This window comes from Cervus canadensis, chromosome 21, assembly GCF_019320065.1.
Source record: "Cervus canadensis isolate Bull #8, Minnesota chromosome 21, ASM1932006v1, whole genome shotgun sequence".
NCBI classification, from domain to species: Eukaryota; Metazoa; Chordata; class Mammalia; order Artiodactyla; family Cervidae; genus Cervus; species Cervus canadensis.
The window spans coordinates 25474461-25618639 of record NC_057406.1 but is presented as its reverse complement, the minus strand read 5'-3'; the positions used below and the strand labels follow the sequence as shown (position 1 = coordinate 25618639).

At 39.4% G+C, this 144179-nt stretch overlaps 1 protein-coding gene across 1 annotated transcript; it reads left to right on the top strand.

Moving 5' to 3' along the window:
- The first annotated feature begins 31586 nt into the window (after nucleotides 1-31586).
- On the top strand, nucleotides 31587-121031 carry SLC15A5 (solute carrier family 15 member 5). The gene is given in 10 exon segments (XM_043441531.1): nucleotides 31587-31947; nucleotides 34603-34825; nucleotides 45058-45227; nucleotides 57474-57694; nucleotides 63483-63509; nucleotides 63511-63670; nucleotides 78181-78369; nucleotides 87543-87671; nucleotides 113911-114019; nucleotides 120874-121031. Coding segments are annotated over 10 exon segments (1737 nt in total). The 3' UTR covers nucleotides 121022-121031.
- The last annotated feature ends 23148 nt before the right edge of the window (nucleotides 121032-144179 follow it).

Sequence of the window (144179 nt, the reverse complement as noted above, 5' to 3'; positions counted from 1 at the left end):
AAGTAAGACAGAAGACACTGTAGAAATAAATGTCGATGTGTATTCAGATGAGGGAAAACAAAATCCTATTGTAGATAAGAGTGAAGGAGGACCAGGCAGAGTCACAGAGGAGCAGTATTTGAAAAGGGCTTTTAGCAATGAGCAATGTTTTCAGAAAAGATACTAAAACAGTAAAGGAGCCAAGCTTGATTAAGTTGACTGTGTTTGTGGATTAGGGAGTGTTATGTGGCTGAAATATGTTAAAATGCTGTTTTTAGAAGTCAAAATTGTATGTGGGGGCCAAACTCAAGAAAATTCTGAAAGTCAGAATGAGGAGTCTCTTTTCTCAAACATTGGGAGATCTTTAAGAGGAAAGCAGAAATGTGCACTGTTTTATAGAAGAGTCCCTTGATAATTTGAGCTCAAGTTGAAATTAGGAAGAGCTGGGAAGCTTTCACAATGGTGGGTACCAGCTAAGTCCTCAAACCTCCACCAGACTTCATGTCATTCAACAAATATCTCCTTTTTCCTGCAATTTTTTTTTCTATCTCCTGTACATTCTTATTTAGTCAATATCCTCACCAAATCCTTTGGCCCCACCGTCTGCCCCTGTCCAGCCATGAGGATTCTTGCCTCTCCATCTGATTAGAAAAAGCCCAGCTCAGCAGGAAGATAGGGTCCATCTGTCTAAACTTGCAGTTACCGCTACAACGATGCTTATTCCATTCTACCATCGTATATGTTTGCAAGTCTCTCTCTTTCCCATTTGACCATGCTCTTCTGAAGGGCAATGCTAATGCTTTATGCATGTGCCTAGGGCTTAGCCAGGCAGCTGGCATACACCAGCTGCCCCATAAATATAATTCCATAAATAAAATTTCTACCATTTCAACTTAGGGGGAAAGTGGTTGCTATATTGAAATTTTTCATGACCTACAACTTAATATTCTGAATAGCATGCCAAGAGTTTTCGAGCCTATAACCTGGGTTTTCTGGGATATCCCCAAACCAAGATAGTTGATATAATTTTCTGAAATAATTTAATGCTTATGATATCATTTCAGAGAGCCATATTTAATGCATTTTTTTCAATTTTCCTTTGGGTTTATCAAGTGCAATTTTGGTCACACATAGGTGCCCAAAATTTTGAAACATTTCAGAAATTTTAATTATCAATCAACTAAATAAGTCAGTCATATTTTTCAAACCATATGTCCTACTTTGGTGTCAAAAGCAAGTACTATATTTATTCTATATAAATAAGAACTTAGATATCTAGTGGCATGTTTCTTTCAACATTCTTGAAATGTGAATGCAACCAGTTCTAGATCTTAAGACCAGTCTAAGCCTTGTTTGCAAATCTTCCAACAAATTTGACTCCAAAACTTTGATGAGAGATAATTTTACTGAAAGTTTGCTCGAAAAACAAGATTTGTTACTTTACATATTACAGAGCAGGAGTTTCTGAAAAACTTTTTTTTTTTTGAGTTTTTTTTTTTCATTTATTTTTATTGGTTGGAGGCTAATTACTTTACAGTATTGTAGTGGTTTTTGTCATACATTGACATGAATCAGCCATGGATTTACATGTATTCCCCATCCCGATCCCCCCTCCCACCTCCCTCTCCACCCCATCCCTCTGGGTCTTCCCAGTGCACCAGGCCCGAGCACTTGTCTCATGCATCCAACCTGGGCTGGTGATCTGTTTCACCATAGATAATATACATGTTTCGATGCTGTTCTCTCGAGACATCCCACCCTCGCCTTCCCCCACAGAGTCCAAAAGTCTGTTCTATACATCTGTGTCTCTTTTTCTGTTTTGCATATAGGGTTATCATTACCATCTTTCTAAATTCCATATATATGTGTTAGTATACTGTACAGGTCTTTATCTTTCTGGCTTACTTCACTCTGTATAATGGGCTCTAGTTTCATCCATATCATTAGAACTGATTCAAATGAATTCTTTTTAATGGCTGAGTAATATTCCATTGTGTATATGTACCACAGCTTCCTTATCCATTCGTCTGCTGATGGGCATCTAGGTTGCTTCCATTCCTGGCTATTATAAACAGTGCTGCGATAAACATTGGAGTGCACGTGTCTCTTTCAGATCTGGTTTCCTTGACACAATGGACCAGCTAGACCTAATTGATATCTCTGAAAAAATTTTTGAACCCAAAGATCCACCCCTTAAAGCAACTTCTCTCTTTTTTACCCCACCCTCAACCCTCTCATACAAGACTCAGTCATTCTGGGTTTTCTCACTCCATTCTCAGGCCATTTTTCTCAGCCTCCTACCCTATGTTTAGAAACTTTTTCTACAGATTTCCCCTCTTATTTTTTCCCTATTTTTATATCATTTTATATAACTCATAAAACAGTGCTTGTATAAAAATTCACACAAAGTTGCTAGAGAGCATACCACTTCCAAAAATGTCCTGGGTTTTTGTTACATTCAGTTTTCTAAGGATGCACTCAAATCAATGGTAAAATGCAGACATTATGCAATATTTCATTATCTTTGGTAAAATTTTTCTCATTACTTTGTCTCCTCACAGTATTAACTCTGATACCACTTTGCACAGAGTATGCTATCACTAGGATGTCAGAAAAACATTAAGCTTGGATCTACAAGAGCCAAGAATCTCTGAACGACATTAAGAGCCCATTGGCCCCCCGACCCCCACTTCTTCTTCTTTCTTTTCTTTTTTGCCCTACAGCAAGAGGGATCTTAGCTTCTTGACCAGGAATTGAACCTGTGTCCCCTACAGTAGGAGCGTGGGGTAATAACCACTGGACCACCAGGAAAATCCCACCACTTCCATCATCTACCTACATGGTGAGGCAGAGTGAGAGCTCAGTGGCTTCCAATCCAAGGTCTTGAGACCCTCCTCCTCAGTCAGGCAAGAAGTAAACATTTTGGACAAAAGTGGAAACTGAGGCCATCTCTGCAGGAACCCAAGTGGCCATGCTGTGGTGTGGTCAGGCCTGTGATGCTTAACATTTAAACTGCTAATCCATTTACCACCAAGTAGATCCCACTGGGGGGCTTTCCTAGTGGCCAAGAAGGTAAAGACTCTACCTGTAATATGGAAGACCCAGGTTCAATCCCTGGGTCAGGAAGATACCCTAGAGAAGGAAATGGCAACCCACTCCAGTTGTCTGGAGAATCCCATGGACAGAGGAGCCTGGTGGGCTATAGTCCACAGGGTCACAAAAAGTTGGACACAACTGAGCAACTAATGCACACACACACACACAGATCCCATTGGTGGGTTGATGATTGCTGCTGACGGGATGCCCCCTGCCCCCCAAACTTAAAAAGCAAGGGAGATTTGGCACCAACACTGAAGGGGGAGGGGCACACCAACACGCATGACCCTGGACATGACGTTATTCCCTGTCAAACGTGGGTTGTCATGCAGTCATAGCCAAAGTGAACTGAAGTAGTTCACTGTCTTCATACCCTCTTTTAAAACTCACTAACAGGAATCCGAGGGACAGTATCACCTATTGTAATGTGCTATTTTACTCAATATCAGAATGTATCTGTGCTGTTTCTGGATATGAAGAGGAAAAAAATTCCAAAAGAAAAAAACAAGTAAAAATTAAAGAATTTAGATGGGAAAGGAGAAGGGGTTTTGCCAACAGATGTTATGGAAAACATTAAATTTTGAAAAAAAATTAGTATTTTGTAATTCGATTGCTTCATGAGCCCATCTGTGTGGCTGGAGCGCTGAGGACACCACACAGACAGACATAGGACCTGCGGGTGTTCCCGGTGAGTCAGTCTAGAGAGACAAGAAACAGCTCACAGAGTGCGTCCACCTCTCTTCACTGCTTGTTGTTATTCTTCACTCGCTCAGTTGTGTCCGACTCTTTGAGACCCCACAAACTGCAGTAAGCCAGGCTTCCCTGTTCCTGACCATCCCCCTGGAGTCTGCCCAAAGAGAAGCTAAAATTTGGGAGAAGGAGCTCCACACAAGAAAGGTATTAAGGAAACCATCAAAACACGGTTTTCAAAAACTGAACATGCTCTAGATTATAAAGAGATGTATTTCATTCCTGGAACCTATTGATGTCTCTACTGTGGGTAGGTGGTGGTGGTTTAGTCACTAACTTATGCCCAACTCTTGCGACCTCATGGACTGTAGCCCACCAGGCTTGTCTGTCCATGGAATTCTCCGGGCAAGAATACTGGAGTGGGTTGCCACTTCCTTCTCCAGGGGATTTTCTTGACCCAGGGATCAGTCCCAAGTCTCCTCCATTGCAGGCGGATTCTCTACTGACTGAGCCACCAGAATAGCCTGTTGTGGGTAGACAGGATGCTTTTGTAAAAATTATTAAATGATTGTGCTTCTGAAGTTGCAGGGTCACATTCCACCCTCTAGAAAGCAGAGCAATTTTCACAAGGCTTGGAATCCTCTTGGATACATCCTAGAGACCAGAACAAATTCCACTGCACTTTCCTGTCCCTCTTAAGTAAAATAACTCAGTCACTCTCAGCTTACCCAATATTCCTCTCCAAAACCAGCTGAGCAAAAAAGGATACTTCCTCCTGGTGTGGATTGGAGTAAATATGAGAATCTCAGAGACATTATTTAATGTTTCCCTTATGATCTGTCTCCTAGAAGAACATTTAATGCATCTTTTGTTTTTTATTAACTTTTATTGGTATATAGTTACTTTATGATGTTGTATTAATTTCTGCTGTACAGTAAAGTAAATTAGCTATGTTTATGGCAACCTACTCCAGTATTCTTGCCAGGAAAATTCTATGGATAGAGGAGCCTGGCGAGCTACAGTCCATGGGGTTGCAGAGAGATGGACAGGACTGAAGCAGCTTAGCATATACACATACATGTATCCCCTCTTTTTTGGATTTCCTTCCCATTTAGGTCACCATAGAGCACTAAGTAGAGTTCCCTTATACAGTAAATTCTCTGTTAGTTACCTATTTTGTACATAGTATCAATAGCATGTTTGTATGTAAATCCCAATCTCTCAATTCATCCTGCCCACCTCTCCTTCCCCCTTGGCACCCCAACATTTGTTCTCTACATCTGTGTCACTATTTCTAATGCATCTTTTAAATTTTCCTTAGAGCTGGCCAGACACAATACTGGGCACATGTAGTTAACCAATAAATATGCGTTTATTGATTTCTTAAATATACATTTTAGAAAACGTGCCTAATTATAGGCCTCTCAGAAGCGTTGTACAGCATTGATCTAACAGTCATTGGACACCTACTATGTGAGGCACCGTATGGATGTCCAAGGAACTGAGGATGGAGTATGCCAGAATCTCAGAAGAAGTTCCCACCACATGAGCCTGTTTGTCCCACTAACCAAATAAAACTCAGAAACTGACCTGAAGAGGTGATCTAAACGCCTCTTTTGACTGATCATTTTCAAGGCTCGTTACACAATTTCGCATTAGAGTTTTCAGCTCTTTAGATCAAAAAGGCATAGACCCAGAACAAACTAAGCACATAAGCATATTTGGACCACTGTAGGAAGACTCCTGCCTCTCTCAGCTCTCTGACTGAACCAGACAGCCTAATGCCCATTCCCATCCCATTGGTCTGGAAAGCATCCACTGTGCATTAGGACAACCTGGTGGTAACCGACATCGTCCATTAAACCTAGATCATGTTCACTAGCAAGGAAATCATTTTTAATGGAAAGAATTCCATTTTAACATTCTATAATGGGCCATTTAGTAGTATACAAGAGGGTCAAAAGGGCTAATTAGGGACTATTTGAGCAAGTGTAAGTAATGTGGTTTTCCCAGGTTGTCAGTTGGGAATTCCAAATCCCCAAGCAGAATACTTACATGCAGATATAGTATCTGATTTTATATACCCGTGGGATTATTTCGGTACCCCATAGCTCAATTGAAATGTCAGCTTGTGAAAATTTGCTTCAGTAAAGCAAGTTTATGTCATATCCATCCTTTTGATTTTTATAGGATCTGAGCAGCTAAAAGCCTGCTTTGTTTTTTGTTTTTTTTTAATTAGCTCCATGAAATTCTTTTTTTTTTTTTTTCACTTTATGTACTTCGGTATAAACACTGAAAAGCAGAATCTCTTCTTTTCTACACAAGCCAGCATTCAGGACAGTAATTATCCGAATTGTTTAATTCTTGCTCCCTTCCTGTTTGCATGTAACACACTTTACTGAAATTTCCTCAACGTGAGACCTTTCTAATAGTTTCCTTTTTTTTCAGCAGTTGTGAAGGAAGCTGTCTGAAGAGAGGGAGTAATTTTGGAATTTAATAGCAAGGCCCCTGAGGATATGAAAACTCTCTCAAAATGCATTGTACAACCGCCTGAGGCAAGGAAGGTATACTAGTTCTGAACATCTGGCTCGAAACTATTATTTACATAATGCACTCATTCTTTCCCACCCTCAATATTTACCTCTGGATCCTCTGCGGTCTCCCTCAGGGAATGTTCCAGAAAGCAGCTGAGCCATCCTAGGCCAGCCTGGGCCAGCTGGTAGAGAGCCTGGCCTCCACTTCTCCCGCTTCATTCTTCAAGTTCAGGTACAAGGTTTGTTCTCATGCCTATCCTTTATGACTTTCACTTTCATTGTTTCCATCTAAGGAATTTTTTCTGAATGTATGCATTTTTCCTATGAGCCACAACAAAAACTCTTTTTGTTTCTTTTTTAAACAATTCTTTATTGAGGACCTCTTTTCTTTCCTTGTTTAATTTTGAACCAGAAGGGCAACTCTAGATAGAAAATAAGAAAGCTTAAAAGTTAAGCTTATGGGAAACTTACATAAAAGAATTGTTTAAGTCAACTGAAAAACAAATAAAAAACTAAAGACAAAATTCTCTCCTAGATTAATTGATAAAAGCAAGACAATGCACAAACACAGTGGAAAAACATGACATTTTCCTGAAGTTAAGATCTATCAACCAAAAAAATAGGACTCCCCAAGATAATCTTGGATAAAAAGAGCAAGGAGGAATGGGAGATTTGTCCAACATTTTTATTGAAGTTCTAATAAGACAATGTGGCATGTGAATTGGACTAGGTTCAGCAATTTCATTCCTATGCTGTGGACTGAATGTTTTTGTCCCCCCTCCAAAAATGTATGTGATGAAGCCCAACCCCTAAGATTAGGAGTTGGGGGTCCTTGAGAGGTGATTCAGTCATGAGAGTGGAGCCCTCGGGGATTCAGTTCAGTTCAATTCAATCGCTCAGTCGTGTCCGATTCTTTGCGACCCCGTGGACTGTAGCACCCCAGGCTTCCCTGTCCATCACGAGCTCCTGAAGCTTGCTCAAACTCATGTCCATCGAGTCCGTGATGCCATCTAACCTTCTCATCCTCTGTCGTCCCCTTCTCCTCCTGCCCTCAATCTTGCCCAGCATCAGGGTCTTTTCCAAGGAGTCAGCTCTTCGCATCAGGTTGTCAAAGTATTGGAGTTTCAGCTTCAACATCAGTCCTTCGAATGAACACCCAGGACTGATCTCCTTTAGGATGGACTGGTTGGATCTCCTTGCAGTCCAAGGGACTCTCAAGAGTCTTCTTCAACACCACAGTTCAAAAGCATCAATTCTTCAGTGCTCAGCTTTCTTTATTGTCCAACTCTCACATCCATACATGACTACTGGAAAAACCATAGCTTTGACTAGACGGACCTTTGTTGGTAAAGTGATGTCTCTGCTTTTTAATATGCTGTCTAGGTTTGTCATAGCTTTTCTTCCAAGGAGTAAGCGTCTTTTAATTTCATGGCTGCAGTCACCATCTGCAGTGATTTTGGAGTCCCCCAAAATAAAATCTCTCACTGTTTCCATTGTTTCCCCATCTATTTGCCATGAAGTGTTGGGACCAGATGCTATGGTCTTAGTTTTCTGAATGTTGAGTTTTAAGCCAGCTTTTTCACTCTCCTCTTTCACTTTCATCAAGAGGCTCTTTCATTCTTCACTTTCTGCCATAAGGGTGGTGTCATCTGCGTATCTGAGGTTATTGATATTTCTCCCCGCAATCTTGATTCCAGCTTGTGCTTCATCCAGCCTGGCATTTTGCATTATGTACTCTGCATATAAGTTAGATAAGCAGGGTGACAATATACAACCTTGGCATGCTTCTTTCCCTTATCCCGTCTGCCATGTAAGAACATAGAGAAAACATGGCCATCGAGGAGTGGGTCTTCATATGCCACTTTATCAGTCCTCTGTTGCTGCCTTGATCTTGGGCCTCAGAACAGTGAGAAATAAATGTTTATTTACAAGCCAGTTTATTGTATTTTTGTTTTTGTTGTTATAGTGGCTGAAATAGACTAAGACAGAAAATACCATAGAGAAACTCTAACCTGTAAGGTAAGGAAAATTGTATAATAATATTCTTTACAGCCCCCAAAAAGAAGTGATCTTAATGTCCATCAATAAGATCATGGATGAACCATTGTGTATTTACACAATAAGACATAGGAGTGAAAGTTATGAATTACTATTATATACATCACACGAGACCACTGGCCCAAGGCCCATGACACCTGCCCCAAGTACCATACATGTCCTCCAGTTTAGACTAGATTAGCAGGTATTGCACCATACTCCAGCATGCAGAAAAGGAGAAGAGGAAAAAACAAGCAATTTCCTCTAAGGAAGTGACAAAATAACACACATCAATTCTAGTCACACTAAAGAAAGCTGAACACTGAAGAATTGATGCTTTTGAACTGTGGTGTTGGAGAAGACTCTTGAGAGTCAGTCCCAAGCAGATCTAACCAGTCCATCCTAAAGGAGATCAGTCCTGGGTGTTCACTGGAAGGACTGATGTTGAAGCTGAAACTGCGATACTTTGGCCACCTGATGAGAAGAGCTGACTCATTGGAAAAGACCCTGATGCTGGGAAAGATTGAGGGCAAGAGAAGGGGATAACAGAGGATGAGATGGTTGCACGGCATCACCAACTTGATGGACATGGGTTTGGGTGGACTCCGGGAGTTGGTGATGGACAGGGAGGCTTGGCATGCTGTGGTTCATGGGGTCGCAAAGAGTCAGACATGACTGAGCGACTGAACTGAACTGAACTGAACTTTGGCAAGAATTTAGTCACATAACTATACAACCGCTGCAAGACTGGAAAACATAATCTCTAGCTAGACAACCATATGCCCTTTTAAACTCAGGTGAAAGTTCTATTCCAACGGTAAAGAAAGGAAGTAATGTAACATTGCAGATAGAGGTGTAGCCCCCCATATCAACGTCTACCTAATTCTATTCTCTTCACTCTCTCCCTAGAGATAACCTCTGTTGTGAATTTACTCTTTATCACCCCCATTCCTATGTGTGTATCCACAGAAATTACTAATTTTTTAGTTTTTAACACAACAAGTTAAATGCTAAGATGACAAAGAATTTTAAAATATCAGAGAACAGAAAATAGATTATTTTTACTGAATCAAACCATAGCTTGAAGCACAATCTAGAAACACTTTTCAACACCAACCTTTTTCCAGCTAATCTGCTCAAGACTGCAAGCCATGCAGCACTCAGTCTTCCCCCAGGTTCCCCACAGGTTTAACCAGGACTAGCAAAAAATCCACCTGGTGGTGTGAGGCAGGCACCCTCCTGCTCAACCCTCATATCACATCTATATCCAAAGACTCTACAGCCTTTGTTATTGATACACAGACAACAAAGGAAGATGTACAGTAACACAAGACAAATGATAAAGGTTTGGGACCTCAAAAGTTAGCCTGGAAGAAGATGGAAGCTTGGGAGACTGGCTCTATTCAAATGACACAAAGCTTCTTTCAGTTTTTGCTCAACACTCCTGCCCACCCCCAACATACACACAAATACACACATCATACTTTGCTTGCTCTAAGAAGTTCATTAATATTATTAATCAATTGATTGTAAACAAGAGGGAGAAAAAAGGTTTCCAGAATATGAATAAATTTGGGGATTTACCTGGTGGTCCCAGTAGTTAAGAATCTACCTGCCAGTGGAGGGGACACGGGCTTGATCCCTGGTCTGGAAATATCCCACATACTGTGGAACAACTAAACCCACATACCACAACTACTGAGCCTGCTTACCTAGAACCTGTGCTTCGCAGCAAAAGAAGATACTGCAATGAGAAGCCCACATACCACAACTAGAAAGTAGACCCCATTTGTCGCAACTAGAGAAAGCCTATATAGAGCAATGAAGACCCAGCATTGCCAAAAGTAAAGAAATAAATGTTTAAAAAAAGAAAGAACGAACTTCTTAGTATGATACATTTACTTAATATTGACACAAATAGGCAAGACTGAGGTGTCCCAAATATTTGAGGATATAGAAAGATGCTTTGGAAAAGAAAATAAGCTTAAAGTGTTTTATAGGTCAAGAAAGAGCTATTAAAGGATATGACCTATCACTAAGTGGATAAAAATATTAGCAGTGGCAGTAGTATCTTGAACTTACATGGAACTTATTATTTAATGTCTTTGTGGCACTTTATTAATAACTAAACGTAAAGTACACCTTGATTTCCTATCTCCACAAAATGCACATTAAATTCATATCAGATATTTACCTACTTTTTCCAACACACTCTCATTAATTTATGTAGTAGAATAGTCTTCTTAGAAAAAGAGAAGGGGAATTTCACTGAGTGTCTACCATATGCCAACATATATTACATACATTATTTCATTTCATCCCCACAGCAATTATATGAGTATCATATTCCTATTCTTAATTTATAAATGAGAAATCAGAGATTTAGAAAGGCAAACAACTTTTTAAACATTTCACAGCTAGAAGGTAGAAGAATCAGCATTTGAATGGAAGTCCATCTGGCTTCAGATCCCAGCAAGCTTTCTTCCCCTATTAAAATCCTTCATAATGGATGCAGTACGTATTTGTGAAGAGGTAGAATGAGAGAAATTTCCCCTATGTCCACTCACTATAGGGGAGAAAAATTTGCCACCCCAAATTGCATAGCTCTGGCATCAAGTATAATTTTAATTTGATTATTTTTAAGACCCAAAAGACTCAAGAACTGTTGACCTTCCCCCCAGGTGCCTAAAAGAATGCAAAAGACACGTTCCAGGAAGGGAGTATCCACTTAGGTCACTAAAATATGAACTTGGTATGGAGACATAGAAGAACCTAGCAAAGTCTGTTAAAATTCCTCTCTGTGTCCCACAGTCTCTGAGTGGCCCATGGAACATTTGTTTATCAAATGCTGACTTTTCCATATCCATGTCAATTGCCTTCCTTCCCTTTGAAATCCCATTACTCCCAACATCTTCTTTTGTCTTTAACTGAAGATAGTATTTATGGTGAAGGTTGGGGGTAAAGAATCTGCTTGCTGTGCAGGAGACAGGGGTTTGATCCCGGGGTTGGGAAGATCCCCTGGAAGAGGAAAATGGCAACCCACTCCAACATTCCTTTCTGAAAAATCCCAGTGACAGAGAGGAGCCTATAGGCTGCAGTCCAAAGGGTCACAAAGAGTCGGACAGGACTGAGTGACTCAGCACTTCTGCCTCTTTGATGAGTTACTCAGTTTTCTTGAGTCTTTCTCGAGTATTGCTGCTGTTTGTTGTTTTCTAGTCGCTAAATTGTGTCCATTAGCAACCCTTTGGACTGCCAGGCTCCTCTATCCAAGGGATTTTTCAGACAAGAATACTGGAGTGGGTTGCCATTTCCTTCCCCAGGGGATCTTCCCAACCCACAGATCAAACCCATGTCTCCAGTTTGGCAGGAAGATTCCTTACCACTGAGCCACCTGGGAAGTTCCTCTTAGGTATAAATGTTATTAAACTTTTGACAGATTTTTCTCCTGTTAATCTGTCTCATGTCAATTTAATTCTTAGACCAATTAGAAGAACCGAGAAGGGTGGAGGAAATTTTCTTCCTCCCTCATACCATAATCTAATAAAAAGGATGCATTTAATGGAGAAACTGACATCATGTCTCATAGCAAAGCCTGTCAGTAGTGAAAGCCTTTGGGAAAACTTGTTGGAATACCAGTCCCTAGGGTAGTTAGACAATGTGGCTTTGCCTCCTCCTCCTAAGTCATTCACAGTCTAAGCTTTTCACTAAAATGCTACTGATTGCAAGTGACTTCCAAATCCAAACAAGCATTTTAGGTCCATTTAATAGATCAATACAGTAATTCGCTCCTGGGCCCCTGACATCATTTGTTTAGACCTGAAGTCTTTGTAGTCAGATTGAGATGTATACATTAGCATGGGCAGGAAATTACACAAATAACTTGCACTGAAAGATGTTAAACCAATTTAGATTGTGTGAAGGAGGTAGTATTTAACTCATTTCCAAGTGACTGGGATTAAATGGGTCATTATAAAGGCAATGCCTTCAACTAGCATCACAGAAGAAAATAAACCTCTCGGCCAAAAGGATACACTCCATCAGGTATAGATGCTTCGGAATTCCACTGAGCAAAGGCTAGAAAGAAAACAGTCAAGAAAACCTAATATAAGTTGAAGAGGTTTTTTTTTCCTTCTCTTTTTCCCCTTCTTTTTTTTTTTTTAATCACTTCTATTTGACAGTGAAAGAATCTCCCAAGGGAAATAGCAGAAAACCTGTTGCTTGATTCACTTAAACTCAGTGGACAAAACACCAGAGGGGAGCAATTTTGCCATAACTCCCCAGAGGATCAGAGTCTATGTGGAACTAATAATAATTTTCCATCTCTAATTTTGACAACACGGAAACCAGAGTTATGTGCTTATTTGATCCAGTGTTGGGTTGGATTCCAGCAGCAACATTTCATACCAACTGAAGTCTGTTAATTATAAGTGCTGGGACACCAGCCAAAAGACCATTACAATAGTCTGAAGGGAATAAAATAAAAAGTTTTAACATGGATCCTTCCATCAGGAACAGAGAATTGGCAGTGGAAGGAAAATTTCATTACAGCTGAGGTGTGACTCATTTGTCAGGTGTCGAAGGAAAAGAGTATTCTCCATGAGAGAAACAAAAGAGATACCTTGGAAAAGGAGTTGAAAGGAAGTCCTTCGCTGACCAATAAATGACTTGAGTGTGAACATCGATTCAGTGCTGGTAACAGTGAAGTCATATGAGCATTCATTCATTCATTTATTCACTCTTTCAACAAGCAGTTGTTTCATCACCAAGTACTTTGCTGAATGCTGTCAATCTGAAAAGGAATAAGACTTCATCCATATCTGCGAGATGGAAGGACAAAATGGGGAAAAGAGACTAAAAATAGATAATGGTAATGTGATATTTGAAGCACAGTGTTGGAGCAGCACAGAGACAGGACATGTCACCTTCCATGGACTGAAACGTGGGTACAGCTTCTGAGAGGACAGGAAATCTGACATAAATCTTGAAATACGAATAAAACTTAGCCAACTGGAGAGGATAGTATTCATCAAAGAAGAGACAGCATGGGCCAAAAGAAACTAAGGCCAGAGTTGTGGTGGGAAATATTGGTGGGTTTCCCAGGTAGTACTAGTGGTAAAGATCCTGCTCGCCTATGCAAGAGACTTGAGAGAGGGTTGGAGGGTTTGATCCCCGCATAGAGAAGACTCCCCTGCAGGAGGGCACAGCAACCCACTCCAATATTCTTGCCTGGAGAATCCCATGGACAGAGCAGATGGGTGGGCTACAGTCCATGGGGCTGCAGAGTCAGACATGAGTGAAGCAACTGAGCATGCACGCATAGGTAGTTTGGTGTTGACGAAGCAGAAAGAGCTGCTGAAGAATGAAAAACAGAGGTCAGAGGATGGTGAGCACAGCATCTTCCAGAGGAGCAAGTGCTTTATTCGGGAGAGTGACACAGCAGATAGAGGATTATGGCAGCTGGACAGAGAAGGAATTGTAATATCACTAAAGTGGAGAGAGTCTTTTACAATAATTATGGCAAGGGATCATGAGGGAACAGCAAATAAGGGACACTAAGGGTAGAAAAGAGGAGACAAGCTGAAAAGTATCTGAAAATAAAACAAGTGCAGTCGTTTGAATGGATGAAAAGCTAGGAAAGAAGACAGAAATCTCCAAAAACTCAGAAGCTTAAATGACAAAGGAGAAGGAGGGATAATGGAAGGTAACAAGATTTAGCCATCAGTCAGGGCATAGGCTGAAAGAAACTATTATAAAGACTTGTAGGGACTCATCTTGAGTACCTGAGTGATTCTGGTGAATGGTGCCATTTTCCTGGGCTAATATCCTCATTTCTACTTGAGATATTGGTTTAATGTCATTTAATAACACATCCAGGTCTATTATGGGCTTCCCTGGTGGCTCAGCTGGTAAAGAATCCACCTGCAATGCAGGAGACCCTGATTCCATTCCTGGGTGGGGAAGATCCCTTGGAGAAGGAAATGGCAGCACACTCCAGTATTCTTGCCTGGAGAATCCCATGCACGGAGGAGCCTGGTGGGCCACAGTCCACGGGGGCACAAAGAGCTGGACATGACTGAGTGACTAAGCACTGCACCAGGTCTATTATATTTGGCTTTTGGTTTGGGATTTTTTTCCATTAGATACATGTATCTATATACAACATGTAAAAGCACCCATGCACATTTTGATAGACTGAATTTGAATCTAAATCTGCCTGTACCCTTGCCTTCTTTTAAAAAAAGATGCCAAGTTAGTTCTAGATTGCTCTTCCAGGCCCACCATTGCCTCCTCTTTATTTTCTATCAGTGTCTCTAACAGGCACAGCTGACAGTTACTATCCAACCTTATCATCCAGCAGCACAATTCTGATATGAATAAACATTTTCATTACTTAAATCTCAATTTCCCATCCAAATGACCCGTGAGTGACTGAGTGAAGTCACTCAGTCGTGTCCGACTCTTCACCACCCCATGGACTGTAGCCCACCAGGCTCCTCTGTCCATGGGATTCTCCAGGCAAGAATACTGTAGTGGGGGATCTTCCCAACCCAGGGATCGAACCCAGGTCTCCCATGTTGCAGGCAGACGCTTTAACCTCTGAGACACCAGGGAAGCCCAGATGACCAGTATAAGGCATTGCCTTTCCTGCCATTTGCAATCTCTGAGGCATGCAGCATTTACCTGTAAGTATGAGTGAGAAAGGAGAAGGAAATGGCAACCCACTCCAGTATTCTTGCCTGGAGAATCCCAGGGACAGAGGAACCTGGTGGGCTGCCTTCTATGGGGTCACACAGAGTCAGGCATGACTGAAGCAACTTAGCAGCAGCAGCATGAGTGAGAAAAATGATAAAAATCAAAACACCAATTTGATAGGTGGGACATCAGCATGGCTTTTCTATTCTAGTTTTTACTAATCTGCCTTGACATATAAATTTTTTTCATTCATTTAATGAGTATTTATTGGGTGCTACTTTGAGGCCTTTGGATGTTTCTGTGGGGATGGAGGGAGAGACAGTGAAAAGTCCAGCTATTGTAAAACAATTCTTCTATAGGGAAACATTCAAATAAGTGTGTGTATGTATATGTGTGTGTGGTGTATATGAAGATGGATGGATACATACATACTGAAAGGTCGGGTATGTTGAGACATGCCCCAGAAAAGTGCCACAAGGCAAATTCCGGAGGCTGGCTAAACTTCCGGGGACCGACCCCCTGCAGCCTGGTCCAATCAGGTACCGACCCGGAGCCCTCGGACAGTGACCGCCGCTGTAGCCCTCGCTTTCTTCCTTATATGAAAAGACCTGGCTTGGACGCCAGCCCTGGCTATAAAACCCCTCCCCACCCCTCATACCTCGCAGACTCCCTTTGTCTCCTCACTCACCCGCCCCCAGGAGTTCTGCCCGAGAGCGACCGCTCAATAAAGGCCTTCACCAACGGTCCTTAGAGGCGGCTTTTTTCCTCCCGCGGCATTTTTCTAGCACATACACACATATACACATAAACTAACAACTTGGACAGAGTAAGGGGTACCAGAGGAGGAGGTTTTGGGGATGTGGGACTTACAGTGTTAAAACAAGGGAAGTTCCAGGCGAAGCAGGACAAGCTGGTCCCCAGAGTGTGCTCAGTCGTGTCCGACTCTTTGAGACCCCGTGGACTGTGGCCCACCAGGCTCCTCTGTCCATGGGATTCTCCAGGCAAGAATACTGGAGTGGGTTGCCATGTCCTCCTCCAGGGGATCTTCCCAACTCAGGGATCCAACCTGCTTCATCTCCTGCATTAGCAGGCAGACTTTTTGCCACTGAACCACCAGGGAAGCTGTCCAGTGAGGGGTCAGCGAGCAATTTTAAAGAGGAAACTCAGTGTAGACCTAACTGAGAAAATGGTAACTGACCAACGTCTTGATGGATGTGAGGAAGATGGATATGTGGTTATCTGGGATAAAAGCATTCTATTTAGACAGAAGAAGGGGCTGAGGAAGAGGTCCTTCCATGAGGACACGTTTGGTGTACATGGACATAGTAAAAATATGTATTCCAGAAAGCAAAATTTTAAAAGTGAAGTTTAATTCCAACAAACAGTACTCAAATGCAGTATCTTCTACTTCTTAACACTCTGATAGTGGACCTCTCCAAACTCTCTAGGAAAATATTTCACATTATTGGAAATGTAAAATCACTAGTTTTAAATAGCTAGTGAATAAATAAAACTAGATTTGTGCTGAATTAACAAGCCAGAAGAACTTGAACCCCCAATTCGTTATAGCTGTTCTTTAATATCCTTACAGTCATTTAGTGTTTGTCAATATAAAAAAACCCAACATGAAAACAATCAATGTAAAAATTTTTCTTCTGCATATTTCAGCTTTGCCTTAATAATAAAACGTGGTTGTGGGAATCCTAAAACATTCAATAAATATTTGGTTGTTATCACTGTTGTTTAGTTGCTAAGTCATGTCTGACTCTTTGTGACCCCATGGACTGCGGCATGCCAGGCTTCCCTGTCCTCCACTATCTCCCGAAGTTTGCTCCACTTCATATCCATTGAGTTGGTGATGCTATCCAACCATCTCATCCTCTGCCGCTCCCTTCTCCTTTTGGTAGAACCATAATAATCCCAGATTTAATCCATACCAAGACTACATCTGCATTTCACAAGAAAAATAGGAATTTGCATCTTCTCCTTATTTTCATTCTTATTGACAGCGTATCTGAATAATCACACTGAAGAACATTTTTGCTCAGAAGGACTTTATGTGGATTCATTAGAACTATTGTTTCCGTAAACCATGCAATTGCATCCAATTTCACGTTCATTTTGCATGTTGTGAGCAGAATTTACTTGTTCAGGTAGAGTGAACCCTTCAAATAAAACTGAACTTATAGAGAGAACCCAAATCCTTCCCCCCAGGTCATTTTCTACTCAAGGATACATTTTGACCTAACACCACATCACAACAGAAGTCCCTTTCTTTTCATTTTTTTACCACATCCTAAGCAATTTCTCCAAGGACTTCCTCAGAGTTATCTGCAGATGGGAAAGGCAATTCACAATGCAATAAAATTTATAGCTCATAAAATTATGAATAAGCCAAACGTTAAAAAAGAAAAGTTAAACTAGGTTTAAAATGATTTTTATAATATCAACCACATGAATTGACACAGAGTATGAATTGCAAATGTAAGGGAAGGCAACAGCTAAATGTTCTGTGCTCTCTGGGTGTTAAATGAAGACCATCAGCACAGCACAAAGAGATTCAGGAAATAGTTGCTGATTTCTCTCAGTAGAGGTGGTCAGAGTAAGGCACAAAGTAGGTTTTTTTTTTAAAGCAGATTAATTGGGTATGACTATAAGGAAAAATCCCAAAAAGAAGGAATTTGAAAATTAAAAGATAAAAAGAAATGAGTCAACCCAAATCACCAGTGTGGTTTTTTTTATGGTGTTGTTAAAAAGAGTAAAAATGCAGGCAAATAAAGACTGAAACAATCCAGACTCTTTCTTCCTCTGAGTGGTAGATGTTCTTTTAAAAAGAAATATTGAAATACTTACCAATATTTAGAATAACCTCAATTTTCCATTTTGCTCACCTACTTACCATAGATACCTTTGGAGAGAATGACATCAGAATCTAGGAGGATGAGTGAAAAAAAACAAATATTATCAAATCTAATCCAGAACTGTCAAGTCCTCACAGGACTGAGTCCTTCCTTGGTGGGCTTCTCATCTTGCTATACACGCCTTATGAACTCATCTATTTTATTGGCTGTAATGATTATCTATACATTGATGATTCCCAGGTCAACTTCATTATGGCTCGCATTCTTGTGTCCCAGGTCCACATTTCTATATCTGAATATCCTTACATTTCTTGGGAACTTCAACCATACACCTAAATTCAAGCTAAACAAGGTTTTTCTTCTGTATCTTCCACTCCAGTTAAATGTCATTCATTCACCCAAATGTGTATGGGGACCCGGGTCAGGCGGGGATGCAGTCGACTTCCATAATCTCTCTGGGTCCAGTATCCCTGACCCATTCCATACAATGAGTACAGTTAGGCATCAATGTATGCTCAGTTGTGTCTGACTCTGCAACCCCATGGACTGTAGCCCTCGGGGCTCCTCCTCTCTCCATGGGGTTTTTCAGGCAGGAATACTGGAAAGGATTGCCATTTCCTCCTCCAGGGTGTCTTCCCGCTCCAGGGACTGAACCTGTGTCTCCTGCATTGCAAGGAGTCTTTACCTGCTGAGTCACTGCGGAAGCCCATAGGCATAAATACCTAAGACTTCTTTATTCCCTTTTACCTCTTCCTGTCCATTTCCAGTATTATTTTTTCTCAGGTTCATTCTGGGCCTTTTGCTTACTTTGTTCTGTATCACTGGAGATTGACCTCTGAAAACTGTTTCTGAAGCTCTCTTACCAGTTGGATTCTATGTCATTTTGATCCATAGGTGGGGGGTGTGCACAAGTGGAAACTTGGAGGCCTGGAGAAGGGGGACCATCAGGACCCAGTCACACAGGGACCCAGTCACATAGGGACCCAAATATTCTATGTTTACCAGGCTGCAGGATTTTGTCCATACCGTTGCCCTAAATGGAATTCACTTTTTTACCCTTTCCATAAGGCAGATTCCCATTTTCTTCATGGTCAGTTCAAATATTATCTGATGGTCTCCTTAACTCAGGGGAATTAATCCTCCCCTTTTATACAGGCATCTTACATAAGAATCCAGGAACATGCTCTGAGCACTTTGAAAACACGTTAAGTACAGCATTTAGTGTGGCAGTGAAATTGGTCCCTCATCCAAGATATCAATGTGTGTGTGTGTGCTCAGTCGCTCAGTCGTGTCTCTCTTTGTGACCCCATGGACTGTAGCCCTCCAGGCTCCCCTGTCCATGGAATTTTCCAGGCTAGAACACTGGGGTGGGTTGCCATTTCCTCTTTCAGGGGATCTTCCTGACCAAGGGATTGAAACTGAGTCTCCGGCATTGGCAGATGGATTCTTTACCACTGAACCACTTGGGAAGCCCAAAGATATCATTACTTTATTTATTATTAAATTATTTAGATACATTTTATTTGACTATTCAGTTCTTCCAAAATCTACCGGGCAATCCCACCCCGGCATCCACTCCTTTTCTATCCTGCATTCCCACAAACACAACTCTTTTTCTGACTTAAATATTGAAATCCTCCACCAGGCCTTGTTTTGTTTTTGTTTTACTCTCCTCACCCTTTTTGAATGGCTTCAACCACTCATGGTTCTACTGAGTATCAGTAAGCACGTGACTCAATTTGTATTTCTGGTCCAGGTTGTCTCCTCAACTTCAGATACAGATATTCTGCACATCTATTTCAGTATGTTCCTCAGGCTTCTCAAAAGCAACATATCAAAACCTAGTCCATGATGTTCCTCATCCCCACATATACTCCTACTTCAAAACCCTCCCACCCATCTGTGTCTCAGCAAATAGTACTATGAAATCTCTGTAGTCAGAAACCTGGGAGTCAAGATTGATTTCCCCTTCCCTATCATCTATATTTAAATCAGTCGGAAATTTTTGTCATGTTTTCCTCCTTCATGAATCACTAACCCCTGCCTTCCACCCTCATTAAAACACCCACAAATAGGCTGTGATCACTCATCTCCCAGTTTTTGTCTTCGCTAGCCAGTTTCTATGGCCTCCTAGCCATTCTTCCCATTGATGCTGGAAGGATACTCCTTCTGGCTCTTTAGAATATAGTTCTGACTCCATCAACCTACAACTAGAAAACTTCATGGCTTTCTCACAAGTTCAGCATAAAATCTAAGCTCTGTATCATGAAACAAGACCCTGCACAATCTTGCCCCATCTTGCTCATCTCTCACCGCTCCTCTTCATACTGTGCTCTAGAATTATCAAAATGAGGTTTCCAGGTGGCTCTAGTGGTAAAGAACCTGCCTGCCGATGCAGGAGATTTAAGAGATATGGGTTCGATTCTAGATCTGGAAGATCCCCTGGAGGAGGGCACGGCAATCCACTCCAGTCTTCTTGTCTGGAGAATGCCATGGACAGAAGCTCCTGGGAGGCTACAGTCCTTGGGGTTGCGAAGAGTCAGACACCGCTGAGCACACACACGCACAAGCACACACTTTGAGCAGAGCACTGTGAAAACTTAGAAGGTTTGGTTTTTGTTCTCTTGAAATTTTTACAATCTAAATATATAGGTAGATACATATGTAAGTTTAATATCAGAGTCTATCACATGGACAAGATAGGAAGGATCTCACCAGCCTTATATAACAGCTCACCACTGCCCCTGGATTCTGTGGGTTCAGAAATAACATTGTTCCCATTTGTATATGTAGCTTCACAATACAACTTTCTAAAATCCATGTTAAGAGCTAGGAAATGAGTCAGAAAAAGACATCTCACTCTATGAGATAACTCGCTCTAATTTCCTCATTAGTGAAAACGACATCATCATAAAGAATATCTGCCAACAATCTGATATAAAAATGTACATGCATCATGAAAAATAATTGCTGTTCAATTACTACTGAATTATAAAGCCGTCGTACAGGTGCAATAACGCAAGAGCTTTGAAAGTATGAAAAACTGCTTAGCTTAGGTAATTACATGTGTTTGAATAAAGTCCCGAGAATAAAATTTGCAGAGTTTGAAGAAACAATGAAATCAGTATCAAAGTGCTATTTATAACTATATATTTTTAAATTTTCTGTTTTTTCTCCTGCATAAATTTTGAGAGGACAGGGACGCTTTTCTAACTCTGGGGTCCAGGGAGTGGGAGAGAGATGAGGAGCTCTTCCTTTGCTTTTTACCTTCTCACCTCTCAAATTGGATCCACAGGGACAGTACTACAAAGATAGAAATCTAGCTATAACCATGGTAATTGCATCTTTTAAAATAGTTAAATCTTACTTATGCCTTGTTCAGAGTTTACATATATGAAAAGCAAAATTTATAGAAAGGCAACTCTATTACTACTGTGAAAAGGATATATTTCTTGTAAATTTCCAGGGTCTTTAGCAAGGGAAATTAGAATCTGAAAACTAGAAAAGGCTTTAAATATCATGTAATCCAACGGCATTAGTCACCATGAAAGGAAACCGAGGTCCTGAGAAGTTAAGTTTATTGTACAAATGTGTGTAGATAACAAGAGAACTGGGTCTAAAGGCATTTCTACAATGTTATGAACTCGATTAAGTATAAACTTTATTGGTCTGGGTCAATTTCTAATTTTCAAGATACTCAACCTTCAGAGCTCTAAGACGGATTATTTTACCCAACTACAATGCTATAGAAATAAAATTGGATTGGCAACAAAGTGGCATGAGTTTTATCACAGGACAAGCTATCAATTAGTTAAGTAAGCTTAGACAAATCACTTCACCTCCCAGACCTTCAGCTGTAAAACAAGGTGATGATGGTGGTTTAGCCACTAAGTCGTGTCTGACGCTTGCTTCCCCATGGACTGTAACCCACCAGGCTCTTCTGTCCACTGGGCACAAATACCCTCTTCCAGATTTAAGACTGCATAATTTTGATGTTAGGTGCCAGTCTATCTAAAATTATAAATTTTAAAAACCAGATGCCACCAGTCCTACTCCCGTATCTATATTTCTAATCCTTCCTCCTCCTAGGGTAAGATGCTTTCCTTAAGCAAGGCATCATTGTTTCAAAACATGCCTATTAACTTAAGACCAAATCCATATTCTAAGCAAATGATTGGATTAAAACTGGGGGCTGGGACTTCCCTGGTGGTTCAGTGGTTAAGACTGCACTTCTACTGTAGGAGGCATAGGTTCAATCTCCGGTTGGGAAACTAAGATTCCACATGACTTGCAGCATGGCCAAAGAAAATGTTTTTTAAGAGGGAGCTTTAACATTCATCAACATTTTAAGTTTTCAAGGTAAGTACCATAGAGAGTAATAATTTCCTCTTACAGATCTTCTCCAAAATTGGCAAAACCCAAATCTGAGGTGAATGACAAGAAATTAGCTTTACCTTCATACTGATTAACACAGTACATGATTCAACTGCTTACAATTTTCTTTTAGTGAAGATATAATCTAGTATTAAAAATAACAAATTGTTTAGCAGACTTGGCAAAATTTTTAAAATAGTGACTCAAAAAATTAAAATTTTAAAATAGATTACATCTTGTGATGAATTTCAAAACAACTAAAACAAATCCATTTTCTTCCTTGAATAAAAGTGTTAACTTTTTCTTAAGGTTATCATCCTGGCATATGTTTTGCAGAGGCTATAGTCTCCTATATTCTTCTTTAGGTGCTTTTCAAAGGTATGACATGGTGCTCCATAAATTTCCATGAAATACACGTATTATTCAGTAGAGGTGATTAAACAACAATATTCTGAAATACTTTTGCCTTGGAATATTTAACATCATTACAGAAAATGTCATCAGGGTTATGTTTCACTTCCACTCAAAGCAGGAAGTAACACTTCCCACATACACACAAAGGGGCTACATTTCCCTCTTTCATCATCAATTGGATATTCTGCAGGTGCCCCAATATGTTAAATGGTAGAGACAGTTTGACTCCAGCTCTGTTTCTTAGTGGGCTTCCCTGATAGCTCAGTTGGTAAAGAATTTGCATGCTAATGCAGGAGACCCTGGTTTGATTCCTGCATCAGGAAGATCCACTGGAGAAGGGATAGGTTACCCACTCCAGTATTCTTTTTTTTTTTTTTCCATCTATTTTTATTAGTTGGAGGCTAATTACTTTATAATATTGTAGTGGTTTTTGCCATACATTGACAGGAATCAGCCATGGATTTACATGTGTTCCCCATTCCGATCCCCCCTCCCACCTCCCTCCCCATCCCATCCCTCTGGGTCTTCCCAGTGCACCAGCCCTGAGCACTTGTCTCATGCATCCAACCTGGGCTGGTGATCTGTTTCACCCTTGATAGTATACTTGTTTCAATGCTGTTCTCTCAGAACATCCCACCCTCGCCTTCTCCCACAGAGTCTAAAAGTCTGTTCTGTACTTCTGTGTCTCTTTTTCTGTTTTGCATATAGGGTTATCATTACCATCTTTTTAAATTCCATATATATGCATTAGTATACTGTATTGGTCTTTATCTTTCTGGCTTACTTCACTCTGTAAAATGGGCTCCAGTTTCATCCATCTCATTAGAACTGATTCAAATGAATTCTTTTTAATGGCTGAGTAATATTCCATGGTGTATATGTACCACAGCTTCCTTATCCATTCGTCTGCTGATGGGCATCTAGGTTACTTCCATGTCCTGGCTATTATAAACAGTGCTGCGATGAACATTGGGGTGCACGTGTCTCTTTCAGATCTGGTTTCCTTGGTGTGTATGCTCAGGAGTGGGATTGCTGGGTCATATGGTAGTTCTATTTCCAGTTTTTTAAGGAATCTCCACACTGTTCTCCATAGTGGCTGTACTAGTCTGCATTTCCACCAACAGTGTAAGAGGGTTCCCTTTTCTCCACACCCTCTCCAGCGTTTATTGCTTGTAGACTTTTGAATAGCAGCCATTCTGACTGGCATGTAATGGTACCTCATTGAGGTTTTGATTTGCATTTCTCTGATAACGACCACTCCAGTATTCTTGAACTTCCCTTGTGGCTCAGCTGGTAAAGAATCTGCCTGCAATGTGGGAGACCTGGGTCCCATCCCTGGGTTGGGAAGATCCCCTGAAGAAGGGAAAGGCTACCCACACCAGTATTCTGGCCTGGAGAATTCCATGGACGATACAGTCCATGAAGCTGCAAAGAGTCAGACATGACTGAGCCACTTTCTATTTCACTTCACTTTCTTTCTGTTCCTTAATGTTGAACAGTACTGCTATCCACATCAATGTCTGCAGTGTAATGGACTCATCATCCTTGACTCTTACTTCATCATGACACATATCCAATTAGTACTAAAGACTCTACCTTCAATTTTCTAGCAATTCCTGGCATTTCTTTTTTTCATTCATTTTTGCCTAGATTACTATGCTAGTATTCTAGGTAGTGGTGGTAGAAAAAGAAGTAGTTAGAATTACTGAGTTTTGTCAATACCTTTTAACTGGGGTCCATACTTCTGATCGTGAGTGGAAAAAAAATGATTTGGTATGAAAGATTTTTGTCTTTTGTATCCTGCTTTATTGTAGAAATTTGTTCTATTCAATGGGTTCAACATATAAAAGAGGGATGACTTCAAGACCCAGTCCAAATTCAATATTATAAAATCATTTATGATCTCATTTTTTTCTTATCTCTTAGCTTCCTGACTCTTTTCTCCCCGACCTTGGAGCTCCCCAATCTAAGCCTTTTGAATCCTTAAAAAACTAAAAACAGAGCTATCCTATGATCCAGCAATCCCACTCCTGGGCATATACCTTGAGAAAACCATAATTCAAAAAGATACATGCCCAATAGATAGTGCCCAATGTTCATTGCAGCACTATTTACAATAGCCAAGACATGGAAGCAATCTAAATGTCCATCAATGGATGAATGGATAAAGAAGATGTGGTACATATATACAATGGAATATTCCTCAGTCATAAAATAAGAATGAAATAATGCCATTTGCAGTGTCAAAGATGGACCCAGAGATTGTCATACTGAGTGAGGTAAGTCAGATAGGGAAAGATAAATATCATGTATCACATATGTGGAATCTAAAAAAATAGTACAAATAAACTTATTTACAAAACAAAAATAGAGTCGCAGATGTAGAAAGCAAACTTAGTTACCAAGGGGAAAAAGGGAGAGGGGATTCTTTTCCACTCTCAGCCACTGGACACAAACTGAAATAATATTCCAGGCCCTGTTCTAGGAAAAAAGGTATAAAGATAACCATGAAAATGCCCCTATTCTCAACACATGGTCAGTGAAGAAAGTGGGGAGACTGTGATTGACATATACAAACTACTATTAATAAATATAAAATAGATAACTAACAAGGACCTACTGTGTAGCACAAGGAACTCTACTCAATGCTTTGTAATGACCTGTATGGGAAAAGAATCTAAAGAAGAGTGAATATATATATATATATATATATATATACAGGTACAACTGATTCACTTTGCTACACAGCAAAAAGTAACACAACCTTGTAAATCAACTATACTCCAGTAAAAATTAATTAAAAAAAAATAAAGTGATCTGTATTATGGAGAGCATGCCCTCTGTTAAGAACAAGCCTCATCTTATACATTTTCCCAAGGGTGAATTTTATCTTTCCAAGGGATTCAAGGACTTCCCAGATGGTGATAGTGGTAAAGAATCCACCCGCAAGGCAGGAGACACAGGAGACACGGGTTGGATCCCTGAATTGGGACGATCCCCTGGAGGAGGAAATGGCAATCCACTCCAGTATTCTTGCCTGGAGAATCCCATGGACAGAGGAGCCTGGCAGGCCACAGTACAAAGAGTCACAAAGAGGTGGACCCAACTGAAGTGACTGAGCATGCACACAGGGGATTCAAGCATAGGTATCACTTCCATGGAAATTTTTCTGTGGACTTTATTTTTTTGGGAGTGTAATTGCTTTACAATGTTGTTAGTTTCTGCTGTACAGAAAAGTGAATCAACCATATGTATACACATACTGCCCCCCTGCTCCCCGACAGCTAGTGCTGCTACAAGCTCTGCTGCACTCTCTTCTTCCTCCACCACAACACATAACTCTCTGGAGTGTAGTTCTTGCTTAGTTGTTGATATTCCTCCCTGTATGGTTACCCCTATCCAGCCAAGTTTGCTATTTTGTCATCATGGGCTCCCCAGGGCCTGGTAGCTACTCGGTGCTTAATAAATATTGATAGTGGTCAGATAGGGTTCATTAGGTGCATAACAATGCCTTTGTTTCCTTCAAAACATCTTAAGAATATCTCATCTTAAACTGTTTTTTCATTTATTCACTCAGGAAGTCAACTAGTCATGGATTCATATATAAACATCAAGTGGATTCTGCCCAATTACTAGAGTCAAGATCTGGTAGCAGATTTTAAAAAACAAATAAATAAGCAGCACATCTTGTAGAACGCCTCATGAGTAAATGTTATTTCTGTCTAGTATGTCGCACTCACTGTTAGCCACTAGACACAAAGTGAAATAACATTCCATGCACTGTTCTAGGCAGTGAGGTATAAAGATAAACATGAAACTGCCCCTATTCTCAACACATGGTCAGTGAAGAAAATGCAAACTAATTAAAAACTATTTTTTAAGACAGATGTGCACAATGTCTTAAGAACACAGAGAAAACTATCCTTGAGAATCAAAGGAGTATTTTTTATTGAAGCATAGGTGATTCTCAAGGCTGTATCCGTTTCTGATGTACAGCAAAGTGATTCAGTTATACCTTTATATATATACTCTTTTTCTTATTCTTTTCTGTTATGATTTATTAAAGGATATTAAATATAGTTCCTTTTGCTATGCAGTAGGACCTTGTTGCTTATTTATTTTATATATAGTAGTTTGTATCTGCTGGAGAAGGCAATGGCACCCCACTCCAGTACTCTTGCCTGGAAAATCCCATGGATGGAGGAGCCTGGTAGGCTGCGGTCCATGGGGTCATTAAGGGTCGGACACGACTGAGCAACTTCACTCTCACTTTTCACTTTCACGCATTGGAGAAGGAAATGGCAACCCACTCCAGTGTTCTTGCCTGGAGAATCCCAGAGGCGGGGGAGCCTGGTGGGCTGCCGTCTATCGGGTCGCACAGAGTCGGACACGACTGAAGTGACTTAGCAGCAAGCAGCAGTTTGTATCTGCTAATCCAAAACACCTAATTTACCCCTCTTTCTTTGCCCTTTGGTAACCATAAATTGTTTTTTATGTCTATGAATCTGTTTCTGTCTTATAAATAAGTTAATTTGTATTGTATTTTAGATTCCACATATGAGAGATACATATGGTATTTGTCTTTCTCTTTCAGACTTACTTCACTTAGTATGATAATCTCTGGTTGCCTTCATATTGCTTCAAATGGCATTATTTTTGTTTTTTATGGCCAAGTAGTATTTCACTGTGTGTGTGTGTATTTTATATATACAAAATAGATATATATGTGGCTTCCCAGGTGGCACTGTTGGTAAACAGCCCATCTGCCAATGCAGGAGATACAAGAGACTTGGGTCCCATTCCTGGATCAGAAATATCCCTTGGAGGAGGGCATGGCAACCCATTCCAGTATTCTTGCCTGGAGATTCCCCTGGACAGAGGAGCCTGGTGGGCTATAGTCCCACCAGAGTATAGAGTCTCAAAGAGTTAGACATGACAGAAACAACTTAGCACCCACGCATGCATATGTATATATATCACAGCTTTATTTATTCATCTGTCAATGAACATTTAGTTTGCTTCCATGTCTTGGTTACTGTAAATAGTACTTCTATGAACATTGGGGGTACGTGTGTCTTTTTGAATTATGGTTTTCTCAGGGTATATACCCAGTAGTAGGATCGGTGAGTCATGTGATAGGTTTATTCTTAGTTTTTTAAACGCAACGTTGTACTGTCCTCCATAGTGGTTGTACCAATTTACATTCCCACCATTCCCTTAAAAATGCTTATTCTAACACTACATTGTAAAGCAATTATCCTTCAATTAAAAAAAAAATTTAAGTGCTTAGAGAGGACTTATGAAAAATTATTCCATAAGTACATATCAAATTTGAAATTATTACATCAACATACTGTAAAATCATTTTGAAAGACAATACAGCTTTCTCAGAATTTATAATCAACTTGGGGATATTTTGTAGAAATGCTTTTTAACCCTGCATTGTTAAAAATATTCTCTTTAAAAGTAGGGCCTACATTTCTGGCACATTTCCAATGAAACCCTTGTGGAATCTGATACATTCAGGCTCTGGGTGCTCAGTAAAAATCACGGGTGGTCAGTAGGTTGTCAAATAGGGCTTTGACTAGTTTCCTCTATTAGATAAGATATATTAAATATGTATTATATGTATAATATATATTATAAATATATAATATAAATATCTATAATAAATATATATTATAATAAATTTCCTCTTTAAATATGATAAGTAAAGTTTTACATTCCAAAAATGATACAGATTCTTTAATTGTAAAACATGTCTGGTTTGTATTATAATTTGACATTAAGTATCAAGATGCCTAAAAACTTTCCCACACTTTAATAACCCAGTGGTGTTATTTCTGAGAAACTAGCCTAAGTAATCAGGGAATGAGAACTTTTATGCACAAATATTCATTAAATTTTTGCTAATAAAAGTGCTTTTTCTTTTAAATGTGGGTTCATGGTCCAAAGTTAAAGAAAGATTGATGTAACTGATCTGAGACAAATGTAACTAACCCAAAATGGAGGAATAGTTAAGTGAGTCATGTATCTGTCTATTAACGCAACCATAAAAATTCATGTTTACAAGGAGTTCACAATGGCATGTTAAACTGCTTATAACATTACCTACAAAAGGAGTAGAAAACATATTATACAGTAATTGTATACAATTATACAACTGAAATATTTAAAGCTTGCTAATAAAAACTAGCCATGAGGGGACAACATTAAAGGAAATGCTTCAAAAAGATTCACTCTTTTTTCTTCTATTTTTAGACATTTTCCGAATTGTATCTAATGTGCATACCTATCTCTATAATGGGGGAAAATGTCACTTTATTAAGGGTGGCAAGGAGGGGGAAGGACAGAAAACAAGCCTGAGAGTGTTGGTGTTAGGATAGGGTTGTATAAAGCTAAAGTATGCCTAAATTCCCACTTAAGGACTCAAGTGTATTCATAACGACAGTATTCAATATTTCCCGCCAAGTGTTATTCTCAAGTGGAGTTGGGACTTGTCCTTTAAGTTCATTCTGAGCTCAGTATTGAGAAGTGCTTTCCTATTGTTTCAACCCTACTCAGCAAATACTGTTGCTTTGAGGAAGCCCAGGTGGTTCCGTGGTAAATAATCCACCTGCCAATGCAGGAGACAAGGATTCAATCCTTGGGTTAGGAAGATCCTCTGGAGAAGGAATGGCAACCAGCTCCAGGGTTCTTACCTGGAGAATCCCATGGACTGAGGAGTCTGGCGGGCTACCGTCCATGGGGTCGCCAAGAGTCAGACATGACTTAGCGACAGAGCACACACTGCACACTCCCTGGTAACCATCCCCTGGTGACAGGTTCCCACCACCCGAGTCATGTCCTTGGGCAAGAATGCAAGGACAAAGAATGGGCAAAGAATGCAATTCTTTGGCAAGAGGAGCCAAAGAATTCAAACACAATCATCACCAGGCCCCGGTAAGAGGCGGTGCTACCCTGCTTGTGAAATCACACTTCAGGAGTTCCTTGTCAGGTACTGGCTAAATATTAATACATCAACCAGTGGCTGGGGACCATCTTTCCCTTCCATCTGCGATGGAAAAGAAAAAAAAAGACAACAGTATCACTTAGGGTTCTTTGTAAACCACAGAAATCAAAGGGGGCTAATTTAAACCAAAGTTGATTGTAAGTTGAGTCCTGGGACTTCCCTGGTGGTCCAGTGGTTAAGACTTTGCCTTCAGTGCAGGGGGTGTGAATTCAAGTCCTGGTCGGGGAGCTAATACCCAACACGGCACTCCAAAGAACCAAGGCATAAAACAGAAGCAGTATCATAACAATTCAATAAAGATTTTTCTTAAGAAAAGAAATTGAGTCATTTACAGAAGGAAAAACTAACCATGTCCTCCTGAAGAATATGAACCAGAACTCTCCATCAGGGGCATATGGACAATCCCTATTGGGTAGTACTATCAGACTCAGCTTCCACCAGGTCTAATCTTATCAGTCCACTTATGACTAAAATTCCTTGTGGAGAAACAACTAAAGGACCATCTTAGACCATGGGCTGATCTCCCTTGGCCAGAAGAAAGCCCCACCAGGATCTCGTTCCTCAAAGATAGGAGGACCACACATTGGGGTTTGCTCTAGACAATCCCAATGTGTACCTGTTTCTCAGGAATAACTATAAATAGCATCAGTTTCACTCACAAACATGTGTAAGTTTGGATAAGAAATTGCATGATCACTCCACACAAAGGAAAAACAGGGCATTGTTAGCCAAAGCGGGGAAAGTAGTGCTGAGCTGGTGCCCACCATTCCAATGAGACTCTTAGAGGAGGTCAACACAAAGTGTTTTGCACCCAATCTCTCAGGTCAAAGAATCACAGTCAAAAGTCTTTGTCAGTCTTCTGCTTTCGACTCCAACATGAAAATAACATACCTGTACTCTCCCCCTATGTTTTGAATTATTATGACTTTGACCCAATAATTCTATTCCCTTGTCTTCCTATGTCCTTCTGCTAAACTAACTCCTAACTGTTAAAATGTTCTCTTTTTACTGCTGCTTTTTTAGCTTAATTTGTGCTCTTCTGCTTTCCAAAATAGAATGTTAACATCCATTCACCCAGCTGGAGGGTCGGGGTGATACCAGAGTCGACATTCCCCAAAGCATGTGTAGGATAGCTGCTGTACCCCTCTTGCTGACTAATAATGAATCAAATAGCGCCTTTTCATTCTGATTTCCTCTGAGAGGCTGTTCTACAGGCATGGGGTCAACTTAAAGGAACAGGGTTTTTGTGTAAAAATTTCTCCTTTCATTAGCGCACTTAAATTACTTTCTTGCAAACTCTGCTTGTTACCTAAATGTACTAGCACTTTTGTTACCTAATTAGCTTTCTTATCAGAATTCCAACCAAAAATAACAAGAAATGTAATAATGATAAGGTATCCTGCCCCCTCCAAACAGATTTCCTTTCGCGCTTTATCTCTAGGTACTGTTCTGGCTTGTTTTAATTAAAGTATCAGAAATTATTAGGCTCAAATTATTTCTTGATCTAGTGCTCAAATTCTCCTGAAAAACTGCTCCTTCTGCCTCCGTATTTAAACCTTTATCAGCCTGAGGCAGATGAGTTTCCACATGTTTGCAACTGGATTCATGTAATTCAATATAAATTTTGGAGGAAAAGCCTAATTTAGCCTCTAAGTAATTAGACAAACAAATCAGATGTGGTCACACTGAGCACCATGGTTTAACTACTCATGTCTCTTCTCATGTTCTCTTGGATCATCAAAATGAACATTAACGTGCAAAAAAAGCCTTATGAAACTTTAGCATGGAGTTGTGAAATTCAAAGCAAAGATCTTATTTATTTTTTCATTAGAGGGATGGGGGCAAAAATCACCAAGTTCAAACCACTAACGTAAGTAGTATTCAAGGAGGGTAGTCATGTCTGTTACAGGCTTTAAAAACACCGATGAGAGGGTACCCTTAAATCACAGCATCGAGAAGGAGAAAACTGTGAGACATATTGGTTATTTGTTTTCCTCATACTCTGTGCAAAAAATTCAAGTTGGAATCTGTTTGCTTCTAGTAGAGCTGTGTGAGAGGTTCGTTTTCTTCGAAGTCGTCTGCAATATGATTCCCTTCTGTACTGTCAAGCTTGGTTATCGCAATTACCAGGCCGCCATTTTGAACCTGTGTTTTATTGGAGCATCAATCCTTACCCGGGTGTTTGCAGGTTGGCTTGCTGATGTCTGCCTAGGAAGAAACAAACTGGTCCATATTTGCTTATTTCTGCATTTTCTAGGTGAGTGTCCACTTCTGACTGGATTGTTTTACAACTTATTTTAGTGGATTTTTATTAGAATGCTTGATTTATGTTATTCCCACCTTGTTTTTAGTATAAAGTGTAATAAATGAGCCTAGAATGTTGTTTCCATTTATTTTATTCTCTGTATAATTTGAGAGATACTCGTAAGTATGTATGTATGTATGTGTGTCTCTATGTGTGTGTTAGAAGTTGCTTTGATACCTTTATCATTGCAGTGATTATATTTTATATTAATTATATCTTCAAATGTCTGCCTTCTATAGAATGCCCTCCTTTTCCCCTTTCTATCACAAGCCCAAATTTGTGACAAATTCTATGTGAAATGTGACGTTCATTTGCTTCACAATTAAAATGAAATGTGCTAAAAAGGTGTTTTGAAGTTCATGTAGAATAACTGTGAAACATTTTCATGAAAAAAGGTCTTTTAATTAGTCATATAGTAATTAAGATTGCATTTGAATACATGATTTCCATGTTATGAGCTATAGTTACCTGCTAAAAAAATGAGTGAATTTAACACTATCCTGTGCTACTTTACATAGCAAAGAAAGAAATATATCCTTAAAATTTGGGAAGCGAAGTGATTGCAAGCAATGTTGGGAAAATATCAAGTTTGTTTGATAAGGTATAGAGACCAAGTGGATGAACAGTTTAGAAATTTAGACTGTGAAGCTCAAGGTGGTCTTCTAGACACAAAGGAGTTATTGAAGATAAGATGAATATATTTGGGAAATCTTTCAATAAACAATCACAGTGAGAGGTTAGAGAGAGAACAGAAAATCTCAGGATGCTGGGCTAGGTGATGGAGAAGTATCAATCCAGGAAAGAACATAAAACCATAAAAAAACTCATTAACAAAGGCACAAATATGATGGAAGGACAGAAATTAACTCCAAGTTCTGAGTTGAGGAACTTAGGAAGGTAGTTCATCAAAACCAACCAGGGCAGCAGAAATGCAGTTTTGGGTGACGGGGAAGATGATGAGGAAGTGATGGGTAGCAGGTATTCAGCCTGTGCACATTTCCATCAGATGGTCAAGTACCAGTCACTGAATCAATCAGAGTGTGATTCAAACTTGGAAACTGCTTCAGTTCTGTGAAACATAAACTAAGTCACTGCATGGCAAATATTCATTCACCATTCCACAAATGTTTCTCATTGACTACTAGGCATTGTTCCAGGTTCTGGAATGTAACAGAGAAGAAGGCAGTCTCTTTCCTTATGAAGCTAACTTTCTCAAATGTGACAGGAGAAAATCAAGAAATAGCTATTTTGTTGGGTGGTAATGTACAATGAACCCACTCCAGTGTTCTTGCCTGGAGAATGCCAGGGATGGGGGAGCCTGGTGGGCTGCCGTCTATGGGGTCGCACAGAGTCGGACAGGACCGAAGCGACCTAGCAGCAGCAGAAGCAATGTACAATGATGAAAAATAAAGCTGGGGAAGTGGACAGGACAGACTAGGTAGTGACAAGACTGCTCTTCTGTATCAGGGAGTATTTTCTGATGAGGAGGCATTTAAGCATGATTTACTCTTTTTTACTTGGTAACAGACTACATAGTAGTGTACATATACATCAACGCCAATCACCTTTGCAGATAAGATCATCTATATCATTTTTCTAGATTCCACATATATGTGTTGATATATGTTATTTGTTTTTCTCTTTCTGACTTACTTCACCCTGTATGATAGTCTCTAGGTTCATACGTGCCTCTACAAATGACCCAATTTCATTCCTTTATATGGCTGAGTAATAACTCCATTGTATATATGTACCACATGTTCTTTATCTGTTCTTCTGTTGATGGACATTTGGAAATCCAAAAAACAGGGAATATATGTATATGTATACCTAGAGCTGATTCACTTTGCTATACAGTGGAAACTAACACAATATTGTAAAGTAACTATACTCCAATAAAAAATTTTAAAAAGAAAAATATAAGCAATTCATGCTAAAAAAAAAAAACCCAAAAAAAGTTTTCTTTAACAGGCTTCTGAGTTGCCTAAGATCATAGCGTTTTCTCTCTCTATTGATTAAGAACAAATAACCCTTGGGAAAGGTGGTTTTCTTTGAGGGGTGGGAGTGCAGACATCTTTAGTATCTCACATCAAGTGTTTCTGAATTGTTTTAATTTTGTTAAAATGGACTTGATCTGTTCTCCCAAAAACCTTTCTCCCATCCAGGCTGCCACATAACCCTGAGCAGAGTTCCATGTGCTATACAATAGGTCTTTGTTGATTATCTATTTTAAACATAGCAGTGTGTGTATATGTATGGCTGAGTCCCTTTGCTATTCACCTAAAACTCTCACAACATTGTTAATTGGTTATACCCCAATACAAAATAAAAAGTTCCTCCAAAATGGACATGATTTGTTTATACATTCTGAGAGGTGGTTTGAGTTTGAGGGAAAAATAAACTTAGAACTCTGGATTCATTAAAAACACATATTGAGGGAAATATTTACTTTTAGGAAAATTATATTACCTCCAGAATTGCCATGATTAATATTTTAACAAGATTGTCACAAGACGAGGCTACATTCAGCAGAAAAACTTTATTTCTGGTGTGCTTTGGTGAGTCAGTGGTCTATGCATATTTATTTATCTTTTCCTCCATCTACAGGCTCTGCTTTATTATCTGTGGCTGCCTTTCCCTTGGAGGATTTCTACATAGGCACTCACCATCTGATTAACAACGTACCCAAACAAGAGCAGAGGAGGCTGTTTCACGTAGCACTGTTGGCCGTCTGTCTCGGCACAGGAGGAATCAGAGCTATAGTCTGTCCATTGGGTGCTTACAGCCTTCAGGAGTGTGGATCCCAGAAACGAACATCCCTTTTTAACTGGTAAGTAGCACTAGCTAGGAGAGAAAACAGGCTTATGACATCCTTTTCCCTTTGTGCATTTCTCACTGTTTGCTCTCTGGTTCCATTTTGATGGCAGTCATTCAGTCTTTGCCATTGACTGGGCTGGGTACCAGTGAGATAATACCTGTGATTAAGCCAGTAGTCCTGGGGGCCTGTGAGTCAGGTATAGACCAATACAGCTTACCGGCACCTTTTGGAAACACATTGATGAATTTGTCCTCCACGTAAACAAGTGTGAGATGGTGTGTCATATTGAATAGAAGATGGTTTTGGAGCCAAACAGGCCTTGGTTGGAAATCTCATCTCTACACAATTGCCTGATCTTAGTCATGCCATTTATTCTTTATGAGTTTAACCATTTCTAAAGGGTTATCATAATACCTCTCCTTGGATTTTCTTAGAGGTAATAATATGTATATTGCTGGCAGAGAACATGGCACATAGTACTAATTAATAAGTAATCAATAAGTTGTTTTTCTCAGTTATGTCTACATTGTAATAGACTAATTCAGCAGGGATTATAAATTCAGCAAGAAGATGAGAAGGATGGAAGAAGAATTTTACTTCTTAAATATCCATTAAAGCATCAACCAGCATCTCTATTTCACATTCACTTCACCCCCAGCACCTGACAGAATTTCTAGTCCCTAGAAATCAAACCACATTTCTATGAGTCTTTCTCTCCCAGTGAGTTCTTTTACAGTGTTATGGATTTCTAAGGAACCAATTTTAATTATCAAATGCAAATTCAAGAAAAAATTGAAATTTTGATCTTAAGAAAAAGTAGTTCAACAATTAGTAGAGAACTTCGTTGTTACTGTCATTCATCAGTGGATATCAGATATATCTGAGATATGTTGTCTTTCTTCCTCTTCTCTGTGAAATGAGCTAGCAACATTTTTCTAAAATATTGTCTTTTTCACCAGTGTTAGCAATAGATAAAAGCAAAGTAGAAATAGCATCAGACAAAATGTCTAAAGAGAACTCATATTAAAGCATTAAATGAAAAAATTATAATACATATTATTTAGATATTGTTACATGTAGCTATCTGAGACAGTTCATTTTTTTCTTTCTGTCTTTCTTTCTTCCTTCCTTTCCTTCTCCCCACCCTCCTGCTTTATTATATTAATATTACAAAGCACTCAGGCCTATTTTGGATTAAGTCCAGATGAAAGAGAATAATGCTATTTTACCAAAGGTGGAAGGAACTCTTTACTTCCTTACAGCAAATTCTGCCTCCTTGACCTGCCCAAAGGAGAAAGAAAAATCTTTCTTTTTTATTCTATTCGGAGGTTTTAATCCTTAATTAGCAACATCATTTTGATTAAATAAGACTCTGGAGGATTAAGACTAGAGAGCAATCAGTTGTTCTGAAAGATAGCTCTGGAGAATTTATTGTACTGTGGTCTTAGTCATTCAGAGTTGTGTTTAATCAAAGTGACATTTCTCAGCGTTGATTACAAAGGAGACATTATATGAATGAAATATTTCCTCAGGGAAACGGAGGGGACACCCAATGGGTTTGTGCTTTAGGACATTGGAAAGGGGGATGAGGGATGGGGTGAAAATGAATTTCTGCAGCCAGGCCACATTTAAGATGAACACCTTTAGATTGGGTTACTTATTATTTTCTGATTTCATTAAAATCTCCGATAAAGGGATCATGCAACATTTTTTTAAATTAAGGGCGCTGAGAAAGAGATATAAAGAATCATAGAGTGTTATTCTTTAACATGATGAAAGACTGTAGAAATAATAAGCTCCTCGAAGGCTGAAGATAGTTGTTTTTTCTTTCTCAGTTCAAATACTAAACTGTGGAAAAACTTTTATGAACAGCTGCTTGTTGCAGTTTATAGAAATGAATGTTCATTCTACTCTTGTACGTACTGCAGGGGTTGGTGGCAAAATGGATAGAACTCTTGCTGGGCAGCCAGACAGCTGGCAGGAACCTGGCTGTGTCACTTAGGTGTCTTACGGTTTTCGGCAAGTTTCTTCACCTCTCAAAGCCCCGGGTCCCTCAACCACAGAATGTGGATGCTTTGGAGTGCTATTGTGGAGTTTTTTACGCAAAATACCATGGCACATTATAGGTATTCAAATCAGGGTAGCTATGACCAGTGTTATTCAATGACAAATCAGTCGTCAGCTAAAGTCATCTTCCAACTTCTGGGAAAGAGGAAGGCCATTTAGGAGAAGGTCATCTTTAAAATGAGCAGTCTATTGATTTATCATCTATTTCTTCAAATCAAAATGCCCCTAGAAATTACAAGCCTGGTTAATATAATAAATTTCAGTAGTGGCTTTTGAAAAAGCAACACACCACTTGAATCCACCACTTGAAGGTTGCATCCAATTCCGGTTTCAGCACAGATGTCAGATGTTCATAGTTACGGGGCCCTTAATGAGATGTGTCATTGCATCTCTACCACCTAACGCTTCCCAATGATCATGTGAAATAGTGGAGACTGGAAGTCTCAGGCATTGAAAGCACCACTTCCGAGTGGAGCTGCCAAATGTAGGTGAGAAAACCTCTCCCAGCCAACATCACCATCTGGTACTGGATCATCCTCAAATATGTACCTCATTGAAAGAATAAAGCTAAGCTCCCTGAAATCAAGAGGCATAATAATCTGCCAACTTCTCCTTGTGCCATCATCCAGAACTGAACCTGGCTCTTTCAGCGTTTTCCAAACTCTGAGGTATAAGAGTTACCATACTGGAGATCATATAAACAAATACACCTGTGCAGAATCTTTTCCGGAAGCGAACTGAATGGTGAATAATTAAGTCTGTTCATGACTGTACTTTTTAAATCCTACCACAGTTAAACTTAAATCTTGCTCCCTCACATCTCTACTTTGGGTTTCCCTGGTGGCTCAGATGGTAAAGATTCTGTCCACAATGCAGGAGACCCAGGTTCGATCTCTGGGTTGGGAAGATCCCTAGAGAAGAATAACAACCCACTCCAGTATTCTTGCCTGGAGAATTCCATGGACAGACAAGCCTGGTGGGCTACAGTTTATGAGATCGCAAAGAGTCAGACATGACTGAGCAACTAACATTCACTCACTCATATCTCTACTTACTTCACCTGATAATTTGCATCCCGTCTGCATAGCATAGTCTCTTGTGAACCAGTTACCAGAGTGAATTCTACATGCTGTAAAGGCTCAAATAGTATATTGGTAAATTTCTTGTAAAAGTCTAGAGACTGAATTATTCCATCCCTGAAATTTTGATTATCTGGTACTCAGTTTGACTCTACATAATATATGTCTCCTACTAAGTGTTCTGATTTAAAATACTCAAATTTAATATTTTTTTTCTTAGGAAAACACTAGAGGTAAAAAATTATTATCCCACAGCCTTTTTTTTCAAACCTGTTGTAATATTTTACTAAAGTATAGTCTGACAGAAAGTGAAATTAGTCACCTAGTTGTGTCTGACTCTTTGTAACCCCATGGACTGTAGCCCACCAGACTCCGCTGTCCATGGGATTCTCCAGACAAGAATACTGGAGTGAGTTGCCATTCCCTTCTCCAGGGCATCTTCCCAACCCAGGGATCAAACCTGGGTCTCCTGTATTTCAGATGGATTCTTTACCAGCCAAGCCACCAGGGAGTATTAGAGTATTGTCTGAGAGAAGTGATTCTCAAACCTAGATGTCCGGGAAAGCTTAAAAATACTGATGCCTGGACCCTGCCACCAGAAATTCTGATTGTGTTAATTTGAGGTGGGAACCAGAGACGAGGCTTTTTTTTAAAGCTGCCTAAGTAGTTAGGTTTGAGAACCACTGCTCTCAAGCAGTGTTGCCTGATTTTAAGAACCACTTGAGGATTTTGTTAAAAAGTGTTTCCCATAACCCTACTTAATGCAGTGTGATGACTTCAATGGGAAGGAAATTCAAAAGGGAGAAGGTACATGTATGTGTATGGTTGATTCATTTTGCTGTACAGTAGTAATTAACACAACATTGTAAAGTAACTATACGCCGATAAGAATTAATTAAAAAACAAAACAAATAAAAAACATTGCCCATGTCCCTACCTCCAACTTCTCAGATCAGAATTTCCTGGGAGCGTAGCTGGGGAATGTGCATTTTTACCAAGTGCCTCAGAATTTTGAAAATAGTTCCAGAGACTTAAGAAAAGAGAATTCCACATGTGGTCTGGATTCTTGAAAAGAAATGGAGCTAAACACTAATGGAAGCACTTATTTTGTACCAAGATGCTTCAGAAAATTTTGATGATTCATAACAGTTTTTCTTTACCACTCCAGAAATCTACCTGATTGAGAAATCCTACCTAATCCTTGAGGAGAAAAACAAAATATGAAATTACACAATTTTGCAATGGTAAAATCATAATTTGCAAGATACATTTCAGCTAACAAAATCAAAACAGCTCTTGGCATAGTCTTATTAGAACTCATTTCTTATTAGTACTCATTAACATGGACATAACTCTTTTTATTGCTTTGCTTTACTGTGCTTCACAGGGAATAGAATTTTTAAGTTCAAAAATTTATAAATTTTTATGAATTGTAAATTTTATAAAATTTACAAATTGCAAGTTAATGGCAACCTTGTGTGTAGCGAGTCTATTGGTGCCATTTTTTCCAACAGCCTTTGCTGACTTTGTGTCTCTGAAGCATCTGATAATTCTCACAGTATGTAAACTTCATTATTATTATTTTATTTATTATGGTGATCTGTGATCAGTGACCCTTGATGTTACTACCACCGTGCACTCAAGGCTCAGATGATGGTTAGTATTATTTAACAATAAAATATTTTTAAATTAAGGTAAGCACATTATTTTTTTAGGCGTAATGCTGTTGCATGTTTAATGCATAGTTTAATGCGTAGTGTAAACATAACTTTTATATACATTGGGAAACCAAGAAGTTTTTGCACCAAAAACTTCATGCCCCAGGTTATATCTTAGCGGTCTAAAACTAGACCCGTTGTATTGATATCTTCAAGGTATGCTTGCACTCAGAATATCTTCTAAGTTGAATACTGAGGAATAGCTTGTAAACAGTTTTTTTTGTTTTTTTTTTTTGTAAACAGTTTTTAAAAAAAACCACTAGACCTTCCAAAATTCTATTTGCCTGGGCTCCAGCCAAGTTTAACAAATGTGCCCACTCACCATAGTAACAACAGGCACCTCCTCTGTTATCGTTGCCAAAATTGTCAACATTCAGAAAATACATTCAGAATTCCTCTCTAACATGCAATGACAAACTAAACAGTATTGAGAAAAGGAAAAAAATAAATTTCTTACATTTCTTACTGATCCTGCAGCTTCCAGCTTTTTCTTAAGGCCTGTGTGGTGGCTTTTAAGCTGTAGATGCATCAATAGTGACTTATTGTCAATAAACACGCAGTGGTTCAAATATCTTGAACTCAGAAAATGATACACCTTTTTTTTTTTTTTTTTTCAAAAAAGCAACAGAGTAAATTTGAAGACCTAGTGGGCTTTATTACGTCATTCATGAATTGGGGAGCATCTCTTGTAACAACCGAAAGAGTGCTTTGAAGGGTTGTACAAAATGGAAGGCTTTTGTAGGAAGAAGGGTGGGGCAAGAGAGCTATTAGCAAAAGAAAAGAAAGCATTACTTTGGGGCCAGGATATCTTCTTTTGCGGGTGGTTGTTGGGAAGGGAATGGCAAGGGTTATAGTACATAGGTTGCTGCTTTTTCTCCTGAGGGATGGAGGGGTTCACAAGACAGATGACTTCATTGATGCTGACCAGAGCATTCCAGACTGGTTGATTACATTTCTGGGGAGGCTCAAAACTTCAAGTAAGTCATGTATCTAAGTCTAGGTTTGATATCATGAACTTTAGCCCAAGTGACATTATTTTGGGCCTGGTTTTCTCTTCAGCAACATTAACAACTGTTAAAATTGGGATGTTGACAGAAGAAAGGAAAATAAAGACAGAAAGGGAATGAGAGCAAGTTAGAAGAGTGAGAGGCAGGGACAGCAAAGAAAGAGGATGAAGCATTCCCCCGAATTTCTTAATTAAAAATAAACCTTTTACTTTAATCGTGCTGCCTGTCCACCAGAATCAATGACCGTCTTTTATTAAGCTGTCTTTTCTTTAATAGCATTGTTGAAAAATACTTACAAATGAAAAGTAGAAAAAAGTTATATAAATGAATTTATTTACAAAACAAAAACAGACTCATTAATTTTGGAAACAAACTTACAGTTAAAGAGGGGAACTTAGCAGGGAGGGATAAATTAGGAGCTTGGGATGAACACACAGATACTACTATATTACTGTTGTTTAACTGGTCAGTCATGTCCTACTCTTCTGCAACCCCATGGACTGTAGCCCTTCAGGCTCCTCTGTTCATGGGATTTCCCAAGCAAGAATACTGGAGTGGCTTGCCATTTCCTTCTCCAAGGGATCTCCCTGACCAAGGCTCAAACCTGGATCCTGCATTGGCAGGCAGGTCCTTTAACACTGAGCCACCTGGGAAGCCCACACTACTATATTTATAACATAGATAATCAACAAGGACCTATTGTATAGCACAGGGAATACTACTCAATATCCTGTAATAACCCATGTGGGAAAAGAATCTGAAAAAGAATAGATATATGTACTATTTAACAGATTCACTATACTGTATACTTGAAACCAACACAAGCATTGTAAATCAATTATAATCCAATAATTTTAAGTAGAAACTGCAAAACTGCCTCTGGTCTGTCTTTCTCCAAGTTCATGTCAGCTAGATGATTATTTGAAGTACTTCAAAAAAAGCAGACATTACTTTGCCAACAAAGGTCTGTCTAGTCAAGGCTATGGTTTTTCCAGTGGTCATGTATGTATATGAGAGTTGGGCTATAAAGAAAGCTGAGCGCCAAAGAATTGATGCTTTTGAACTCTGGTGTTGGAGAAGACTCTTGAGAGTCCCTTGGACTGCAAGGAAATCCAACCAGTCCATCCTAAAGGAAATCAGTCCTGGGTATTCATTGGAAGGACTGATGTTGAAGCTGAAACGCCAATACTTTGGCCACCAAATGCAAAGAGCTGACTCATTGGAAAAGACCCTGATGCTGGGAAAGATTGAGGGCAGGAGGAGAAGGGGACAACAGAGGATGAGATGGTTAGATGGCATCACTGACTCAATGGACATGGGTTTGGGTAAACTCCGGGAGTTGGTGATGGACAGGGAGGCCTGGTGCGCTGCGATTCATGGGGTCGCAAAGAGTTGGACATGACTGAGTGACTGAACTGAACTGAACTGAATGGGCCAGTGGTTATGCTAGAAGGAGCAGTGACTGACAACCGCATCCACCATGAAATCAGCGCCCAAGTGTTACACTGACTCTTCTAAACAGTTCAATTTTAACCCATTGAAGAGCCACAAATCCCGGTGAAGAGCCACCATAATCCTGGTGAATTATCTCCGTATCATTCCATGAAGAATAACATATTCTCTCTGAACTCCTAAAATTGTCCGCTGAGGCTTGGGATGCCTGGAAGTTTTCCTCCCCTCTTTCATTATGTTCTCAAGTAGGATGGAAAGCCCATTTCAAACTGTGTCTCTTATAATAACTTAAAATAAGTCTGAAGCATGTCAAAATTGGTCAATCTAAAAAATGATAAAACGTTTGAGTGACTTTAAAAATTATTACTAAATAAATTATGGCGAACTTTAAAATTATTAATCCCAAAAGGTTTGCTAAATTTTGCAGCAATAAGGTTTTTCCCCTTTATTTGTATTCAACACTGTGGAATCATGAAGACCAAAAAAAAAAAAAAAATTACCATTTATATATACTCCCAATTATTTGCAGTTCCCAGTCTGTGTTTAAAAGTAGACTAAAGAAACATATTTTTACTGCTGCTTTCAATTTTCCTTAATCACTGGTATTTATTTTGCTTTAGTGCTTTGCTCTCTGACTTTCTGTGTGAGAGGTGCTTTATATATTCAATTTGCTAGTGAGCTATGAGATGAAAGGAGTCTTAATGGTGAATTTGAAGACTGTGGATTTTTATTTCTTTTATTTTTTTTACAGTTGATACATATATAATTTCACCCTTAATTATCTATGGCTTGTCCTGTCCATGGATCAACAAAGACGTATATAAAGCGTGATTGTACTAGGCAATTCTTTTAGAAAATTACACAATCAAATAGGTCGGGTGACATTTGTTAAAATACACTTAGTACTTTATGTGAAATCTCTTCCTATACAGAGATACTCAGCACTATAATTCTTTGGTTTATAACTATATTTCACAAGATGTAAGTCTTGGAAGAATTGTAATTTTCCTTGACCCTCTTTAGAGTAATTCCGTTTACATTCCCCAGTGGTGTACTGAAGAGTCTCACGGTGTCCTCTTGGATTTCTCCGCAATACTTAGCATTTGAAACAGGGTTTCTTAAAGATTAAAAAGGACTATAACATTGCTTGCAGCTCCAGCTTCTCTTTGTTACTACCAGCCACAGTTCAAGTGTGCGGCTTGCAGAAGCATTAAAGATGACCTGAGGTAGAGCCAAGGGACTCTATCCCATTGTCCTAGAAGATTCTAACTTTGTACCTCCCCTGCATGGTGATAAATAAATCACTATTAGTAGATTATAGTCAGTCAGCTTACTCGGCATGACCGTGCTTGTCATTTGATTACTTTCCTGTCAGTTATGGAGAGTAGATGTTCAAGATTTTGAACGGGGTGATCATTTCATGGGTGCATACATATTCAAAACTTAAATTGACAAGATGACATTGGTCAGACCACCATATGACCAATTTCAAGATGGCCGTCAGACTCACTGTACTGTTTCTATATGTAGCCCCCTTCCTCTGCCGATAAAAGCTCTTGCCTATTGATTGTCAGTGGAAGAGAGTCAGCCTTTGGACAGGAGTCTGCTCTCCCCTTGCCCCGGTTATCATGTCCAGCTCATTGTGACCCCATGGACTTAGCCCACCAGACTCCTCTGATTTCCCAGGCAAGAATACTGGAGTGGGTTGCCATTTCCATCTCCAGGTGATCTTCCCGACCCAGGGATCAAACCCGGGTCTCTTGCACTGCAGGCGGATTCTTTACCAACTGAGCCACCAAGGAAGCCCCCTGCCCTAGTTGCTGGCACCCAAAACAAACCAATTTTTTCTTCCTACCAACTTTGCCTCTTTATTGGCTTTTGAGCAGTGAGCAACCAGACCCCACTTAATAAGTATGTATTTAATAAGAAAGCTAATAAACAGAGATGCAGATGGCCAACGGGCATATGAAAAGATGCTCAACATGTCTAATCATCAAGGAAATGCAAATCAAAACCACAATGAGATATTACTATCACTTCACACCCATCAGAACATCTATCATCAAACAGAACACAAATAACAAATGTTGGTGGGGATGTGGAAGAAAGGGAACCCTTGTGCACTGGGGGTGGGAATGTAAATTGGTACAGCCACTGTGGAAAACAGCGTGGAGGTTTCTCAAAAAACCAAAAATAGAACTACCATATAGCCCAGCAGTTCCACTTCTGGATATATATATCTGAAAAAACAAAAAAAACCCACTAATTTTTAAAAGAATCATGCACCCCAATATTCAGAGAAACATTATTTACAGTTTCCAAGATATGGAAACAGCCTGTGTCCATCAATAGATGAATGAATAAAGGAGATGTGTCATATACATACAATAGAACACTACTCGGCATAAAAAAGAAAGAAATTTTGCCATTTGCAGCAACATGGATGGAATTGGAGGGTATTTTGTCAAGTGAAATAAGTCAGATAGAGAAAGATAAATACTGTATGATTTTACTTATATATAGAATCTAAAAAATGCAACAAACTAGTGAATATGACAAAAGAGAAGCAGATTCACAGATATAGAGAATGAACTAGTGGTTATGGGGTGGGGGACTATAGAGGCTAGGGGAGTGGGAGGTACAAACTGTTGTATGTAAGATAGCCTACAAGGATGTATTTGTACAACATGGGGAATAGAGCCACTGTTTTGTAACAGCTATAAATGGAGAATAGCCTTGAAAATTTTTATAAAAATTTTAAAAATGGAATTTGAAAAAAAAAGCTAATAAACAATATTTGCAAAATCTAGTTTGGCTCATATACTACTACTTTATAGCTTATGTTTATTAAAAGAATTAAAATTAGCAATTATTATATGAAGCTACTCAATGGCAATTTTATTTTTGTTTCTGATTCCCAGGTTTTATTGGATCATGAACCTGAGTGCAACTGTGGTCTTTCTGGGAATATCTTATATCCAGCACTCAGGGGCCTGGGCCCTGGTTTTACTTATTCCTTTTATGTCCACACTTATGGCTCTGATAACTCTTTATATGATGCACTATAACCTGATTTATCAGCCAGAAAAATGTAAGTAAATCTCACTTTACTTTTTTTTTTTTTTTTTTGGTTTTTATGGTTTTCTTAACACATCTTCTTCCTCTTAGATTCCCTATAATTTCACTTTCAACTCAGAGAATTTGTAGAGTCTGTCACTTACTTCACTTGAGAGCAACAGAATCTGTAAGAATATCAATAATCTCTATCTTATTTTCCCCTTGTTAATAAAGTTTTACTAATGGAATATTTTAAGCATAAACAAAAGTAGAAAAAAATCATATATGAACCCTTCTATCTAGCTCTCAGCTTCAACGATTCTCAATTCATTTCTACTCATTTTTTCCCCATCCCTACTGGTAGTTCTGAAGCAAGAACTAAATATTATAGTGCTTTGTATGTGTGTGTATAAAAAGAACCTATATATATGCTCAATACTTGAAAAATATAATCACAATGTCATTAACGCACACAGAGAATTTCTTAAGATGGTCAAAAAAAAATCTGTTTCCCTTTTAAAATCTGTTTATTTTGTTTTTTTTAATAGTTTATTCAAATAAAATCCAAATAAGGCCCATATATTCCAAATGGCAGCTATGTCCCTTAAACCATATATATTTCCCCTTCATCTCTATTTCTCTCCTTTCAATATTTTTATCCTTAAGAAATCTGAACATCTCACACAACCTGAATTTTGCTGATTACATCCGTTTAATGTCATCCAAAGGTTTTCCCTTTTTATTTCCCCTAAAACATCTGACAAACATAGATCGTTGATCAGATTCAGATTTTTCATTTTTGGCAAAATTCCTTCACAGATGGTGTTAGGTACTTCACACTGTCTCGTTATCTGCTTTTTCAGGGTCAGTACCCATTGATAATTTTTGTCTAAATCTAAGATCCCATTGGGGGTTGCAGGTTGGTGATATTCTATATTTCTTCCTCTTTTATTAGCTGAAATAATTCTATAAAGAAGTTCTATAAAGAGAAGTTTTATTAGCTCAAATATATTCTTAATAACTATTTCATTACACAGAAGTACAGTTTGTGTAAGGAAAGGAAGTTCAGTTCAGTTCAGTTGCTCAGTCATGTCCGACTATTTGTGACCCCATGAACCACAGCACGTCAGGCCTCCCTGTTCATCACCAACTCCCAGAGTCCACCCAAACCCATGTCCATCAAGTCAGTGATGCCATCCAACCATCTCATCCTCTGTCATCCCCTTCTCCTCCTGCCCTCAATCTTTCCCAACATCAGGGGCTTTTCAAATGAGTCGGCTCTTCACATCAGGTGGCCAAATTATTGGAGTTCCAGCTTCAACATCAGTCCTACGAATGAACAGCCAGGACTGATCTCCTTTAGGATGGACTGGTTGGATCTCCTTGCAGTCCAAGGGACTCTCAAGAGTCTTCTCCAACACCACAGTTCAAAAGCATCAATTCTTCAAAGCTCAGTTTTCTTTATAGTCCAACTTTCACATCCATACATGACTACTGGAAAAACCATAGCCTTGACTAGACGGACCTTTGTGGGCAAAGTAATGTCTCTGCTTTTTAATATGCTGTCTAGGTTGGTCATAACTTTTCTTCCAGGGAGTAAGCGCCTCTTAATTTCATGGCTGCAGTCACCATCTGCAGTGATTTTGGAGCCCAGAAAAATAAAGTCAGCCACTGTTTCCACTGATTCCCCATCTATTTGCCATGAAGTGATGGGACCAGATGCCATGATCTTAGTTTTCTGAATGTTGAGCTTTAAGCCAACTTTTTCACTCTCCTCTTTCACTTTCATCAAGAGGCTCTTTAGTTCTTCTTCCCTTTCTGCCATAAGGGTGGTGTCATCTGCATATCTGAAGTTATTGATATTTCTCCCGGCAATCTTGATTCCAGCTTGTGCTTCTCCAGCCCAGAGTTTCTCATGATGTACTCTGCATATAAGTTAAATAAGCAGGGTGACAATATACAGCCTTGATGTACTCCTTTTCCTATTGGAACCAGTCTGTTGTTCCATGTCCAGTTCTAACTGTTGCTTCCTGACCTGCATACAGGTTTCTCAAGAGGCAGGTCAGGTGGTCTGGTATCCCCATCTCTTTCAGAATTTTCCACAGTTTATTGTGATCCACACAGTCAAAGGCTTTGGTATAATCAATAAAGCAGAAATAGATGTTTTTCTGGAACTCTCTTGCTTTTTTGATGATCCAGCGGATGTTGGCATTTGATCTCTGGTTCCTCTGCCTTTTCTAAAACCAGCTTGAACATCTGGAAGTTCACGGTTCACATATTGCTGAAGCCTGGCTTGGAGAATTTTGAGCATCACTTTACTAGTGTGTGAGATGAGTGCAATTGTGGGGTAGTTTGAGTATTCTTTGGCATTGCCTTTCTTTGGAATTGGAATGAAAACTGACCTTTTCCAGTCCTGTGGCCACTGCTGAGTTTTCCAAATTTGCTGGCATATTGAGAGCAGCACTTTCACAGCATCATCTTTCAGGATTTGAAATAGCTCGACTGGAATTCCATCACCTCCACTAGCTTTGTCATAGATGCTTCCTAAGGCCCACTTGACTTCACATTCCAGGATGTCTGGCTCTAGGTGAGTGATCACACCATCATGATTGGGTCGTGAAGATCTTTTTTGTACAGTTTTTCTGTGTATTCTTGCCACCTCTTCTTAATATTTTCTGCTTCAGTTAGGTCTCTACCATTTCTGTCCTTTATTGAGCCCATCTTTGCATGAAATGTTCCCTTGGTATCTCTAATTTTCTTGAGGGAAAAGATTATAAGTGTCTAATTCTTTCCCTCTATTTTTATTTTTTTTTATTTTTTTTAACAGATATAGAAATGTATTTATTTATTTTTTTCCCTCTATTTTTAGATTTTCAAATTAATGAGGTGAACTTCAGTGTCTTCCAACGATGATCTATTAGTTGTTTTTAACCTATTATTAAAAACAACTAACAGGTCATCTATTAGTGACCCTGTGGACTGGGCTGTAGCCCACCTGTCTTCTCTGTCCACGGGATTCACCCAGCAAGAATACTGGAGTGGGTTACCATTCCCTCCTCCAGGGGATCTTCCCAACCCAGGAATTCAACCCGCGTATCTTATGTCTCCTACATTGGCAGGTGGGTTCTTTACCACTATTGTCACCTGGGAAGCCCATAGATTCCATATATGTGCATTAATATACAATATTTCTGTCTTACTTCACTCTTTATAATAGGCTTTAGGTTCATCCCCTGCATTAGAACTGACTCAAATTCATTCCTTCTTATAGGTGAGTAATATTCCATTTTATATATGTACTACAATTTCTTCATCCATTCATCTGTCAATGGACATCTAGGTTGCTTCCATGGTCTACTACTGTAAATAGTGCTGTGATGAACAGCACTACAAGTTGTTGCTGTTGTTGAGTTGCTAAGTCATGTCTGACTCTTTGTGACCCTGTGGACTGTAGCCCACCAGGCTCCTCTGTCCATGGGATTTCCCAGGCAAGAATACTAGAGTGAGTCGCCATTTCCTTCTCCAGAAGGTCTTCCCGACCCAGGGATTGAACCCACACCTCCTGCATTGCAAGTGGATTCTTTGCCCTTGAGCCACTTGAAGAGCCCTTCCATGCACAAGACTTTTGTCTATTTGCTTTGTCTTTGCATAGTTTATGTTTGAAATCAAATTTACCTATCTTCTTTATGTTTCTAGATTTTGAATTATGGTGAAAAAGTTTTCCTCACTCCCAGATTATAAAAGAATTCATTCATATTTCTTTTGGCATATATATATATTTACCTTTATATCTGTGACCCATTAGGAAATTGTATTAGAATAAGCTTTAAAAGTGAACTCAATTTTATCTTTTTCCATATGACTGTTTATTATCCAGCCTCATATTAAAAAGTGTATTTTTTCCCACTGCTTTGAGGTGCCACCTTCCTGTATACCACCACTTGGATTTCTGGAATTTCTGTTCTCTTTATTTGATCAGTCACTCTGTTCATATTATCTCTCTTGTTTATAAAAACTCTGATCTTAATTTCTAACATATTTTACTTTCAGTAGTACCTTCACTGTTACCACTATTTCTACCCCTTATCTATACAGCTACCACTAATAACAATGCAAGAAGTTATATTTTTTAAAATTAAGCACATTCACCACTTGTACTTCATTTCACCCCATACCAGTGAGGTGGGCAAGAAAGGCACAGTGTTCCCTTTTACAGACTATACTCCATGGACTTTGTTTCTGTTCTTGTACCATTCTGAGCTTTACTTTTTCACCTAGCACGTTGTGTTGAAATGATCTATTTCTGAATACAGTTAAAAATTCATGTGTCAGTTTGGCAGAAATCAACACAATAATATAAAGCAATTGTCCTTCAATTAAAAATCAGTGAAAGTCGCTCAGTCGTGTCTGACTCTGTGACCCCAGGGATTATACAGTCCATGGAATTCTCCAGGCCAGAATACTGGAGTGGGTAGCCTTTACCTTCTCCAGAGGATCTTCCCAGCCCAGGGATCAAACCCAGGTCTCCCGCACTTCAGGCGGATTCTTTACCACCTGAGACACAAGGGAAGCCCCAATTAAAAATAAATAAATTTAATTATAAAAGAAAATTCCTGAGTCGTATACATACTTGGAATATAGTAAATGCTTAGTGTTTGTTATTGTTAAACTGAGTGCAGAAGATGAGACATAATTGAATTTAATGAGTTGCCCAAGATGTCACAGGCAGTGGCTGATGTGGAACCAGAACCCAGATCTTATTTTTCTCAGGCTAGAGCTTGTTTTTTTTTACACCACGTACTGAGGCAGTGAGACAGGGAAAACATCACCCTGGAAGCCTCGGCCTTGTTTCTCCAAGTTCTGTGTTCTGTCAGTCACAGCTGGGCAATACACAGCCTCCTGGCAGCCTGTGGAATGGGTTCATTATGCAAAAAGATGTCTAAGGGATCCTCTCTGTCAGCCCCAAAAGGCAAAAAAGAGGAAAATGTAAAGGAAGTATAAACTTTTGTCAAAAGACCACTTTGGCATATTCTGGAGTATGTAATTCTCACATAATTCTTCTTTTGTGAATGTGTTAGTCACTCAGTCGTGTCTGACTGTTTGCAACCCATGGCCTGCAGCGTACAGGCTCTTATGTCCATGGGATTTTCCAGACAAGAATACTGGAGCAGGTTGCCATTTCCTAGTCCAGGGCTTCTTCCTAAGCCAGGGATCAAACCTGGGTCTCCTGCATTGCAGGCAGATTCTTTACTTTCTAAGCCAACAGGGAAGCTCATACATAATTTTTACATTCAGATTTTCTAAATATTCAGCATCCAACCATTTGCTTCCTAATCTCCTATTTGAAAGTATATATTCATCTGAATAAAGAACTACAATTCTTCATACAAATCTATTTGGTCAGCTCTGTTTACTGCCAGACTACTGTAGTTCACATGCTACATATTTTAACATGTGATAAGGTAACCTTTCTTTGGACAGTTACAAGAAAAAAATTGTATTAGCTGCAGGTAAAATTATAAAATGTTCACCAGTGGTTTACTTTACACAGTACTCTATAAAATGAATATTTTTGAGTTGTTTTGCTTTGTTTTGTTTTCTTTTTCAAAGTTATACAATCACCCAACTATGGTGAAGTAAAACTCTGTCCTCCCTCTAGGAAAGTATATCATCCTTATTTTGGCTTCTTCCTCTCTGATAACTAAATTGGAACTTCCTCAAAGCTGTAATTCAAAGCCATGGGTGACCTTAAAGAAATGATTTTTTATATGCTACCTTTTATTTTAAGGTAACTTTTCAAATGTGGACCATGCATTCCATTATGTTTAGCTGTCAAGCACAGTCTTCATTTGCATTTCTTCCCACTGCTGTAATTTTGAGAACTGGCAGGTGACCAAAGAAGGGGGAAAAAAAGTGCATCTACCATCTAGAGTGCAATGTAGGATTTTTTATTATAATTAAGTGGCATAGATATTCATGATTAGATCAAGGTCAGAGGAGCAGACCATCAGAGCCAAGGACTTAAAGGTACAAAGAATTAAAAAATTGCTTTCTAAAGTTTTTTTAAAAAAATAGTAATGGTTACGATCTTTTAAGTTTGGCAATAAGCATTTAAAATAGCTCGTCTGTTTAATTTGAAAATGTGCACACCTGGTGTGTTTGCCACGCACGTTTAAACTGGAGCTTGAAGTCTCAGTTGCATTTTCATTTCAGGCTTTTTTTTTTTTCAACTTCCCAGTTTCTGCTCCTGGTGTAGAAAAGCAATTTGAGGATTATAATGACAATGGATTTTTTTAAAGGCTGAGTCTACAAGACACACAATATTATTTGTACAGAAGGCTTGAGTTTCCCATTAAGCCTAATAGATTAATCCAAGAATGTGGTATGATGTTTGGATACAGATGTTTTCAGTGAGACTTCCCTCCTGACACGTAGGGATAGTTACAGTTTGAATGGATAATGGATGCTCCCTCTGCATAGACAGAGTACAGCATAGCTCTTTTTCTCTCCTCCTTACTGGCTCCCTCTCAGTTCACCTTATCAATTAGGTTTATTACTTCCTCTTTCCTCTGACTAACAGTCCATCTAGTTTATTGTCCACTCTTTCTCCTTGGCCACCTTTTCTCATTCTTATGAGAATGGAGTTGTTGATCAGTCACTCAGTTGCGTCCAACTCTTTGCAACCCCATGGACTGCAGCATTCCAGGTTTCCCTGTCCTTTATTATCTCGCAAAGTTTGCTCAGACTTATGTCCATTGATGCCATCCAACCATCTCATCCTCTGTCGTCCTCTTCTCCTGCTGCCCTCAGTCTTTCCCAGCATCGGGGTCTTGAGTGAGCTCTTCACATCAGATGGCCAAAGTATTGAAACACAGCCCTGGGATTTATTCCAGGACCCCATTCTTCTCTCTTCGCCCTCTTTCCTTAAGTGACCCACACCAAACACTCCATTTCATTTACCCTCTCTCCTCATCTTGAAACTCACATTTCTGACTTCCTATTCACCATTTTTATTTGGTTATCTAGGGGTCATCTCAAATTTAAGCTGACCAAACCTCAACTCTTAATTCATCCAGCTGCAAATGTGCTTGTCTTTTCCATCTCCTGTAAGGGGAACAGAAGTAGCATCCTCAAATCTTCTCATTTCTTCAGCCTCTCCCCATGTCAAAATATCCTGTTGATTCTTCAACAACACATCTTAGTCTTTTTTTAACATCTTATTTTATAATGAAGTATAGGTGATTAGGTGATAGGTGATTAACAATGTTGTATTACATATGTACAGTGAAGTGATTTATACAAGTATCTATTCTTTTTGAAATTCTTTTCCCATTTAGGTAGTTATACAATATTGAGTAGAGTTCCCTGTGCTATAGAGTAGGTCTTTGTTGGTTATCCATTTTAAATATAGCAGTGTATACATTATATGTGATGAAAGCTCAGCCATTAAGAAGAATGAAATAATGCCATTTATGGCAGCGTGGATGGACTTAGTCATTGTTGGTATATACTGAGTGAAATAAATCAGAAGAGAAAGGCAGTTATCATAATGATATCACTTATATGAATCTAAAAAAGATACAAATGAACTTATTTATAAAACAGAAACAGACTAACAAACTTAGTGAATTTATGGTTAGCAGGGAGGAAGGAATTGGGGGGGTGGGTAGTTAGGGGTTTGTCATTGACTTGTAAACACATCCTGTTCTGTTCACTTCTCTTCTTGCTGCTCTCTGGTCAAGTCATCACTACCTGTTAACTGTCTTCCATCTTTGTCTCTTGTTCCTTAAAATCCATTATGCACGCAACTACGAGTTCCAGAGTAACTTTTCTAAAACGTACATCATATCTTATGTATACTCTGTGTAAAATTTCTTAATGGTTTCTCATAACATGAAAAATAAATTCCAGGTTCCTTACTTTGGCCCGTAAAGTCTGACCCTGACCAACTCTTAGACCTTATTTCCTTCCAACATTCTGAGCTACAGCTTCATTGACCTTTACTGTTTCTGAGCCTCTCCCAGCTCATTTCTACTTCATGACACGCTTGGTATATGCTCCCTCTGGGTCATTTTGCCTATTTCCAGTCTATTCAACTCTCAATTCAAATTTCAACTCTTTAGGTGTCGTCTACACCCAACCCCAGGCTTCCCGGGTAGATCAGTGGTATAGAATCCGCCTGTCAATGCAAGAGACACTGGAGATGCAGGTTTGACTTTTGGGTCGAGAAGATCCCCTGGAGTAGGAAATGGCAAATCACTCCAGTATTCTTGCCTGGGAAATGCCATGAATGGAAGAGCCTGGTGGGCCACAGTCCATGGGATCACAAAGAGTCTGACATGACTGAGCAGGAACACACACACCTTTCTTCTCCAGTCTCTATCTTATAACTTCACTTTGTCTTCACCACTGAACTCACCTAGTATTTCCCAGTGTGTGTAGTGTCTTCTCAGGGACCTATAGATCTTTCTTCACTACTATATTCTTAAGGACCAGAAAAGTTACTGGCACACAGTAGGTATGTAATAAATATGTTAAATGAATGAATGAATGTTGGCATTCACATCTGTTTGGCATCACTTGTGCACACTTCAAGGGCTAGCTAAAATTTTAGACCTCGTTCATACTTAATCATTTCTTGTTCTTAATCATTTTGTTTTTATTGTTTCATATCACCATATCAGATACAATTTTATTTGTTTAAATAAATTCATTTTTCAAAGTGTGTATTCAAGGTAGGCTACTCAAAACTTGGTCCATCAACCAATGCTTATCATAAATTGTTACTAGTGTGAAACAAAGAAAAAGCAAACAAACAAACAAAAAACAAACAAAAAAAGTCACTGGGAGAAAACATGTAGAAGTATTATGGAAAGTTACATCATGTATCTGTTGAATTTAATACTCATGATCAGGTTTTGTATTTTGTATCTTTGTTTTTATGTTATTTCTTAAGTATTTCATTTTATCATACTTCACAAATGTATTGACTATTATAGTTGAGAAATTTTTTTAAAAAACTTTTAAATTTTTTTTATTTATTTTTATTAGTTGGAGGCTAATTACTTTACAATAATGTAGTGGTTTTTGCCATACATTGACATGAATCAGCCATGGATTTACATGTGTTCCCCATCCCGATCCCCTCTCCCACCTCCCTCCCCATCCCATCCCTCGGGGTCTTCCCAGTGCACCAGCCCTGAGCACTTGTCTCATGCATCCAACCTGGGCTGGTGATCTATTTCACCCTTGATAATATATTTGTTTCAATGCTGTTCTCTCAGAACATCCCACCCTCGCCTTCTCCCACAGAGTCCAAAATTCTGTTCTATACATCTGTGTCTCTTTTTCTGTTTTGCATATTGGGTTATCATTACCATCTTTTAAAATTTCATATATATGCGTTAGTATACTGTACAGGTCTTTATCTTTCTGGCTTACTTCACTCTGTATAATGGGCTCCAGTTTCATCCATCTCATTAGAACTGATTCAAATGAATTCTTTTTAATGGCTGAGTAATATTCCATGGTGTATATGTACCACAGCTTCCTTATCCATTCGTCTGCTGATGGGCATCTAGGTTGCTTCCATGTCCTGGCTATTATAAACAGTGCTGTGATGAACATTGGGGTACATGTGTCTCTTTCAGATCTGGTTTCCTCGGTGTATATGCCCAGGAGTGGGATTGCTGGGTCATATGGCAGTTCTACTTCCAGTTTTTTAAGAAATCTCCACGCTGTTCTCCATAGTGGCTGTACTAGTTTGCATTCCCACCAACAGTGTAAGAGGGTTCCCTTTTCTCCACACCCTCTCCAGCATTTATTGCCTGTAGACTTTTGGATAGCAGCCATCCTGACTGGCGTGTAATGACACCTTGTTGTGGTTTTGATTTGCATTTCTCTGATAATGAGTGATGTTGAGCATCTTTTCATGTGTTTGTTAGCCATCTGTATGTCTTCTTTGGAGAAATGTCTGTTTAGTTTTTTGGCCCATTTTTTGATTGGGTCATTTATTTTTCTGGAATTGAGCTGCAGGAGCTGCTTGTATATTTTTGAGATTAATCCTTTGTCTGTTGCTTCATTTGCTATTATTTTCTCCCATTCTGAGGGCTGTCTTTTCACCTTGCTTATAGTTTCCTTTAAAAACTTTTAACTTTTAACACAGCTAATTTCAGAAGCACTAATTCAAACTCCCTTTCTTTAGAAATAATAAGATAGCAATATTAACTATTTAATAAGATTGGAGATACCAATTTATCACACATAAAAGTAGATCCCAGTTTTCCTTGAGACATAGTGATTTGTTTATGTGAAGAAGAAATAGTGAATTTAAAACATTATATTCAATAAAATCCTGAATTTAAAACATAGGAAGGAAATTAGGGAAAATGCCTCTGGAAATAATCTTTTACCCTTCAAATAGTTATCATTTAATAATAAAGCCTATTTGAAAGCACAGAGTAAGCTGGATCAATACCAATAATAACCCTTCTGACTACTCGGTACTGTTTCACAAGAGTTGAGCAGAGAACAGGTTGATGAGCAACTGAAGCAGGATCAGAAGGAAATGTCAGGAAGCTAAGCCTCCAAGCCCCGACCTGTTCAAATTCAGTCTCTAGACTATTCATCAAGACATTTTCAGTTCTCATCTTACCAAAACCTTAAGTAAACTAATTGAAATAGCTGAGAAAGTTTCCTAATAGAGCAGTTCTTCCTCCAGTAGTAAAGAGATGTCCCAATTATTCCGTTGTTAAGAGACACAAACCTTGGCCACTCACAGGGATGTCTGTCTCCTTTGGACTTCTCAGTTCTGGGAGCCTTTCATCCAAGTCTGGCCACAGTGACTATGAGACAACAGTGACAGTAGATATGAGCCTGTCTCCTGTCAGCAATTATCCCGACATACTTCCACTTGACCTCAACACACTTCCCAGAGGCCGCCAAAGAGCCTCTGCTGTAATCATTCTTGGTCACTACCAATTTGGGTTGGATTTGATTCAGTGACTTAGAGGTGAAAAGCTCCATATTCAATTACCAGGCCCCCAGCTTCCTCAATTAATCAAAGACTGACATAATAGGTCTATTACAACTCTTAAAGAAAAGACCAGATCCAATCAATATCATCACTCTATAACTATAAAAAGAAATTAATATTCTTTATTTAAATCTGAAAACCAACACTGTGGCATTTAAATGAACTTGATTACAATGCATTTCATCTAGAATTTTACTATGGGAAACTTGAACTTATTTAAAATGATGGTCAAACTATATACTCTGAGTTTCTAAAGCAGCCTTCTTTGGAGAAACTCAAGCATTTTCCTGTTTATTTCACTGTTTATCCTGCAACCATGGTTTGATGTCTTTGTAATTTGAGGCAGGGTTTATCTGGTCCAAAGGAGTGCTGTGAAACATTGTAACAATCATGATGGCACCTCTGAACTGCTAACTAAACCAGGATCTCTTATCTGTCATTGGATCAGGAAGTCCTAACTGAGTCAATGAAAAGGTGAAATTTGAAAGATCATAAAAGAACCAACAGTGAGGTTGCAAATCACTAGCAGTTAAGTGATTGCAAATATCTAAAGCAATAAAATGCTTCTGATGCTAAGGGACAGCCATATAAACCCAGAGGAAACTACTGGAAAAGTCAAAAGCCAGCTAATCTAATCTGAACTTTTGGTGACACTATCAACATATATAAAGTCATTTGAAGAGTTCAAAGTTTAACCTTATGTCTGAAATTCAAGGATAAAGCCAAAGCAGAGAATATATTTCCTTTCATCTACATGTCAAAATAAGAAACCACCTTCTACCTGACAAGGAAAGTGAGGATTATTTATATGGCAATTTATATTAAAAAAAAAAAGTAGTACCAGTTCTTTGTGTTAAGACTGTAAAAGACCAAAAAAAAAAAAAAGACTGTAAAAGAAAGTTCAGGTTGTCTCATTCATTAATGTGTTAAAGTTAGAGGCTTCTGAGAGATTCTGAAATCTTTTACTTTGGTGCTATATTTTGTCACCTTTCTTCCCTTTTTAATATGCTTCCATTGATCTTACCTTTTTCATTTTTTACATCGGCTGTCAGGCACCACCTTGGGCTGGTCACCAGGATGCCAGAACCCTCGTCAGAAGCTTGTTCCTTTGAATTCAGCCCCTTGGGTGCTAAAATCTTCTCACCACTGCCCTTCATCCTTACCATTGTCATCTTTCTGATAGATATTTTGGAAAACTGAAAAATATTCCTTTACTAAATACATAGTATTTCCAACTATCTGCAGGTTGCTCCCTCCTGACAACATTCAGGGTGTTTGTTAATGCACGGAAAACATGTTGTCTGCAGTATTGCCACCTTGGTGGAGGTGTGACAAGCTGGTTGGACCATGCCAAGGAAAAAAATGGTGGTCGCTACAGTGAGCTCCTTGTGGAAGACACAAAATTTTTCTTCAACCTTCTGCAACTCTTTATTTTTCATCTCCTCTACAAAACGTGCATTATGCAGGTGAGGAAAGATAATTAAGACTACCCACAGTAACAGTAAAATGATTGCGTGATAACATTACAAGTAGACATTTCTTTTCACCCCAACAAGTGCTTCCCATATACTTTGTTAGGATGTTAACCTATAAGTGCTTCTAATCATTACAGGCTCTAGCTTTTAAGGACTAAGTGGCATCAGGTATAAGCATGCCAGAGGAGGATCTGAGTGTGGCATTTTTCCTGTAGAACTGCAAGTGTCTGTCAGTAGGTACAGACATGGCAGACAGTACTTTACAGAATTTCCAAGGCTTGTGAGTAACTCAGAAAAATATGAGATCTATGGGCTTCTCAGGTGGTGCTAGTGGTAAAGAATTCACCTGCCAGTGTGGGAGATGTAAGAGATAAAGAGTTCGATCCCTGGGTCAGAGAGTTCCCCTGGAGAAGGGCATGGCCTCCCACCCTAGTATTCTTGCCTGGAGAATCCCATGGACAGAGGAGCCTGGTGGGCTATAGGCCATGGGGTCACAAAGAGTCAGACATGACTGAGTGAGCAACAAAAATGGAGATAAATTAACTTTGCTTTCCTCCTTGACCAAGCCTTTAAAAATTGGTATTAACAAGTAGGTAAATTGGCTGATTCAGTTATGAAGAAATATAAATGATTATAAAAATCTTTGAAGAAATTTGAAACTCTTCATTGCTAACATCTCACTTGGAATTAGATGGCTAATGAGTGAGCTAAATCATAGAATAGTAGATTCTATGATCTATAGATCTAGAAAAAAATCTTAGAGATTAACTTACTCAATTCCTTCATTTGTTGAAGAGGAAACTGAGGCTTGAAAAAAATTAAGTGATTTGGGGTAAGTAGGTCCAACAGTGAATAGTAGTGAAAGAAAAGGCAGAATCTTATCTTCTGACTCTTAGTACAATGCTTGTTCCTCTAAACCAGGGGTCAGCAAATTACTGCCTGCAAACCAAATCCAGCCTACTGCCTTTTTCACATATCCTGTAAGGTAAGAAGGTTTTTGCATTTTCATATGATTTTTAAAAATTAAAAAAAAATATTTTGCAGCACATTATAGTTATAATTAGGTGCACAATTATAATTATAAATTGTATGAAATTCAAAACGAGGTGTCCATAAAAAACAAACAACAAATTTATGATTACCAAAGGGAAAGGGCAGTAAGGATAAATCAGGAGCTTGGGATTAACATATACACTCTACTGGGTGGCACTAGTGGTAAAGAACCTGCCTGCCAGTGCAGGAGATGTAAGAGACGTGGGTTCAATCCCTGGCTCGGGAAGATCCCCTACAGGACAGCATGGCAACCCACTCCAGTATTCTTACCTGGGAAATCCCATGGACAGAGGAGCCAGGCAGGGTATAGTCCATAGGGTCGCACAGAGTCGGACACTGCTGAAGTGACTTAGCATGCATGCAATACTATAGATAACTAACAAGGCCTTATCTAACACAAGGAACTACATTCAGTATTTTGTAGTAACCTATAAGGGAAAAGAATCTGAACAAGTGTTGGGTTGGCCAAAAAGTTCATTTGGGTTCTTTATAACATCTTATGGGAAAACCTGAATGAACTTTGGCCAATCCAATATATATATATATATAGAGAGAGAGAGGATGAAGTAGAGAAAGTCGCTCGGTCATGTCTGACTCTTTGCAACCCCATGGACTATACAGTCCATGGAATTCTCCAGGCCAGAATACTGGAATGAGTAGCCTTTCCCTTCTCCACAGGATCTTCCCAACCCAGGGATCGAACCCAGATCCCCCACATTACAGGCAGATTCTTTGCCTGCTAAGCCACAAGAGAAGCCCAAGAATACTGGAGTGGGTAGCCTGTCCCTTCTCCAGCATATCTTCCTGACCCAGGAATCAAACTGAGGTCTCCTGCATTGCAGGCAGATTCTTTACCAACTGAGCTATCAGAGAGCCCCCATATCAGGGAGCCCCCATATCAGAGAGCCCCACCTGAAAGTAGCACAACGTTATAAATTAACTCTACTTTGATTAAAAAAAAAAAGAAAGTACAATTGTTAGAAAAAAATAAGCATAGGATTTCTCTTTGGTTAGGCATTCATAAATACAGTTTTATTGGAACACAGTCTTATGTTTGTTTGTAATAATATGTCTGTTTATGCATGCAAGCAGCAGAGTTGAGTAGTTGCAACAGAATCCACATGTGGAAATATTGTCTATCTGGCCTTTTACAGAAAAGTTTGCTGACCCTTGTTCTAAACAATGCATGAAAACTAGGCTGATTTAGTAGATTCAACCTCTCTCTTGACTCCACAATAGTACATGGTGCAAAAATACAAAAATACCACCTCTGTATATAAGCATTAATATTATAAAAAAATCTTAGAATGAAGAAATTAATCATGAGTACAAAATTGCTAACTGACCCATGGGCAGCCTTGAACCTTCTGTGTAAATAGCACAAATTCTTGATTCTTACCCTCATAATGTAGTGATTCCTACTGTTTCTTTTGACTAAATCCAGCCCTTCTCTGCAAACTGTCATATATTTTAAAATTTGGCATAAATTATAATAAACTTTGATAAACTAATTTTTAAGCATATCACCAAATCTAGATGCCTACTCTGTTGCAAAGAACAAACACTAATATCATTGACCACCTATATGTGGCATAGCCTTTAAAGGAGGACTTCAAAGTGTTCTAAGTCAACCCCTAGAGCATGCCCCAGGACCGATTTTGTTATCCTAAATCTGAGTCTCAGAGACATTAAGTGACTTGCAAGTTGCTCTTGGATGCCTTACTAGCAATATGGCAGCATGGCTGTCCCAACCCAGGGCGGGTATCCGTGCCCACACTTTGCTGTTACCAACTATGCCTCTCTTGCATCTGGGTTAAAAACCCTTATACAGGGCTTCCCTGATGGTTCAGTGGTGAAGAATCTGCCTGCCAATACAGGAGACATGGATTCGACCTCTGATCAGGGAAGATCCCGCATGCCTCAGGGCAACTAAGCCCATGCACCACAACTATTGAGCCTGTTCTCTAGAGCCGGGAGCCACAGCTACTGAGCCCACATGCCTCAACTACGGAAGCCTGGGTGCCTCAGAGCCCGTGCTCCACAACAAGAGAAACCACTGCAATGAGAAGCCCGAGCACCGCAACTAGAGAGTAGCCCCTGCTCGTGGCAGCTAGAGAAAAGCAAGAAAGCAACAAAGACCCAGAGCAGCCAAAAATATAATAAATAAATAGTTAAAATTATATTTTTTTAAATCCCTGTACACCGAACTCCCTGGGCTGTCCAGTGGTTAAGACTCTGTGTTTCAACTGCAGGAGTCATGGGTTTGATCCCTGGTCAAGGAACTAAGATCCTGCATGCCAAGCAGTGCAGCCAAAAATTAATTAAAAAAAAAAAAAAAAAAAACCCTGTACAGACTATACAGGTTCCAAAATCATATACAGTAATGTTATACCAGAAACTCCAGAGAAAATGGTTAGAATATACTTCTCAAGGGAGGCAAATGAAACTTCCGCTGGGATAGGCTGGTGTTAGATTTTTGCCTCCAGATGAAATAATCACCAGTATAAAGGAGATCAAAGCACCAAGAATAAAACATCATAGCATGCCATATTTTAAATTTAGTAGCAATTATTGACCTTCAGTTCCAAGACACACATTTAAAATATGTTGATATTAAGGCCGATGATGTTGCCATTTGACATTACTGGCCATTCAGAGGTGAAAATGAATCTCTATTGACAGCAATTATTCCTGAATACTCAGAGGCTTGTATGAAATAAGAGTATTTAAAATTTTAAAAGGAGATGATTTCAGAACTTGAGGCAGAAGCAGAAATGATTTCAAGCTTTCAAGACATCGGAGCCTTTTCTTACATTAGGCAATATATGAATATTGCTTCACTAAAGATTAATCATACATTTGCCACATTATTAAGTTAACAGGTTTCTGTGTCTGTGATTCATGCTGATAATAACTTTATTCCTATTAACAATAATTCTTGTTTGAAATCAGTAACGGAAACTTCCAAGTTGTGCTGTGAGCCTCTCAGTCTTAGAGGAGCTCTGCTGCCAGCACTTTTTCTTTAAAAAAATCATTCATTTTCCTCTGATTAAGGAAGGAACTTAATATTTTGATGGAACTAGGGCAGAACTAGCTAATGTTCCCTTCTCTCTTGCTGTCTTTACCCAACTATAACAATCCGGTTTACTATCCCAAGGGTCATATTCAAGATCGGAAGATAAATTATCACCAGGACATATTTTATATAGATCAAAAAAAAAATCTCAGTGAAAATGTAGTCCGTCCCTGGGTGGAGGCAGTTAACAGAGAGATAGGCTCATTTTATAATCGGTGGGCTTGTTAGCAACTACACTGACTTATGACTCTGCTTCTCCTTATGCTTCTCAAGTTGCACAACTGATAATTAGAGGAGGAGATAGTGAAGGTTTCAAACAAGAAGTTATCATCTCGGTGTTTGAGCCAGGTTGCTCTCCCAGGATGGGAGTAAAGCAGGAAGCCTAATGAAGTTCCCACACTGTAAGAAAAAAAAAATGGAGAACCCATTCCTTAAGGACAAAACTTGGGTTGACTTTCTCGCCAAGCCAATTAGTAGCTTTGTGTGCCACTGGGAATTAAAGAAATACTCTGTGCTGCTAATGATAATGACAAAGATGTGATTGTTGCAACAAAGCTCATGAACTATAAAAGTGAGACGATACACCTTTCCTGTGACACGGTGCTTTAGGTCTGACCTAACAGTTATAACCTAACAAAAGGTTTAGAGCACTTGAAGAGACTCCAAGTTAATGTCAGAGTTTTAGTTAGTATTAGGATTTATTTTTAAAATGAAATCCTGGCACTATGTTGAGGGTTTGCAATGGGGCAGAGGTATTGTTAGTTGTTGTAGGTTTTTGTATGTTTGTTTTTAATTTCTTCTACTTTATTGTGCAACTTTTTTCGTGGAGTTCCCTTTTTGGTCCTCTAGTGCTTCACAGTTAGTTTGAAAGGAGAGTATAGACACAAGTCTGTTTTCTCTCTTTTTTTTTCATTTTAATTGACATATTAAAAATGAGACCAATCCAGGGAGCCTATAAGGATAGCCTACATCAAGTAAGGGGTTTCTACACTGGGCCCCTCTTCTTAGGGAAAAATCATTCTTACTTATTTTGCTATCAAACTCAATGCTATTTAAAGGATATACTAGCCACAATCTATTGTTTGTGAGTGAAAAGAAAAGTCTTAATACTTTCTGCTGGCTTTTGCTTTATTGTTGGGAAAAACAAAAAACTTTACTTGCTTATATGCAGTATTTGTTACTTGATTTCTTATGTGTCATCTGAAGCACAAAATTAGGGTCTCTGTTACTTTTCCAAGGAAAATTAAGAGGAAAGACTAGATGACCAAAGATTCATCATAAAGAATCAGTAGCATTGTTAATGGACTAAACAGGGCTCCTACTGACCTCTGTCAGCTCATAATCATGACCTCGAAGACATAGGGAACATCCAGCTTATCTGTTACAGAGTACAGGCCAGGGACATGGCATCTGCCACAGGAATCTTCCTCTAAAGTTAAACCACTGTCTTTTTTTCTTTTTAAAATCATTTTATTTATTTATTCATTTATTTTGGCTTCACCATGGGGCATGTGGGATCCTAGTTCCCCAACCAGAGACCAAACCCACAGACACTCCCTGCACTGGAAGCTCAGAGCATTAACCACTGGACCACCAGGGAAGTCTTAAACCACTGTATTAATGCATGGCTCTTTCCCTGTTGAAAAGCAGATTCCTTCAGGATATTATCTGCAGACCCATGAATTCCAATCTTAATCTGCGTGGATCGCTTCTGCCAGTTTCAGTCATGAATGTCGTCAGTATCCTACCACTACTCATTCTGGCTCCTTTCATGGGCTATTTCAGCACCTGCCTGCTTCCCTCTAAGAGAGATGGCTCTTTTCTGTCAGCATGCATTCGTAAGTACAACTTACCATTTCTAGTCAGTGGTTTGCAACTTTTTTTTAATTGGAGGGCAGTTACTTTACAATATTGTGTTGATTTCTGCCATACACCATCATGAATGAGCTACAGGTATACATATGTCCCCTCCCTCTTAATGCTCCCTGACATCTTCCACACCACTGTCCGTGGCCACAGAGCACTGGGTTGAACTCCCTGTGTCCCACGGCAAATTCCCACCGGCTGTCTGTTTTACGTATGGTAAATTATATGTTTCCGTGCTACTCTCTCAATTCGTCCCACCCTCTCCATCCCACACTAAAATAAGAAGCCCTGTACAAGGCTCTAAGTTAGCTATGTGCTCTGGAGTAGAGTCTGATTTTGACAAATTAGGAAGAAGGTACATTCAAAAGTATTGATGTCCAGTTTCTCAAGTCTCTATATGGACATCAGTGTTCCGTTTTCTTCCTATCCTTTTATGCTTCTCAGAAGACACACCTGATACAAAGACTTGGTGAAATGTTCAGTACCACCAAATGGCCTCTCCTTCTTCACGTAAAGCAGTCTCTACTCCTAAGTTGATGCTGAGAATGTTTTTAAAAAAATTAACACAGGTAAGCAATAATACTTGGGAGGAATTAACTTCTGAGCCAGCAAAAAAAATTATTACAAGTTAGTACTGTGACTCAGTTTCAGTACAGTACTTCTTCCAAGAGTAAAGTGTGCAACAATAATTTTCAAACAGTTTTTCCACCTTGAGATAGACGTTGTTGTCCAGTTGCTAAGTCATGTCCGACTCTTTGGGATTTCATGGACTACAGCACGCCAAGCTTCCCTGTCCTTCATTTAAAATTTTAATTTTTTAAAAATCATAAATAGCTTCATGGATCTAAAATTTAATATACAAATAAGGTCAACTTATGTTCGTATATTCTCTCTATTCCTTTGGGTGTCCATTTACATATTCTTAAAGAATTATCCTCCCATTTTTAAAATAAAGATTCAGTTGCTCAGTTGTGTCCAGCTCTTTGAAAGCCCATGGACTGGAGCACGCCAGGTTTTCCTGTCATTCATTATATCCCAGAGTTTGCTCAAACTCATGTCCATTGAATCGGCCATGATATCCAACCATTGCATCTTCTGTCATCCCTTCTCCTCCTGCTCTCAGTCTTTCCCAGCATCAGGGTCTTTTCCAATGAATTGGCTCTTCACATCAGGAGGCCAAAGTATTGAGCTTCAGCTTCAGCATCAATCCTTCCAGTGAATATTCAGGGTTGATTTCTTTTAGGATTGACTGGTTTGATCTCCTTGCTGACCAAGGGACTCTCAAGAGTCTTCTCCAACACCATAATTCAAAAGCATCAAATGTGTAAGTTTAAAGTACACAATGTTATAAATTGATACCATTCTATATTGCAAAATATTTATGACAATAAGGTTAGTTAACACATCCTTGACCTCATATAATGGCTACTTTGTTGTTGTTATGCTGCTGCTGCTGCTAAGTCACTGCAGTCGTGTCTGACTCTGTGTGACCCCGTAGACGGCAGCCCACCAGGCTCTGCCATCCCTGGGATTCTCCAGGCAAGAACACTGGAGTGGGTTGCCATTTCCTTCTCCAATGTGAAAAGTGAAATGGAGTCGCTCAGTCGTGTCCGACTCTTAGTGACCCCATGGACCGCAGCCTACCAGGCTCCTCTGTCCATGGGATTTTCCAGGCAAGAATACTGGAGTGGGGTGCCATTGCCTTCTCCTTGTTGTTGTTATGGTCCTGTCTTAATTTTTAAAGTGAAAAAAATTTAGGACATCTTACACAGATCCCATCCCTGAATCAGGCAGATCCTCTGGAGAAGGAAATGGCAACCCACTCCAGCATTCTTGCCTGGAAAATTCCATGGACAAAGGAGCCTGGTGGGCTACAGTTCATAGGGCGGCAAAGAGTTGGACACAACTGAACACTGACCTCATATTATTACCTTTTTGTTGTTGTTGATATGGTCTACTCTCCATTTTTTAAAGTGAAAAAAAAAATATAGGACTTACTTCTTACTCAGAACACAATCTGAGTAAAGTAAAGTAAAATTACTTTTCACTTAAAGTAATAGAGCATAAAGTAAAATTTCTGCCAATGAAATGGGAGAGGAGGAGCATTCTGGTGACGTTCTCCTCTGTCTCTCTGTGGTCCCCCAGGCACTGCCATGGAACAAGAGGACAAGCATTGGAGCAGGAAAACCAAGCTCATCTAATGACCAGAGATTGGGGTCTCAGCCCCTGCTCTGCTGCTGAGCTGCTCCTGGGTGACTGGGGAAAGCCACTTAATTTTGTCTTCTAGTTCACTTTTTTAACTGAGGGCCATACCTGAGATAAATGTTGGAACCCTTTGTCCTGCAAAACGTTTGAAATCATTCAAGGTGATAATAGTGCCTAGAGCACAGTTGGGGCACAGAGTGGAAGCTCTATAAATATTAGCTGATACTGAGTCATCATTTGCAAGGGCAGGTCTAATTGTTTGGTGAGGATAAACAGAAAGCAGAGGAAGTTTGAAACTCTTAATAAATAGCATGCAATGGCAACATTATGTCTTATCATCTACTTGAGAAATAATTTCATTGAGAGTCAAGGCCAGGCATCTGGAAGTTTCTTTTCTCTTGGTTAATCTGTTGTTATTCTTAAAACCTCCTTTGTAGAGATCTGTGAAGACAACACAGTCTTCTGGCAACCCATTATTATATTTTTTTTTTTTGCTGTTTCTCTGTTTATAGAAGTTACATTTTAGCATATGTGCCTCCTGTTATTTACCAGAGCCATCAACAAGATCACTCCAGATCACATCACAGAGTAGATTTGTTTTTAGAAAGAACTCAAAGTGACTAAACTCGGTTTATCTTCAATTGTAGAGGTCTTCAGTACAAAATATTTTTTGATTTATTCTGTAAGCCAGTAACCCTGACATTATTTATTGTTATAGGTTTAGACAAACTATAAAACTTAATAGGTTTTAATAATCCTTAAATCTTACAAACTGCTTTTTTTTTTTTTTTTTTTGTCTGCTAGTATAGAAATCCAAACCAGTATTTAGTGAATGCCCAGCACTGTTTGAGGATAGAAAAGAAAAGTAAGACTTTGTACATACCCTCAGCGAGTATACTATTAAAATATAATGAATGCAGAACAACATCGGGGTAAATTTATATTGCAAAATGCCAAAACTCTTGGCAGTCTTGTACAGAATCATGAAAATTCAGTCTAAGCTTCTGAATTATGCTTTATTACTAAAAAATTTTTAAAATTAGGTTACTTTAGAGAAATATGGTATACAATATGGATGAAAGAACTACTCTTTAAAATCCTTCCTGTGAGTTTCCTGGCAGTCCAATGGTTAGCTTTCACTAATGAGGGCCCGGGTGAGGACTCAGCTACATTCTCTGGTTGGGAAACTAAGATCTTGCAAGCCACGAGGCGTGGCCAAAAAAAAGTAAAATCCTTCCTGAGTATCAGTTCAGCTCAGTCGCTCAGTTGTGTCCGACTCTTTGCGACCCCATGAATCGCAGCACACCAGGCCTCCCTGTCCATCATCAACTCCCGGAGTTTACTCAAACTCATGCCCATTGAGTTGGTGATGCCATCCAGCCATCTCATCCTCTGTTGTCCCCTTCTCCTCCTGCCCCCAATCCCTCCCAGCATCAGGGTCTTTTCAAATGAGTCAACTCTTCGCATGAGGTGGCCAAAGTATTGGAGTTTCAGCTTCAGCATCAGTCCTTCCAGTGAATACCCAGGACTGATCTCCTTTAGGATGGACTGGTTGGATCTCCTTGCAGTCCTAGGGACTCTCAAGAGTCTTCTCCAACACCACAGTTCAAAAGCATCAATTTTTCAGCGCTCAGCTTTCTTCACAGTTCCAAGTCTCACCTCCATACATGACCACTGGAAAAACCATAGCCTTGACTAGATGGACCTTTGTTGGCAAAGTAATGTCTCTGCTTTTTAATATGCTATCTAGGTTGCTCATAACTTTCCTTCCAAGGAGTAAGCATCTTTTAATTTCATGGCCGCAGTCACCATCTGCAGTGATTTTGGAGCCCAAAAAAATAAAGTCTGACACTGTTTCCACTGTCTCCCCATCTATTTCCCATGAGGTGATGGGACCAGATTTCCTGAGTATAAGAAATCTTAAATTCACTTGAAATATGATCACTTTCCCTTGGACAATTCTCCAGTCTCACATATTTGAAAGCATGTCTATTCTTAAAAGAAGTGTATGTGTTTTTCTGGAGAGAGAAAAGTTAGATAGAGTTATCTAATATATTATTTGATGTTAATGAACTAAATATTCCCTGTGAAGGTTGGTAACAGACTTAGTGGGCAGGAAGAAAAGGAAAAAAACTAGATTCATCTAAAAAACCTGAGCTATATCCTTCTGAGCACAAATTACTGAATTCAATTGTTTCTAAGCCAGACTCCATTTATTTGTTCATTTACATACTTGCTCACTTATTTGCATAATACTTTGCTCTGGGGAAATAAAGAGGTGTGATGATATGCATCTTTTTAACTAGATGTTTGCTTAAGTTTTCCATATCTTGCTTGTGATTATGGAAGATTAATAAGTTTTATCAGGACATAGAAGCATAAACCTAGGGTACTTTTTGATAGTAATTTACATAACTGAATTAATCTAACATTAAAATTTACTTTCGCTTTGAACCTAAGTGCCTTGAAAATGTGAGTGAAGTATGTAAGTAAATAAATTATGAACAAACAAATATTTATGAATTCCTCATTTGAACCTAGACACCTTCCTATGCATATCCCACTTAATCTCATGATAAATCATCATTTACTAGGTCAAGGTTCTCAAAGGTAATGTCTTATTTGAATTCAGACCTTCTAATTCTAAGGCTGTGGTTTTATTATTTATTATTATTATTATTCCACTTACTAGCTATCTATAGTTCTTTTTTACTGGAGTATAAAAGTTTTACAATGTTGTGTTAGTTTCTGGTCTATGACAGCGTGAATCAGTCATATGAATACCCACATACTCTCTCTCGAGTTTCCCCCCCGTACCCCGATTCCACCCCTCTAGGTCGGTCATCACAGAGCACCAAGCTGAGTTCCCTGTGCTATAAGCAGCTTCCCACGAGGTACGTGTTTCACATGTGGTAGTGTATATATGTTGATGTTACTCTCAATTCGTCACCCTCTTTCCTTCCCCCACTGTGTCCAAAAGTCTGTTTTCTACTTCTGTACCTACATTCCTCTATTCCCCTATTCCCGACCTGCAAATAGATTAATCAGAACCATTTTTCTAGACTCCACATATATACATTAATACACAATATTCGTTTTTCTCTTTCACATTTACTTTATATGACAGGCTCTAGGTTCATTCACATCACTACAACTGACTCCATTTCGTTCCTTTATATGGTTGAGTAATGTTCCATTATATATATGTATCATATGTTCTTTATCCATTCATCTGTCAATGGCTGTCTGGGTTGCTTCCATGTCCTGGCTATTGTAAATAGTGCTGTTTTGAACATTTCAATTATAGACATTATCAATGTTAATTTGGAATCCTTACTGCTATTTCTAATCAAGGCTATGAAGTAAATGAAAAATCCTTCTGCCATCACAATGAGTTGGTCTTTAAGGTTTCCCAACTCCCTTTCACAGTCAGTCACTCCCTGTCCAAGGACTGTCATGTTTAAGGAGGCAGCTGGTGCCGATGCTGCGATGCCTAGGGTTTGACAAGGATAATGACAGCCCAGGCCAAGAGTGAGGGATAGAGCACTCTCATTTGTTGGTCAAAGTAGAAATTTAACAAAGAAAAAAAAATGAGTTTGCTTTTCTTTATCTAGCTCATAACAATGCAAGGAAAGAGGGGTTTCTGATTGAAGATAGGACATTCTTGAGTTTATCAGCTAAAGAAATTAACAAGTATATGACCGTACCAATGATAAAAAAATCTCTGAATCTTTTAGAACTTGGAAGACAAAGGTTTGATACACAGAGTGTTTCATCAAGACTGTATTTTCCTAACATTACACGAGACAGATGTATCTATTTAAAAGTCAGCTTTCATACACCAAAAATCTAGAGTCAGTGATATTATGATGTATCCTCTGTCATAGTTAGATATACTTTGTTTTAGCTTTTTTCAGTTCAAAAATGTTTACACCATGAGTATTTCCTCTCCTACCATTAGTTAAAATCCAGTATGTGGCATTTAGTAGCTAGTGCTGACACACACCAGTATTAATCTGACTAAAATTAGCCTAATTAAGATTGTTATTAAGCCTTATACAAAGCAGAAGTGCACAACGCAGGAGGTAGCTGTTATCTTGGCTTTTAAGTAACATTGATGTTGAAATGCAGATGAAGTATATTCAAATACCTTCCAAGCCTTCCTCTTTAAAATAAAACTTGAAAATTCAAATCCTAATTCAAAGTTCTTTACGATTCAGGTACAGCCAAGATGCTGGTCCCTTTTTATATAACCAGTACCTTCTACTAGTTCTAATAATTGACAGAGTTTCTTTTTGGTTGGATTCAAAGTGCTTGATAAATTAAAATCCAAGCCAGGGATCCAGTTACCTTCATTGAAAGTAGGATTATTTCATTAAAACTCCTTTTTCTCTAGCATAGTTTTCAGAACTGTGACACCAAGAAACATCACGGTGTATACCTTCTGCAAAATACCTGGCAGGAAGTTTTGTAAACATTAAAAAAAGTAACATGCAAATATCTAGCCTGAATAACTTGTTCATTCAGTTGTTCATTTGTTTAATAAAAGCACATTGATGTTCTTAGGTTCTTACTTTTAAAGTTGACGTCAACACTGGAATTAAATTTGAGGTAAAGTAGAGCAGAAGGATAATAGTTTTTTCCAGGGAAATAATTTTTCCATGGGTTGGAGGGAGGGATGGTTTCTGAATGATTCAAGTGTGTTACATTTATTGTGTACTTTATTTCTATTATTGTTGTATCAATTCCATCTCAGATCATCAGACATTAGATCTCTGAGGTTGGGGACCCCTAAATTAGACCATCTAGTAAGTCAACTGAAGCAATATTTTATGCCTCACAGATATGTTTGTGTAACTGATCTCCATGCAAATGAATGACCTATTCCAGATTCAGAAGTTAAAACACAAACTGAGGCTGAACCTCCTGAAATGAGTTCCCAGTGGTCTAAAGAGAAACAAAAGACAGAATATGGATAGCTCAATTCAAAAACATACCACTAACAAGAGAAACTAAGCAAAAACCATATGCCAAGTAGCAGGTGAGAAAGATCTTCCACAAAGGCAGAAATATATGTGATGATAAAGTCACAGCTGTCTCTATAAGAGTGTTTTATGGACACCAGTGTGTTCTTACATTAGCCAGTTTCCTGTTCTTGGAATTTGCCAAAATCATGGAACTGAGGACAATTTCTCAAGGGCTCAAGAGTTTCATCCTTTCAGTTGTGTTATATATCAGAGACTCATACATCAAATGATACATTTTAAAAAATCCATAGTTTTCTCAGTGAGGCAAATTTATCCATTGTTGGAAACATCTTTACATATTTATATTGTAGTGTTAGATTTTGCTTCAACAGGAAATGGCAAGTACAACCAAAATGTTTGAATGAATTCTGGCTTAAAAAATTCACTGTGGTCTGATTTGAAAAATTATTACATGGTGGGATAATAGAATAAACTGTAAGAGATTTAAGACTTTTAGAGAGTTGTCTACAACCATATGTGTGTTCAGCCCCTTCAGTCATGTCCAAATCTTTCCAACCCTATGGGCTATAGCCCACCAGGCTCCTTTGTCCATGGGATTCTCCAGGCAAGAATACTGGGGTGGGTTGCTGTTACCTCCTCCAGGGGATCTTCCCAACGCAGGGTCAAACCCAGGTTTCCCGCATTGCAGGCAGATTCTTTACTGTTTGAGCCACCAGTGAAGCCCCTACAATCACATAGCCAATGTTAAAGCATGTATTATTTATCTGAATATAAGATCTCTTTTGGAACCATGTGCTTTCTCTTGTAAATACAGATCTGCTAGAGGTTTAAAATATGTGCTTTCTGATAAACTACGCTCTGCTTTGGACAAGTTATGATCTCATAGGTGTTAAGGATAAAATTGAAGCAGATTTAATTTAGGTTGGAATCCAGCTTTGTTTTGCACTGGAGTGCAGTAGCAAATAAAAAGCAAATGCAGTTAGTTTGATGTTTCAGGTAAAATATGCTTTGCCCTAAAATATCTAGGTAGATGAACTAAATATTTGTACTTTGCTTGAAATTGTTTGGAAACTGTTTTTCGTTGATTTTCCTAGAACAGGTCTCAGAGCTTCTTGGATCTGGTTGAATGTAGGTCTGATCAAACCTTCTAGGATGGAGCCTAAAATTCTGTCTAGCAAGCTGCCAGGTGATTCCTATGCTGTTGATCAAAGACTAGACTTTAAGTTTCAAGGACAGAGCAAAAAGCCAAGAGACTGCTCTCTCACATTTCATGCTTGTATACTGCCAGCAGAGGCTTAGATTAAAAAATGCCACAATTTTGCATCAGGTCAGAGCTAAAATTCAACAGTAGGCAATAAAAGCTGACAAGTCAACCAAGATTTGGCCAACCACTACACTCATGGGCCAAATCTGGCCTGCCATTTGCTTTTACATTATCTGCAAGCTAAAAGTTGTTTTCACTGATGGACATTTGCAATTGATTTTATAAGAAATGGTAACTTTGAATACCAATTAAGTGAAATTACATCACACTCCCAAAAAAGCATTATTAGTTTGAATCTTATCAATAAAAAATTTGTAGAAAATGTATTCTATTTTTTTGTTATGTAATACTTATATAGCTTCAAAATATTGCCTTTTGTCACATAAAACCAAAAATACTTACTACTGGTTTTTTACAAAAAAAATTTGCCCATCTCTTGTCTAATCTATTGCCTCTAAAGCTATAAACTTTCCTGGATAAAATACAATATAAGCCTTTTTATAAAAAACAGGTAATAACAACAACAAAAAAACAGGTGGTGGAGGGGGAGTGGACATGATATCTGTATCTAAATTATACTAAGTTAGAATGAGACGTATTATAAAAGATACATAGAGAACTCAAATTCTAAAACAAGAAAGCCAAGGAATTTTGAAAATCTATCTACCTCCACCCTTTCTTTAAAGGTTCATGGGAGTATCCTACAACTTAATTGCACAATATTTGAGCAACTTAATTTTTTGCATGAAGGATCTTAGTTCCCTGACCAGGGATCGAACCCATGCCCTTTGCATTGGGGAGCTCAGAGTCTTAACCACTGGACTGCCAGGGAGGTTCTTAAACAACTTAATTTTCACGTAATACCTGAACATAGCTGTAATCAGTTGGCTAGTGCTACCAGAATGAGATATCATACACTAGGTGGCTTTCACAAGTTTATTTCTTACAGTTCTGGAGGCTAGAAATCCAAGATCAAGGTGTTGGCAGGTTTAATTTCCCCTAAGACCTCTATCCTTGGATTGTAGATGGTCAACTTCTTGCTGTCTTCACCCTTCTTTTCCTCTGTGTCTGTACAGACATAGTATCTTCTCTTCTTCTTACAAAGATAACAGTCATATAGGGCTTCCCTGGTGGCTCAGGCGGTAAAGAATTTGCCTGCCAGTGTAGGAGACCCAGGTTCAATTGCTTGGTCGGGAAGATTCCCTGGAGAAGGAAGTGACAAGCCACTCCAGTATTCTTGCCTGGGAAAACCCATGGATAGGGCAGCCTGGCAGGCTACAGTCCATGGTATTGCAAGTGTTGGACGTGACTGAAGCAGCTGAGCACCATATTAGATTAGTGTCCCACTCTTATGACCTCATTTAACCTTAATCGCCTCCTTGAAAGCTCTGTCTTCAAGTAATGACTTTGGAGGTTATGGCTTCAAATGTATGAATTTTGAAGGAACACAATTCAGTCCATTGTATGTGTGCATGAAATTGGGTTGCATATTATGCTAGATTGGCAGCATTTTTTCCCTTTCTCAGTGATGTGAAAGAATGTTTCCTCATATAGCTAAATTAATCTTAGATTCAGGAAAGCGTGGTAGGTGAGAAAATAAATAGTTCTGAAAGTTTTTTAACAGTAAGTAACAGTCTCCAGCTGCTGCTTTCTTTACATCCAGTCAGTCATAATTCCCAGAGGCAGATCATTTTTAAAAATCTTTAGGTGTCATTTGTCTAATATTGTCGAATAATATGATTATAGAAAACATTTTTAAACAATAATAATATGTATGTCATTGCAAAACCAAAGAAATAATTTATTTTTCTGTAAAAAATCATTTTTCTGAAATAATTTATTTTTCTGTAAATAGGTTGTTTTCTGCACAGTTGCTCAGTCGTGTCCAACTCTTTGCGACCCCACGGACTGTAGCCCATCAGGCTCCTCTGTCCATGGGATTTTCCAGACAAGAATACTGGAGTGGGGTGCCAGCTCCTTCTCCAGGGGATCCTCCCGACCAAGAGATCAAACCCACGACTGTCTCTTGTCTTAGCAGAGGAATTCTTTACCTCTAGCGCCACCTGCGGAGAAGGCAATGGCAACCCACTCCAGTACTCTTGCCTGGAAAATCTCATGGACGGAGGAGCCTGGTGGGCTGCAGTCCATGGGGTCTCTGCGAGTCGGACATGACTGAGCGGCTTCGCTTTCACTTTTCACTTCCATGCACTGGAGAAGGAAATGGCAACCCACTCCAATATTCTTGCCTGGAGAATCCCAGGGACGGGGGAGTCTGGTGGGCTGCCGTCTATGGGGTCACACAGAGTCGGACACGACTGAGGCGATTTAGCAGCAGCGCCACCTGGGAAGCCCATACTTTAGCCTTTAACTTCCTGTCTTCCTACCTTCAGTATCACTCCCATTCTATCAACTAGCACCTGGTCCTTAGAGTTATCATCCTAAATGCCAATTCTAATCTTTTCACTTGTGTCTGACACCTTCAGTGATTCCATTTTCTTCAGAATAATTTGAAAATTCCTTAAAAATTTATTAAATGCCTCTTATGATCTGACCTCAATCTGTCTTCTCCCCTGATACCTAAATAACTTGAGTTTCTCACCATTCTGAAATTTTTTCTGATACTGTCACGACTTTGTGCTTTTGCTCAGGCCATTCGTGCCGCCCTCACCCTTCCTACTGAAACCCTTCTTTCTTTCTTTCTTAGTATTTATTTATTTATTGGCTGCCCTGGGTCTTAATTGGCGCATAAAGGCTTTTTCTAGTTGCAGCAGGCAGTGGCTACTCTGGTTGCACTGCGAGGGCTTCTCTTTGTGGTGGCTTCTTCCCTGGTGGCTTAGAGGTTAAAGCATCTGCCTGGAATGCCGGAGACGCCAGTTCGATCCCTGAGATGGGAAGATCCCCTGGAGAAGGAAATGGCAACCCACTCCAATACTCTCGCCTGGAGAATCCCATGGAGGGAGGAGCCTGGTAGGCTACAGTTCATGGACTCACAAAGAGTTGGACAGGACTGAGCGACTTCACTTTCACTTTTCTCTTGTTGCAGAGCACAGGCTCTATGACGTGGGTTCAGTAATTGTGGCTCATGGGCTTAGTTGCTCCAAGGCATGTGAGATTTTCCCTGACCAGGGATTGAACCATATCTCCTCAACTGGCAGGAGGATTCTTAACCACTGGACCACCAGGGAAGTTCAGTCCTTCTTTCTTTAAATCATAGAATGATTTCTCTCACTTTTCCAGCTGGAAGTAGATTCTTCTCCTTTTAGAATAGCATTATAAGTCCACAAAAACTGAGAACAATTTTTTTTTTATCTTACCTCCCCAACTGCCCTAACGGACAACTTTACGTATAGCAGTAATAGGGTAAATATGAAATCAAATTGACATTTTAGGTCTCTTTCTAGTGAGTTTTAGTGTGCCAAGTATAGATAAATTCTGTGACGAATTTTATCTTCAAGGTGTGTGCGTGTTAGTCACTCAGTTGTGTTCAACCCTGCAACCCCATGGACTGTAGCCCTTCAGACTCCTCTGTCCATGGGATTTTCCAGGCAGGAATACTGGAGCAGGTTGCCATTCCCTTCTCCAGGGGATCTTCTTGACCCAGGGATCGAACCCAGGTCTCCTGCATTGCAGGCAGATTCTTTACCCTCTGAGCTACCAGGGAAGTCACATCTTCAAGATAGGTAATATTAAAATTCCTTTTTTCAATCTGAGCTATTAACAGAACCAAAATCTCTACTTCATTATGAATGGGCCTTCATGGAATCTAATTTAAAGTAATAATATGTTTTAAAATTCCTTAAATTTTCTGTTATTCAGATTTCCTCCTTTTTATATCTTCTGTTTCTTGAGGTCTCAGAAAGAGCAGACTTTATGGATACATTTAAATGTTGAGATACAATCAAAAAATTTACCTACCAGTTTCTCTATCAACTAAAACAAACACTAAGCTATTTAAACATTAGATTGATTTTTCTGAATTGAAAGTTTGCCTTATCTGAAATTTTATGCAAGTTAGCAAAAGGTGACTGTCTCTAAATTTCAAGTAAATTCCATCAAGTTAAAGTTTGCCTCTGCTCCAACAATGGGATTAAGTCCAGCAATATGAATGATAAATTGAGAAATGAAATGGTTGCAGTAGATATAAACTGTAACAAAATCTCTTCTCATTTTCAACCAAAATTTCCTAGGCAATTCCTTAAAAATAAGAGAAGAGTTGAACTGATATCTGAATAATTAGTTCCATTTATATTCTCTACCTACTTAATTACATTTAATATTTTTTCCTAAGCAAAAGTTCCTAATCTTTAATTCTGTCATAGCTACTTTACTTTTTCTGCAAAGATTAGAGAAATGTCAGAAAACCAAGGACTGAGAATGCTTACAGTTTATTTCATAACCTTTTTTAAAAAAATAGTTACAATCTTTTGAAGAGATCATTTATTTTAAATTTTCCCAAATCATTTTTTACTCAGACGTAGATTTTAAATTTTTTCAGAAGAATACATTTTATCTGAGGATAAAAGTTCAAAACCATTGCTTTAGCTTCAACAGTAATTGCTACTGATTGCTACCACTGTTACAATAATACCTGGACGTGCGTGTGCACATGCTTAGTCACCTCATCAAGTCCGACTTTTTGCCACCCCATGGACTGTAGCCCACCAGGCTCCTCTGTCCATGGATTCTCCAGGCAAGAATACTGGAGCGGATTCCCATGCCCTTCTCCAGGGGATCTTCCCGACCCAGGAATTGAACCCATGTCTCCTGCGTCTTCTGCATTGCAAGCGGATTCTTTCCCTCTGAGCCACCAAGGAAGCCCAATATTACCTGTATGTGATCTTATTTAAATCTCATAGCCATCCTACAAAGTAACCACCTTTTAGAGCCAAGGAAGGGCTTCCCTGGTGGCTCAGATGGTAAAGAATCTGTCTGCAATGTGGGAGACCTGGGTTCAGTCCTGGCTGGGGAGGATCCTCTAGAGGAGGGCATGCCAACCCACTCCAGTATTCTTGCCTGGAGAATCCCATGGACAGAGGAGCCTGGTGGGCTATAGCCCAAGGGTTGCACAGAGTCAGACACGACTCACCAACTAAATACACACACACAGAGCCAAAGAAAATAATAAGGTTAAATAACTGAGGCCATATGGACAGTCAGTCAGGAGACAGGGAACTAAAGCAGCCATTTCTGAGAGACCAAAGCCTAAGTATAGGAAAATCACACAACACGGTCAGCTGACATCTGAACATCCCCAGAACAACAACAAAATGTTGAGGAAACATCCTCTAGTGTCAGTGTGTAAGAAATACTGTGGCCTATTATCCTGATCGGGGGTGTTGACTTAAAATGTATAGTCACAACCTGAAAGTAGAGAGCTGTTCCATTTGATGGGGATTTTTAGGACTTCAAGCTAGGGAGGCAGCATCTCAAGTAGCCCTGAGAAACTGCTCTGAGAAGGAGGGAGTCAGATTATATAAGTTTGCAAAAAAAGGGAGCAGATAGTCTGAACATTGAAGATTACTGATAATTAAGGAAAACCAGAGATCTCAAGGTAAGGAATTTAGTCCTCTTCTATGTATGGGAGAAGAGGGCATGACAGCCCACTCCAGATTTCATGCCTGGAGAATCCCATGGAGAGAGGAGCCTTGTCCATGGAGTTGCAAAGAGTCGGACATGACTGATGTGACTTAGCAGGCACACATGCCTGTCTGGGAAGATGCAAGCGTCTGGACTCACTGAATTCATTCCTTTCATATGCACCTCGGCTATCTGGGGCCAGTAACCCTGCGTTTTCACATCCCCAGCTGCCCACCCCCTCACTCTTGTCTGTAGGGAGTGTCGTGTCGGCAGCTATCTCACAGGGATTGCTCTTCCTTTTGGGGGCCCTCCGGGTTGAGAAATTCCCATTTGGAGGGCCAGAATCATAGATGGCTGTGACATCCTTGTTTATTAGATATGGCAGGAGATACTCCATTTTAGTGCCTTTTTAAAATTTGTTTTTTTCCTTTGCATTCTTTTTCTTCAGTCGCTGGCAATCTTTCTGCTGCCTTGTCAGTGTTGGTAGCCGGCTTCTTTGAAATATACAGGAAGCACTTCCCTCTAGTGGAGCAACCTCTTTCCGGCAAAGCTGTCACCGTCTCCTCCATGCCCTGGTCCCACCTGGTTCTTCAATACGTTTTACTCGGAGTGGCTGAAACCCTGGTCAACCCAGCCTGTGAGTAATAATTTTTTTCACCTCCTGTTGGAACGTACTGAGTCTTCACTCGGAGCACATCGCCTCACGTGGTCGGAAATCTGATCCTGCCCCAGAGATTCCCCACAATGCTTCAGAACACGCTTATGCCTCACCCCCATTTAAAAAGAAATTACAATTTCTCTTTGTTCCTTTGCCACATACAGACAATGATTAATTCTACCTGAATGTTGATAGGATGGAATGGAAGATTTACTAATCCGGTTAAAGGTAGCAATCATTTGGTCAGATACACAACAGGAGAAAATTCTGCTAAAACCTAGAAGACAAGAGCGATATGTAACCTTTCCTCTGATCTTCTCCCTTCCCTCTTCCCACCCTCTCCCTCTCATTCATAGATAAACTCACTTATATACTCCCTCCCAAAATGACATGTGTAGTGTACGTTGAGAGTATATAAACATGCAAATGAAATAAGTTTAAGGCAGTTTTCCAGACAACTCAGTGTCTTTAAATTAAATGACACTAAATTAAGTGTGATCACTAATGTTTCATAAGACAGGTTCAAAATAACTTTATTAAGTGTCAAGGGTTTTCTGTATCATCTAGATGCTGATATTAATTAAACTAGCCACTTCAAAATTCATCTAAGTATTTCAGTGACTTCTTACAAAACTGCAATATGTATGTGTGAGTGTGTGTGTGTATATACTTACCAGTGTGATCTACTGCATTGTATGTTTCTGTCTTCCTTATAAGTTCCCCACACAGAGAATCCTGATTGTAACACAAGCCAATTATACTTTACCAAAATTACTTTTAAAACTTCCTGACTCTCTTCCTGCCTCTAATGTCTCTCCCATTCTATCTGCTCAACTCAACCTTTTGAGCAATTTTCATAGATGACAATTCTAACTAATTCTCTTGTCTAAAATCTTCAATTATTCTATTATCTTCAATTATCCTTAAATTCCTCAAAGCAATATACATATATATATATGTATTTAATATATATGCACACATACATATATATGACATCAAGGTAATTCTTTTTAAAAAAATCAAAATAAAATTAATTGTGTAATTACAGCCATATGTATACGTTAGACTTCTTTTTTATAATTTTAACTCATTTCATTCACATGAAATAAATAATTTTATGAGATTCTAAGATGTGGCTATCACTGTTTGACACTAGAGAGAATACGAAAAAAAATAGAAAAGAATGTCACCACACAGATGTTTGTGACTTCCCTGATGTTTCCAGAAAATTGTTGGAAGTAGTCAGCTGACATTTTCTGGGCTGAATGAAGGTGATGAGTGAATGCTCATGTGCTCAGTTGTTAAGTCATGTCCAGCTCTTTTGCGACCCAGTGGACTATAGCCTGCCAGGTTCCTCTGTCCATGGGGTTTTCCAAGCAAGAATACTGGAGTGGGTTGCTATTTCCTCCTCCAGGGGATCTTCCTGACCCAGGGATCAAACCCGAATCTCCTGTCTCCTGCAATGCAGGTGAACTCATTACTGCTTGAGTCATCAAGGAATCAATGAAGGTGATGAGTGAATACAATCAGGAAATTCCCAGCCAGCTAAGCAATTGTGGTTCAACATTTGAAAGCCAGAGAGGTACTTTTAACCAGAGAGTTAAAACGGCAGATCATGTCATATTAAGCACTTAGTCCATCCATCCCTGATTTCCCATCTGAAAACTGAGGTCCAACTAAGTCCACTGACTTTTCCTCTATAGAGCTCATGGGACAGGGAGCAGAAGATTTCATTTTAATTTCCAGACTTGTTATTAACTATACATGTGACCTTAAAAATCCACTTAACCACTAAGCTTCACCTTTTAGACCTTTAAAATGGAAATACTTATAATTCTTCCTCATATCACAGCATCGGTGTAACAGTCAATGGGAATGAAACCTACTCCTGAGAATTAAATGACATAAAATGTGAGAGGGTGTTTTGAACTATGAAATCAAGAATCATTCTTCTGGAAGGCAGTATGGCATAGTTGTTAATATCCATGAATCTTAAAGTCAGGCAGAACTGAATTCAAACCCAGTTCAGCCACTGACTAGTTGTGTGACCTTGGCAAAATTATTCTGCATTTCTGAGCCTTTCTCATCATCTGTAAAATGAGGAAGGGATGTTGTAAGGACTAAGTGAAATATTTCATGTAAAGGAAAAAGCAGAGTGAACATAGACAATATATAGGATAGACTGCACTCACCATTAACAATTGTATAGCTTTCCTGGTGGCTCAGACGGTAAGAATCTGCCTGCAGTGGGGGAGGTCTGGATTTGATCCTTGGGTTGGGAAGATCCCCTGGTGGAGGGCATGGCAACCCACTCCAGTATTCTTGCCTGGAGAATCCCCAAGGACAGAGGCGCCTGGTGGGCTACAGTCCATGAGGTCGCAAAGAGTTGGACACGACTGAGTGACTAAGCATAGCACAGCACATGTGTGCTGTTATTATTGTTACTATGCTTCAGGTAAATTAATAGTCCCAGACTCAGGGCTCAAGCCCAGATGTCTGGCTCACAGGTCATAGTAGAAAACCACACCTCCCACAACTTGAACATCAGATCTGATAGTGGGAGCAGTATCGTGTCTTTGTTACCAGTCATTCAAAGTCCCTTTTTTCTTCTTACTTCTCACCTCCAATCCAACAGCAAGTCTTAGTCTTAACTCTGAAATATAATTTAAATCTGGTCCTAACTCATCATCTCCTTTTCTATTCACCTGGTCTCTAACCCCAGTTTTTTTTTCCCCATGTACACTTCTTATTAAAAAAAGAAAAGAAAAGATTTAATATTCCAGGGATATAGTGGATTTAGGTGTGAGTTGTTTAAAATGTTTTTAATAAACATCATTGCTGGAAAAACAGTATGTAAATGCACAGGTGGGAGTGTGTCTGGCAAGAAAATGCAAGGAGTCTCATGCAGTTGGAGGAGTGAGGAAGAGATAAACTGGTAAGGTGTCAAACTTATTTTTGCTCTGGGGGGCCCAGGTTCGATCATTTGTTTGGGAAACTGGATCCCACATGCCACAACTAAGAATTCACATGCCACAGCTAAAAAATCCTGCGTGCCACAACAAAAGAAGGAAATGGCAGCCCACTCCAGTATTCTTGCCTGGGTAATCCCATGGACAGATGAGTCTGGCAGGCTACAGTCCATGGGGTCGCAAAGAGTCGGACACAACTTAGAGACTGAACCACCACCACCATGCTGCAATGAGACCTGGCCCAGCCAAATAAATAAATAAAATAAAATAAATTTTTTAATGAATTGGTCAACAGGGTTACGTGGTTTTCTCTAGCTCCATCAGACTGCGTGGTTCTAGGAGCAGATAGTGAATTGTCTTGCCAGTCAGTTTCCAGAAGGCAAGAGAGAGGCAAAGAAATGAGGGAACGTGGAAGAATATGATTCTAATAGTTGACTGTGGAACTTAGCTTGGATAAAAAGAGAAGTGAGAACAATGTAGGGTATGAAAGAGGTGAAAATAATGAAAGGAGTAATGGAGTGGAGGCCCTGAAGGAGGACAAGCATTTTGATGGTTGAGTCATCGAGAGTAAACTGGGAAGATGGAAGGTGGTCACCAGAGGCTAGTGCACAAAGTTGAGATTATGGATCAGTGACAATTACTACTCTGGGGCATGCGTTGGCAAACTTTTTCTTAAAATTTTCAGATAGTAAGTGGTTTGGTTTTGCACTCATTTCTGGTGCAACTACTGAACTCTGTCATTGTGGTATATAAGCCATCAGAGATGACATACAATGAATGGGCGTGGCTGTGTCCCAATAAAACTTTATTTATAAATAGGTGGTAGCTGGACCTTACCTGGCCATAGTTCACCAACCCCTGGTCTGAGGTACAAGATTCAGCATGTGCCCATAGGTGTGAGTGCTAAGGTCAAGTGGGGGACAAGGACATTGGAAAGGGGGCCATGGAACTGAAAAACCAAGATATGACAGAATGGAAAGTTGGAAAGATGATCTACATGTATGTGTGTGTTAAAATTGCCAGGGGACTTCTCTGGAGGTCCAGTGGTTAAGACTTCACTTTCCAATTCAGGAGGGTTGAGTTCATTGGCAAACTAAAATCCCACATGTGTTGAAGCCAAAAAATAAAACAGAAGCAATATTGTATAACAAATTCAATAAAGACAGAAATAGTCTGCATCAAAAAAACATGTATTTTTTAAAAGCTGCCAAGAATTAAGGCAGAAGTGGAACCAGAGAATGTAACCATGAGAGGGGAGCTGATGAGTTTGAAAAATACAAGAAAGTGTCACAAAGATCGGCAGCTGACAGCAAAGAAAAGAAATATTAGGTGATCAAACCAGGTAACATGAGATTCAAAGTTGGAAGATTTTGTAGAGATGAGGGAAGAATAATGATCTGAAAATGGTAATAGCATAAAGTTCCATTTTCTAGTTCTGCCATACTTCTCCACATGTTCAAAACAAACCCCTCACCAAATGCAATAAACACATTTTAACTGTTTAAGAACAACTGAAGTAAAAGAAATTTCCAGGAATGAGTCTCCAGTACCAGCTGCCTGAGGAAGGCAGTTATGGCTCTGTAGTTCATAGATTCCACATAAACTGTGATGGGGCATCTCTGCAAACACTACAGTCTCCACCTGGAGGCACATTTCAACTCGCTCTTTGGCAACAAGACCAGTTTTCCTGTACACTGTATATTTTTTACTGTGTCTTCTCAGTAAAATGATCTTCCCTGGTGGCTCAAGCAGTAAAAAATCTGCCTGCAATGCTGGTGACCCAGGTTCGATCCCTGGATCTGGAAGATTCCCTGGAGAAGGGAATGGCTACCTTTCCAACTATTCTTGCCCGGAGAATTCCACGGACAGAGGAGCCTGTTGGGCTATAAAGTCCATGAGGTAGCAAAGAGTTAGACACGACTGAGCGACTAACACTTTTCACAGTAAAATGAGGATTTTAGAATAGTGGCAGACTTGTTGATTACATCTATACTACAGTATGCTCAAAGAAATATCATGGAACCTAAAAAAATCAAGTCGATGATCACCAAAGTCAAAAAAGATCAGAACACGCAAGTAGATGCCTGAAATTGGAGATCGGAGGACTTGAAAAGCAGAGTCCTATAAAAGGGAACCAGAGGTTTTCAAAACGAGGAAAATGACACCAAAGAGAGATTAACCAGCAGGCGGAGAGCTGGCAAAGTGTGCTCATGAATTATATACCGCACCAGAAGTTCTAGCAAGAGAAAAGCGCAGGATTAATAATTAACTAGCAAAGTAATAATGGGCCCGAACGTTCTGCTTTTTCTCACTGAAAGAAATCGTCCTACTTCATCTTCCTGCCCATTGTTTGTCTCCTCGTATTTAGAAAGAGGAAAGTTCATCAGCCAAATCCTTTTTGTAACTGAGTCCTTCCTGCCCAAAGCCTCTTCAGCGTTTCTCTTGCACTTTCCTTTGGATCTTCCAGAGAAAACTTGCAAGCTTGGCCTCAAACTCCTGCAGATAATTTGCAGGGCCCAAGACAGCTCTGGAACCCACGTCTCCTGCTGCCAATATTTGAAGCCTTTCTTCATAGTATTTTATCATCATCATTACCTTAATGTCCAATAATATTTGGGATATTAAGCACCTAGTTAGTGCTGCCCTTAGTATTATGCATATCTCTGCTCTCTGCTCTTCCAGAGTTTAAAATCCAGGGAAAATATACTGATGCTTTCTTCCACCCTCAGCCTTAGTACTTCAGCACATCTGAAGCACAGAGATTCCTTTAAATGTTTATTGAATGATAAATAAAAACACATGGAGAACACATTGAAAGCAAAGTGAAAACATTAAATAAATACAGGAAGGAAGAGTAATACATTTACATTAAGTATTAGTAAGTTCATTTAAAAGTGCTGGTCAAGGGACTTCCCTGGTGGTCCAGCGGATAAGAATTTGCCTTCTGATGCAGGGATGCAAGTTCAACCCCTGGTCTGGGAACTAAGATCCTACACGCCTCGGGATGGCTAAGTCCATTCACCACAACGAAGACCCAGGCAGCCAACAATAAAAGTAAATTAAAATTTTTTAAAAGTGCTGGACAAATGCAGAGTTTTACTGGGAAACTAGGAGTGAAGTCTTCCTGAAAGGGAAGGGGGAAGATAATTAAATTTCATTCTTTGTAGAGACAGTGAAACTAAAAGTTTAGTGTTCATGGCATATCAGTTTTCTATCACCACCTTTCTTTTCAAAAAGAACTTCAATATTTATTTGCATTCTCTCATTGCAGAAAAATTTGCTGAGTACTAAAGTGTAGGGAGAAAAATTAAAAATCCAATCATTCAGCCACTCAGAGCTAAAACCGTTCATATTATTTAATGTGTTTCTTTACAATTTTTTGCCACTTATATACAAAAGAGAGAGATTAGTACAATAAACTCCCATGTATTCACATTCCTGCTCTAATAATTTTCTACACATGGCCCAAACTGTCTCATATCTACCTTCATTCACATAATGTCTTCCTCTTCATGATATAATTACGAAGCAAACAACAGGTATCAAATTATAATAATACTATAAAGATTTTAGTTTGTATCCCTAAGATGGCTATTCATAGTTATGTTGATATGGAATGTATACAATTATATATGCTTACTTCATTTATTTCTGATATCAAAAAATTATGTTTAACTGAAATTTAAAATAAAAACTTTCCTCCATAATTTTCTTTTCACACCTTACCACCATCATTACTACTATTCCAACAATGACTTGGGAGGAAAAAGATAACCATTCTGGAAACCCAATGCTTAAGCTACTGCCTCTCCTTAAATGGGATATTTAAATGCATGTAAAAATAAATAAATAAAAAGGGAATTCCCTGGCAGTCCAGTGGTTTAGAGTCCACACTTTGACTGATGAGGGTCTGGGTCAATCCCTGGTTGGGGAGCTAGGATCCCGCAGACCATGAGGTGCAGCCAAAAAACAAATTTTGTAATGCATATAAAAGGATTTGCACAGTGCCTTGCACAAATTGGGGATATTTGATTTGGTAAAATTAATATTGTTACAAATAGCTAACCTTACTCAGTTCTTGTATACATTATAGCAAATAACAGTCATACACCTCAAACAAGTGCATAATGAATGATCTGACTACCATTTCATAGAGAAGAAGACTGAGGCTTGAGAAGTTTAAGTAAAGAATCTGCCTACCAAGCAGGAGACATGGGTTTAATCCCTGGGTCGGAAAGATCCCCTGGAGAAGGAAATGGCAACCCACTCCAGTATTCTTGCCTGGAGAATGCCATGGACAGAGGAGCCTGGCGGGCAACAGTCCATAGGGTTGCAAAGAGTTGGACATGACAGCGACTAAACAACAACCTAAAATCACAGAGGTAATAAATATCTGAACCAGGATTTTATCATAAGCTTATCTAAGTCCAGAGCTCATGCTGTTCTCCACCATGCTAGTTTTCTATGATAGATTGAGATTTCCACGGGGAATCTAATGATGTATATAGGACAACAGAATCATAGAACTTACTGATATCATCATGATACTATCCAGTACAAGGCTTCCTAGGTGGTGCTAGTGGTAAAGAATCCACCTGCCAATGCAGGAGATGTAAGAGGCACAGGATGGATCAATCCCTGGGTCAGGAAGATCCTCTCGAGGCAGGCACAGCAACCCACTCCAGTATTCTTCTCTGGAGAATCCCATGGACAGAGGAGCCTAGCGGACTTCAGTCCATGGGGTCACAAAGGGTCTAATACAACCGAAGCAACTTAGCATGCACACATGATACTCTCTAGTACAAGCCTTAGCTCAATCCAAAATCCATAAGAAATATTCAAATTGATGTATAACTTTGGTGAATATTTTGGGACACTCAACCACCTAGCAATTAAATTTTCCTTATAGCTATATAGGAGTGTATTTTGCCACATTTTATTCCTTGTAGATATCTGTAAACTGTAACATCATAATATCAGTTCAGTTCAGTGTCAAGTCATGTCTGACTCTTTGTGACCCCATGGACTGCGTAACTCCAGGCCTCCCTGTCCATCACCGACTCCCTGAGCCTGCTCAAACTCATGTCCATCAAGTCGGTGATGCCATCCAACCATCTCATCCTCTGTCGTCCCCTTCTCCTCCTGCCTTCAGTCTTTTCCAGCATCAGAGTCTTTTCCAATGAGTCAGTTCTTTGCATCAGGTGGCAAAAGTTTTGGAGTTTCAGCTTCAGCATCAGTCCTTCCAATGAATATTCAGGACTGATTTCCTTTAGGATTGACTGAGTGGATCTCCTTGCAGTCCAAGGGACTTTCAAGAGTCTCTCCAACACCACAATTCAAAAGCATCAGTTCTTTGGCACTCAGCTTTCTTTATGGTCCGACTCTCACATCCACACATGACTACTGGAAAAACCATAGCTTTGACTATACAGACCTTTGTCGGAAAAGTAATGTCTCTGCTTTTTAACACACTGTGTAGGTTTGTCAGAGTTTTTCTTCCAAGGAGCAAGCATTTTTTAACATCATAATATATGTTACTCTAGTAATGTTAACAAAAGTGAAGTGAAAGTCACTCAGTCATGTCTGACTCTTTGCAATCCATGGACTGTACAGTCCATGCAATTCTCCAGGTCAGAATACTAGAGTGGGTAGCCTTTCCCTTCTCCAGGGAATCTTCCCAACCCAGGGATCAAACCCAGGTCTCCTGCATTGCAGGTGGATTCTTTACCAGCTGAGCCACAAGGGAAGCCCAATGTTAACAAGGCCCAACAGAAATTTTACCTGCATCAGTAAACTTTCTTTGAGGTATGATCAATACCGATTTGAAGAATATCTATACTTTTACTTTAGAGAGAATTTTCTATGAACTTATGGTTGCTGAGAGGAAAAATGGAGGGAAGGGATAGTTAGGGAGTTTGGGATCAATATATACACACTCCTGTATTTAAAATAGATAAACCACAAGGACTTACTGTGTAGCACAGGGAACTTGGCCCAATGTTATGTGGCAGCCTGAACGGGAGGGGAATTTAGGGGAGAATGGATGCATGTATATGTATGGCTGAGTCCCTTTGCTGTTCATCTAAAGCTATCACGACACTGCTAATTGGCTATACTCCAATATAAAATAAAAAGTTTAAAAAAAGAAATAATGTTCTATATTCTGAACTTTTGTCTTCTCAGTCTCTGTAATATACAGATTTGTTCCAAGTACCATCAGAGGAACCTTTATGAATTGCTTGACACTGATCAGTGGATTTGCTTGTTTCATGGGGGCCCTGCTGTTGGAGTTGGTCTACCTCATCTCAGAAGGTAAAAAATAGTTCCATGGTTTGCTTATATATATATTGATTTGATGACTAGAGAATTGAGAGACAAAACCTTAAGAGAGGCTTTGCCAGTGCAGTCTTTTTTTTTTTTAATTGATCCACTTTTGCAATTAAGATAGAATTAAGATAGGAAATAGACTCTCGCTGTATTCATTAATTTCTGGGAATTGTTTTTCTTTTGATAGGAGGAGGTAATTACAGAATGTCACTTCTCATGAGACCCTGTCTGCTGTCTTTCTTTATTGTACTTTAACGGAAACTGGTCATTATATTCTTATTAGGTTTTTCAACAGGGCTGTATTCAATAAGGGGTCATAGATAACCCTCAGAAAAGGTAAGTCCTGTGTAAATATAGGAGGATGGGGGTATCTGGATGATCCTTTATCCAGAAATATAGTCTGTGCAACCAAAGAGAAATTGTGAGTCGAATTGGAAACATTTCCCAGTAGATATTTTAGTCAGAAGAAACAACCAATCTGAAAAAGTCACATGCTACATTAAAAAGTATTCTTACATGGGCTGGTAGAAAAATCAAACAGGATAACATTAAAGATTAACTGTCATGACAAATGTCTTTGGCTATATTTTAAATCTACAGACTTTTTCTTTTATTTGTTCTGAGATGTTAATACACCTTAAAATTTATTAAATTTGCTTGTGCTTATTTTATGAGATACTGAAAGCTTATTGTTCTCTCCTTTCAAAAATACATTTAAAAATGTAAACAAATATTCATATTCTCTACAAATAAATTTAACTTACCTACTTTCCAACTATGGAAAAAATAAATTCTATGAATGAGAAACTCCTATTAACACTAGGTATCCATTCAAAAAATACTTATGGAGGATCCAGTCTGTTCCAGGTACCATATTGGATACTAGAGATACCATGCCAAGAAAAATTAACTTCCATATTGTCACAAAATTTCCAGGGGTGTAGGGAAGCAATAAACTTGAGTAACAAATTAAATGATAGGTATAGTAGGAACAAATCTACAGTCTTTGATTGTTAAGATCAAACCCTGTTCTTAGTTAACTGTGAAAGTTAAGCCAAAGTATGTAATGAGTAATTACCATGTGCCAGGCTCTACGTTATTAATACATGGAATTATGTGACACATGGTTCCAGTTCTTAAGAGCTCACATTCAAACTGTCATAACTAAGTGTGAACAACAGAATTTGTTGACATCTCTGATGATCGGAGTCTTTAAATGTAAACAAAGTCTAGAACACTGGTATTAGGATTTTATAAGATAGCTTGGAAAATCTTACCAATACCTCTACCTAAACATCTTTTGATAAGCTGGCTATAAATGTGGAGATTCCCCACAGACTCCCCCTCAGAACTGATAATTTGCTAGTAAGCATAATACTTGTGATTACCGCTTTATTATAGTAAAAAAATACAAATCAAAATGAGATAAAGGCAGAGATGAATGAAACAAGGTCTGGGAAGGTTCCAGAAACAAAGCTCGTTTCATCCTCAGAGATGTGGTACCCAACTGGCACATCAGTGTGTGATAATACACAGAGCACTGTCACCCAGGAAAGCTTACCTGAGCTTCAGTGTGCAGAATTTTTATTGAGGTAGGGTCTTCCCTGGTGTCTCAGACTGTAAAGAATCTGCCTGCAATGCAGGGAGACCCAGGTTCGATCCCTGGGTCAGGAAGATCCCCTGGAGAAGGGAATGGCTACCCACTCCAGTATTCTTGTCTAGAGAGTCCCATGGACAGAGGAGCTTGGTGGGCTACAGTCCTTGAGTTCACAAAGACACGACTGAACGACTAACACTTCTCTCTTATGTGGGCAGGATTGACTGAACCATTGGCCATATAGTTCAACTCAGTCTCCAGCCTCTCTTCTCTCTCCAGAGACTGGGCTGATACCTACCCTGTGGCTCAAAATCCCAACCCTCTAACCCTATAGTTGGTCTTCTAGGCTTGCCAGCTCCCATGCTGAGTCTCGCCACATAACAAATACCATCAGGTGGGGCTTAACGAGCCAACCGTGAATAACAAAGACACTTCAGTCACTTGGGAAATTCAGAGATTTTAGAGTTTACCTCCCAGGAACCAGGAAGAAAGGCCAGACAATTTCTTTATTACATACAATTGTTCTTGCAAATATATTTTACTGAAAATCTATTTTTACTGAGAATCTGCATAGTATAGTAGGATCTGTTATATAACATTACTGGGTCTATTACAACAATCTTATAAAGTTGACAAAGCAGCTACTCTCTAGTTGCAGTGGGCAGGCTTCTCATTGCAGCGGCTTCTCTCCTTGCAGAGCAGGGGCTCTAGGGTGCATGGGCTTCAGTAGCTGCAGCACGTGGACTCAGTAGCTGTGGCTCCTGTCTCCAGAGCTCAGGCTCAATAGTTGTGGCACATGGGCTTAGGTGCCCTACAGCATGTGAGATCTTCCTGGATGAGGTATGGAACCCACGTTTCCTGCACTGGCAAGCTGATTCTTTACCACTGAGCCACCATGAAAGCCCAAAAGTTTATATAGTTTTGGCAAAGATTGGTGCCCATTAAAGGAGGTCTACCAAGAACACATAGTGAGGACATCTTAGCATCATGCGATGTGACGCAGAGGGGAGGAGCAGTCTCTAAACTAATATTGAAAAGAACATCATTTAAATTACTGCTAATTGATTTAATTTACTTCTTTAAAATATTTTTCTATTCATACTAATACTGTGTTACATCAAGTCATAGCCTAATCAGTTAGAATCTTGCAATTGGATGTCACTGTGGAGGTCATCTAATCTAACACTGTACCAAAAACTAGAAGATGCACAATCTTCTTCAAGTGCCCAGGAAATGTTCTCTACTTTGAGAAGTAACCCATCTGTTGATAAATGTATTTCCCAGAATAAACCTAGTTTTTCTGTCCACATGGCAACTCTTCAAAACATTCAATAAATATTTGGGGCAATAATGTACAATGTTAAAAGAGTGGGGTCCAAACTCTATGGATTCCAATCCAGGTAGTCTAGTTGTGTGTCCTCAGTTTTCATGTCAATAGCAATAATAAATAATTCATTATGTTGCTGAGAGGATTAAGTAATTAATATGCATAATAAGTATTCAATAAAGATAGCTATTTTGACTCCCTTCTAATATATAGACAAACCACTCCAATTTTTTTCATAGTACACGATTCCCTGATTTTTCATTGTCAAAACCCCTCTCTCTTAATGGATAGATATCAATTTGTCAGTATCGTTCTTAAAATATAGTTTCCAGACTCAATCACAAGGCTCAAAATGGGTACATCCAAGATAGATATGTTACTTTTATCAACCTTCTCAATCTCTCTCTCTGTTGGCATTTTTAATAGAGTGCCAACAGAGATTGTAGTTACTTTTTCAATAGTTGCATCACACCTATGTTCAATTAAAACCTGAAGCTTCTTTTTTTATTTTTAGCAGTTTCTCTCAGTTCAATTCCAATCATCTTATCACAATTTCTTTGTCTAATTAAATGCAGGACTTTATCTCTTATCCTTAAAAAATGTCAGCCCATCATTCTAAATAACAGTTTAAAAACTTGATTCTGTCATCTGGTGAATTACTGATCTTTACTTCTTTACCAGCTTGTGTCACTGGCAAATTTAGTAAGCAAGTTCCTAGACTTCTTTCAGGTAGTTGATAAAATTGTTGAATTGGACAGGAACAAAAGCAGAGCCTTGTGGAAAATTCCTAGAGACTTCACTGTAAGTTAATGGTAATCAACTAATCCTCCCCTTTTGGATATAATTAGCTGCCTCTTCTCCTAGTTACTATCATTGAGCCCACATGTTTCTCCATCATTCCCAGAATGACATCACAGGAGACTTTTGTCACATGGTTTTTTCTGGGGGTAGATACATCTGAGTTTGTGACAGTCACTTTAGCCATCAGATTAGCATTCATCAAGAAAGGCAATGAAGTTCATTTAGATGATTTGATTTTAGTGACCCTAAACTGGCTTATGGTGACTAATTAGGGCCCCTAAAAGAGAGTCATCCTTAGACTATCTGCATGATTTCATGTAGGACACCATCTCGTTAAGAATGTTTAAAAAAAGGAAATGCTGCATTTCACTGTTCTCAGAGATGATGAGAAGATAAAGTTAAATAATGTATTTGAGCATTTTAATGTTAGAGATTATTTTAAATATAGAATAAAGCCATAGTGGCCCATTCAGTTAGAAATAAGATCAGTCTGTTTAATCAAACAACCAGACCAATTTCTTTGACAGAACTGAACATCATGAAAAAGAACTCTATAGCTCTATGTTTAAGCATCCCACAAGCCTCCACATTCCATTTAGCATATAGGATATTTTAAATCTTTAAGGATTCATGTCAGCAGAGCATGTGTGTATGTGAGTGTGTGTGTGTGAGTGTTAGCGTATGATTGGAAAAGATGATCAGTTATCACAGTCTCCAAGCTGCATTAGTCATTTTTAGCACCATGATGGAGAATGGTGTGAATGCGGTAAATTCAAAAGATTTCTCAAAACTTGACGGTGCAGACAGATAGCTGTTAGAGTGACATTTTCAGTACAAGTGAGAAAACTGATGCTTCTGGGATCTCTAACTCTAAGTGCCTTAAAGGAGTAGATACAAGACTAAACCCATCCTCCTACACTAATCATTTCAGAAATAGTTTATCTAAAAGTAGCAATGCTAATAAAAAGGGAGTGAAGAAGTCAGTCAAACTGCTTATTTCGACTCTGTGCCATTAGCAACCAGATCAATTTTCTCACATGCGTGAGCACAAGCTTACCTTCTGACAAAAATAACAAAATGGGAATTCAGTGAAAAGTGACATCTTAGTTACGGACGTGGAGGTGATTGAAAGATCCAAAGCAGAATGTCTCAGAGAAGAAAAGGATAATTGGGCAGAATCAAGAGGTCAAGGTATACATCTTCCTGTCCCTGTTGGTCCTTCCTCTTCAGAGTTCAGCAAAGGGGCAGAGAACGTAGCAGTTTAACACCCATCAAGAGCCATTTTAAAATAAAACTGTGATCTTTTAAAATTCTCATTTAAATTTCTCTGATGATTGAGACCACTGACAGCCTTGTCAGCATGCATCACTGAGTTGTTCTTGAAATGGGAATTTGCAGTTGCAGTAAACTTGAAAGAAGAAAATATTTATGCATCTGGAAAGCTATTCAGCTGGATTTCACAGGTCTGCACCTATTTTCTTAGAGATGGGTTTCTTCAAACTCAGGTCAGTGCCTAAGGTCCAACTTCATATGGGTTTTGAAATGACAAACCCAGAGGGGAAAAGTGGCTCGCTACCCAGTAATTCACCTATGTTGTTGTTATTCAGTCGCTAAGTCGTGTCCAACTCTTTGTGACCCCATGGACTGTTTTCTGCCAGGCTCCTCTGTCCCTGGGATTTTCTAGGTAAGAATACTGGAGTGGGCTGTCATTTCCTTCTCAGGGGACCTTCCTGACCCAGGGATCGAACCTGTGCCCCTTGCATCTCCTGCACTGGCAGCAGATTCTTTACCACTAGTGCCACCCGGGAAGCCAGGCCATATTCTACACTTGATTGTTAAGTAGTTCAGTCCCACCGTTCCTGTGGATAATACGGCAGGCCCCCAGTGCTCCCCAAGCAAACCCCGCTCTTCTTCCTCAGTCAGAGTCAGGTGCAGAGACCCCCTCATCCAATGGGATTCTATGTCCCAGAAACAATTTATTCTACATCCTCAACATTTGGCTCCACAGAGACCCTTGGAGTTGCCCAGAGACCTTGAGTTTTCACAACAGTATCAGGTCAAAGCTCAAAACACCTTTCGAACATGGACAGCAAGTATCCAGTGCTGTTGGCTCATGAGAGGTAGAAAGGGCAGAATTTGGAGTCACAGCACTTGAGTTCAAACTCAACTCCGCCCTTAATAAGCTGTGAAGTTTTTAGCTCTAGGGGTTCAGAACAGGTCTTCCCAAGATGAGTTCCTTTGGCATGTGGATTATTTTGAGCTAAAGGCAGTGGGGACCCTACTGCCTCTCCCTTTGCTTCCTAGAAAAAATTTAAATTGGACATTTTTCCCCAGAAAAAAGAGTTTTCATCAGAGATACATTTTATCTAAGATGGCAGGGCAAACATCTAATTACCAAAGGTCTGTATTTATTTAGGCCTATGTGCTCAGTCGGTCAGTTGTGTCAACTTTTTGCAACCCTCTAGACTTCAGCCCACCAGACTTCTCTATCCATGGGATTCTCCAGGCAAAAATACTGGCATGGGTAGCCATTCCCTTCTCCAGGGGATCTTCCTGACCCAGGGATTAAACCCACATCTCCCACAATGGCAGGCAGATTCTTTACCACTGAGCCACCTAGGAAGCCACAAGGTTCTTACACTATTATGTTATTATATTTATCTATATGGCAGGCCAGACATCTAGTTATCAAACATCTGCTGTCTTTCTTATCCTGTGAATGACCCTCCTTTCTTGGAAGCTCCAGGTCCCTATCCCATTTCTTACATCATGATGGCATATATACCTCATTGTATCTTTCTCTCTTTGAACCTGTCGTGTGGGGGGTTCCTTGCAAGTACAAGATTCAATTTTATTTTCTCCTGTCTATCTGTCTCAGGTCCGTTTCATTCTTAGACCAGCCAGAAGAACCTAGAGGGACAGAAGAAAGGATTTTGCATCCCTGACTGCACATTACTTAACTTTTTTGAGTCTCAATTTCTCCTTCTCTAAATGATGTCACTAACAACTTCCAAGATATCTTGGACAACCAGAGGAAATAAAACACCAGATCAGTAAAGGCACACAAAAAATAATGATTTGTGTTGTTGGGGTGGTGGTGGTTGTAATTTGAGTGAGATCTCAATATTTTCCAAGTGGGCTAGGATTATCATGGATATGATGTTCTAGTTTGGCACTTTTATAATTCTTCAGGAAAGGATATGTTCCATAAATGCAGTCCTGCTGCTGCTGCTGAGTCACTTCAGTCGTGTCCGACTCTGTGCGACCCCATAGATGGCAGCCCACCAGGCTCCCCCGTCCCTGGGATTCTCTAGGCAGTCCTAGTCAGCTTCAATTCTAGGACTGGATTGGGATGAGATGAAATAAAGCTACGTTCTGAGATTCTTCTTGGCCCTCCTAGACCTATGTCATTAGTGGTACACCCTTTGCACGGCAAACTTACACATCTAGATAGAGTTAGATGCACATCTGTGTCCCTGCCTGCAAACAGTGTCGAAGCTGACTCTAGAAAGCTGAATGATATTTGCCTTGGTAAGCATAAGGGTGAAGAATTTCTGGTAGAGAGAATATATAACAAGTGAAAATGTTAGTCACTCAGTCATGTCCAACTCCTTTTGACCCCATGAACAATAGCCTGCCAGGCTCCTCTGTCCATGGAATTCTCCAGGCAAGAGTACTGGAGTGGGTAGCTATGCCTTTTTCCAAGGGATCTTCCCAACCCAGGGATCGAACCCACAGCTCTTGCATTGGTGGATTCTGTACCACTGAGCGACCAGGGAAGCGGTCATATACCAAAGCCTAGAAGTAAGGAGTCACCTGGTGCATCAGAGGAACTCAGAGATCAGTAGCCTGAAAATATTCAGGGAGAATCATGTGAAGTCGGGTCAAGAGAGTAGGAGTAAAATCATGCAGGAACTTTGGCTTACAGATATTTTTTAAAAAGCTGTAGGCAATATATATGGAATCTAGAAAAATGATGAACCTATTTACAGGGCAGAAATAGAGACAGAGACCTAGAAAATGGTCTTAAGAATACAGTGGGGGAAGGATAGGGTGGGATCAATTGAGAATGTAGCATTGACATATATACGCTACCATGTGTAAAATAGATAGTGGGAAGCTGATGTGCAGGGAGCCCAGCTCAGTGCTCTGTGAGACCTACAGGGGTGGGATGCGGTGGGATGGGGTGGGATGGGGCAGGTGGGAGGGAGGCTTAAGAGGGAGGGGATCTGTGTATCCTTTTGGCTGATTCACGTTGTACAGCAGAAACCAACACAACATTGTAAAACAGTTTCTCTCTAATTTTAAAAAATCTATATGCAATAAGAAATTATAAAGGCATTAAGCAAGTCACATCTATTTGTGTTTTAAGATCACCACAGATGCAGTGTAATTTGAAAAGGAAAGAAGAATGGCTTGGGAGAAGCAGGATGGGTTCAAATGAAGCAAACCTCGGGCAAGTCTAGTAGTGATGAACTAGTGACAAAGTAGGCAGATGGAGAGAAATGGATGAATGTAAGCTTGATTTTAGAATTAGGGTGGATAGTATTTAGAGATGGTTTTGACGGTCAGGAGGTGGTAGCATGCAGGAGACAGAAGTGGGGTCAAGGAAGTATTCCAAATTCTGCCAAAAGACACCTGGATGGGCAAAGATTGTATTTACCAAATGGAGAACATTAGAAGACAGATAGGTTGAAAAACTTGTCACCTGTCCATTTTTTAACACATTAAGTTTGACCTATCTATGAGACATCCAAAGGGAAATACCTGGAGCTCAGAAAAGGGATCTGGGTTAGATATATAAATATGACAATCTGTGGCACAAAAATTGCATTTGAACCCATGCAAGTGAACAAAATTATCTAGTGTGAATACTAAGAATGAGAAGAAAAGGAGACAAGGACCTAGACCTGAAAAGCCTCAGTATTAGAGGTTGGAGGAGACCTGAAAAGCCTCAGTATTAGAGGAGGAGAAATGGCTGGCTAGAGAAGGAAGAGGACAGACAGAGAGGTAGGGGGAAATATATGCATTCATGCATGTATGTATATGTGCATGCACGCGTGTTTGTATGGTGTGTGTTCACTGAAAATGGGAAATGGGAAATTGTGTTAAGTGCTACTGTGAGATCTGAAACTATCACCACATTGATAATTGGCTACACTCCAATACAAAATAAAATGTTTGACAAAAAACAAGGATCAATAAGAAATGAAAAAGAAAATTCTAAAGATGCTCTGAAGGTGAAATAGCTCAAACAAGTAATGTAAGGAATGGTCCAAAAAATAAGAAATAAAAAGTATAAAGCTCGGAAAATTTGTCAGTCTTTTAGTTTCAGAAATGATGCTCAATGATGAAGTAAATGAAGTCAGATATTAAATACCTGTATAGAACACATTTCTACTTAACAGCAGCAAAATAGTCATTAACGTCATTTGATAATGAGCAGTCCTTTCCCTTATATTCCCTATATTTTATATAAACAATATATGTTTATGTACAGAAAAATGCTACTGTGAGATCAAATAATAGAATGAAGGGTGGAAAGTATCCTTAGATTTTCAACATTATGATCCCTGATAACTGTAGCAAGTCATTTTAGCAGTGAAAAGGGAAAGGAAACCAGATTGGAACAAGGTCAAAATATCTACTAAGTGAGGAAATAAAGGCATCACATTTGAAACAACTCTTTTGAAGAACTTTCTCTGAAGATATGAAAAATAAAGTGGTGGCTGGAGGAAGCTGTGGGTAGATTTGCCAACTTTAGCAGATAAAAATACAAGACACCCAGTTACATCTGAATTTCAAGTAAACTAAATTTTTTTTAGAATAAATATATCCCGTGCAATATTATAGATGTACTTTGCATAAATTATACTTTATAAAGTTACCAGTGCAATATTCAGGACATGCTCCTTCTAAAAAAAAATTTCAAAGTTGTTCTCAAAATCAGATTTAACTGTGGGTCCTGTGTTTTATCTGGGAAACTGAGATGTGAGTTCAAGATACTTTTTTTAAATCTTGAAAGATACTTGAACATGTTTAACTGATGAAAATATCTGGTACAAGTGGAGAAATTAAAAATGCAAGAGAATGGTGGAGAAGGGATACACGTATGCATAGGGCTGAGTCACTTTGCTGTGCACCTGAAATTATCAGAACGTTATCAATGGGCTATACTCCAATAAAAAATAAAAAGTTTTTCTTTTTTTAAAAAGAAAGAAATATATGTGAGTGAAAAAAAAAAAAAAAGATGCAAGAAAAAAGGGAGATTGACTTCTTATCAGAGGGTGGATATTTCTTTCCTCTCCTGAAACAGAAGAAAGAAGAGTGGGTGTGAAGGTGCAAGCAGATGTATAGTTCTCATATTAGAAACATACTGGAGTCTTCCTTTCAAGGGTTCCAACTTTCTTCATAAAGTAAGCAGCAAACCATTCATAAGAGCAAAAAAGAATTAGGATGAGAATGAAGAACAAAAAGAACGGGGGATAGGAGAATGTTATTTCGAGAGCTAGAAAAGATGATTTAGAAGAGAAGTGTTGGACTTCCCTGGTGGTCCAGTGGTTAAGAATCTGCCCGCCAATGCAGGGGACACAGGTTCAGTCCCTGGTCCGGGAAGATTCCACATGCCACAGGGCATCTAAGTCCATGACCACAATTGCTGAGCCCATGTGCCTAGAACCTGTGCTCTGCAACAAGAGACACCAGCACAGTGAGAAGCCCATGCACCACAACTAGAGAAAGCCCATGTGCATGAAGACTCAGCACAGCCGAAAATAAAGAAATAAATAAATAAAAAGAAGAAAAGTGTTAAGATGGGCAGCTGTGTTGAAGGCGTAGTTGACACTGGTGATCATGAAGGGTGATTTCAAACCACCTAAAGCATAATTCTACCCAGTAATATTCAGGTGCTCAAGGCAGTCATGAAACTGTCCAGCAGATTTTAAAATGGTCTAAGGACCACAAGACACAGGGAGCAAGGCACAAACTCTATTCATGACTTGAAGTACTTTGGGGGTAAATCTTATAGGCTATTTTCCTATAAATATGAAAAAAGTGAGAAAAGCTTTCTTCTCAGATTCTGGAATTAATGTCTGCACCATTAGCTAATTGAAGCTGCAAATGAGTGAACAGACTGTACAAACAGGCAGATTTGGGACAAAAATCAGTTCCTGCTATAGCCATGATGTTATTTAAATTCAATATTTCACTCTTTGAAACAGCTCCACTTAGAGATGGATTTATTAAATCAGTCCACAAAAACATATTAGGTTCCTACTATGTGCAAGTACTGGCTAGATACTGAATTAATAATACCAAGGCTGATGTTTAATTAACAAGAAGAATCTTATAGAAATATTTGACACTCAAATTAATATCAGATATATTCATTTGACTAATGCTATTACAATTACAGTTCATAGCTAATGGCATTATCGGGCTATTATCACAAAGCATTACCTCTCTTCTAAAACTCATTTCCATGATAATTCATTGAAATCATCATGAGAACACACTATCTTGATGGGTTTTTACCTCCCAATGCTCTTCAAAAGAATGAACTCACCCTTCTAAGAAAGCTTGTTATCCCAAATAGTACCCAGGCCCCGTTCTCCTGCAGTTCAAGTGAACAATGCATAGAGATTTCTCTACAGTTTTGAAAGACACTGTGTCCCTTCCAGGAAACAGCAAGCTGATTTCATTTTTATCCACAATTCCCAAGAAATAGAAATGCAAATTTAAGTCTCCATGCAGACATTGTTATGAGAATGAAGTTTTGAGCATGTGTAGATTCAGGACCCAAGCTCCAACCACCCCTTCATTCAACAAATACTTATTCTATCTCCTTTACATGACTTTAGGCAAACAGTTCAGTCTCTCTGTGCTTCTGTTTCCTTGTCTGTAAATTGAGGGTAATAATAATTTGAGTAGTTATTAGATAAATATGAAAAAAGTGGTAGAAAAGCCAAAGTTAGAATATAGTTGTTAGGTATTATTTCCTTCAGGTATCATGAAAATTAATGTGTTTTAAAAATTAACTCAGGTAGGAGAGCTATGAATCTCAAATGAAGCATTTAAATCAGGTTACTGAAAGGAGGAAGGAAAGAAATTAACATTTATTAAGTGTCAGTTATATGCAGACCTTCCTACATGCATTTCACAAGGATATTATTTCATTAAATCTTCACAACAATTCTTTGGGGGTAGGTATTTGTAGCCCCATCACGGATAAGAAGGAAATGAGCTCAGAAAGCTACACAAGTTGCCCAAATCCTATAGTGGTGGATTCCTGATTGGAAAGCTCTTTACTGCATAGGGTTTATTTCTCGAGATGCAGAAGCACACACACCCTGGAGAATGATGGTTACATCTTTTTAATTGCCTACTTCTTGGCTCCAAAGCCAAAAGCACACAGTGAAGTGATACATGTGCCTAAAATAAAGTAAGGTGTAAAACCCGTTTCAGTTTTGCCTCAACCATTCTGGATGTTTGCTAGGCCATTCGCATTATAAAATAACTTTTAAAAAAATCTAACAAAGTTTGAAGGAAATAATTTCTCCCTGTGCCCAACTGAAGTCCTTGAAAAATTTCAAAAGGCACATTTTAAGGTTTTTGACTTTTAGATAAAGACAAAAATAAACAAATAGGACCTAATCAAACTTACAAGCTTTTGCACACCCAGAGGATACCCTAAACAAAATGAAAATATAACCTACAGAATGGGCGAAAATATTAGCAAATGATATGATCAACAAGGGCTTAATTTCCAAAATATATAAACAGCTCATACAACTCAACAACAACAAAATAAACAACCCTATCCAAAATTGGGCAGGAGATCTAAATAGACATTTCTCCAAAGAAGATATACAGATGGCCAATAGTTACTTGAAAAGATGCTCAACACTGCTAATTGTTAGACACAAATCAAAACTATAATGAAGTACCACCTCACACCAGTCAGAATGGCCATCATTAAAAAGTCCACAAATAATAAATGCTGGAGGCAGGAGAGAAAAGGGAACCCTCCTGCACTGTTGATGGGAATGTTAGTTGGTACAGCCACTATAGAAAACAGTGTGGAGGGTCCTCAGAAAACTAAAAATAAAATTGCCACATGATCTAGTGATCCCACTCCTGGGTACAAACCCAGACAAAACTGTAATTCAAAAAGATGGATGCGACCCTATGTTCACAGCAGCAGTATTCACAATAGCCAAGACATGGAAACAACCTAAATGTTCATTGACAGGTGAATGGATAAAGAAGATGTGGTATATATATATATATACAATGAAATATTGTGTGTGTGAGTCACTCAGTCATGTCTGACTCTTTGTGACCACATGGACTGTAGCCCGCCAGATTCCTCCATCCATGGAATTCTCCAGGCAAGAATACTGGAGTGGGTTCCCTTGCCGTTCCCTTCTCGAGGGGATCTTCCTGACCCAGGTATCGAACCCAGGTGTCCTGCAACGCAGGTGGATTCTTACCATCTCAGACACCAGGGAAGCTGGCAATAATTACTGAACATCTGTGTGTGTTAAAATGAAATATTACTTAGTCATAAAAAAGAATGAAATAATGCCATTTGCCACAACTTAGATGCAAATAGGGATTATCATTTTAAGTGAAGTAAATCAGAAAGGAAGATAAATACCATATAATGTCACTTATGTGGCATCTGAAATATGGCACAAATGAATCTATGAAACAGAAACAGAATCACAGACGTAGAGAACAGACTTCTGGCTGCCAAGGAGGAGAGGGGTTAGGGGAGGGACGGAGTGGGAGATTGGGGTTTGCAGAGGTAGGCTTTTATATGTGGAATGGGTAAGCAGCGAGTCCTATTGTATGGCACAGAGAACTATGTTCAATATCCTATGATAAATCATAGTGAAAAAGAACATTTTAAAAACAGTGTATATTTATATGTACAACTGAATCACTTTGCTGTACATCAGTAATTAACACAACATTGTAAATCAACTATACTTCAATAAAAAATTTTAAATATTTTCACAGCTCCATAACATTCAGAATAAAATGTTAGTAAAAAGAGAAAATATTACCTCTTCCTCCAAAAAGAGATAGTTGAAATCTGCCTTGAATCAAAAACAATATGCTTGTCATAATTGAAATATGCTTGGAATCAAAAATAATATGCTTGTCATTATATATACATATATATGTATATATTATATGTAGTGTGTCTTGTACTGCAGAAACCAACACAAAATTGTAAGGCTATTTTCCACCAATTAAAAAATAAATAAAATTTAAAAAACATCCAATATGCTTTAGCACTTAAAATAGTGTCATGTATACCTGAGGCATTGGGTAAATCTAGGATTTCAATACAGAATATAGTGAAATGTCACTGAAGGGTTCAGACTCGACTGGTTATTGTCACTCGGGGTATTATAATTTCCAAAATAAAATCTTAAGACAGGTTCATAAATAGCACATAACTTGCAACTTACAATATCAAGGTTGTCATCCAGATTTTGACTGCTGACGAAGAGTTGATTATAGTGGAAAACCAGCCATTTTTGGTCTTTTATAATAAATCAGAAATGATTTTTAGAAGTCAAATATCCTCAAAAGTATGTTTGATGAAGTGGTTTAAAATATTTTTCTCCCATAAAGGTGCCCATATATGGTTTAAAATATTATTATCTGCCATATATGATGAAATAAATTCAAAGTATAAAGGAATGGAGAAAAAGCTGTGGCCCACGGGCTCAGTAGTTGTGGTTCCCATGCCCTAGAGTACAGGCTCAATAGCTGTGGCCCACAGACTTAGTTACTCCGCAGCATGTGGGATCTTCCCAGGTCCGGGATCAAACCTGTTTCTCTTGAATTGGCAGGCAAATTCTTTACCACTGAGCCACCAGGGAAGCCCTATGGGTATTTATTTTAAACAAAATTAGTGCCTGAATTAATCCTGCCGAAAGCTCAATAAACAAATTTGTATCAAGTACCTACCTTTTGTTCTTTCCTTAAAAATATTGAGAGGTAGTCCCACGTCATTTGAAATTCTTCTCTGAAAGAAAAAAGGAAAGCTTACTTTTAATAATTACTTGATATATTTTATGGCATGAATGGGGATATACATTGATTTAATTTTAATATATATCATATACATGTATAATATATATTAATTTGCCTTTTCCTTCTTAAGGAATGTTTAGATTTTCCCCATTTTCTAATGCTATAAATATTACTAAGGTGTGCATATTTTATATAATCTTAAAGTACATCAGATAAGGATTGTCCCCTTAGAATAGAATCTTGGAAATGTGATTGCTCTTTCAATGAAGTTAAATATTTTAAAGACTCTTGAGAAGTAAAGCCAAATTGTTTTCTAAAAGGCTAATCAATTATGCCACCAGTGTGGTAGGATAATACTTGTCTCAATGTATTAATTTCAGCCCTGAGCATATTACTATTTTAATCTTTGTCAATCTGATTAGCAAAAAATTATATTCCATTGTTACTTTAATTTGTATTTTTAAGAACAGGAAATTGAAATTTTTAATGTGATGAACATTGCTTTTTTTCTTCATAAAATGACATATCATATTCTTTGCCCATTTTTCTTTTAGTCTATCTGTGTTTTTTCTTATTGCTTTCCATGTTCTTTAAACTTTAGAGATATTATTATATCATTGCCATTTATTGCTAATATTTTCCCAGTTTTAACTAAACATTTAATTTTATAGATGAGTGTTTTACATGTGTTTTGTTGATATAAATTAATAATCAAATCTATCAACCTTTTCATTGTGATTAACTTCATCACATTTATCTTTGGTTATGGAATTTTGCATGCTCAGTCACTCCAGTCGTGTCCAACTCTTTGCGACGCCATGGACTGTAGCCCACCAGGCTCCTCTGTCCATGGGATTTTCCAGGCAAGAATACTGGAGCGGGTTGCCATTTCCTACTCCAGGGGATATGAACCCAACCTGGGTCTCCTGCATTGCAGGCAGATTCTTTACCACTGAGCTACCAGGGAAGCCCTACAGAATTCTAGTAGAATAGACTTATTCATGTGGACTTAATTTTTGTATTAAGTGAAGATAATACTTATTTGATTCAAATAAACAAGTTTCACAACATAATTTGATATATATTGAGAAAAGTTAGTTAAGCCAAAAATATTCCACAACTATAGGATAAATGAAATGAAACCAATTAGTTAGTGATGTGTACTTTAATATAGACTTAGTTCTCAGGTGGTCTTAGCATTTTTTCAAGGATGTCTTTCTGTCTTGTTCCTTTCCAGTGCCTCTTGATTTTAGCTTAGTATCACCCTCTTTTTAATTATACAGTTTTATGATATATAATGCATCCAGTGGCTCAATGGGTAAAGAACCTGCCTGCAAATGTAGGAGACACAGGAGATGCAGGTTCGATCCTTGGGTCAGATCCCCTGGAGGAGGAAATGGCAACCCACTCCAGTATTCTTGCTTGAAAAAAATCCCATGAACAGAGGAGCCTGACAGGCTACAATCCATGGGTTGCAAAGATTCAGACACGACTGAGAAACTAAGCATGCATGCATGCAACGCATATCAGATATTACTAATCATACTTGTCATGGTGATTCATTTATAAAAATATAATAAATGTAAAAATTATATTCCCTATGGTTTGTACCTCCATATGAATTTTGAAGTCATTTTATTAGTTTTACCCAAATCCTATTATTTAAAAAAATAAGTAGAAGTCAATAACAAATTTTAGGGGGGGAAGTTTTTATAATAGTGTTCCATCTAAGTGTGTAACATTTTTAATTTATTAGTGTTCAAAAATTCAGTTCAATAAGATTTTTTTCTTTGCATATATCCTGAACAATTCTTAGAGTTATTGTTGGCATTTTATGCTCTTTTTCTTTTTGCTATTATGAACTGAATCATTTTCCCTCATTACAACTCACTGAGATAATCACTATTATATAGGGAGATTATTAACGCTTATGTCTTCATCTTGCATCTAACTTCTTAAACTTTCTTAGTAAATTTATGAGGGCATTTTAGTTGATCCTTTTAAGTTTACAGCTGAATTCTCTAATCTTAAGATAAATATAATTTTCATCCTTATTTTCAATATTAACTCCTCTGCTTTGCATCCTCATCAGGATGCAGAACTTCAGGGCAATATTAATACCAGAATACAGCCGCATTTTATCTTCCTCATGACCTTAATAGGAATTTTTCTTAATTTTCTATTAAGCATATTTATACGTTTATAATGGAGAAGGAAATGGCAACCCACACCAGTGTTCTTGCCTGGAAAATGCCAGGGACGGCGGAGCCTGGTAGGCTGCCGTCTATGGGGTTGCAAAGAGTCGGACGTGACTGAAGTGACTTAGCAAGCAAGATACGTTTATAAAGAGAATCTTAAAGGATGTTATCATAACATTTCTGTTTCTTGTTCTCTAAGATTTAAATGAAGCAGGCTAAATTTTATTGAATGCTTCTTAAGCAGTTCTTGAGATCACCTTTTGATTTTTCTTACTGCTCCTGACATTATGGTATATTTAATTAATAGATTTTTCAATATTAAATCATCTTAACTACATGGGATAAACAATCCTCAGTAGCATCAATACTTGATGATCTTTTGCTCTGTAAGATCCGGTGGAAAGACTCACTTCTTCCATGAAAATGAAAAGGTGCATTCAGACCTAATATGTCTTTGAGGATCATTGTTTGCAATGTTTCTTTCCCTGCTATTTCTTGCCATTAAGATTTTTCATTTCTTCTAGGTTCTATTTTAGCAAATAACATTTTCCTAGATAATCATCCTGTTTCCAAAAGATTTTTTGACACTAACCTAGTATACTCATAACACTGTTATCTTCTGATTCTTTTGTTGTATATTTTTATTGAATTTGTCAAGTTTTTTGTTGTTGTTGTTACATTTTCCTGCAATGAATCAGCTCTTAGAACTGTTTAACATACTTTAAGATATTGACTTTCTATTCTATTTCTTTCCTCCTACTTTCTTTAGATTTGTTTTACTTATTTTCTGATTTTTCATGTTCAGTGTTTAATTCATGTATGCTTATTCTTACTCTAAAAGTGAAAACAGTGTGCCTTTAAATGTCTCTTAATAGGATTTAAATCTGTATGCTTAAATTTGTAAATGCAATTTTCTCATTTTCTTTATTTTTTAAATACATTATGATTGTAAATTTCATTTCCTCTTTGACTAGCTAGTTATTTAGGAGCCGAATCTTCAATTTACAGGAATTTGGTTTGTCATCAATGTTATCTAAACTTCTATAAGTCCTCTAACATTTTTCTTTGTACTCAACAATATTGTGATCTTAATTAAACTCTTACCAATCATATTATTCCTTTTATTGAAGTATAGTTGATTTACAGTATTGCATTAGTTTCAGGTGTACTGCAAAGTGCCAATTACATTATTCTAATTCCCTACATTATTTTCCTTTTTGCCTATTCTATCAAAAAATGAATCAAACTATGATGTAATCATTCCGCAGAATTATTTATCTGTTTTTTATCTCTGCATTTCCAACAGATTTTGTTATGTTTCATTACCTAAGAGATATTCATTGACATATCTGCAATTTGAATTGAGCTTTTCATCAATATAAAAAGATCCTCGATGTCCCTTTGACATGGTTTTTCCTTTGAATTCAGTTTTTCCTGAAGCTAGTTTTTCTGCTATTTTATTTTTACATTTGCTGTGTGGATTTCTCATTTTATCATTATTATTTTAACCTTTGTCATTTTGTGTTGGGGTGTAACAACAGTAATAATATGTATTATCATCACATTTCCTCCCTCATATGAATTTTTTTGTATTTACTCATCTTCAGTGAAAATGAAAGTGTGTTAGTCACTCAGTTGTGCCCGGCTCTTTGTGAACCCATGGACCGCAGCCCACCAGGCTCCTCTGTCCATGGCCTTCTCCAGGCAAGAGTACTGGAGTGGGTTGCCATTTCCTTCAGGGGATCTTCCCCACCCAGGGATTGAAACTGGGTCTCCTGCGTTACAGGCAGATTCTTTACTATCTGATTTACTGAGGAACAGATGTACTGAGGAAAGCTCAAGGAACAGATTTACTGAGAGGCAGTATCTACTAACTGAGAATGTATATGGATTTCCTTACCTCCAGTCACATTCCCAGGTGGCGCTAGTGATAAAGAACCTGCCTGCCAGTGCAGGAGACGTGAGGGACACGAGTTCAATCCCTGGGTCAGGAAGGTCTTCTGGAGGATAGCATGGGTACCCCACCCAGTATTCCTGCCTGGAGAAACCCATGAACAGGGGAGCCTGGCTGGCTATAGTCCATGGTGTTGCAAAGAGTTGGACACAACTGAAATAACTGAGCACCGTACAGTCACATTCCATATTTTTGCCAAAGTCATTTGTTAGAGAGCCCCATTAAAACCCAAGTTATGACAATAAGCAGGCTGACCTGAGAACGTTTTCTACCCCCATTTTCTAGTTCTTCAGCACTCTGATCATACAGTATGATTATAACCTTCAGTCTCAAGCGTATTTGACTTCCAGGTACTCCCTCATGTTCACCTATAATACTTCTGAAGACTACACTTCTGGGATGCAGTGTCCCCTGACTGTGCTGTGCCCCCGTTACTTCTTGTCTGATGGTTTATGGAAGTTCCACTCCCTGATATAATAGTTTAGAAGCAGAGGTACTTGGTGCTGGGTGCTGGCTAGAGGGGTATAGGGAAGGGCTTCCCCCACCATCACCAAAAAAAAACAAAGAGTAATTGTGCATTAGCTCAACAAATACCGTCTTTCTGTTTAGGACTGACCTTGATTTCTGGGATGGAGGCATATCCCAGTCACCCCCTATTCACCATGCTGGCGAGGGAGGGATCCTCCTGCCTAAATAGCATAAGAAGAACACGTGGGCAGATGAGACTGACAGCAGTTTGTCCATCACCTGTGCTCACGTTAGGGTACATACGAGAGCATGCCGTGCCCGGCCCTATGGGGCTGCACCCGGGAAGAGAGCGTGCAAGCAGGGTCTGTGAGCGACAGACTTATAGCAACAAACAGTGATGTGATCTCTGCTTCCCGTAGGAGGATGCGACTGCTGGGCTGAATCATGGTGAAGGACTGGTGAGAAGTGAAATCTGTTGAGGACCAGTTGGAGTGCAGCTGGTCTGGCTGATAGTGAACTAGCTGGAGGGGACAATATCCCCCTGGGTGGGGAACATATCTGATGAAGCAGGGAAATGTGTGGTCAGGCCTCTAGGGCTCTGAGACACTCAAGACACAAAGGCAATACATGAAATGTTAGGCTTCACATCACAGGGCATAAGATGCAATAGGAATAAAGTATTTTCTTTCACATCAGCAGTTTTGTGCTATTTACAGCATCATAGCATGTGTGGGTCACTATATGTATTTCTCAAGGCCATTCCTAAAACCTTAAGTTTAGTGTAAATTATTCTGAATCTCATAGTAAGTTGAATATCAATCCCAGGGTTTAGGTGGAGATACCATCCAAGATATTTTGGATGTTATTTGGAGTAACCTATTTCAAAGACTGCTATCCAGATGTTTTTAGACTGTTGACAAGATGCTAAGGAAAATCATAATTAATAGTTATATTAGCACCAATAGGGAGCTGTAGTTGTGTAGTTTTAAGAGTAAAAAATGAAGGTTCTGGAAATTCCCTTATGGTCCAGTGGTTAAGAATCTGCCTTGCAATGCAGGGGTCACAGATTCGATCCCTAGTTGGAAAAGTTAGATCCCACAGGCTGCAGGGCAACTAAACCCACATGCAGCAACTAAGACTGATGCAGTCAAACAAATAAATATTTAAGAAAAAGAGAAATAAAAAGCTAAAAATAAAAAAGAAAATGAGGAGTTCTACTGAGTGAAGCTTTCCTTTACCTCTCTGTGCCTTCATCTTTTCGTTAATATAATACAAGAATTAGTTTAGATAAGACTTTGGTCCTTTTATCTCTAAAATGACCATGATAATTTAAGATAAACAGAAGCATTTTATTTACTGCCTATAAAGTCTAATGTTCGAGAATAATTACCAGCATACCTCAGAGAGACTGTAGGTTTGTAAAGCAATACAGCAATAAAGCAGGTCACATGAATTTTTTTGGTTTCCCTGTGTATATAAAAGTGATGTTTACACTATACAGTCTAGTAAGACAGTATGTGTAAAAGACATTGTATATGAAGACACTATATAGTCTATTAAGATGGTGTAGCATAAAACATGTTTACACTGTAAGTCCACTAAGTGTCCAATAACATATGTCTAAAAAAAACAATGTACATACCATAATTAAAAAAGGATTCTGTTTGGGGGAAGTTTCCTGGTAGTCCACCGGTTAGGACCCTGCACTTTCACTGCTGGGGGCCCGTAGTTCCCCTGGTTGGGGATCTAAGGTCCCACATGCCACACAGTGTGGCCAAAAAAAAAAAAATCTGTTGGAAAAATGGCACCAGTAGTCTTGCTTGACAAGAGTTGCCACAAACCTTCAGTTTGTAAAAAATGCAGTATCTGTGAAGTGCAATAAAACACGGTATGTGGTGTACCTGTTTGTATGTTTCATGTTACTAATCCATGAGTTCCTTTGCTTAAGCAATGGAATGCCCATTTCCTGGTACATAAAAATCTCTTAAATGATTTTCAAATGAACAAATAAATCTAGCTGAGTGAGAGATGATTTGAGTGGACGGTGAACAATGCCAAATATTTTGTGAGTATTCCAGTAGTCAGTAGTATAACACTCATTTCTAACAAGCTGGTTACAATATCAAAATACGTCACCAAGGCTTAACTGTCAGCATTAACAAATAGCACTTTGTCATTCCCCAGACTCTTCATGTGGCTATTTTTTTCTCATGTTGTTAACCTTCCTGTCCACCCCAGCTAAGACCTAGAGAAGTCTCATCAGTCCCATTCGAGACCTAAAGCCTTCACTTTGTCTCCTTTTGCAAGGATGCTCCTGATTTCAATCAGCTACTAGAAATGTCAGATGAAAAATGGCACAAATGTGAATTACGACAATAAAAGTTTATAAGCTACTAAAATAAAGTTATAGTACCTAAGAGCTGAGTCAACTGACAATGTTAAATGGAACATTTTACAACCAGTCCTGGGATAATGATAAAAAAAAAAAAAAATGGCACACAGAACATGAAGAAATATCTGACAGGAGATGGGCTCAAGATCAAGCTCAGGCTCCATGAGTTTGTATGAGCACCTCTCAAGTGGGGCGCAAGAAGGGATAGCTTAATGCTTATGGGGGGGTACCCCCTCTGTGCCCAACCCTCAACATTTATTATCTCTTTTCCTTTTCATACCAGCTCAGTGAGAGGGGTTACTGCTACCATTTTAGAGAGGAGAAACCAACGCTGAAGCCATCCACTGGGACAAATCCCCAACAATCAAACCATTAAATAATAGACTTCAAAAGTCTCTCTGATTCCAGCATTGCTCTTTCTATATTTTTTTATATATCTTTCTATAGGCAATGCTAGCTCTAAAGAGCATGCATAGACATGTAATCTCATATATAAAGCAAATTTAAGCTTCACAAAGAATCTCTCTCTCCAACTTGATGCTAATGTTTGTTCCATGTAATCAATTCAGGTGACGGTTTTCTTGATCATGAAGCTCACCATGTAAATTAGCTACACAATCAAAGGCTTCCCTGGTGGTCCCATGGTAAAGAATCTGCCTGCAATGCAGGAGACCCGGGTTCCATCCCTGAGTTGGGAAGATCCCCTGAAGAAGGAAAGGCAAAACTATGGAACTAGAATGGGATCAGCATTAGGAAGAAAGATGAACATTAAAAATCATATTTTAGAAAGAATACTCCTATATATAAAATAGAAAACTAATAAAAACCTACCGTTATAGCACAGGGAACTCTACTCAATACTCTGTAATGGCCTGTATGGGAAGAGAATCTAAAAAAAGAGTAGGTATATGCATATGTATAACTGATTCACTTTCCTGTTCAGCAGAAACTAAGAAACATGTAGTTGTAAATCAACTGTACCCCAATACAAATTTTAAAATAAAGAAGAAAGGAGTATTATCAGGAGTTTGACTAGGTGGTATGGTTCTCTTTCATTTTTAAAATAATTCCAGTCACAAAATATCTTGTGTTATTTGTAAATTTCCACTGCCTTTCTCTAACTTTTCAAGTATTACATCCTCCTGTCAGCCCCATGCACATGATCCCAGGGGACAGCGTTTCTCCTGTGTGCCCACCCCAGCACCCCCAATGATAACCCCACACCGGGCGCGTGTGTGCCTGCTCAGTCGCTCAGTTGTGTCAAACTCTTTGGGACCTTATGAACTATATATAGCCCGCCAGGCTCCTCTGTCCATGGGATTCTCCAGGCAAGAATACTGGAGTAGGTTCCCATGCCCTTCCTCCTCCAGGGGATCTTCCTGACCCAGGGATCAAACCCCTGTCTCTTATGTCTCCTGTATTGGCAGGCAGACTCTTTACCATTAGCGCCACCTAGGAAGCCCTGATAGTCTGGTATTTGCTGTAATTGCACAATTTCTTAGAAATACTATGTTTTACCTTTAAAGATCTTACAAAATTTATATTCTTCTCCCTCATCTGACTTTGTTATGGAATAAAGATAGTCTTTTCAATTACTTATTATGGAGTAAAATTCATGCTCCAAGAAGAATTAATGTCATGTTAATTCTGAGGCTTTGCCTACTCTCTGCAAACTCCTCTGACTCTAGCCAGAGAAACACGGTGATAAAATGGTATAATCGCATGACATGCAAAGTGCTGATGTGAAATGAAAAGGACAGAAATATGATTGGGATATTAATTCAGGAGAAATAAAGAAATGGGACTGTTTGAATAGGCTTAGCAGGATGGTTTAGTTTTTCCTGAAAATAAGTGTGATGCTATCTCAACTTACCTTGACCTCTACCCTGACTCCCCCATTCAGGTATAGTCAAATGTTTAGTTTCTAAACACACACACACACACACACACACACACACACACACACACACACATTAAGAGGGTTACAAAATACCCAATAGACAGACACAGACATTCAGTGAAATTTCTCCTAAATATCAGATAAAGGCAGCATGCCAATATAGCAATAAAACCATAAATTTCTATTGTAATGGAACACAAATTAATAAAATGGGGAAGTAGAACTTAGAAAATAGCTTTAAACTCAATACCAGATTTCATTATAGGTCCTAGACCATAATGGACACAAGATAATTTTCATGGTTGATCCATAATAATAGTCATTGGGAAGTTAAATGACAGAAGAGCAGCAGCTTTAAGTGGGAAATGGCACAATTCTTCACAGCTGTCATGCATGTGCACTTGCTGACTATCAACCTTGAACAAAGCATTTAATTCAAACCCCATTTAAAAGTATATACTGTCAAGAGAGGGGCCAAAAATCATACACTAGTTAAGGAAGCAACCTATAACCCATGTGCCAGAGATGACACTAAAGATCAAGTCAGCTGGAACATAGACAGATTGCTCACAACCCAATGTAGGAGCTGACTATTCAGAGATCATCTCTTCCTGCTCTCATAATGCATAACATTTTGTGGGGTGGCCACCTGATGGGAAGAACTGACTCACTGGAAAAGACGCTGATGATGGGAAAGATTGAAGGCAGGAGGAGAAGGGGACAACAGAGGATGAGATGGTTGGATGGCATCACTGACTCGATGGACATGAGTTTGAGCAAGTTCCGGGAGTTGGTGATGGACAGGGAAGCCTGGCATGCTGCAGTCCGTGGAGTCACAAATAGTTGAACGTGACTGAGTGACTGAACTGAACTGAACAGACTGTTTTGCCCATTCAGAATTGCAATTGAATTTAAATTCTCTCTCTGAAGATAGATTTTGCCTTTTAAGTAATCTTTTAAACTTCCATAATGCTATATATCTGTGATATATTATTAATACTAAGATCCTACTGCTGTTTTTAAAAGTGTTGCATAAAAATAAGTGCTACATGTATAATGTATATGATAGAATACATCGTATCTCATAGAATATATTCAGTATTAAATTTCAACACCCACTGAAGAAGAACTGAGTGTGTGTGTAAGTCATAGTGATAATATGGATATAGACATATAGATTTAGGTATGAAAAGAGAGTGCTAGCAAAGAGCCAAAGCAAAAATCACAACTTAAGAGCATAGTAAAAGCAATGACCTTGAACCCTAATTAATTTCCTCTATACTCAGTTTGGGGCTTCCCAGATGATGCTAGTGGTAAAGAACCCGCCTGCCAGTGCAGGAGATATAAGAGATGTGGGTTTGTTCCCTGCATCGGGAAGATCCCCTGGAGGAGGAAATGGCAACCCACTCCAGTATTCTCGCCTGGAGAATTCCGTGGACAGAGGAGCCTGGCAGACTACAGCCTGACCCTTCGACCCCGTGGACTGTAGTCCGCCAGGCTCCTCTGTCCACGGGGTTACACAGAGTCAAACATGTCTGAAGCAACTTAGCACAGAACAGCACATGCTCAGTTTGAACCAAAAGGAGGTGAAGACTCCTTACTTAAGGGTATGAAATTGAGGAATTCTCATCAGGTTAAAAGAAAATCTTCACATGAACCACAGGCTGCGATATGACCAATAGGGTCTGTGGTATTATAATAAGGTAACACTGGATTTATCCTATCTCAGTTATCAAAATAAAGTAACATCTGGCATCTGCATGTATTATCTCACTAACCTTACAACTGGGCTTCTCTGGTAGCTTAGCTGGTAAAGAATCTTCCTGCAATGCAGGAGATCCCAGTTCGATCCCCGGGTCGGGAAGATCCCCTGGAGAAGGGATAGTCTACCCACTCCAGTATTCTTGGGTTTCTCTGCTGGCTCAGACAGTAAAGAATCCACCAGCAATGCAGGAGACCTGGGTTCAATCCCTGGGTTGGAAAGATCCCCTGGAGAAGAGAATGACTATCCCCTCCAGTATTCTTGGCTGAAGAAGTCCATCGGCAGAGGAGCCTAGCAGGCTACAGTCCATGGGATTGCAGAGTCAGACACAACTGAGTGACTTTCACATTCACAACCTTACAATTAGCACATGCAATGGGCTATCTGGTGATGACAAATATTTTTCATACTTTCAATGTATTTTACCAAACAATCCCTATGGGGATGCCAAGCACTGTTCTATATATTAAACATAAAAGAATGAATAAAAAATGTGATAGTTCCAAATTAGAAGCATAATCAGGTTCTTCTGATACCTATATTGTGCTATCCAAATCAAGTTTTTTGACCTTCAAAACATTTGGCATGCTTTGCTTATTATTTTACTGTTAATCACAGAAATTAAATGAATTTTAACTCTGAGTTTCAGATGTGCTTTTTTGCTCTGTAGATACTATTCAAGCGAATAAAACTCTATGAATTGTGGAATGATAAAATATTCACAGAAACTTACAACTCTGCAGTTGAATAACAATTACATTTGTTCCAAACAGGCAATTGGTTTCCAAACACATTAAACAAAGGCAATTTAGAAAACTTCTTCTTCTTCTTGGCATCATTAACATTGTTGAACGTCCTGGGATTCTGGAGTGCTTCACAAAGGTAAGTAAGTGTGTGGTAAGATGAACAATTTCTGAGTCCATGAAATATTGATCTGGGAGCCATCACTGAGCCAATGGGAATCTTGTATTCCATGACTGGACAAATTAGCATATTAGAGAAATTTAACAGTTATTCAGAGCAAGAAATTTCCATTTAGACTTCACTTTTCCATCAGTCCTTATAATAAAAAAGTTCTTTGCTCAATTCTAAAACAAGATATTTTTCCTCCAACATACAGTGCCATTTTAGAATTAGAAATAACCATATCGATAATAAGAATGAATGAGTCATTATCATTAAAAGCAAATATCATTAAACAAATAGCTAGAAATCTAATGAGGCTTAAGATTTGGATTCCATTCAGGCCTTTAAATCAGCAGTGACCATTTCAAGGTCAATAACAAACCGTGCAAAACCGTTTAGCCAGTCACCTGAGACCATTCAAGTGGCTTAATATGTATCATCTACCATCCATCCATTGCCAGCCTATCTCTCTCTCTCAGTGATGTCTTCTTGGATGGCTGTGTGCTTTTGATCAAAGTGCCTCACCTCTCTGAGCCTCTGTCTTTACACATGTAAAATAAGGACAATAGTTCCAACCTTTTGTGGGCTTTTGGGGAGATGAATTCTGATAAAAGACCAAGCACAATGTCTGCCATGTTGCAGGAACTAAATACGTCTTTATTTTCTCACTTCTTTCCATTCATTTATCTATTAAGTCATTTAGTCTCTGATCTAGTACCACTTATTCCTTGCCTGAATCATTCTTTTATTCCTCTAATAAATCTCTTTTGGAACATCAGTCATAGGATGTGGTAAATTAGAAGGACATGAAATCAGTACCAGTCAATGTTCAGTGCCGCCTATGCCCTTGCTATCATGGGGCCTATGGTCCAGCTTAAGAGAAGCACTGAGACCTCATGCGAGACAGAATTAATGACAAAAATCAAAAAACAAACAAACAAAAAATTAGAAGTTTAAGGGCTTCCTGAATTTTAAAATTTCTGACCTTCCAAAGTGCATGTTATCAAAGTGACCCTCTGTACCGTAAAATCTCCTTAAAAATGCCTGCCTGGTTCTTAGATGGATCACCACATTAGAAAGTCAGATTCTTGCAGAAGGATTCCACAACAATGTCCCCGTCTTTGCAGCAAAACAGAGTCGACAATAAAAACTGAAACTGAAGGTAAGGCTTCTTTCCCCTCTGGTCACTGCCTCCAAACACATGAGTGTCACCCATCAGCTAATTCTCACAAACCTGTGTTGTTTCTCAATTTCACGTACTCTCCCACTGTGAGATTGGACCCTGTGTTTCAAAAAGTAGTTTGGGTCATTTGTCGAGACGTGCATGGACCTCGAGTTTGTCATAGAGAGTGAAGGAAATCAGAAAGAGAAACAAAATCATATCTTAACACATAAATGTGGAATCTAGAAAAACGGTAGAGATGAACCTATTTGCAAGGCAAGAATAGAGACAGACATAGGGAATGGACGCGTAGACACACAGTGAGGAAGGCAAGGGCAGGCTGAATTGGGAGAATGCAATTTACATATATACACCACCATGTGTGTATAGCCAGTGGGAACCTGCTGGATAGCCCAGGGAGCTCAGCTCAGTGCTCTGCGATGCCCTGGGGGGTGGGATGGGCGGGGGTGGGAGGGGACATATATATATACACACATATAGTTGATTCACTTTTTTGTACCACAGAAACTAATGCAACATTGTAAAGCAACTATACCTTAATTAAAATATATATATATATATGTCAATAGTTGGGAAAAAAAGCAATCTTTAGAGGCAGCCCAGTTGAATCCAGGCCCACAGCTTAGCTGCACAAACCTCAGCAAGTTACTTAACCTTGCTAAGCTTCAGTTTCTTCTTTGTCAAAAGGAAACCATAAGAATGGTAACTGTGCCATAAGATTATTGGGAGGATAAGTAAATACTCAAAAATGTTAATAATAATAATGGCCTCGTGTATTGCTTTATGCTCCCTTCGTCCTCCTGTTTATTTTTCACCTAGACTCATGCTGAGCTATGGCCAAGATGACCATGATTGTGGGCTAAATTCAGGTAGCACTAGCACAGGAACCAAAAATCTATTAGCTCTGGGACTGACTCACACATTTATTCATTCATCCATTCATTCAACCAATGTGTTAAGCATTGTTCCAAGCACTTGGAAAATAAAATTGAAGAAAGCAAAGTACTGGTCTACATGGAGCTAGTATCTAGCACTCAAAATATTTAAGTGTGATTATTCTTCTGCCATTGTTGAACAAGTGAGTTACTATAAAGTGAGAGATGCTAGAGCGGGGTTCAGAGAAGGAGGCAGGAATAAAAATATACAAAGCACCAGAGATTGGAGGAACCAGAGATGAAAAAGACTAAGAGATAGTGTAGGCAGGGCTTGTGCATGTGTGCTAAGTCACTTCAGTCGTGTCTGACTCTTTGCAACACTATGGCCTATAGCCCGCTAGGCTCCTCTGTCCATGGGATTCTCCAGGCAAGAATACTGGAGTGGGTTGCCATACCCTCCTCCAGGGGATCTTCAAAACCCCAGGCATGTCTCCTGTGGCTCCTGCATTGCAAGTAGAGTCTTTACCACTGAGCCATCGAGGAAGCCCCAATATAGGGCTTATTTAGAAAGAAATCTGATTCTTACCAAATCTTCTCCATCTCCTGTATGCTTTCTTTCATCTTGCATCCTTTATGAGGGAAGGAAACACAGAAAGGATGAAATAAAACAGGGTGAGAAGAAATTAATTTTCCATATGTTGAGCATTTCCATCTTAAGCAGCGTGTTTGTCCACCTCTCTGATCTTATCACTCTGTACATGAGAACTGTGGTGCTGGAGAAGACTCCTGAGAGTCCCTTGGACTGCAAGATCAAACCAGTCAATCCTAAAGGAAATCAACCCTGAATTGGAATTCAAGTCCTTCGTTGGAAGGACTGATGCTAAAGCTGAAACTCCAATACTTTGGCCACCTGATGTGAAGAAGAGACTCATTGGAAAAGATCCTGATGCTGGGAAAGATTAAAGGCAGGAGGAGAAGGGGACAACAGAGGATGAGATGGCTGGATGTCATCACTGACTCAATGGACCTAAGTTTGAGCAAGCTCTGAGAGTTGGTGATGGACAGGGAAGCCTGGTGTGCTGCAGTCCATGGGGTCACAAAGAGTGACTGGGTGTCAGTCCACGGACATGACTGAGTGACTGAACTAACTGAATACATGAGAACACTGAAGTGAAAACCTAGTTGAGTAAATTGTGCTGCTTCTAAGGGCCATGGAGGAGCCCTCTTCCTGCTCTGATGACCCCTTAATTCTACAGGGATGGAAACTGTCCCTTCAGCTCAAGTAACTGTACTCAGCACCGCCTGTTGATCAGCCTCCACAAGAAAAGAATGCCTGTCCCATTTCAGAAGAAAGGAGAGTCTGAAAAATTTGCCCATAGAGATTAAATAGCTAGAACCAACTACATTAGTTCAAAGGAACACATTGCCTTGGGTATCTATTCCCAGTTGGGATTGGAGAGGCCAAACCAAAACCATTAAGTGAGAAACTGCATAGAATCTAAGTGATTAGATCAGTGTCTGCAGTGAGAAGTGCAGGATTCCAGCTTATTTCTATACTCATTGCTTTTGTCAAACACTGACAAACAATAAAGGGCTTCCCTGGTGGCTTGGTAATAAAGAACCTGCCTGCCAAACAGGAGACAAGGGTTCAATCCCTGGGTCAGGAAGATCCCCTGGAGTAGGAAATGGCAACCTACTCTAATATTCTTGCCTGGACAATCCTATGGACAGAGGAGCCTGGTGGGCTACACTTCATTGGGTTGCAAAACTTTCAGAGACGACTTAGCAACTAAACAACAACAAACAATAAGGATGGAAACAGGAGAAAACAGATGTCCCAGGGATAGTATTATTAAAACGTATTATTTATGAGACAGATGATGTTTTATCTCAGTACCCTTCTAAACACAATCTAGTTCTTACCAAACCCAAAGGTATATCTTTTCAGAGCCAGATATTGGTGATAAATCTATCAATGTCAGTCACAAGTATCAAGGAGAGTCCCAAGTTATTCTTGTCCTAAAAATCCTGAGGCCAGTGGGTTAATGATGAAATAGTACCCTCACTAATATACAAGTGCAATTGGATCTGTGTTAGCATCCAAGGGCACCCCACCATCAAGTTTATATTACTGTGCTACAATCCTGGTGTAAGTCCTAGAACCAAACTAATCTTGTTAAGGTCAGTGGAAAATCACTTAACTGGGTATGTTGCTGTTTAGTCACTAAGTTGTGTCCAACTCTTTTGCAATTCCATGGACTGTAGCCCACCAGGCTCCTCCGTCTGTGGGATTTCCCAGGCAAGAATATTGGAGTGGGTTGCAATTTCCCTCTCCAGAGGATCTTCCCAACCCAAGGAGATCGAACCTGTATCTTCTGCAATGGCAGGGGAATTCTTTACTTCTGAAACACCAGGAAAGCCCTAGCTAAGTATAGTTAGGAATATTCCAGAATGTCAACGGAGAAGGCAATGGCACCCCACTCCAGTACTCTTGCCTGGAAAATCCCATGGACAGAGGAGCCTGGTGGGCTGCAGTTCATGGGGTCGCTAAGAGTTGGACACGACTGAGCGACTTCCCTTTCACTTTTCACTTTCATGTGTTGGAGAAGGAAATGGCAACCCACTCCAGTGTTCTTGCCTGGAGAATCCCAGGGACAGGGGAGCCTGGTGGACTTCCATCTATGGGGTCGCACAGAGTTGGACATGACTGAAGAAACTTAGCAGCAGAAGCAGCAGCAGAATGTCAGACCAGGTGTACCTTCCATTTCTAAGAAGAAACAAAAGCTGACAGTCCCCTGCCTCTGTCTGTATTAGAGTCCTCCTCAATCATATCTGAAATGGGGCCCTGGTGACATGACGCACCTGAGGCTCTCCAGGTTGGGGACGAAGGAAGTAGGTGGATGAAATGTTTTTCCTTGCTGGAAAGTATTATACAAATATCTCCATACACCTTAATATAAATATGCATCCTACATCAGATGCTAAGATATTAATAAAAGGATATTATAGATGTTTATTGGGCTTCCCAGGTGGCACTAGTGGTAAAGAACTCCCCTGCCAATGCAGGAGACATAAGAGACATGGGTTCAGTCCCTGGGTTGAGGAGATCCCCTGGAGGAGGGCATGGTAACCCACTCCAGTATTCTTGACTGGAGAATCCCATGGACAGAGGAGCCTGGCGGGCTACAGTCCATGGGGTCGAAGAGTTGGACATGACTGAACCGACTTAGCATGGATGTTTATAGCGGTTGAAGAATAGAAGGGTATTTATTACTACAGCTTGACACCATCATCCCTCCAATACTGTAAACACATGACGTTAATATCATTTTGCTTAATTTGTTAATGATGCCAGTAATCTTTTGTACATAACCTGTAACAATTAGCAAAAGAGACCTAAATCAGAGACAAAGGACCAGTTATTCAAAGCATATCCTTACAAGTATTTTTAGCAATGTTGAGAAGGGAAAAAAGGCAAAGTTAACATCAGAAACCTTCGCAAATTTAAAAAAAAGAAAAAGCCTAACCTTGGAGACTTATGTGTCTTTGATAAAATTGAACTTATGGTTCTTATTCATTTGTTCATTGAACCAATATTTACTGGACATCTGCTATGTACCCTGGAGAAGGAAATGGCAACCCACTCCAGTATTCTTCCCTGGGAAATCCCAAAGACAGGAGCGTGGCTGGCTACGGTCCGTGGATTCACAAAAGGATCGAGCATGACTTAGCGACCAAACAACAACATGTACCAGGCACTGGTCAAAGCAGTAGGCATACAGCAGTGAATAAAACAGCCTGAAATTCCTCTCCTCCTGGAGCTTCTTCAAAATGTTTAGGAAACAATTTGTCTCTGAAGGCAGCATAGAGGAAAACGATCAGGACTCAGAGAGTTCTGGTTTCAAACCCAAGCTCTGTCAACTATTACTCATGTGAACCTAAGCAAGTTATGTAACCTCTTAAAACATCAACCTTTTTGCCTGTGAAATGGGAATGATTCCATCCCATCCTCCCCAAGTTGTAGGGAGAATTTGGTAAGTTAGGGTGAATACTGGGCCCTGGCTTACTGTCTGGCATTTAGAAGGTGGGGAATCCAGATTTTGCGTTAAGTCAGGGATAAGGGGACACATTTTAGAAACACACTTGTGGATTTCTTCTTCGACAGTGGTGTTTTCCACACAGACTCAGCACTGAATCTACAAACCCCTAGTGCATCTGACCACTCTAAAGTGGCGCTGGTGGTAAAGAACCCACCTGCCAATGCAGGAGACATAAGAGACATGGGTTTGATCCCTGGGTCAGGAAGATCCCCTGGAGAAGGAAATGGCAAACCCACTCCAGGATTCTTGCCTGAGAAATTTCATGGACAGATGAGCCTAGCGGACTACAGACCATAAGGTTGCAGAGAGTCGGACATGACTGAAGTGACTTAACACACACAGTACATCTGATAAATCTCTCCAGTCCTACCACCATTAAATCTACAAAGTTGATAATTCCAGACTTTAATGTTTCTCACCATCAGACTCATGGCAGACTGTAAAACAGCACCATCTAAAGGTCCTTGTGAGACACCTTCACATGTCCTAAAACTCCCTTTGTCATTTTATCCAGACTCTTCTGGGGAGCAGGGCTCTTAAATAATCATCACCGTTGTGCCAGTATCTACGGGACTGTAATAAAAGGGAGGCAAGCACGGGGAGAAAGCAAATGATTTATCAAGTCATCTACATCTGGCTTTAAAAAAAAACCTTTCTTTCTTTCTTTTTTAGGTATTGTAATTTAAATCATTTTAATGCTCAGAACACCAGTGGAAGTAATCTCGAAGAAACCCTTCCCCTCCAGGAAAAGTCTCTGAAATTTTATGGCAGTACACAGGAATTTTCTTCGAGTATTGATCTTTGGGAAACAGCCCTGTGAAACTATTCGACTCAACCCATCGTATGAGCAGAATATTCACTGTTTTCTTCAGCTGGATGCTATGCCTGTTAGTTTAAGAGCTAATATGTATTAGTATGAGAGTGGCCTTATGAACACCATCTGTGTACTTTAATGGTTCAGCCGTTTAAAGCAATGTATATGATACTTGTTAGTTGTCATAGTTTTAAGTCCTTAGAATTGAAATAATAGTATGTCTGTATTCTTCCTTTCAGTACATTTATTGAGCACTTATTACATGCCAGGCATAATAATCATACACAGTTTATGTCAGAGCAAATAATAAACCTAAACACAAATAACCTATATCTTATACATAAATAATAAGCCTATATAGTTTTACTGTACTTCATCTTGCTATTACACTATCAAGTTATGAGTGAAGGAAATTTTCTCTGAATTAAACAGCAGCATTACTGGGTCCAGTGATTAAGACTTTGCCTTCCATCGCAGGGGGTGCAGGTTTGATCCCTGGTTAAGGAGCTAAGTAAGATCCCAGCCACAGCCAAAAAGCCAAAACACAAGCAGTATGGTAACAAATTTAATAAAAACTTTAAAAAAATGGTCCACATTAAAAAAAAATCTTAAAAAAAATTTTTTTTATAAAAACAGCATTACAAAAATAGAGGCCCTTAACCCTTAATGAATGAATATTCACATACTGAAGAAATTGTAAAATAAATATAAGTGGTGGAATTATTGAGATTAAAGGAAAGAAGAAAATTAAGGAGGTTAAATGAGTGTTGGGGGAAGGACAAGTGATCAAATCGAAGAGATGCTTAAAGAGATTCCCTAACCTGGTCTTCACTGGTACCAGTTCAGATGCATTCAGAAAACTGTTTTCCAAAAGAGATTTTACCAGTATAAGCAAATAAATGTGAAGAAATTCATTAAAAAAAATCAAATACAACTAGGGTCCCACATCTTTGTAGTAGTGCTTATCAAGGTTTTGCTGAAGACCCCTAGTTTCAGGCAGATTTTTCTGGCCCCAACCACAGACTGCTTTAAGGCAAAACTTTTCGCAGGAATTGGCAGTTCTAACAAACCCACCCAAACCATTATTATGCTTTCTCAAATCTGAGCACCACTCTTTTCTGGGACAGTTCAAGCTGGATAGGAGAAGTAGGTTTTATCAGTTGATTGGAAATGATTCTGCAATTAAAGCACCTCCCTTGTGTATATCTAAAATGTTTTAGATCTGCAGAATAAAAGATTTATACATCTTGATGAAGTGTGATATGCATTTTTAATTGCAAAAGAGCAGCTGTAAAGCGCCAGGTGTTTCTCTTACTCAAACTATTTTTCATTTGTTCTGAGGACAGTGAAAAGACAAACCCTTGCAGACAAAAATTCTTGCCCTGTAACTTTTTCGAATCCTTCTATTTTTTTGGCATTTGTTCTCTGATGAAGCAGTGAGGCCGATCCCTGATCTGCCTTAGAATCTTTCTTTGTTGTAAAAGGTTAAAGGCTGAGTTTGTGATTTGGGTTTAATCAATGCTCCAAAAATCAAAAAACCTTAAACACACCTCATCTCAGAACAAGTCAGAAGCTCCAACAGTCCCTCTCACTGTTAGAAATAAGGTCTGCTTTATTTTGTTGTTCCCCCCACCTCCAAATTTGCCTTTGTCTCCTTAATTTCTACATCATGAGAGGAAGAAGTGCTCATTATGCTTTCACTCGTCATTAGAGATGAAAAAAGATCTACAGAATTATAAAGATGACCCCAAGCAAACACCAAAAGAGTTTAGAATTCTCACACGGGGATGACACTCGTGATTAGCTAAATTGCGGGGACTATACACACTTGCATTGGAAACAGGCGGCATTCACACACTAGTTTCTTGTCTAGTGCTTAGCAACATTATCGCTGAGCACCTGGAATAGTTTAGGCATTAAGTGTAATTGGTTTTGCTTTACATAAATCTGTAGCTTTGTAAATAAGCAGAGCATTTCAGCTTCTCTATAACACCAATTAACTTAAAGGGATGTGTTGTTTGCAGAAGCCTGCTGGGTTCGGTACAGTATTTCTCCAGTAATATGCTCAGTGGCAGGCAAAGTTCTGTGTCCCTGCCGTGTTGCATTGACTCCCAGTCACTTGTTGCCAAGGGTCTGAACCCAGACACTTGCTTGCTCCATTTTTCAGTTGTAAAAGATCGGGAAGATGAAGTGTTTCCTAAGAATCACCTTCTGTGCTCTATTTCTGTCCACGACAGAGACCTGCAAAGGTGAGGTACTTGAAAATGTTTTCTGTGACCTGCAGAGCACCCAGCTGACACCAGCTGACTCTGTCCACAACTGACAGCTACATCTCTTTCCTCTTTCTTTTCTTCTCGTAGCACTTCAATCCAATGCAGCCAAAAGTCCCTGCATTGAACAATATACGAAATTAAGAAAACCACGTTCTCATGATGCGAAAATCTGCCAGTGAAAATGTTCCCATCAGTGACTTTTTAAATAACACTTAGAAATCTGCTCCTGGAAGTTGGTAAATTTTTTAAGCTTCTTGGATATTCCCCTCATTGTCTCTCTCGTTTTTTATTAATTAATTGTTAATTAATTAATCAATCAGGTATTAGTTGCTAAAAACCCGTGATGTTTTTAGTTGCATCATGCCAGATTTTTAGCTGGGTTATGTGGAATCTAGTTGCCCTACCAGGGATTGAACCTGGGCCCCCTAAGTCTTAGCCGCTGGACTACCAGGGAAGTCCCTCCCCTCATTATCTCTTGGGCTCAGCTTAATCCTTTCTCATATCCCTTTCAGGTGATCTTGATTTATAACATTCATTCCACCCTGGCCAAAATCTAATTCTCTTGGTTTCTGAAAGCGTTTTATCGACTATCAGAGTTAACCGTATCACCAAAAAACAGCTCATGATTCCAAAATGCTTCCTGTTAATATTACATGATTTACAAATTGAAGGAGGGAGACTCCTAAAAACCACAGGATCCCTTTGCTGTATGACAAAAGAGCTTCAGCCTTAGCATCTTGAACCAGTCCGGTGGTGGGCATAGCCCATCACCACTGCTCGAAAAGCCGGCGTACAGTCACCAGCCACAGACTCATAAATAAGGTCCTTAAATGAAACCCGCAGCTGAGTGAGGACAGCACACAGGTGCCGCTACCATTCAGGTCTGCTTGTAGAGAGCGGGGAAATGAGAGGAACCACTCACAACAACAGCTCATATCTGTGTCACCCTTTATAGCTTACAAGCTGCTGTCACATGGATCATCACGTTTGGTTGGCACCACCCTGGGAAGTAGACACATTTTGGCAAGCCCATTTCGTACAGGAGACATTGCAGCTCTGAGACATAGCGAGCAATCGAGAGTCCCAGAGACAGTGGATGTCTCAAGACGTTCATTTGGTCTGTCTGTTTTCAAAGTGCCAGCCCTTTCTACAAAAGACACTCATAAATAGTCACCAACACCAGATGATTCCCAGCCACTTGGGTGAAACACTCTCCACATCATCCCAAAGGGAACAAGAGTGAAAGGAAAGACCACATGGGGGTTTGCTGTTGTTTAGTCACAAAGTCGTGTCCAACGCTTTTGTGACCCTGTAGACTGTAGCCCGCCAGGCTCCTCCATCTATGGGATTTTCCAGGCAGGAACACTGGATTGTGCTGCCATTTCCTTCTCCAGGGGATCTTCCTGACCCAGGGATTGAACTCATGTCTCCTGTATAGGCAGACAGATTCTTTACCATGGAGCCACCTGGGAAGCCCCACTGGGGTTAGAGGCCCTGACAGAATGGTTACCCAGAACAGTATTGTTCTAACATCTCTTCCCCAGCCCTTAGCTCCCTCTATGGAGCCAGCCACTGTCCTTGTGTGGATCTTAGGCTTTCAGGAACAATGCACTGAAAAGACGCCCCCAGACTGGCCACCCTGGGGTTGGGAAAGAGGGTCTTGGGCTCAAAAGCATCCTTTCCTTCCCCTTGCAACAAAATGCCCTCAGATGTGCTATAGTCAATTCCAAACTGCCTTTGGAAAGAACAGGTTAAGGAAAGCAAATGTACCCTCCAAAATATTATTAATAATGGTGAAGACCCCTGTAGTACTGCTAAATACAAGGCTCTGTTGTGTTTTTTAAAAATATTAGTTCATTTAATCATCAGCTTCCCACATGGCATTAGTGGTAAACAACCTACCTGCCAATGCAGGAGAGATAAGAGAGGTGGGTTTGATCCCTAGGTTGGGAAGATCCCCTGGAGGAGGGCATGGCAACCCATTCCATTATTCCTGCCTGGAGAATCTCATGGACAGAGAAGCCTGGAAGGCTTCCATCCAAAGGATCACAAAGAATCAGACAGGACTGAAGCAACTGAGGATGTGCACAAGCATTTGGTCATCACAATAAATACTCTATAAGTACAATTACCTCTATAAGTACAACAGTAAATCCCATTTTACAGATATAAAACGTGAAACAGAAGAGTTAATAACTTTACAGAGGTTGTACAAGCGGCATGGACAGAGTGGAAATTTGGACCCACAGAGCCTGATTACAAATTCCAGGGGAAAGCCCTTTATATGGAACTGCCCCTCAGTAAAGCTGTTGCCTACAGTAGATTTTTATATATTCTAAGGGCAATTCCAGGGAAGACAGTGCCTTGGCCCAAGGCACATCAGTATCCTCTGTCCCAGCACAAAAGAACAGGACTTCTTCCATCAGTAATTGTTGGATGCAAACAATATCAACTCTTAGTAACCCCAGGGACTGCCCCTCCCTCTCTTTTGTGAATAATTATTGTTCTTCCACTTAAACCCAAAGGTTTGACTCTAAGGGCAGAATTTCGGGCTCTGTGGCAATCGCTGTAGGGGTCCTTTTGTGGTGTTCCTTGATTTATAACATAAGCTGTCAGTTCCTCAATTGACAGTCATTGTTAGATCAAGATGGAATGTTAGGCCAACTAGTCTCCACTTCCTTAGCCTCTACAGGACATTCCTGGGATTCCTCCAGTAAATTTAGTAAAAGTGTCAAAGATAATCGAGCACTGTGATGTCAAGACCCAGTCTCTCTGTCTCACTCTGCCTATCTCTCTCTCATACACACACACACACACACACTCATTCTGTCTCTCTGTATCTATCTTGCTCCCTGTCTCTGGCTGTGTGTTCAACTGAGGTGGACTATGGTCTGTGGTCTAGCATCCATTGTCTATGGTTGAATGTATGCTATTTGACAGCCAAGATCTTCTCCCCAAGTGATACATTGTCATAAGTCTACTCAGAGACCTTACTAATTATTAAATAACATAACAGCACCCAAACTTTAATCTATCATCCACCTTAGACAGGTTTGAATCCACGTACTGGCTGGGAATCACATTGTTATAATACTTAAGCCTGCTAAACTACAAGTGACCAAACCTTGTCTAAACAGACTAACGAGTCAATAGCTGATGACAAGTGTCTATTACCATGGGAGCAGCAAGTCGGAATCACATTTCAAGACACTGATGCCGAGAGCGAGACAACACTGCTAACAGGGATAAAAGAAGGCAAAAAAAAAAAAAAATGGAATCAGTGGGAGGCAGAAATTTGGCAAGAAGCAGGGGGAAGTCACCAGAACATCGAAGAAACTATCAGGAAATCACACGCGCCATCATCATGAACAGTTTTCATCTTCCCAAAGCCATCTCTGTAAACAAAATGAGAGTCAAGAGACCATGCTGGATTTTTAAGGAAGAGAAAGAGCTCTCAGTCAGAAATGCTGGAGAGAAAGGGTGAGCTTTAGAAGCCAGAGCAGTAAGACATCATCTGAAGACACTGATTTCCCTGTGTAATAAAACAGGTATCTTCAATGAGGCAAATACCCTTTTAGCTAGACTAACTCATTAATGTGAAAAATCATTTACGATGTAGCATGGAGTAGCAGAGAAAGCTGGAAAGAGAGAAGCCCTTAGATTTTCTGCACCTGCTCATCTAGCCTGTGAACTTCATGGACAGTTATGCATGTAAGCTTCTTGGTAATTTAAGTCTTCTCTTGTGTGCTGCACACGGTGATCTGGGCCGGCCGTCTGGGATGTGACTCCTGCTTTGAGAGTGATGATAACGTTTCTAGCACTCACTGTTGTTGTGGGAGGCAGACTGTCGTGGAAGTGTTATTATTAATGAGCATTACTACTGGAAAACTTGAACTTCCATTCGGGGGTGGGATGCATTGCGCAGGGTAAGTGCCTTAATTTCCCTGAATTGATGAGGGCCCCCTTGAACATAACAGAATGCTTCTTAATGCATTCCCACGCCTCACTCACATGGGTTAAACCTTCCTGACTGGTTTCTACGGTATCTCCAGAAATGCAGACTTCTGTCTTCATGCAGCTTGCACAGTTCTGCCTACTTTCTTTGCAGCCAACCGTGCCTGAAAGACGGGAACAAACAAGATGGACAAGTGTGGCAGTGAATGAACCGTTTTACTGCAATTAGAAGTTCACGGAGAATAAATTATCCCCTCATTCAAGCTGTCCAGTAGTAATGCTCATTAATAATAACACTTCCACGACAGTCTGCCTCCCACAACAACAGTGAGTGCTAGAAACGTTATCATCACTCTCAAAGCAGGAGTCACATCCCAGACGGCCGGCCCAGATCACCGTGTGCAGCACACAAGAGCAGGCTTAAATTACCAAGGAGCTGACGTGTGTAACTGTCCATGAAGTTCACTGGCTAGATGAGCAGGTGCAAAAAATCCAAGGGCTTCTCTCCTTCCAGCTTTCTCTGCTACTCCATGCTACATCGTAAATGATTTTTCACATTAATGAGTTAGTCTAGCTAAAAGGGTATTTGCCTCATTGAAGATACCTATTTTATTACAAGATCTTTATTTTCTACATGTGGCCATAAGATTATAGAGAATATGTGGTCCATGAAAACAGAAATGTTTGTGGAGAACTGCATCTCCACCTATACATGTACATACAGATATTCACATGGGCTTCCCCGGTGGCTCAGTGATAAAGAATCTGCCCGCAGTGCAGGAGCCACAGGAGATGCAGGTTCAGTCCTTGAGTCAGGAAGATCCCCTAGAGGAAGGCATGGCAGCCCACTCCAGTATTCTTGCCTGGAGAGTCCCAGGGACAGAGGAGCCTGGTGGGCTGTGGTCCACAGGGTCACAAAGAGTCAGACACAAGTGAAGAGACTGAGCACACATACATATACTTATACACAGACATATACACATACATATACACATACACACACATATACACATACACATACATATACACACATATACACATACACATACATATATACATACACACACATATACACATACACATACATATACACACATGTATACACATACATATACACACATACACATACTTATACACACACATATACACACATATACACATGCACGTACACACACATATATACACATACACATACATATACATATACATACACATATACACATACACATACATATACATACACACACATATACTTATACATATACACACACATACACATACATATACATATACACACATACATATACACATACACATACTTTTACACATACACATACACACATATACACATGTGCATACATATACATATACACATACACACATATACACATGCACATACATATACATATACACATACTTTTACACATACACATACATATACATATACACATACATACACACACATATACTTATATACACACACATATACATATACACATACACATACATATACACATACATATACACATATATACTTATACACATACACACATATACACATACACATACTTATACATATACACATATACATATATACATACACATACATATACATATACTTACACACATACTTATACATATACACATACGTATACACATACTTATACATATACACATACGTATACACATACTTATACATATACACATACACATACATATACATATACACACACATATACACATACACATACATATACATACACACACATATACTTATACACATACACACATATACACATACATATACATATACACACATACATATACACATACACACATACATATACACATACACATACTTTTACACATATTCATACACACATATACACATGTGCATACATATACATATACACATACATATACATATACACATACACACATATACACATGCACATACATATACACATACACACATATACACATACATATACATATACACACATATACATATACACATACACATACATACACACACATATACTTATATACACACACATATACATATACACATACACATACATATACACATACACACACATATATACTTATACACATACACACATATACATATACACATACTTATACATATACACATATACATATACACATACACATACATATACATATACTTACACACATACATATACATATACACATACGTATACACATACTTATACATATACACATACACATACATATACATATACTTCCACACACACATATACACATACACATACACATACACATACACATACACATACATATACATATACTTGCTTCCCAGGTGGCTCAGTGGTAAAGAATCTGCCTTTCAAGCAGGAGAAGTGGGCTTAGTCCCTAGGTTGGGAAGATCCTCTGGAGTAGAAAATGGCAAACCACTCCAGTATTATTGCCTGGGAAATCCCATGGACAGAGGAGCCTGGCAGGCTATAGTCCACGGAGTTGCAAAGAGTAGGACACAACTGAGCAATTATACGCAAATACATATAGTTACACCCATGTACAGAAGGAGCATTCCAGTTAGTAGCTGATGCTACTGTGCCTCTCCATGTTGGCTTCTCCATGTCTTTCTACATGGGGCTCCTTTGGGCTTCTTTGAAAGCTGATGGCTGGTGGCCTATGGCAAGTATCGCCAAAAAGAAATAAAGCCAGGCAGAAATAGTATCATCTTTTTTGACCTTGCCAGGGGCTACACAGCATCACTTCTACTGCTTTCTGTTTGTTGAAGTAATCAGAGAACCCTGTCTAGATGTGAAGAGGGGAAACTGGATCCAACTCTTCATAAGAAGTAGCAAGATTCTAGAAATGCACATGGGACCCCAAATGTCAATATGGACATTTTTTTGTCTACAGAGGAACAGATATCTATTAGACAAAGGGCAGAAGCAGGAGCATTTCAGGTAACGTTGGGAAGTAACATAAGCAACAATGGAAAAGTACAAAACAGCACAGCTTATTCTGAAAACTGCAAGTCATTTGGACTTTTGACAAGAGCAGTTGTTTGGAGCACAAGATTCGAGGGCAGAATAACATGACAGATTTGTGCTTCAAAAAGAACACTCAGTCCAAAAATGTAGAGGATCAATTGGTAGGGGCTAGACAAAAGTTAACTCAGGATAGTCATTATGTGTAAGTGAATATTGGTAAGAGATAATGAGATCCAGACTTCCCTGGTGGTCTGGTGGTTAAGACTCCACCTGCCAATGCAGGGGACACAGGTTCGATCCCTGGTCCAGGAAGATCCAGCATGCTGCAGAGCAATGAAACCTGTCTGCCACAACTACTGAGTTCACAAGCCTCAAGCCTGGGAGCCACAACAAGAAAAGCCACCGCAATGAGAAACCAGTGAACTGCAACAAAACGCAGCCCCTGCTCGCCGCAACTAGAGAAAACTCATGCCCAGAAATGAAGACTCAGAGCAATGAAAAATAAATTAATTTTTTATAAAAGATAAAGAGACCTGAGGTTAGAGTAGCAAGATGTGGATGGGAGATGGGAAGAATATCAGAGATTCAAAGGCAGAATAATAGGAAGAAACTATTGGATTTCCACTGGGACTGAATAATCTTATGTAACTCTCACAACCTCTCTATGATCTAGGAATTGTTCTTGTCTTCATTTTGTACATAAAGAAACTGAAACAGAGAGAAGCCAAGCTGCTTGCCCATTTTCCGCACAATTAGGACTTGGATCATAGAGTCCAACATGGAATCCCATACATTTAATCACTAAGCTATACTAATTGGATGTGGTGGGGACAAAGGAAAAAGAGTTCAAGATCATCACCAGGTTTCTGATTCAAACAACAAAGTGTTGATGCCACTCGTCTAAAGAAAGAAATACAGGAGGATGGGGGACCAGGATAGTGGAAAGGATGCAAACGTGTTTGTACAAAATGAGTTTGAGGTATCTGTAGGGAATTGACCAACCTAGACAGCATATTAAAAAGCAGAGAGGTTACTTTGCCAGCAAAGGTCCATCTAGTCAATGGATGTCAATGTCAATGTCTAGTCAATAGATGTGGGAGTTGGACCATAAAGAAGGCTGAGTGCCAAAGAATTGATGCTTTTGAACTGTGGTGTTGGAGAAGACTCTTGAGAGTCCCTTGGAATGCAAGGAGATCAAACCAGTCAATCCTAAAGGAAATCAATCCTGAATATTCATCAGAAGGAGTGATGCTGAAGCTGTACGTTACAGTAATTTGACCACCTGATGCAAAGAAGTGACTCACTGGAAAAGACCCTGATGCTGGGCAAGACTGAAGGCAGGAGGAGAAGGGAGCAACAGAGGATGAGATGCTTGGATGGCATCACCAATTGGGCAGACATGAGTTTGAGCAAGCTCCAGGAATTGGTGATGGACAGAGAAGGCTGATGTGCTGTAGTCTATGGGGTGGCAAAGAGTTGGACACAACTGAGCGAATTGAGTGGAAATTTCTAAAACCCTGTTGGTGATCTATACAAGGCATAATGGATTTTGTTCACATAAAAATGAATCTGAATCATCAAGCAGTTATACTTAAAAAGGACCTTAAGGAACATCTAATCAAGTTTTTTATTTTATAAATGAAGAAATCTAGGCTCAGAGAGGTGATGCAATTTGCCCATATAGAAACCCCTATTTCATTGTGAAAGCTTCCAAGAGTTCTGACACTCAGTCTGGCTCAGTAGAATATAAATTCTCAAAAGAATTATTAGGGAAGAAGTGTCCATCATCAAATGCTGGATTTAACAAGCAATTTAGTTTGATGTCTTCAGGACTTCTCAGAAGTTTTATTATATATACTGGGAATTTCTAAGAAATGGATTTGCTATTTAGTGTTTTCTAAATTCATGTGACCACTCAGTCCTTTACTCAGAGAATACTTCTCAGCGCTGGTATTCTTTGCTGTACATCAGAGATGCTGGTAGGTTCTCTGTAGGCCAGACCTTACAGTGGGAATGGCAGTCACTGAATTGGGAAACCTAAATGCAATGGGAGTGATTGGACCCCGGAGTGGCAGAGGCCAATGGCAGCACTCAACCACCAAAGGCAAAGTGAGCCTTCTTACTATACTGGACAGCAGAATCAAAGCAGAATAGCCTGACTCATGCAGACCTATAGCACTGACTAGTTGACCATGGTGTTCCCAGAAGTAAGATGCTAAATTCTTATTTAATCTGTACTGGCAGAAAAAGTTCTAGATCAAATGAAGGCAAGTTTAACCTGATCATAAAAATAGAGAGTTGCAGCTGCTTAATCAATTTTGAGCCTCCTTCCAGAACAACTTGGATGAAAGGGAACCAGGTCCCCTTGAGAAAACACCCCAGTACACTGCAAAAATATACTGTCAATTTTTTCTCCCAGGCCTCCCCAAAAGGGACCTACTGCCTTTTACTAGAGTATCTGTACACTGTGCATAAGGAAACGATCATACCATTTGGGAATTACTGGATTCAGGCTCTGAACTGACACTGATTCCATGAGACCCGGAACATCACTGTGGTACACAGGTTAGAGTAGGCACTTATAAAGACCAGATGACCAGTGGAGTTCTGGCTTAAGTCTAATTCACAGTGGGCCCAGTATGTTCCCAGACCCGCCTTGTGGTTATTTCTCTAGTTCCAGAATGTGTAATTGGAATAGACATACTTAGCAGCTGGCACAATTTCCACATTGACTCCCTCTCCTTGTAGACTGAGGGTAACAGTAAGACCCCTACAGAAGAACCTTCAAGTTGTGAACTTTCAAAGATGTGATTGGGTGTTCACATGTCCAGTCACACAAGTTGGTTCAGCTATCTGACATACATTGTCACGTGTGTGCATCCGCTACAAGCGCTTATGCGCTCGTGTATTTCACAGTACTCTGTAGTACTGAATGAGTACAGTAGTGGAGTATCTTTATTCCAGCCCAGGACGTCTGGAAGCAAGCATAAAAGCAGTGGTGATGTAACTGGGACTGTACTGTATAGCCAATGGTGTTGAGTAGCTAGGTTAACATTGTTGGATTTATGAATGCACTGTCAGAATGGAACTTGTTCATATGTAGGGAACTTAATGTATTATGGTTGGAAAGGCCACTGGAACACATTAGAATAGCCTCTACATAGGAAAACAGTAAACCAAAAGCAATACTATATTTCTGGAGAGATTACAGAAGTTAGTACCACCATCAAGAGCTTGAAAGATGCAGGTCTGGTGATTTCCACCAAACCTCATTTAAGTCTCCTATTTGACCTGTGAAAAGGACAGGTATCAATAAAAAAAAAAAATACCAACAAAATACAAAAGAAGACAGCAAGAAAAGAAAGGAGGGACCAAGTAACTATAAAACTAACAGGTAACAAAAAAGTGGCAAAAATAAATCCTTCCCAATCAGTAATTTTTTTTAGTGTAAATGGTTTGAATTCCCCAATCAAAACACATAGAGTGGCTGAATGGACTGAAAAAAAAATCAAACATTATGCTATCTATAAGAAACTCACTGTAGGTTTGACACAAACACTGAAACCCAACAGCACATTAAAGGGATTACCATAACCAAATGGAATTTACTCCTAGGATGTCAGGATTATTCAATGAAAATGAGTTAATTTGATACAACACATTATAGAATAAATGATGAAAAAATCATGTGATTATCTCAGTAGATGCAGAAAAAAGTATTTGACAGAATTCAACACCATATCATGATAAAAATCCTCAACAAAGTAGGAATAGAAAGAAATCATCCCAACACAATTAAGACTATATATGAAAAGTCTTTTTTAATATAATTAAGACTATATTTGAAAATTCCATGGACTATACAGTCCATGAAATTCTTCAAGCCAGCATACTGGAGTGGGTAGCCCTTCCCTCCTCCAAGGGATCTTCCTAACCCAGGGATCAAACTCAGGTCTCCCGCATTGCAGACTGATTCTTTACCAGCTGAGCCACAAGGGAAGCCCAAGAATACTGGAGTGGGTAACCTATCCTTCTGCAGCAGATCTTCCCGACCCAGGAATTGAAACAGGGTCTCCGGCATTGCAGGCAGATTCTTTACCCACTGAGCTATCAGTGAAGCCCTAGACTATATATGAAAAGCCCACAGATAACATCAACTCAATGGTGAAAAAGTGAAAACTTTTCCTCTAAGATCAGAACAAAGCAAGGATGTCCAGTCTCACCCCTTCTATTCAACATGGCATTGGACATCCTCACCAGAACAAAATGATAAGAAAAAATAAAAGGCATCCCAATCAGAAAGAAGTAAAACTGTCCTTCTTTGCAAATGGCATGATCTTGTATATGGAAAACCCCAACAACTCCATTTTTTCTAATTTTAGAACTAATAAATAAATTCATTAAATTTCAGGATATACAATCAACATATAAAAATCAGCTGCATTTCTATACAAAAAGAATGGACTATCCAAAATTAGGAAAATCCATTTACTGTCTGGCATGGAAAATAATAAAATACTTAGGAATAACCAAACAGGTGAAAAATTTGCACACTTAAAACTACAAATCATTGATGGAAGAAATTTTTCTAAATAGACAAAAACATTTATTTATTAGAAAAAAATCAAATAAAAGACATTCCATGTTCATGGATAGAAAGATTTAATATTTTAAAAATATCCATACTGCCTGCCCAAAGCAATCTGCAGATTCAATTTCATCCATATCAAAATCCCAACAGCAATTTTTACAGAAATTTTTAAAAACCTAGAATTCATTGAAACCACAAAAGACCATGAATAGCCAAATCAATCTTGAGAAAGAACAAAGCTGACGGAATCAAATCTCCTGATTTTAAAATATAATACAAAGCTATAGTATCCAAAACAGTATGGTTTTGGCATAAAGTCAAAGAGACCAATGAAGTGGAGTAGAAAGCCCAGAAATAAGCTCACACTTATTGGGTTAACTGATCCTCAATAAAGATGCCAAGAACACACATGGATAAAAGGTAGTCTGTTCAGAAAACAGTGTTGGAAAAACTGGATCTCCACATAGAAAAGAAAGCTGGACCCTTGTCTTACCCTATACACAAATATCAACTCAAAATGGATTAAACATTTTAAACATAAGACCTGTCTGTAAAATTCCTAGCATAAAACAAAAAATGCTTCATGACATTGCTCTTGGCAATAATTGTATGGATACAACATCAAAAGCAGAAGCAACAAACACACAAATATACAAGTAAGACTACATAAAACTAAAAAGTGTCTGCACACCAAAGGAATGAACAACAAAATGAAAAGGCAATCTATCTAAAATTTAAAATTTCAAAGCTATGGTTAAACAGTTTGCCCTAAATCTAAGAAAAGGACTAACATCTTCTAACTCCCACCTTCCCATTGGCTGTGCCACTCCTTGTGATGAACCCAAGTTAATAAAGATCAGATATCACAGACATGCTAAATTTTTGTCTTGACTTTGAGGATATATAATAACTCTCTGTCTTTGGTATCTGATATAAGAAGGCATATGTCCAAAGAAAATCCCAAACAGCTAGTATCTTCCTTGGACTTTATTATTCATCGCTAAAAACAATTTAGCTCCTATGTACAGCTGAATTGGATATGAATGAGAAAAAAACAAGTGGAAAGGCAGACTCTTCTCACCCTCACATGTGCCGATCATAAGTAAAGTTACTTCTGCGCAGAACTAGTTAACTAAAGACATGGTAGCTATAAATGTAATGGAAAGAAAGGATGAAATGAAATAAGGAGAAAGGGGAAGGGGAGGGAGAGGGAGGAAAGAAGGAAGGAAGAGAGAAGTTGACCCTTCTCCACAGAGTGCAGAACATTTCAATTTAGTAAGTTTGGTGCAGCTGTTCTCATAAACCCATGAAAAGTGGAGCCAATTGTCCATTAAAGATTTACCAGCCATTCCTAATCTTCGCTATGCAAAGTGTCCTTGGGAGATTTCCCTGTACTAGTTGGTGAGAATTATTCTTCCTTTCAAAGTCATTTATGGTCACTGAGGAGTCTGAATGGTAAGAAAGGGACTGTTCGTCATATAACCAAAATTTTACATGTGATTACTGACTTTGTCAGATCTCAAGTTGTCCCAAAGCACTCTAATAAGACCTTAAAGAATGCGCAAAAATAAAAAAAATTTTTAACCAACTATCTGAAAATTTAGATAAATAACATTTTAAAAGCCAACTATTTCCTTAAATTTGGGGCTGTGTAAGGGATGCTTACTTGAGAACAGTAACATTTCCCTCTTAACCCACTATATCCAGATTTGCAAAAGTGCAGCCAGGGCTAAAAGAATGCTTCAATTCTTCTGAGATAACAACTAGTAAAATCTAGAAAACACCAGCAACCCTCTGAAATGTCAAAATAGCCTGGTTCAAATTGTTCGACTGTTCATGCTCACATTAATTATTTCAAAGATATGTATTGGCTGCTGCTCTGCCTGTATAGTACCTAGTAATACAAAGGTGAGGAAGACAGAGAAGATTCCTCACAGGGCAAACGGTCTAGGGAAGAATCAAGAGGTAGATTTCATCTAAATGCTGAAAGACATGTAGTGAAATCAAAGTCGCTCAGTCGTGTCTGACTCTTTGCAACCCCATGGACTATCCAGTCCATGGAATTCTCCAGGCCAGAATACTGGAGTGGGTAGCCTTTCCCTCCTCCAGGGGATCTTCCCAACCCAGGGATTAAAACCAGGTCTCCCACACTGCAGGATTCTTTACCAGCTGAGCCACAAAGGAAGCCCAAGAATACTGGAGTGGGGTAGCCTATCCCTTCTCCAGCAGATCTTCCTGACCCAGGAATTGAACCAGCATCTCCAGCATTGCAGGTGGATTCTTTACCAACTGAGCTATCAGGGAAGCTGAAAGATGAATATAACTTAATCAAACAAGGGGGACACTTGGCAGCCCTCAAGTGACTGTGTTCATACAGTAAGTCCTTGGAGATCTAGAATTATTTTTACAAAGTCTCTTAGAAGGGGCCTCATGTTCTTCTCTCCACTCTCATTCTAGGATTAGTTTCAAGGAAAGTGGAGAAGGGAATAGAATCCTGGGACGATTTGGGGAATCCAAAAGAACTCCAAGTTCTTCTGGAAGTCGGGAAGACAGCATCCGTGTTCACTCCAGTCAGTCAATCAACAAACATTCATAGTATCCTTGTTCTGTGCCAGGCATATCTTTACAGGGCTTTTGTTGTTGCTTATATCACTAAAGCAAGGCAGTGGTAGAAGCTGAAATGGCTTCATGGGATGCCTGGGGCAGAGAGTCCAAGGCATGTCCAAGTCTCCTGCATTCCCACTTGCCCTCTTCAGGATACAGCAGTTATAGCTCTGAAAGAGAGGAGAGAGTGGTGGACCAAATGGGACAATTATCTATCTCAGGATAAACCAGTGCAGGACAGGTGGAGATCAGGAAGTAGGTATTGTATTGTCTCATTAGTATTGTTATGAGACTGTGCTACGAGCTCATATTAGCACCCAGAAAAAGCAGAAACTGTGACTTAAGGGCTTCTCTGGTGACTCAGACAGTAAAAAATCTGCCTGCAACACTGAAGACCCAAGTTCAATCCCTGGGTCAGGAAGATCCTGTGGAGAAGGAAATGGCAATCCACTCCAGTATTCTTGCTTGGAGAATTTCATGGACAGAGAAGCCTGACAGGTTATAGGCCATGGGGTCGCAAAGAGTTGGACATGACCAAGTGACTAACACTTTCATTTTCATCTTTCATGACTTGATGGAATTTAAACCAGAAACAGGGAAAACTCAGAACTGACTTAGAGTACATTGTTTATAGCCAGAGAGTAATAGTGTCTTTGAATGTGTATTTGGCTGAATTATATAAAGTTTTATTTTCTACACAACCAAGACACTTGAAAATATGGCAACCTGTACACAAGCTCTGTGTGTGTGTGTGTGTGTGTGTGTGTGTGTGTGTGTGTGCATGTGTTTACACACAAACCAAATGCACTTGAACATTGGACCCTTCAGAATAGCCACCTTGGGAGGTTCTATTTATGGTATTGTCATTGTTCAACCCTTTCTTAAGCCTTCAGCATCATTTTATAAACCATACAAAAAAATCAATTCCATTACTTCATATTGACTCTCCATGTTTGATTACCAATTGTAAAAGAAAGAAAGAGAAAAAAAAGATCCAGTTAAATCAAGGTTTTATTTCCCAATCTTGGCACTTGCAGTCTTCTGGCAGTTTTCAAACTTCAACAGATGTATGTTTATTAGCTCTGAATACAAGCAATGGCAAAGATGCTTTGAGCAATGGCTACTGTGCTGTAATACATGTTCTATCAAGGTGACTCTTTCCAATGAAAACATTCATTTGAATGTATTAGTATATTTGTGGAAGACAAGATCCAACCCCCAGAAAACAGCTACGCTTCATTATAGTCCTGGGTATTTACAGCAGTGATGAAAAACTCAACTTTGACTGAATGGTCTTTCCCCTTGAAATACCACACTCTCTGTCACTGTCTCAAGCTCCACATGGCTCAAATTTCTCAACACTTTAAAAAGAGCTTTATCAAGGGGGCCACAGCATCAATGCTGCCACACAAGAAGAAGGGAGAGCTTGTGCGAATCTGAGTCACGCTTCCTCTGCTGTCTCTCACACAGGTATCTTTGCATTTTTACAAGCATTACTCTTAATCTCATTTTTCATTCTCATCTTGCAACTTTATGCCTTCCTATTGATCTTAGGTCTGCTGCTTAGAGACACCAATGAGAAATGCTGAGAACATTCAATAAATAAAAAATATCCATCCACCCTGAACGTGATTCCTCTTTAGAAAATTGTGCAAGTATCAATAAAATAGCATTTTTCTGCTCCCTGTTCATTCCTGAGACCAAAGCCTACACCCTGAATGCGGAATTGACTCCGGGGATAGGTAGAGGGTGTTCTAAATTTCAAATCTCAGTCCTGGTTCTGAAGCCCTATATTGCCTTAGAGAAGTTTCCTTCTATAATTATTGATTACCTCTCACATACTGGAATTGAAGTCACATCTACAAAGATCTCAGTTCAGATTATAGCACTTGTGAATCTTTCCTGAATGAGAAGTACATTCATTTGCATTATTTCTATAAAAGAATTCGTTTACAAGTGAGAAAACGGTCTTCTATCACATATATTTTGCCAGTTTGAATTTAGTCAGGGACCTTGGTGTAATGGTACATATTTCATATAAATAATAGTTTGTTTTAAAATTTTTGCAGTCACAGATCACGTAGGAGGTGAATCTTTTTACCACATAGTTGAGTCAATTCAGGGATCAAACTTAGGCTTTTTATCTCTGAACTATGGACACCTGGAGTAAACACCAAAGAGGAGGATAGAAAGAACTCTGATCTAGGCAGAGAGGATAGGCCTATGTATTTGCTCCCAAGCTATGTGGGTTTAACTGGACTTCCCCAAGCTCCTTTTATGTGTGAACATGAAGGGGCTGACACCTGATCTTCAATATCACTAATATTCTCAGGCTTCATGGACAAGGTGTGAAGGTATATTTTCATAAGCATCTGATTGTACTTCATGGCAAATTTATCTGTCTCGAAAATTTCCAAGTTTCTTAAGAGCACTAAAAATATTTTGTCAGTGGAGAGAAAAACTATTGAGGAGCAGGGGCTGAGACGTTGCATTGGGAAGCGGTCTTGCTTAAATTTTTAAGTTCTAAGTGACTCAATTACACAAAAGAAAGTGAAAGTCGCTCATCTGTGTCTGACATTTTGCAACCCCATGGAATCGTCCATGGAATTCTCCAGGCCAGAATACTGGAGTGGCTAGCCATTGCCTTCTCCAGGGGATCTTCTCAACGCAGGGATCAAACACAGGTCTCCAACTGCAGGTGGATTCTTTACCAGCTGTGCCACCAGGGGAGCCCAGATTATGCAAAGAAAACAGGAATTTATGGGCTTAATGCCATTGAAAAGTCTAGTTACTAGCTGAATTTAGACTGACTTGGATTACCTCAAATGTATAGGCTGAATCCCTAACCCCTAGTATCTTTGAATGTGACTGTATTTGGAAAGTGTCTTTGAAGTTGTAAGAAAAATTAAATGAAATCATTTAGGTGGACCTGAGATTGTTGGAGCTTCTGCCATACTCAAAATCTCACCCCAAGGGGCTCACAAGGTCTCCTGGAAGAGCTTTCTCCACCCCGTGTGGGGAAGTAGCCACTGCTGTATCACACCTCCGCTCACATACAGACTCCCTAAAGAGTCACTCAGGAGGATAGCGGTGGCCCAGCTGTAGTGTGTCCCTGTGATGAGGCTACCGATCACAAAGGTTCTGCATTCCAGGACGCCCAAGACCCCCAGGTACCACCACTGCCATATATCCTTGTCAGAGCCTATAGGCATTTCGACAGCTCCTGACGCTGTAACTCTGCTACAGTCTCTTAGACTCTATATGTTGAAGCCCTCAATTTAATGAAGCCACATTTACTTCCCCTAACAAAGGGTTTTCCCCTTTAAAGCTCCACTCTTTCACACAAATACCAAAGCAGAGTAGCAAGGCACCTTTAGGTCTTGTGAACGTCCTAGTGGCAACAGCCAAATGGAAACAATAGACACCGTTATGTAGTCTAAACACTGTCAGCTACAAGGCTAGTAGTAGTTAGAGCAAGCTTGAGTGCCTGGAGCTCTTTTCTCCAAGAATTTCTTTCCTGGACAGAGTTGACAAGTAGAGTTGACAGGGAGTTGACAAGTCCCTTGGGTAAACAGGTTCCTGGTGGGTAACCTCACTGTCTTGGTTTTGTCCAAGGAGCAAATGTGTCCAGCTGTCTGAAGTGACAGCAGCTTAAACTCAAGTGTGGAACTCACAAGCAGTAAATTCAGTCTGATGATGACTTTGGTCAGGATAAGTCTGAGCCTGACAACTTGTCCACAACTGGGGAGTTCTGGGGGGTACAGCTTACAGAAATGTTACTCTGTTTCTCATAGAAACTTCTGTGATAGAGTGTTGCTTGAAATTGAATGTAGTGTTCTTGACACATCATAGAGACAGATTTCATAGGAACTTAGCTCTGAGGGGGAATTTTGATATCACTTAGTACAATTCCTTCTTTTTGGCATTTGAGGAAACTTCTTTTTTTCGCTAGTGAGTGACAAAGCTGGAACTAGAATCCAGATATTTCTTTATTTTCTTCCCTCACAGAAAAATCACAGGGACCACAGGGGAAGGATTTCTGACACTCTTAAAGCTTTGGCATCTGCCACATCTGTCCTGGATTGTGGAGAATATGTGGGCTTCCCTGGTGGCTCAGATGGTAAGGCGTCTGCCGGCAATGTAGGAGACCCGGGTTCAATCCCTGGGTTGGGAAGATGCCCTGGACAAGAAAATGGCAACCCACTCCAGTACCCTTGCCTGGAAAATCCCATGGACAGAGGAGCCTGGTAGACTACAGTCCATGGGGTCGCAAAGAGTCAGACACAACTGAGCGACTTCACTTTCTTTCTTTCTTTCCATAGAGAATATACTCTCATATAATTCAGACCACTTCTTATTCTGTACTTTCATGAAAAAGAATAGAGAGAAACTGTCAAACTTAGAAACTGTCCGGTCAACTTTAATTGACATCTATTTCCAAGGTCTATATGACAAAGCCAGAGTCTTACATATTATTTTCCATTTTATGTTCCATGGCAGGTACCCTGACTCTTCCAGTTTTTCCATGATTTTTTTCTCATCAGTGACCCGTCTAAAAGGAATGTTGTCATCTACTTGATTTTGCCTCTCACCCACCCACTCTATTTCCCCCTAAAATGAGGATACAACTCTAGAAAGCTAAGGAACTCAGATCTCTTTAAAATATCATTGCTCTCTTTGAAGTTGGCCTCAGCTCCAAATCTAGTTCTCCAGAGGTAAGAAAGAGTTTTCACAGAATATAAAACAATAATGGCTTGGGTCACTTTAATGATGGAAAAATAAAAGAAAAGTTCCGAGTCACACAAAGACACTCTAGGGACACGATTGGGACACATGTGATCTTGTCCCCAGGTTACTAGACAGGATCTATATATTATTCAAAGAATAATCTTGCTGACTCTGATCCCTGTCCACAATTAGATAGAGATCAGATATACCTTGAGAGAAGTGTGTGGGGGGCGGGGGGAGGTTCACGGCATTTAGCCCAAATTGTTTGCTGATTATTTATAATGAATACACTTCATGAAAACTAACTTAATGACCTCACTCAGTCCTGCCTCCCTTTTTTTCATTCAGGCAAGTAAACAAGGACCTACCGGACTAGTCCCCTAGGTCATCACCACCATGAGTGATTTAGTTGTCAGCCTTTCCAGTAAAGCTGCCTACCTGGATTTCAATTAATGCTAATTATTATAGGGACTCCATTACCCAAGTGAAGAAATGTCTCCGCTGATACAGTCAACACTACAGAAAAAGAAATTCAAATTTGCCTGCTTCCAATAAAGCTCCAAATTCCAAGTGTGCCTAATACCCGACCTGGGGGCTTGCCAGTAGTGCTCTTGGTAAAGAATCTGCCTGCAATGCAGGAGACACAAGAGGTGTTGGTTTGATCCCTGGGTTGGGACAATCCCCTGGAGTAGGAAATGGCAACCCACTCCAGTATTATTGTCTGGAGAATCCCATGGACAGGGAAGCCTAGTGCGCTGCAGGTCATGAGATTGTAGAGTAGGAAGAGACTTAGTGACTGAACAACAACAATGGTCTAAGTGGCTGCCCCGAGCATTATAGGATAGTTTGCTGCATCCCTGGCCTCTCCTTACTGAATGCCAGTAGAACCCACTAGATGAGATTATATACCAAATATATCTCAGTTTAGTTCAGTTCAGTCACTCAGTCATGTCCGACACTTTGAGACCCCATGGACTGCAGCACGTCAGGCTTCCCTGTCCATCACCAACTCCCACTGCTTGCTCAAACTCATGTCCATCGAGTCTGTGACGCCATCCAACCATCTCATCCTCTGTCATCCCCTTCTCCTCCTGCCTTTAATCCCTCCTAGCACCAGGGTCTTTTCAAATGCGTCAGCTCTTCGCATTAGGTGGCCAGAGTATTGGAGTTTCAGCTTCAGCATCAATCCTTCCAATGAATATTCAAGACTGATTTCCTTTAGGATGGCCTGGTTTGATCTCGTAGTCCAAAAAACTCTCAAGAGTCTTCTCCAACACCACAGTTCAAAACATCAATTCTTCGGTGCTCAGCTTTTCTTATAGTCCAACTCTCACATCCATACATGACTACTGGAAAAACCATAGCTTTGACTAGACAGACCTTTGTTGGCAGAGTAATGTCTCTGCTTTTTAATACACTGTCCAGTTTGATCATAGCTTTTCTTCTAAGGAGTAAGCATCCTTTAATTTCATGGCTGCAGTCACCATCTGCAGTGATTTTGGAGCTCCCAAAATAAAGTCTCTCACTGTTTCCATTGTTTCCCCATCTATTTGCCATGAAGTGATGGGATCAGATGCCATGATCTTAGTTTTCTGAATGTTGAGTTTTAAGCCAGCTTTTTTACTCTCCCCTTTCTTTTTCATCAAGAGGCTCTTTAGTTCCTCTTCACTTTCTGCCATAAGGGTAGTGTCATCTGCATATCTGAGGTTATCGATATTTCTCCCAGAAATCTTGATTTCAGCTTGTGCTTCCTCCAGCCCACCATTTCGCATGATGTACTCTGCATAAAAGTTAAATAAGCAGAGTGGCAATATACAGCCTTGATGTACTCCTTTCCTGATTTGGAACCATTCTGTTGTTCCATGTTCTCCAACTCTTCCATGGTAGGAGGGGCGAAATCACGTTTAGAATCAAATCCCATACTCACCAGAGATGCCCAGAGGGCTCAAACAAAACCTTGTGCACACCAGGAGACCGCACAGAGGCTAAGCCAGACCTGCCATTGAGTGTTTGAGTGTCTCCTGCAG